Source organism: Tasmannia lanceolata, unplaced genomic scaffold (genome assembly GCF_043159265.1).
Source record: "Tasmannia lanceolata isolate RefF3 unplaced genomic scaffold, GAP_Taslan_0.1 ptg000006l, whole genome shotgun sequence".
Taxonomy (NCBI): domain Eukaryota; kingdom Viridiplantae; phylum Streptophyta; class Magnoliopsida; order Canellales; family Winteraceae; genus Tasmannia; species Tasmannia lanceolata.
The window spans coordinates 2487554-2631732 of NW_027518683.1; the positions used below are offsets into that span (position 1 = coordinate 2487554).

General features: G+C 38.3%; 2 protein-coding genes and 4 pseudogenes across 7 annotated transcripts; 5 read left to right on the forward strand and 1 right to left on the reverse strand.

Annotated features, from left to right (window-relative positions):
- The first annotated feature begins 408 nt into the window (after positions 1-408).
- LOC143879250 (rhamnogalacturonan I rhamnosyltransferase 1-like) lies at positions 409-5368 on the forward strand. The gene is made up of 9 exons (XM_077381525.1): positions 409-735; positions 1123-1719; positions 2356-2423; positions 2530-2618; positions 2860-3025; positions 3134-3423; positions 3519-3723; positions 3811-3968; positions 4698-5368. The coding sequence occupies exons 2-9, from the start codon at positions 1392-1394 to the stop codon at positions 4939-4941; spliced, it is 1548 nt and encodes a 515-aa protein (XP_077237640.1). The 5' UTR covers positions 409-735; positions 1123-1391; the 3' UTR covers positions 4942-5368.
- A 22761-nt stretch (positions 5369-28129) lies between these two features.
- Positions 28130-29032, forward strand: LOC143878207 (protein TIC 20-v, chloroplastic pseudogene; annotated as a pseudogene).
- Positions 29033-34037: 5005 nt separating this feature from the next.
- LOC143879251 (transcription factor BIM2-like) lies at positions 34038-48046 on the reverse strand. 6 transcript variants are annotated; one of them, XM_077381527.1, is made up of 12 exons: positions 47767-48042; positions 47014-47572; positions 46802-46882; positions 45006-45380; positions 43151-43253; positions 42871-42995; positions 42370-42475; positions 37918-37987; positions 37734-37829; positions 36446-36894; positions 34989-35121; positions 34038-34477 (listed from the first exon to the last, which is right to left on the reverse strand). In XM_077381527.1, exons 2-12 carry the CDS (start codon positions 47048-47050, stop codon positions 34367-34369), a joined length of 1686 nt encoding a protein of 561 aa, XP_077237642.1. In that variant the 5' UTR covers positions 47051-47572; positions 47767-48042; the 3' UTR covers positions 34038-34366. The 6 variants fall into 6 exon arrangements, with proteins under 6 accessions (XP_077237642.1, XP_077237644.1, XP_077237643.1 ...); XM_077381529.1 differs by having other exon boundaries at positions 47014-47580; XM_077381528.1 differs by having other exon boundaries at positions 47014-47592.
- Positions 48047-96248: 48202 nt separating this feature from the next.
- Positions 96249-104043, forward strand: LOC143878117 (GDSL esterase/lipase At5g14450 pseudogene; annotated as a pseudogene).
- A 6922-nt stretch (positions 104044-110965) lies between these two features.
- LOC143878118 (GDSL esterase/lipase At5g14450 pseudogene) lies at positions 110966-118784 on the forward strand (annotated as a pseudogene).
- Positions 118785-125706: 6922 nt separating this feature from the next.
- Positions 125707-140292, forward strand: LOC143878119 (GDSL esterase/lipase At5g14450-like; annotated as a pseudogene).
- The last annotated feature ends 3887 nt before the right edge of the window (positions 140293-144179 follow it).

The following is a 144179-nucleotide window of genomic DNA, read 5'->3' on the forward strand; positions in this document are numbered from 1 at the left end:
AATATCTCGTCGGTATCTCACGAAAATCTCGCCCTAGATTTTCGCGATTACACTATCCTACATTCCCTCCGGTCTTTAAACTTACAATAATAAAATGGGAGATGATATTTTCACACCCCCTACATTACGTACACACGCCCCTTAAAACCTGATTTGACGTCAAAAGTGGGCAACTTTATGTCAAATCACGTTAAAGGGGGTGTGCAAGTACTGCAAGGGGGTGAAAATATCATCACCCTAATCGAAACTCCATAACTTCTTGGCGTTCTATTGCCGACGTGTCTAACACGGCGCCAGAAGTTAGACACGTGTTGAATATCTACTGGTTAATCGGGTGACAGGTGTCGAGTGGAAAGAGTATAACCTAGCTTATATGCTTTATTGGCTGGAAGCTAACTATGGTTACAACTTAACCCTAATATTAACCATGGTTAGAGACGCGCTCTAGACGGTCGTACGGTTAGCAATGCGTGTATACACGGCCGGCGCCGAATTGCAAACTCCTTTATATTTATAAAAAGAAGAAAAGGAATGAGGTTCTGCAACTTCCGGCGCCGGAGAAACTGATTTTCCGGTGACTTGGCCAAGATCTCGCCGGAAAGTGGATATCTGATCGATTTTGAACTGATAGGTTGTGATATCTTTTAGATTCGATCTGAATTCATGTAAAACCGAAAGATCTGAAGGATTTTGGAGGATATTCTCGATCATTCTCGTTGCGGGAAGAGATTTCAGGTTAGGGTTTTGATTTTCTCCAATGTCGTTTGATACGAATAAATTTCTCGGAGAATGTACGAAGGATACATATGTTTTTTTAAGTCTCCTCACGTTGCGCTGAAGAAAAGCGCAGTTCTTTGATTTCGGAGGAGATTAGGGTTTTATGGATGTTGTTGTGCTGAAATTTTGGGGTATTTCTGTGGAATTTTATTGAAAAATTGTTTCAGATTTTTTATTTTTTTAAAGTGTTTGTTCAGTATTTTAGTGTTCGGAAGATATAATGTTATTGCTTTTGGAAGTGGTAGAAGATATGGACTTAGGGTTTGAGTTTAATTAACGGTCTTATGAGAGATTTGTCTTATTTGTTTAATGCTGCATTGATCGAAATCGAAGAGTTTTCTGCAGTTTCAGGGCGCATCTATATGTGTAGATTATTCATGAAAAGTCGGGTGTTTTTTTGTCTTGATTAGAGACATATAGGACAGAAACAAAGTAAGACAGATTAAAACTCCTTTGACAACATCGCCTTCACTTGTGGTGAATTTCTGCATTGGAATCAACTGCGAATTTATATCAGAATCAAGGTTGTGGATGGTTTAGGAGAGACTGATCCGAGGATCTGAGTTGGGGGTGTGAATGTATGGGGAAAGAGGAATGTATTGATCGGTATAACGATGTGCAAGTTTGAGAAAAAAATGGGGGAATCTGATTGCGAAGTTGGGGAGAAGGAGACGCATAGGCGAATGGGTGTGAAGCATTTGGGAGATGCAAAGGTTGAGAAGCTGAAGGGTTCGATGGTTTCTCGGTCTAGGATGAAATTGTGGATTATTCGGATGACAACTACTGTCTTGCTTTGGACTTGCTTCGTTCAGTTGACTGCGTTGGGGGAGATGTGGGGGCCTAGAGTGATGAATGGTTGGCCTTCTTGCTTTACGCCTTCGGATTCCCCTTTGGCAGTAGTGAAGTCCTCTGTTACACAGAGGATCCCCCTTCCGCCCAAAAGTAAGTTCTTCTAACTAGCTCTTATCCTGTCTTTGATTAATAGTCTTTAGATGTTTATGGAGTTTGGATTTCCAGAACCCATAATGTAAAACCCAAATTCTCTTTTCTTGAATACATGGTTTAAACTTTAAAGTGTATATATCTAATGCAGGCATTGTGGGGTTCCGTATTTGTAGAAAATTCTGCAGGATCCCACAAGCTTTTCCTCTTGAATAATATAAAATTCAGTGTTATATGAGATAACTATCATCCAAAATCTGCCATTCAAAAAAAATAAAATCATCCAAAATCTTGATATTATTGCTTCTGGGTCTGATCTTGACTCTTTGTTTATCTTGTATTCCAGTGATGTTTCTTTAGTTTTTAATGTTTGATTTTGTGCCTCAGAGCTTTGTTTTCTTTCTTTGGGCCTTAATTATATGAGAAGTACACTGCCATCAACTGGGGATTGTTCTAGTTCTCTGAGTTTCATTTGTGTGAGAATTTTAAGTTTCTATTGGCTTTTTTATCAGCATGAATGTAATTTTCCTCCTATTTTTGCCTTTGTCATTGTATGGGGCGTGTGCCTATCTGGTAAACATTGGGGATTATCACTCTGACTAAATTGTCTAAAATTTGCAATATTATACCTCTCAGGGATTTACAAGAATAATGGTTACTTGATGGTTTCTTGCAATGGAGGGCTTAATCAGATGCGTGCAGCAGTAAGTATTCTTCTGTTTTATCTTCCTCTTAGGTGTTAGTTGTCTTCCAACCGTATATCTTATCTTTTCATTTTATGGTGCTTCCTGTTTTGTTCTTATTGTATAGATTTGTGACATGGTTGCTATTGCGAGATATTTGAATGTAACTCTCATAGTACCAGAGCTGGATAAAACCTCCTTCTGGGCTGATCCAAGGTGTGTCAAATTTCCTTCAAAGCACATGAACTTAACTGTTGTTTTTATTTGAATGGCGTTCTCCGATGAACTTAACTCTTGTAACTTTTACTGATTCTGTATGTCTTCCACATGTTGTAGTTCTAACATTTAGAAGGTCTTCTAATAAAGCCTTGTCCGTGGGGAATGGTTTCTATTGAATTCTTCTAAGATCCATGTCACATAAGTTGCTCTTTTACAAGATTTTTACCTGATATGGCAGTGAGTTTAAAGACATATTTGATGTGGACCATTTCATTACATCCTTGCGAGATGAGGTTCGGATATTGAAAGAACTACCACCAAGGCTAAAAAAGAGAGCCGAACAAGGAATAGTTTATTCCATGCCACCCATTAGTTGGTCTAACATTTCCTACTATCAGCATCAGGTCAGTTTATGGTTTCTTACATGCTAGCAGCTGCACTTTTCTTTTTCTTGGTAATTTTCACCGGTGTATGAGAGCGCGCGACTAATGATTTTTTTCATTTGTGAACAGATTCTTCCTTTGATACAAAAGCACAAAATTTTGCTTTTGAATAAAACTGATGCTCGTCTTGCCAATAATGGTCTACCTATAGAGATTCAGAAGCTGCGTTGCAGAGTAAATTTTAGTGCACTGAGATTCACTTCTCAGATAGAAGAGTTGGGTAGGAAAGTTATCAGACTGCTAAGGCAGAATGGACCATTCCTTGTCCTTCATCTCCGATATGAAATGGACATGTTGGCATTTTCTGGCTGTACTCATGGTTGCAGTGATGAAGAGGTGGAGGAGTTAACAAGAATGAGGTGAGTTTTTTTTTTCTTTCAATCCCTACTGTTGGCAGCAGTTTCTTTTTTTTCCCTGTTAGTTTCTGATTAACTCATGCGCATCTAATTTCCAGATATGCATACCCCTGGTGGAAAGAGAAAGTTATAAACTCCGATCTGAAAAGAAAAGATGGTCTCTGTCCTATGACCCCTGAGGAAACTGCTCTCATTCTCAGGGCATTGGATATCGACCGTAATGTACGCATTTACATTGCTGCAGGGGAGATATACGGTGGAGAAAGGAGAATGGCAAGTCTGTCATCAGCGTATCCAAATTTGGTCAGCAGTCTACCTGATTCCTTTGTCCAATTGTTTAGTTATTCAGTCCTCTTTGTCTCAGTGCTTGTTTCAATTTTGTGATAACAGGTGAGAAAGGAGATGCTGTTGGAACCATCAGATCTGAGGCTTTTCCAAAACCATTCATCTCAGATGGCTGCATTGGACTATTTGGTCTCATTGGAGAGCAATATCTTTGTTCCTACCTATGATGGTAACATGGCCAAAGTTGTTGAAGGCCATCGAAGGTACTATATTACCATAATGGTGCTTTAGACCTTTACTAATTTATACAGCCTAGGTGGCGCCACTCGTAGCCTCAGCTTATTGATAAGTTAGTTTCATGTGTTCTCATGCGCCTCTCATAAGACTGTGAAGTGACAAATTTTATGAGTTGGGAAAAATATGAGCAGACAGAAGTATCGTTTATCAATGATCAAAACTATTTATCTGTGATGGCTTGGAGTGGATGGGATATGCCAAAATCCACCTATTAGATGATTCTAGGCCTCCAATTTGTGGAGGCTTTCTTGATGAATATAGACCGTTGTTTGTTTTATTTTCTCACTGGCCATTTAACTGCCACAAATTGAAGGTTTAGAATCATTCAATGGGGGTGAATTGCAGTGCATGGCCCATCCATAGCAAGGGCTAACTTGTTTGTATCATTAAACAAATGGACCCTGCATGTACTTTTGCCCGCTCTTATGAGCATACATCCCACAACAAGTCTGCTTCTTTATATAGTGCCAACCAAACTAATTTTGTGTTCTGTGGCTTTCTATTTTTTACCCATGTTCCTACATTCTAAAATTTCTTGACTAAACAAAGATCATCTATATCCGAAAGAACCTAAGTAAATGCAACCGGTATTTTGAATCCATTAAAAGCCACTGTCCATCATCAAAACTTCTCTCTTGTCCCTGTCATTTGAATTAAGGCATGCATCTTATATAGTGTTTGTTAAAATGTCTCAGATTTTTAGGGTTCAGGAAGACGGTTCTATTGGACAGGAAGCTTCTAGTCGATCTGATAGACCGATACAATGATGGATTTTTGGGCTGGGACGAATTCTCGTCTTTGGTGAAGGAAGCTCACACAAATCGGATGGGCGCCCCAACAAGTAGATTTATGATTCCTGATAGACCCAAGGAAGAGGATTATTTCTACTCCAATCCACACGAGTGTTTGCCATTGCCAGAAGAACCATTGAGCACATGAATCTGCATTTGTTACTATTCTTTCGTGAAGGGAAAATGTGTGCTACAGAAGCAATGAGACAACAGGGGGGATCTTGGCGAACGCATGGAGGTTCTTCAGGGCAAGCTGGGGTACATATATATTATATAGTTTTATTTATATATATACAAATAATCACATTCCTGTACAGAGCCCCCCCCCCCCCCCCCCCCCCCCCCCCCCGCCCATTGCAGGGAAACCCCAGCTGGTATACACCATCAGAGATTCAAAATAGATGAAATTCAGTGATTTATGGAGATTCAATATTCTTGGATAGATTAATTGCCTTCTTGTACACTGAAAATTTTCACCATAAACTTTTTTCTTGATTCCAAATTTCCTTCAATTCCCAGCAGGCCATGAACACAGAAATTGAATGAAAGATCAGTTTTCTTATGTTATTAACTAATGGCTCTGGGTCTCTCTACTTGATCTCCTGACTTTGTAGCTCCTGTTTGTATCAACAAAGTCGAGTTGCAAATGCCACTTTTCGTTAGACAGATTTTGTTGATTGAATGCAAGGGTATGGAACTGTTAAGAATAGGAATACAACGAATATGAGTTTCTCTATACTACTAACTTAGCAACACCGCCGGCTTAAAATACAATGGGCCCACATTGTTTTGGTGATCCAAAGAATTCATTTGATTACACGTTCATTTTTGCCTCCACTAGGATCATCCCAACCCTACGATTTGTCCATTTTTGCCTCCACAGTTTGAAGGGTTGGGATGATCCTATGGAGCTGATTTTTGATGGACACCCTATCTATGTGAGGGCCAATCAAATGAATGGTATGGATCACCAAAATAATGTGGGCCCATTGTATTTTAAGCCGGCGGTGTAGCTAAGTTAGCTACACCGGCGGTGTAGCTTCACTTTCCTCTCTATATATATATATATATATTGAAGATGCTTAGTCAAATTAACGAATAAGACAACATTCGTTTCGAATTCTGTCTTATGTGGGCACTCCTCCGACTAACTGGTAGTTTTGATAATGGCTTTCCAGCCTATGCTCTAAGGTCACAAATGGTGGGCGGGATTTTTGGGTCAATCCCATCTATACTGGGTCCAACCAACTGGTGAATGATTTGGATATTGGAACGTGTGGCTTCCGATTTGGTGTTTGTAATTCTGCATTTGCTCACTAATGAAGTATTTAGGAAAAATTTTAAATGAGCTAGTGGAATCCCATTGTGTGTGTTGCAATTTGGCAGTTTGCTCACTAATGAAGTAATAAGGAAAACCATCCTTATTGACTTGATGATTTTGAAAGATCCCTTACTATGTACAGGATTCATGATATTTTTTCCTAGGTTTTTTATTGGTCGTTGGGTACTTGGTTTTAAAAAAATGAAAGAATACATCATGTGTTTAAACCTTCACCTCTTCTCTGTTGTTTCTTTGATTTTTGATTAAATCAAATTTCATCAAGTCTTTCCTAATATTATTACATCACTAATAAATGATGAAGAGTGACATTAAAGTTCACATTGTGGCCTGAAATCATCCACAATTTTGGGATGACAATAAGGTTGTGGTATTAGTGAAATTTTGTAGGAGATCAAATAATAGAAGCATTAGAAATTGATAGTGGGAAAGTGAAATTTTGAGAGATTCATGTTTTCATGTGAGTTGCAAAAATGGTCTGAGCACAGCTTCAATAACTACTTTGCTGAATTTTGAATATTGGGTTGCGTGAGTGACTTCTTCAACATCTTATAAATGCCCATACAGTCCTATTTCGCTGTCAATGAATTCCGTGGGGAGGCTGAGAAGATCCATTAGAATATAGAGCCAATGAATTGGCATCTCACAGGAGACTCTTTTCTTTTTTATCAAAAAATAAATTGGGGGAATGACAGGGTAGAAGTCTTAATATAATATGAGGATGTTGATAGCATGTTGAGTATTGCAGTGAATAGGTATTTTAAAAAAAGGTTATTGGGCCCACCAAATGAATGGACGATTTGGTTTGGATGTCATGCAGGTGTGTCTAGATTAGGCTTCTCAAGCGACTTGATGTTGTCTGTGGCACATTTAATTGCTGGGACGCCACATACTGACCAATGAACTGCGCTCGTTTTTATTTTCAAGCGCCCACGAGAATGACGGTAGCAAAAGATCATTTCAATTCCCCATAGATAGCAAGTGAAATAGGACTTTGGGGGAAGGGGGAAAGGGTTGGATTCACGAAATCGAGAGAGACAGCATTTACTGATCCAAGAAAAGTAAGATGAGATAGCTTTGATTTCACTACATTGAGAGATGGCACTTTCAGTGATCCAAGAAGAAGATAGACTCTACCGGCTTTTAATGGCATCAAATACGAGAAACACCACTAATTGTTTTAGGGCGATGATAACTAATCATTAACCGTAGCACTATATTGTAAGGAAACAAAATGACAAATGTACCCTTCCAAGGGTGTGTGTCCCTATATCAGTTAGGGGTCCCACCAGGGGCGGAGCTACATGTAGCATAAGAGGTGCAGCACTGTTGAGTTACGCCAAACTCCTAAATAGGCCAAACTCAATTGGGCCCAGCCCCCTTTAAATTTTGTGTATAAATCCTAGCTCCACTGCTGGGTCCCATCAGTGGCTTGTGGTGGGATGTGGGGAATTGGATTTTTGCCTACAAATCCCATAATTTGTTACAATATCCATATTAATCATTAAAATGGTGAAATGGCCAAAACGTTTAACTTTTTAAAAAATATTCCAAGTCATTTTCTAGAGACCATACCAAATTTTTGTTGACAAAAATGCACATTAATCCATAATAAAGACATAATTCTTTTTGCCTGAAATATTTTTGTCGGTTTTAGATCCAAATTTCAACCTAGATTTTAGAACAATTTTTTATTTTATTTTATTTTGGACATAGGGTATCCCTGCCCATTTAGGGCAGGACTAATCCCTACGGATGCACGCAATCACCCGTAAACCGCACCGTGAGGGTTAATTTTTGGGGGACAGTTGACAATTTATTGTGCACACAATCTTTTAATGCTGTATTGCTTGAGAAAGACTCCATCCGATGTTTGTCTAATCTGGGTGCCTTATTCCAAGTGGTAAAAATATAGGTAGAGCTTAAAATGTACGGTAGTTAATGAATTTTTATATGGTGTCCGTTCATAGCCTTATTCCAAGTGTATCCCTACCCCATTTAGGGCAGGACTAATCCCTACGGATGCACACAATCACCTGTAAACCACGTGCATTGGGTAAGTGTAGACACCCCATTTTGACCGTGCCCTAAACCCTTCCAGTTTTGCAAAAAACCCCATCAAATCAATGAGTTAGGGTCCCAAACTTAACCCTAGGCTAGCTTTGGGTCCCAGCTAGGTCCCCGCAAAATTTCGTCAAAATCCGATCGCGTTTGCCTAGCGAACGAGCTAAGACGGTGCTGTAGTGTAAATGCGCAGAAGGGGGGTGATTTATCCTGGGTGGGGCCGAACCTGGGCCGAATGGGACAAAGGTTACGGGCGCGCCTTATCATTTGTTTGTGCGCCCATCAATGGTGGTGCCAATATCACTCCCCTCTATTCTTGTAAAAAAAAGTAAAAAGCTCATTTACAGAGGAGATGGGATTTTCAAAAAAAAAAAAAAAAAAAAACAGCAGAGAGAGAGAGAGAGTAGAAGTCGTCGGTTACATATATAAATATATATATATATATATATATATATATATATATATATAATATAAAAAAAAAAGCGAAGTGGCGAGTTGGATTATATGAGATTTGGGTCTCACATTTGGTGGGTCCCTTTGCTGATAAAACACAAGACACATTTTTTTGAGGACCGGAAAGAAAAGTCAAAAAAATAAATGCCTCATGCTTTCGGCTTGTGGGCCAGAAATCATGCGAAGTGCGAAACACGTTACACCCACCAACAAAGACTACCTCCTAATTCTTGATTCCAGCGGAATTCACGGGGGTTCTTGTATTGTTTAAAGGCTGTAGTCTCGGGGGCTGCAAGAGGGGGATTGGAGGTTGAATTCCTCTCTTCTAAAAAAAGAAAGAAAAGAGAGCTGAAGAGCTCTCTCCTCGGCCAGAGTGCAAAATTTCTCTTGGGTTGATATTTTTTTTCCTTTGGTTTTGGGGGAGGGCTTTGAGCCTTTGATAGCAAAGAGGTTTTCAAGATACACCAAACACCGTCTTCTCCGGCAAGCCTCCCCACAACCCATCCAACGGCAGCGGGCCCCACACAAGCACACCGACTCCGTCAACATCTTCCTGGATCTTCTGTTCCTCCTATTATAGCCGGTGTAAGTTCAGTTTTTTATTTTATAATTAGTCATTCTTTGCACTACACGATACACCACAGTAGCGGGTCCCACAGCGGGTCCCACATCAGTGGGTCCCACAGCGGCGGGTCCCACATCAGTGGGTCCCACAGCGGGTCCCACATCAGCAGGGTCCCACAGCGGGTCCTACAGTGGCGGGTCCCTCAGTGGCGGGTCCCACATCAGCGGGTCCCACAGTGGGTCCCACAGTGGGTCCCACATCAGCGGGTCCCACATCAGCGGGTCCCACAGCTGGTCCCACATCAGCAGGTCCCACATCAGCGGGTCCCACAGTGGGTCCCACATCAGCGGGTCCCACATCAGTGGGTCCCACAACAGTGGGTCCCACAGTGGGTCCCACATCAACGGGTCCCACATCAGCGGGTCCCACATCAGCGGGTCCCACAGCAGTGGGTCCCACATCAGCGGGTCCCACATCAGCGGGTCCCGCAGCGGGTCCCACAACCGCGGGTCCCACAGCGGGTCCCACATCAGTAGGTCCCACAGCGGGTCCCACATCGGCGGGTCCCACAGCAGGTCCCACATCAGCGGGTCCCACAGCGGGTCCCACAACAGCGGGTCCCACATCAGCGGGTCCTACTATGAATAGTAGTTTTTGAATAGTACTTATAAATAGTAATTATGAATAGTAGTTTTGAATAGTACTTATAAATAGTAATTATGAATAGTAGTTTTGAATAGTACCTATAAATAGTAATTATGAATAGTATTTTTGAATAGTAATCTTGTATAGTAATTATAAATAATAATTATAACAGTCTTCAGCACAGGAGTCAGTCCTTCAGTCAGTCCAGGAATTTTTCCTGTCATCATAGGGGTTAGGATTCTGTCCATCCTCCCATCAAGTTGTGATCTTTACCCGCTCCTGCAAGGTATAGGATGCTGTCCAACCCTTGCCGAGTTATTTTCCTGTTCGTTCCCCCGCAAAGTATAGGATGATGTCCAACCTTTGCGGGATTCCAGAAGTCTCCCTACCCTTATGATGATAGGATTTTATTCTCTGGTGTCAAAAAACAATAAAAACATTTCAAAAATACTTGAAAACAACAAAAACATTCCAAAAAACACTTGAAAATTCAAAAACATCTCAAAAACAATTCAAAATCCAAAAACATTTTAAAAATCAAAATTTCAAAAAATCTTGAGTCATGTGCAGAGTAGTTAGGAATTCTGTTCCGAACTACGGATGGCTTGATCCCTAGCTGAGGGGTACGTAGGCAGCTCAGGCGTGCTGCTGGCACCCTGAGTTCAGTCACCATTTTTAGACACCATTTTTACACCCTTTCACCATTTTCAGTCACCATTTTTGTAAATATTTCTCACAACTTTCACCATTTTTCATAACTTCAAAACCTCCCAAAAATACAAAAAACTTCAAAACCTTTTCAAAAAGATCTTCCCCTAGAGTTAGGAGTCTGTCCTAGATATTTAGGGTGTTTTAGAGTTAGGAGTCGGTCCTGATTTGTATTGATATGGTGTGTCCTGTCGTGTGAGTGTCCCTAGAGTTAGGAGGCCTCAAGTCGATCGGTTAGACATTTAGTCGAATCGATGGCTAGACTAGGAAGCATATAGTCAACCCATGGTTTTCCTTAGAATGCACAGCCTAGGTACACATAGGATGTAGGGCCCACCTGCATTAGCCTAAGGCTAATCAACTTGCATTAGTTAGGGCATATAGAGTCCTAAAAATTACAATCCACTTGAATTTAAGCAATCGCACAAAAAGCTTTAAAAATCAGTCGAGTCTAGTGGATCGAGTCTAGGATAGCGGTCCTAGAGTTTTAGGCATCGTAGTTTAGAATAGGCCACCGAACTACGTTGGCTCTGATTCTTCCCGAGGCCGGGATACGTAGTGCAGCTAGGATGGATGGCCATTCTGGTCCGAGTCAAGTATTGCATTAGAGTCTAGGGTTTGTCGTGTCGGGTCGTGTGTCGAGTCGTGTTGTGTTGTGTGTTTTGCTGTGTTTTCTTATTTTTATGTACAGATCTTATACCTTTAGCTGTAACATGCATGTGCTTGTCCACCAGAACTTAGACACCAATTAGGCATGGCACTCATAACCTAGCTATTCTTAGGCGACATATCTTTCATTTCTTTTGTGTGTGCTTCTTATTCATCTCCGAGACATGCATGATTAGCTAGACGTTATCTCGGAGATATTCGTTCCCATTTCGCATGATTTTCGCCCAAAACTCTTCAAAATTAATAATAAATGGCATAAGAGACCAGGTGCTAGCACTTGGGCGAATTGGGGGCGCCTAATCCCTTCCCCATTCGTCATCAGGCACGAACCCTATTTTATATCTCTGGTTATCCGTTGCAACAGAGCACAGCATGGGATCCAGGGCCCACTTCCTTGGATGGCGACTCTTCTTTGTTTAAGGTACGCCTCGAATCTGGGCTAGTCCCCGAATCGAGAGGTATCTCACTTTACATCGCCTCTCATGCTGTGAGGGGCACTCTTTCGAGAGTTCCTTGGTGGGGCTCTCCTTCACGTGGACGATCCTGAGACTCGCGCGGGGGCCCGTCCCCTCACGCCCCCGTCCCGGATCTGGGTCCACAGACTGGCGACTCTGCTGGGGATTTCTTGAAACATTGCCTAACTCTGTAAAAATGCCATTGTTACTAATTTTGAGGAAATTTGGGCCAAAATCGAGTTAAATGGGAACTTTATCGTTAGAAATCCAGGGGCACCAAGTAGGCGCGTAAATAAAACAAGGGATTCACACATCGCACATCATACATTGTCATATTCTTTATTTCTTTCATTATTTTCCTTATTGGCCTCAGGGAATAGATATGACGCGCACCAGATGGGAGCCGTTGTATCTATTTCCTAGCTATGCGCCGGAGCTGCAGCGGTAGACACTGGGTGTGCTGGTGTTCTACAGCAGCCGATGAGCAATGAACATACTCTGTATAATGCTGGGTGTGCTGGCGTTATACATCAAGGGTATGGTCATAGGCATAGTACCCTGCAGAAATGCCTGTGCCCTACTTTCATTTCATTGTATTATGTATATATATTAGTTGCTCCCTTTAGAACCAAAATTAGGGAACCCTTGCTAGGACACTATATATATGTACTCATATAGGACGAACATATGTTGCTTACACATGTGAAGCCTAGAGTTAGGAGCCTTGTCCGATTTGTAGACTAGGGTAGCTCACCTTGTGTGGCTACAGCGTTGTCTAGTACACTCACAGACATTTTTGAGTCGAGACTTCCTTGGCTCCGCTAGATTAGATTAGGGTTGGTGCCCCTGGTTAGGATGTATATATATGTATACATATTTGTTATTAGATTAGGGTTTACTTCCTAGTTAAGTTTTCCTTCATAATCTAATCAATTATGCTTCTCTATCCATTCTGTCGATTATCATCAGATGCTTGGCTCTCTTAGCCATGATCTATCTCCCATGAGTCTGATCCTTTGATTGATCCTGATCAGACCGTGTTCCACATGTCGATTGTGAGTCTATCTTGCCACTATCATTATCGGAGTGTGTGTTCTTGCTAAGGCCCCTGCTTTATCTTGACCATGACGGCATACTCTTCATATTTAGTTGCTGAGACCCTCCTAGTATGGCCGTTATGCTGCCGAATTTTCTCCAAATACCTTGAATGTGGTCATCATCCTTTTAGGCTTATTGACAAACCATGTACTTGCCGTACCACATCTTCATGTACAGTTGTTATGCTGTCGGATTTTTATCCAAGGGAAGGATGTCTTTGTGCTGCCTTTTGTCTCAACTTGCACATTACATTGCCATGCGATTTCTTCTCATTGAACCTAGTGTTTGTGATGTCCATGACAGGAATCTTATTTGTGATGTCCATGACAGGAATCTTACCCGGTTGGTTAATCATAGCTCTCGAAAGATTCACCTTTTCAAAACCCATTTGGCCTCGCCCATCTTCAAGGCTTAACCGCAATTCTGCTCCACTCATTTCACCTCTCACATTGCCCAGATGGCTGAGTATACTGAAAGTCTCGTCTTGAGAGAAATGAGAGAGATGATGATGATATCCAGGACCTGATAGACGGGGATCCCCTCTCTTCTCGAGCTCAGATGCTTCCAAGAACCCTACACCTAACCGTGTTGCACCTCCTACACCCACCATGGGAACCATTTCACCCATTCAACCCTTCATATATCTTACCACCTTTACCTGTACCACCTTTGGGCTGGAAAATGATTGGGAAGAGAAAAGAAAAATATCATACCAGAGAAAGCCTTGCCATTGTCAGGTGCCAAAGAACAATTTGAGCTGGGTCAACAGAAACCGAAGAGGCCCTCCCTTCTGAGATTCTAACTCTAGGATTACTCTTTCCGATCATTATCGCCATTAATGAAGGCACGTTGTCCTTGAACTTTCAGCGCCAATCCGTTGCCTCCGATAAAGTGTCTCATCTTTGAAATTTGTTTTGAAGTGTGTATACCAACCCTCCTGTCAAAGTTGGTAAGTCTAACCATGTCAGTATCAATTCTAAGTATGTTGTGTTTACCGGTCTCTCTCATTGTGAGCCAATGTCCAATCTTTTGCTGAATTTGATGGAGAGCCTATCGTGGCGCATCAAAAATCATTGTATGTACTTCAAACATTCAATGAAAAGAACATTTGATTCCAGTGTCGTCAATATTCTTGTATATGTTCACTCTTGGATCTAATGTTAATAAACAAATTAAGACACCCTCCTCGAATGAGAATGCCGATGAAATTCTCCTCGAGATTTGAAAGATAATCAAACGAGAGGAAGAGCGTCGAGCAAAGCCACTTGAAGATGAAATTGATACCGTGGATAGTGGTATCGAAATCCGAAACTCGGGAAATAAGGATTGGCAAAATCTCCCGAAGAGTGCAAAGAGTCAATAAACCTATTTAGAGGGTTCAAGGAAGTGTTGCTTGGTCCTATGAGGATAAATCAGAAGCGTGCCTTGGCACTGTTCAACGTGAGTCACCCTCAGCTTCAGACATCAGGTCGAAAGAAAAAAAAATTCAAATGAAGAATACCAGACATCAAATGCAATAAATGAAAAATTGAGAGAAGACTTTCAGACAACAAAGTCATGAGCATAGAACATGAACCCCAAGAAGAATGCTTGGGCTATAAATTGTGATGGAATTTCCAGTTAAAACATTCCAGGTGTAGGGGCATTCCCCACATCCAAGCAAAAAAATTAAAATCAGAATGAACAAAGAAAAATAAGATAGAATCCAGAGAAGAAAGGAGAAGGGAGCATGCCCCACGTCAACTCCTCAAGAACGTCAGAATCGCAGGAAGCAGAGTCGATAAATGAATTGAAAATTTCAAAATCATCTTCAGCATTCATAGAAGACCCAGAGCCGTAGAATCCCGAATATCAGTGCGAGATCCCAAAGAAAAAGTGGGAATTCAATCAGTCTAGCTTGCACAGTGCAGATGAAGTCTTGCAAGGAAATGCCGCCAGACTCCTCAAAAAAAAAGAGAAAGAAAAAAAAGTTCAAAGCCATTGAACCTTAGCCATTCAAGAAGCTTGTATGCCAAAACATCAGAAGGCCATCCTTGGACGCCTGAGCCTTAAACGCCAAAAATCCCAAGTTCAAAAAAAATCCTTTTGCGAACACCTTCGAGCCTCAACAAAATCAAACATTCTTTTCAAACACCCGCAAACCAGGGGCATTTCGGCCCGAACTACGTCTGACCTGATCCCCAACTCTTCGGGGGTACGTAGGCAACCTGATCAATTCAGGTTCGGTCAACCTTTGGGATAAAAATCAAATTATTCCCTTTCAACCTTTGGGATAAAAGTCAAATTATTCCCTTTCAACCTTTGGAATAAAAATCAAATTATTCCCTTTCAACCTTTGGGATAAAAGTCAAATTATTCCCTTTCAACCTTTGGGATAAAAGTCAAATTATTCCCTTTCAACCTTTGGGATAAAAGTCAAATTATTCCCTTTCAACCTTTGAGCTTAAAAGCCAAATCATTCTGTTCCAAACCTCAGCGAACCACTCGAACCTGATCCTCCATTGTTGGGGTACTTAGGCAACCTGGCCAATCCAAGTCTAGTCGAAACTTTGAAATCCAAAAGAAATATCCAACCGTTTTGAACCCCAGCCCACCTAGAAAGTCCTTCTGGTGAACAAGCAGAGGTTCAAAGTCAAAAAAAAAAACGATGGAGTCTGAAGACCCGTTAGGCTGAAAACCCGAGAGGGCGGTCTAGGCAAAATTTAGGGTCATTCACCCGCTAAGTTGACAACTGAAAAGTCAGCTTAGGCAAAAGTTAGGGTATCGAGCCCGCTGGATTGAAAACCCGAAAGGGCGAACCAGGCAAAAGTTAGGGCAAGCGGTCCGTCAGATTGAAAACCTGAAAAGGCAATCTGGTCAATGGCAATGACTTCCAGCAAAAAGTGAATCATTGAGGTGGAGAAACAGTCTTCAACCAGGGTAAAATCTCGGAGTCCAAGTAGTGCCAGCAAGCTTACTTTAACATTCCTCTAAACTGAGGGAATCGAAACCGAGCAATCCAAAAGGGATAATAACCATGACATAAACACCGAAAAAGGATAGTTGTGCATCTTGACACGGTCTTCGAAATACTCTAAGAGTGGCTAAGCCATACCCTTAAAAAATGACACATCAGATCCAAGAGTGAGTCAAAAGCGAGTCGAGTCCTTGGAACAATGAGAATCTTCTTTGATTGAGTCCTTGGAAATCTGTTCCTCCTTCATATTTGTGTTCCCTCTCCTTGCGAAGTCCAAACTGTCAGATGCTGGAAGAATGGGAGCGTGTCATCCAAAATGCGAAGAAAATTCAGAGTAAATCCTGGTTTAGGTATCAGAAGGGGCGGGAGACATCTTGTTCAAACCTACCAGAGACCTTAAGCCTCCAAAAGTGAGCAATGCGAAAGAAGGGATTTTCAGACTCAGCCATCATGGTTATTGTCCTATTCTCTCCATACAAAAGAACTTTGCATCCTTGAGCCTTCATGAAATGAAGCATCTTTTCTTCAACCATCATTGTCCTGCCTCCTTAAAACTCCTGTCATGGAAACACAATATACTAGGGGCATCTTTTATGACTTGCGTCATAAAAGATATCAAGCACAAAAGGCAATCAGTGCCAATGACTTCAGTAAGTTGAGATAAGAGATGTACGAGTATATCTCGAGCCAAACTTCAAACTTCTCAGACAAGTGCACTCTCTGAAAGGTCAACTTCCCCAGAAAATCAATTTCCTCAGTGGAGTCTAGAATTTGCTCGCGCAGCCTTCAATCCCCGGCAAAATTCAGTTCTCTCAGAAAAAATGGTCAATACTCAAAACCTCAGCAAGTTACCTGTGTCTGGTTCTCAACAGAGATCGCACACTCCTAACGTTCTCGGCAAGAGACGATCAATCTTGTAATGGACTCGATCACAATCTCGATTTCTTGAATCAAAATTGTTCCTTCTTGAGTTTCGTGTTCTTGGTTCCTAGAGTGGTTTGATCATGATGATTGTCTAATTATACCGCTTTGTTGATCTGCCTAGATGCTGTCTTCTCAGATCCCAATTTAGGTTTGATCATGATAACTGTCTAATCATTCCGCCGTGGTGATCTGTCAAGATGCTATCTTCCCAGATCCCAATTTAGGTATGATCATGATAGCTGTCTAATCATTCCGCCATGGTGATCTGTCTAGATGCTATCTTCCCAGATCCCAATTTAGGTTTGATCATGATAACTGTCTAATCATTCCGCCCTGTTGATCTGTCAAGATGCTATCTTCCCAGATCCCAATTTCGGTTTGATCATGATAGCTGTCTAATCATTCCGCCGTGTTGATCTGTCAAGATGCTATCTTCCCAGATCCCAATTTAGGTTTGATCATGATAGCTGTCTAATCATTCCGCCGTGTTGATCTGTCAAGATGCTATCTTCCCAGATCCCAATTTAGGTTTGATCATGATAGCTGTCTAATCATTCCGCCATGGTGATCTGTCAAGATGCTATCTTCCCAGATCCCAATTTAGGTTTGATCATGATAGCTGTCTAATCATTCCACCATGTTGATCTGTCAAGATGCTATCTTCCCAGATCCCAATTTAGGTTTGATCATGATAGCTGTCTAATCATTCCGCCCTGATCATCTGTCAAGATGCTATCTTCTCAGATCCAAATTCAGGTTTGCATATCTTCGACCTTTCGGTTCATTCGCAACCAGGTCAATCCTTTGAGTTTTGACTCATTCGCAGTCTCGCTCATATCCTCGACCTTTCGGTTCATTCGCAACCAGGTCATAGGTTTGATCATGATAACTGTCTAATCATTCCGCCCTGTTCATCTGTCAAGATGCTATCTTCCCAGATCCCAATTTCGGTTTGATCATGATAACTGTCTAATCATTCCGCCATGTTGATCTGTCAAGATGCTATCTTCCCAGATCCCAATTTAGGTTTGATCATGATAACTGTCTAATCATTCCGCCGTGGTGATCTGTCAAGATGCTATCTTCCCAGATCCCAATTTAGGTTTGATCATGATAACTGTCTAATCATTCCGCCGTGTTGATCTGTCAAGATGCTATCTTCCCAGATCCCAATTTAGGTTTGATCATGATAGCTGTCTAATCATTCCGCCGTGTTGATCTGTCAAGATGCTATCTTCCCAGATCCCAATTTAGGTTTGATCATGATAGCTGTCTAATCATTCCGCCGTGTTGATCTGTCAAGATGCTATCTTCCCAGATCCCAATTTAGGTTTGATCATGATAACTGTCTAATCATTCCGCCATGTTGATCTGTCAAGATGCTATCTTCCCAGATCCCAATTTCGGTTTGATCATGATAACTGTCTAATCATTCCGCCATGTTGATCTGTCAAGATGCTATCTTCCCAGATCCCAATTTAGGTTTGATCATGATAACTGTCTAATCATTCCGCCGTGTTGATCTGTCAAGATGCTATCTTCCCAGATCCCAATTTAGGTTTGATCATGATGACTGTCTAATCATTCTGCCCTGTTGATCTGTCAAGATGCTATCTTCCCAGATCCCAATTTAGGTTTGATCATGATAACTGTCTAATCATTCCGCCCTGATCATCTGCCAAGATGCTATCTTCTCAGATCCCAATTCAGGTTTGCATATCTTCGACCTTTCGGTTCATTCGCAACCAGGTCAATCCTTGAGTTTTGACTCATTCGCAGTCTCGCTCATATCCTCGTCCTTTCGGTTCGTTCGCAACCAGGTCATAGGTTTGATCATGATAACTGTCTAATCATTCCGCCCTGATCATCTGCCAAGATGCTATCTTCTCAGATCCAAATTCAGGTTTGCATATCTTTGACCTTTCGGTTCATTCGCAACCAGGTCAATCCTTGAGTTCTGACTCATTCGCAGTCTCGCTCATATCCTCGACCTTTCGGTTCATTCGCAACCAGGTCATAGGTTTGATCATGATAACTGTCTAATCATTCCGCCCTGATCATTTGCCAAGATGCTATCTTCTCAGATCCCAATTCAGGTTTGCATATCTTCGACCTTTCGGTTCATTCGCAACCAGGTCAATCCTTCGAGTTTTGGCTCATTCGCAGTCTAGCTCGTATTTTCGACCTTTCGGTTCATTCGCACCCAGGTCAATCTTTTGAGCTTTTGAGCCTTTGACTCATTCGCGGTCTAGCTCATATCTTCGACCTTTTGGTTCATTCGCAACCGGGTCAAAATCTTAGGTTTCCGACTCGTTCGCAGTCAGGCCTGTTTTCTAATTTCTTGACTCATTCGCAGTCAAGTTAATCTCTTTGACTTCGGTTCGTTCGCAGCCAAGTCATAATTCTGGCCTTTTGGTTCATTCGCAACCGGGTCAAAATCTCGGACTCTTCGGCACATTCGCTGCCAAGTTCTCGCTGATTTCTTGATTCATTCGCAATCAAGATAATCTCCCTGACTTCGACTCCTTCGCAGTCGAGTCAATCTTTCAATTCTTAACTCATTCACAGCTCAAATCAAATTCCAGTCTTTTGGTTCATTCGCAACCAAGCTAAAATCTTAGACTCTTCGGCTCATTCGCTGCCAAGTTTCTTGCTGATTTCTTGATTCATTCGCAATCAAGCTAATCTCCCTAACTCTGACTCATTCGCAGTCGAGTCAATCCCTCACTTTCTGGTTCATTCGCAACCAAGTCAATTATTCGGTCTCATAGTTCATTCGTAACTCGGCCAGTATCCCTGACTTTGGCCTTTTCGCAGTCAAGTCAAACCCTTCTCTTTCGGTTCGTTCGCAACCAAGCCAGTTCCCGTTTCTTTGACTCATTCGCAGTCAAGTACGTGTCGTGATCTTTTGGTTCAATCGCAACCATGCCAATATCTTTCCCGGCTCTCTCGCAGCCAAATCAATCTTTTAAGGTTCTGCAAGAGAGGCTATCTCATCCATACATCCATTATTTAGTTACGAGTTCAAGAGAGGCTATCTCACCAGCGTTTGTAGAGTCAGAGTCCGGTGAAAGGCTATTTCACCATGTTATCTTTGTGAGTATCATTTTCAAAAAACAAAAAAAAAAAAAAAAAAAAAAAAACTCTGATTTTGGGCCAGTCAAAATGTGTTGTCTGTTCAGCTTTGACATTCGCGCGACAAGCACGCTCTGCCAAAGAGGGGCATCTGTAGACACCCCATTTTGACCGTGCCCTAAACCCTTCCAGTTTTGCAAAAAACCCCATCAAATCAATGAGTTAGGGTCCCAAACTTAACCCTAGGCTAGCTTTGGGTCCCAGCTAGGTCCCCGCAAAATTTCGTCAAAATCCGATCGCGTTTGCCTAGCGAACGAGCTAAGACGGTGCTGTAGTGTAAATGCGCAGAAGGGGGGTGATTTATCCTGGGTGGGGCCGAACCTGGGCCGAATGGGACAAAGGTTACGGGCGCGCCTTATCATTTGTTTGTGCGCCCATCAATGGTGGTGCCAATATCACTCCCCTCTATTCTTGTAAAAAAAAGTAAAAAGCTCATTTACAGAGGAGATGGGATTTTAAAAAAAAAAAAAAAAAAAAAACAGCAGAGAGAGAGAGAGAGTAGAAGTCGTCGGTTACATATATAAATATATATATATATATATATATATATATATATATATATATATATAATATAAAAAAAAAAGCGAAGTGGCGAGTTGGATTATATGAGATTTGGGTCTCACATTTGGTGGGTCCCTTTGCTGATAAAACACAAGACACATTTTTTTGAGGACCGGAAAGAAAAGTCAAAAAAATAAATGCCTCATGCTTTCGGCTTGTGGGCCAGAAATCATGCGAAGTGCGAAACACGTTACACCCACCAACAAAGACTACCTCCTAATTCTTGATTCCAGCGGAATTCACGGGGGTTCTTGTATTGTTTAAAGGCTGTAGTCTCGGGGGCTGCAAGAGGGGGATTGGAGGTTGAATTCCTCTCTTCTAAAAAAAGAAAGAAAAGAGAGCTGAAGAGCTCTCTCCTCGGCCAGAGTGCAAAATTTCTCTTGGGTTGATATTTTTTTTCCTTTGGTTTTGGGGGAGGGCTTTGAGCCTTTGATAGCAAAGAGGTTTTCAAGATACACCAAACACCGTCTTCTCCGGCAAGCCTCCCCACAACCCATCCAACGGCAGCGGGCCCCACACAAGCACACCGACTCCGTCAACATCTTCCTGGATCTTCTGTTCCTCCTATTATAGCCGGTGTAAGTTCAGTTTTTTATTTTATAATTAGTCATTCTTTGCACTACACGATACACCACAGTAGCGGGTCCCACAGCGGGTCCCACATCAGTGGGTCCCACAGCGGCGGGTCCCACATCAGTGGGTCCCACAGCGGGTCCCACATCAGCAGGGTCCCACAGCGGGTCCTACAGTGGCGGGTCCCTCAGTGGCGGGTCCCACATCAGCGGGTCCCACAGTGGGTCCCACAGTGGGTCCCACATCAGCGGGTCCCACATCAGCGGGTCCCACAGCTGGTCCCACATCAGCAGGTCCCACATCAGCGGGTCCCACAGTGGGTCCCACATCAGCGGGTCCCACATCAGTGGGTCCCACAACAGTGGGTCCCACAGTGGGTCCCACATCAACGGGTCCCACATCAGCGGGTCCCACATCAGCGAGTCCCACAGCAGTGGGTCCCACATCAGCGGGTCCCACATCAGCGGGTCCCGCAGCGGGTCCTACATCGGCGGGTCCCACAGCAGGTCCCACAACAGCGGGTCCCACATCAGCGGGTCCTACTATGAATAGTAGTTTTTGAATAGTACTTATAAATAGTAATTATGAATAGTAGTTTTGAATAGTACTTATAAATAGTAATTATGAATAGTAGTTTTGAATAGTACCTATAAATAGTAATTATGAATAGTATTTTTGAATAGTAATCTTGTATAGTAATTATAAATAATAATTATAACAGTCTTCAGCACAGGAGTCAGTCCTTCAGTCAGTCCAGGAATTTTTCCTGTCATCATAGGGGTTAGGATTCTGTCCATCCTCCCATCAAGTTGTGATCTTTACCCGCTCCTGCAAGGTATAGGATGCTGTCCAACCCTTGCCGAGTTATTTTCCTGTTCGTTCCCCCGCAAAGTATAGGATGATGTCCAACCTTTGCGGGATTCCAGAAGTCTCCCTACCCTTATGATGATAGGATTTTATTCTCTGGTGTCAAAAAACAATAAAAACATTTCAAAAATACTTGAAAACAACAAAAACATTCCAAAAAACACTTGAAAATTCAAAAACATCTCAAAAACAATTCAAAATCCAAAAACATTTTAAAAATCAAAATTTCAAAAAATCTTGAGTCATGTGCAGAGTAGTTAGGAATTCTGTTCCGAACTACGGATGGCTTGATCCCTAGCTGAGGGGTACGTAGGCAGCTCAGGCGTGCTGCTGGCACCCTGAGTTCAGTCACCATTTTTAGACACCATTTTTACACCCTTTCACCATTTTCAGTCACCATTTTTGTAAATATTTCTCACAACTTTCACCATTTTTCATAACTTCAAAACCTCCCAAAAATACAAAAAACTTCAAAACCTTTTCAAAAAGATCTTCCCCTAGAGTTAGGAGTCTGTCCTAGATATTTAGGGTGTTTTAGAGTTAGGAGTCGGTCCTGATTTGTATTGATATGGTGTGTCCTGTCGTGTGAGTGTCCCTAGAGTTAGGAGGCCTCAAGTCGATCGGTTAGACATTTAGTCGAATCGATGGCTAGACTAGGAAGCATATAGTCAACCCATGGTTTTCCTTAGAATGCACAGCCTAGGTACACATAGGATGTAGGGCCCACCTGCATTAGCCTAAGGCTAATCAACTTGCATTAGTTAGGGCATATAGAGTCCTAAAAATTACAATCCACTTGAATTTAAGCAATCGCACAAAAAGCTTTAAAAATCAGTCGAGTCTAGTGGATCGAGTCTAGGATAGCGGTCCTAGAGTTTTAGGCATCGTAGTTTAGAATAGGCCACCGAACTACGTTGGCTCTGATTCTTCCCGAGGCCGGGATACGTAGTGCAGCTAGGATGGATGGCCATTCTGGTCCGAGTCAAGTATTGCATTAGAGTCTAGGGTTTGTCGTGTCGGGTCGTGTGTCGAGTCGTGTTGTGTTGTGTGTTTTGCTGTGTTTTCTTATTTTTATGTACAGATCTTATACCTTTAGCTGTAACATGCATGTGCTTGTCCACCAGAACTTAGACACCAATTAGGCATGGCACTCATAACCTAGCTATTCTTAGGCGACATATCTTTCATTTCTTTTGTGTGTGCTTCTTATTCATCTCCGAGACATGCATGATTAGCTAGACGTTATCTCGGAGATATTCGTTCCCATTTCGCATGATTTTCGCCCAAAACTCTTCAAAATTAATAATAAATGGCATAAGAGACCAGGTGCTAGCACTTGGGCGAATTGGGGGCGCCTAATCCCTTCCCCATTCGTCTTCAGGCACGAACCCTATTTTATATCTCTGGTTATCCGTTGCAACAGAGCACAGCATGGGATCCAGGGCCCACTTCCTTGGATGGCGACTCTTCTTTGTTTAAGGTACGCCTCGAATCTGGGCTAGTCCCCGAATCGAGAGGTATCTCACTTTACATCGCCTCTCATGCTGTGAGGGGCACTCTTTCGAGAGTTCCTTGGTGGGGCTCTCCTTCACGTGGACGATCCTGAGACTCGCGCGGGGGCCCGTCCCCTCACGCCCCCGTCCCGGATCTGGGTCCACAGTAAGCCAGGAGGGATTCCAACTGGCGTCCACGGGGAGCAAACACATGACACCAGCCAGCATGCCAACCCCGTAAGGGTTAACTTTGGGGGGACAGTTGACAATTCATTGTGCACACTATCTTCTAATGCTGTGTTGCTTGAGAAAGACTCCATCCGATGTTTGTCTAATCTGGGTGCCTTATTCCAAGTGGTAAAAATATAGTTAGAGTTTAAAATGTATGGTAGTTAATGAATTTTTATATGGTGTCCGTTCATAGCCTTATTCCAAGTGTATCCCTACCCCATTTAAGGCCAGGACTAATCCCTACGGATGCACACAATCACCTGTAAATCACGTGCATCGGGTAAGCCAGGAGGGATTCCAACTAGCGTCTACGGGGAGCAAACACATGACACCAGCCAGCATGCCAACCCCGTAGGGGTTAATTTTTGGGGGACAGTTGACAATTCATTGTGCACACTATCTTCTATTGATGTATTGCTTGAGAAAGACTCCATCCGATGTTTGTCTAATCTGGGGTGTCTTATTCCAAGTGGTCAAAATATAGTTAGAGCTTAAAATGTACGGTAGTTAATGAATTTTTATATGGTGTCCGTTCATAGCCTTATTCCAAGCGTATCCCTACCCCATTTAGGGCAGGACTAATCTCTACGGATGCACACAATCACCTGTAAACCACGTGCATCGGGTAAGGCAGGAGGGATTCCAACTGGCGTGTACGGGGAGCAAACACATGACACCAGCCAGCATGCCAACCCCGTAAGGGTTAACTTTTGGGGGACAGTTGACAATTCATTGTGCACACTATCTTCTAATGCTGTGTTGCTTGAGAAAGACTCCATCCGATGTTTGTCTAATCTGGGTGCCTTATTCCAAGTGGTAAAAATATAGTTAGAGTTTAAAATGTATGGTAGTTACTTAATTTTTATATGGTGTCCGTTCATAGCCTTATTCCAAGTGTATCCCTACCCCATTTAAGGCCAGGACTAATCCCTACGGATGCACACAATCACCTGTAAATCACGTGCATCGGGTAAGCCAGGAGGGATTCCAACTAGCGTCTACGGGGAGCAAACACATGACACCAGCCAGCATGCCAACCCCGTAAGGGTTAATTTTTGGGGGACAGTTGACAATTCATTGTGCACACTATCTTCTATTGATGTATTGCGTGAGAAAGACTCCATCCGATGTTTGTCTAATCTGGGGTGTCTTATTCCAAGTGGTAAAATATAGTTAGAGCTTAAAATGTACGGTAGTTAATGAATTTTTATATGGTGTACGTTCTTAGCCTTATTCCGAGCGTATCCCTACCCCATTTAGGGCAGGACTAATCCCTACGGATGCACACAATCACCTGTAAACCACGTGCATCGGGTAAGCCAGGAGGGATTCCAACTGGCGTCCACGGGGAGCAAACACATGACACCAGCCAGCATGCCAACCCCGTAGAGGTTAATTTTTGGGGGACAGTTGACAATTCATTGTGCACACTATCTTCTAATGCTGTATTGCTTGAGAAAGACTCCATCCGATGTTTGTCTAATCTGGGTGCCTTATTCCAAGTGGTAAAAATATAGTTAGAGTTTAAAATGTATGGTAGTTAATGAATTTTTATATGGTGTCCGTTCGTAGCCTTATTCCAAGTGTATCCCTACCCCATTTAGGCCAGGACTAATCCCTACGGATGCACACAATCATGGGTAAGCCAGGAGGGATTCCAACTGGCCTCTACGGGGAGCAAACACATGACACCAGCTAGCATGCCAACCCCGTAAGGGTTCATTTTTGGGGGACAGTTGACAATTCATTGTGCACACTATCTTCTAATGCTGTATTGCTTGAGAAAGACTCCATCCGATGTTTGTCTAATCTGGGTGCCTTATTCCTAGTGGTAAAAATATAGTTAGAGCTTAAAATGTACGGTAGTTAATGAATTTTTATATGGTGTCCGTTCATAGCTGTGCGTAATCAAGGTGCTACCTTTTTTGAAGATTACAAATTCACATGAGTGGGAAGAGGACCCGGAGTCAACTAAGTCTGGCTCCTTAAGGCTCAGATTTAGCCAACTGATCCAACGTTAGATCATTGGCACTTCTACAAACATGAACAAAAGAAAGGAAACTGTAGTTAATCATAGCACTAATTTCATCCGAAAACTTAGCTAATCTTCATGGACGGATGCTCTGGTCTTGAACCCAAGAAATGACACGGGAAGAAACAACATTCAACTAATTTGTTGATAAAAAAACCATGGGAAATGAGATATTTGGCCCCTTTTCTTCCCCGGGCCACCCCCTTATCCCAAAACCATTTATCTTCTGGACCTACATTGAATGGGCCATGTACCAAAATATCTCTCTGGCTTGTGGAGATTTTTGCACCATTCCTTTATTTTAGTGATCCAAGAAGAAGATGATAGACTACTTATCCAAGAGTGATCGGTTTTTAGTGCCATCAAAGACGAGAAACACCATTAATCGAAGATGCACTTTTTTTTAATCATGATAACTAATCATTAATCGTAGATTTAGCAATAAATTTTAAGGAAACAAAATGATAAATGTACCCTTCCAAGGGGTTGTGTCCCTATATCATGTTAGGAGGTCCCACCACTCTCATAAGTGGCTTTGTGGTGGGGAAGTGGGTTTTTGCTTATAAATCCCTTAATCTGTTATCATTAAATTGATGAAATGGCCGAAAGGTTTTAACTTTTTGAAAAGATTCCAAATCATTTCCTAGATACTATACCAATTTTTTGCTAACAAAAATGCACATCAATCCATGATAGAATTAGGGAAACTAGTAAAAAACCCGTGCGATGCACGGGCCGACAAAGAACTGTACGGACCACGTCATAGGTTGATCCAAACCGTCCATGTGATGGAACACAACATAAATACGTTGTGCCCCAAAAATCATTTTCATAGGTTGATCCTAGCCCTCCAATCTATAGATGTTTCTATAATTCCTCTTAAATCGGATGATTAAGATCACCCTATAGATTTTTTATTAAAAAACCAACGGACCACGTCATAGGTTGATCCAAACCGTCCATGTGATGGAACACAACATAAATAGGTTGTGCCCCAAAAATCATTTCCATAGGCCGATCCTAGCCCTCCAATCTATAGATGTTTCCATAATTCCGTCCATGAAGATTGAAATTATATGAGTTGAATGAGTCAAAAAATGTGACGTGTAATTCTCATGTGATTTTCAAAAAAATGGAAAAAACTCTCATCTTTTCATCCCAGCTTATTGTATTAGATGATATCAGTACTACCATGTTTTGATATTTCTACTAAAACATCTTGTCCGTCAAAATGTTATTACAGAAAAATCTCTCACAAGCCAATTAAAAAAGAAAAAACAAGCTGGGACCATGGAACTATTAAAGCATGGTTGTGTTGATATCATTTTTCTAAAATTATAATTCTTTTAGTGTGAATTTGTTTTGTCGGTTTTAGGTCCAAATTTTAAGCTAGATTTTAGACCAATTTTTAGGAGGACACTGGACAATTCATTGTGCATACTTTCTTCTAACACCGTATTGCTCAAGCCGAAAGACTTCATCCGATGTTTGTCTCATATACGTGACTTATTTCAAGAGGTAAATATATAGTTAAAACTTAAAATGTACAGTAATTAATGAATTTTTATACAGGGTTCGTGCATAGCTGTGCGTAATCAAGATGCCACCCTTTTTGAAGAACGATAATGATATTCAAAGTAGAAAAAGATTACAAATTCACATCAGTGGGAAGAGGAGCTGGAGTCAACTAAGTCTAGCTCCTAAAGCCTCAGATTTAGCCAACTGATCCGCTAGATCATTGGCACTTTTACAAGCATGAACAAAAGAAAGGAAACTGTAGTTAATCATAGCACTAATTTCATCCAAAAACTTAGCTAATCTTCATGGACTAATGCTCATGCCTTGAACCCAAGAAATGATGACATTGAAAGAAATAACTTGAGAGTTAAAAAGAACCTTGGGAAGATTAGCCACTCCACAGACCCCCTCGGACCACCTAATGTCGTGGTAGAAACGTACAACTTCTACATGAAAAGAGGAGAAGTTGTTTCTCCTCCCGCGGGATCAGAAATCAGCCTTCCACTCTTTTGTGAAGGGTTAAGATTAAATAACATGCCTTTTATCGAGATTAATCTCAACCCTTTCACAATAGAGTGAGGGGTTGATTTCTATGGTAAAGAGGGAAATTGGTAGATAAAAAAGAGAGCTAAAAACTCATTTTTAGCAGAGAGAAATGGATTGATGAGATCAAGCGTCTCATCAATCTTTTTAGGTTGAAAAAACGCGCAAAAAAAATTTAGGAACAGGCTTGTGGTGGGTTGGTGAGCGGAAAAAGATTATTGGGATTTCCCTATTTTCTCTCATTCTTGCGCCTACAAAATAGGCGTAAACAGATTTGATAATGGTTGCCTAACGCACCTGAAGTGAGCCAAATTCACTTCATTTGTTGATGAAAAAACACCATGGGAAATGATATATTCGGCCCCTTTTCCTACAATTGCTAGTTTTTCTTCTGGACCTACATTGAATGGGCCACATACCAAAATATCTCCTACACTTGGCAGTCTCAAGTCATTGGCTTTGTGGAGATTTTTGCACCGTAGCTTTCATTAATTTTCAGAACCTCCCATTTGCATGATGCCAATCAGGATCTTTTATTGTATTTAGATGGTTTTTTGTTTATTTTTGTCACAAAAAACGCTCATCCCCAATCAAATGGTTACTCTATTATCCTTCTCATTCACTCCTCTCCCAATCCCTCACAAAACCCATCTCCCCTCCTCTCTGCATTCCTTCCATAAACAACCTTTTTTCAAACCCAACAAAATCAATAAGCTGAAAATCCAAACCAGACATAAGACACCCATTTTAGCCCAAGATAAAGCAGACCCCCCAGACCGCCTAATCTCAGCCATTTGCTATTTCTACCCTTTCTTTGATGGAATCCAATATGGGAAGTATGTCATAACCCAATTCTCTGCCGTTCAAATCCTTTTACAGCCCTTAATACCAGCTATCAGGGTTTTTAAGGGCTCCCCTTTTAATGGGTTCTTAGTTTTTCTAGCCCTTTACTTTGCTGTAGTTAGGAACTCTAATTTCAGCAGGTATGTGAGGTTCAATACCATGCAAGCTATAGTTCTTGATGTGTTGCTTATTTTTCCTGACCTTTTGGAGAGGAGTTTTTCACCTAAAGACGGTCTGGGTTTGGACATTGTCATGAGTTTAGAAAGTACTGTTTTTCTATTCCTTTTGGTTTGTTTGATATATGGGTCCACATCTTGCCTTCTGGGTCAGGTGCCTAGGTTGCCAATTGTCGCCGAAGCGGCAGAAAGGCAAGTCCCATGAATTATCTTTTAATTTTGTTGTTTGTTATGTAATTTGGATGGACATTGTTATTGAATTTTATGTTGTATATTTGAGTGTATCAAAATTCAGCAATTGCGTCTGATTTGTTTCTCTGGGTACTATTTTGTAATGCTGATGTGCTGGTTAATTTGGATGATTTATATATTTTGGTTGCAAGATTGAGCAGGTTCTTCATCTCTTTCTTTATGTTTTTGATGAATTTATGCATGACTTAGCTTGGGATGTTGTTGAATTGTGTGTTGTATATTCTAATATGAAAAGTACGGCGGCCGGCATTTATTGGTTTTTGCGATTTTGTTGTGTAACATTGTTGTGAGGCATGTGCTTAATTTGGATATTTCAGATTTTCATCTCTGTTTTGTGGGTATGATTCATGGTTGTGTTGCCAGTGAGATTTTCTTCTGAAGTGGTTTTTTTTATTTGGCTTTTGCCTTAAAAACTAGGAAAGAACAACAATAGAGAAATAAATGTTCTCCTTCTCCTTCTCCTTCTCAATGCGAACAGTACTAAAAAACAGGTATATCTGCAGCCAAATATGGAAACATGTTCCAACTCATCCTAATAAGATAGTGACTTGTGACCAGAGCTACCTAGTTCATCATAATCCAACATATATGATTCACAATTTGCTAAATATATCTGCCAGAGCCTGAACTAGCTCATTGTTTGTTGTATAGGCTCGCAATTTGTAGTGGTGGTGGGTGGTCAATGCGTAGTTGGTAATTATGCTTTGCAGAGGCTCAATGGGCCTTGTTTAAAGTTCAGTGTGCTAGTGGAAGTGTGAGTTACAGAATAATTGCTTCTAAGCTCTGGTTACTCTAGTCTTGCAAAAAAAAAAAAGGTTTCTCAAAGAAAATTTAGCTCTCTTAGTTCTCGATGACATAGTTTTAATTTTCCACCAAAACCGACACTAAATGATTGAAATTTTTATGTTTTAATCCCCACTAAAATGTATAACGAAACCAAAATATTAAGTGTATTAGTGGAATACGGAATACTATGCTAGTATGTGTTACATAATTATATTTTTATGAATTACATGTGAAATGTGGTGTCTATATTGTTTAAATATTTATATGAATTCCATGTGAAATGTGGTATGTAATGAATTATCAGACATATGCGGCAACACCTTTCAATAGGTGAGGTTGTTAAACCATTATAAGTAGTTTTTTTTCCGTTTATGTGATGCTTTTGAGTTTTTATTTGTGCCTGTTTTAACGCTTCTTGAAGTTCATCTTAAGTGTTCATCATTTGCATACATTACTATATGTTTCTGTAAAATATTTTACAGGATTTCTACCGAAATTTCTATATGAAACTGGCATGTTTTCATTTTTGTCACAAACCGAAACACATGCTGAATCTTAAACATCGAACCCGGATTGATGATAATTCACAACTCCTTTGTAATCCTAATTACTATTAGAAAGAGATGGTATACATACCGATCCTTCTCTTTTTTTTGACAGCCAAATATAGTGTTGTGATATTACTGGAGTTTCATGTATCTTCTTGGAATTGGAATTGCTCAATCTCACATGGTCATAATTGGGCCCACTGCATATGTGAACATATGTCTTGACCTACCCGCCTTGGACGTAAACTTGTTGAGTCTACTAGAGTCCTTCATCAGAAGATCTGTTTTAGGTGTGAGATTTTAGAGAAATTCATCCAATGCTAAATTTATTAAGGGAAAATTACATTTACACCCCCTCTAGTTTCTGACACATTCAACTCTAACCCTGACTTTCAAAATGTGACAAGTACACCCCCTGAGGTTTCAAAACGTGACAAGTACACCCCCTCTATCAACGGTCCGTCCGTCAATTTAACCTGACGGAAAGACTAAAACTAACCATGGTTAATATTTTGAGGACAGAAATACCTTCATTTGCAGAGGGATTAGGGTTACGCCATTTCCCACCGCCGCCGTCGCCACCTTCGGCCACCACGTCCGTCGCCATCTCCGGCCACCACCGTCACCTCCACCACAAACAATGAAATCCCACCCCATGGCAACATCAAACCCACATTTCAAGAAAAAAACATTGATAAAAACAAAAAAAACACCTAAAATATTAGGGTTTATGTGCAAATCATGATAATGGTGTGAATGAAGACAAATAAAACTCCTAAATCGAGGGTTTATGTTGATAAATAAATAAAAAATTTGAATCAAACCCTAAATTTCATGAAAACCTTAATTTTGGGGAAGACGAGGGCATTTTGGTCATTTCCACCTCGCCGTCTACTCCGTCACGTTAAAAAATTTTCGGGGGGTGTACTTGTCACGTTTTGAAAGTCAGGGTTAGAATTGAATGTGTCAGAAACTAGAGGGGGTGTATCTGTATTTTTCCCATTTTTTAAACAACTTGTTGGTGGTCTTGGATATATCTCCATATATATGACTAGGGTGATCTTTTCTTAAGCTGTTAGACTCATTTATCAACTTTTGGAGACTTGATGATAACATATTTAAAGTAGATGAATCCAACAATATGACTAAATTTTATCTGCAAACAAAAGCAAAAAAAGGACTTGCAAGTACTACAAGCTAGGGCACCAGTCTAGAAATTTCAGGTGCCAGTGATGGCAAAATTGGCCTCTCTTGTATGGCTGAACCTGAGCCGAGGCTCCTTTTTTATAGAGGAAGAGCTGGATGTAGAAACTATTTCCAATTAAAGTGTGGCTCAGAACACTTGAAACTACCTTACATAAAATTTGGTCAGATAAGGCTAAAACAAGATTGCACAAATTTGTATTTTAATACTTTCTCTCAAACTAGGCTTTAACTCTTCAAATTGTAGTTGTTTCTCTTTAATACTCCCCACTCAATGCGATCTTAATCTTCTCATATATGTTTAAATGTTTTATCCTGCTCTGTTTGTCATATTTCTTAACTAATTTTAAGATGCAACTTCACTCTGGTGATAACTCCAAATCTTCAAAAGCATCACTTTAATATGGATGCACTTCAGCTTCCCTCATACATAACTTTAGAGGATCTCCCATCTTCAATGCTCCCCTTTATTTTTTTCGGGGGTAAAACAAGCTAGGCTAATATTATTTAAAGTGCTCATAAAGATGTCTTGATAGCTCATCCCGTAACTGATTTAAACTAGAATTCCTATCCGGGAGCTTCTCGTACACTTGACCACTACCATGGCAAAAGAGTCCACCACTGCATTCACCTCCATCTAAGTAATGCGCAGTTGACTAGTGGCAGAGCCACACCTGAGTATCATGATGGTCATTCAAAGTGGTATGGATGGTAAATATGTCTGTTCAATCAATGTGTTTCATACTAAATATCTTCGATACTACCAATAATAGAGGGAAGACTAAGCAGTTTTACTATTTTGGTGGCTGAGCTGCCAATCCAAGGGACTCATGATGCCCACCAGTCATCTTTCTTTCATTCTGAAAAGTTGGTATAAAGAAGAAAGTTATACTATGCTAAATCTCTATGATTCTACTAATAGATAAGGGGATTTATAGAGAAATTATGTACAAGAAGAACAGAAGACATAAATAAGGTAAAACTTCAATGCTTTCCTTTCTTGAACTCAAAGAGAATCATTAGTAACTTTGGCCTCCTTCCAGTGGACAAGTTACCTGTCATATGGTGAGTAGCTCCAGCATCTAGAACTCATGATGTAGGGGAGGGATGAATATAGAGACGTGGAAGATTTGCTACTAGATCGATCTTTTTCTCTCTGTGGGCCTAATGAGTGTGCTTAGAGATATGCATATCGCTGAATGCAGTGGTTATAGGGAATCACCATTTTTTTTACGTTTGTAGTTCACATATTCCTATGTAACTCTGCTGCATGTCATCAGATTAAGAAGCTGCCAAACTTGATGCCTCATGTAAAGGTCAATTAGATATATGTTTTTTGAATGATCAATTAGATCTCACTTGGAGATAGAATCAGATTTGGAATTCCAAAGTAGTGCAAGATTGAGCATAAGAAAATGGATTTGTTATTGGTGCCTCATATTGAAGCATCAGGAGAAGATGGAAGGGATAAAAACCCATTTAGTTAGGTTAACTTTGACTAGTGCAGAAATCATTGTTTTCTGTATTTATATCTTTTTTGAATGAGTGTTTAGTGGGCAACTAAAATATAATGACCTAGTAAGAAAATGCAGGACAAATGGACGACGTATTTCCAGGCAACGTTCTAGGATTAGAGATCTTGCCAAGGATTTGAAATGTCGTGTTGATCCTGTTGTGTTATGTCCTGATTGTGTCACTACTAGTATATAGCTCTGTGAACACATTGGAGGAGATTGTCATTAGCTCAGAAAAAGACTTGTGCATGTAATATGACCATTTTCCCCACCCCAGCTCCATTAATATGATGTTTGTTTGTTTGTTTTTATTTTTTTGAAACTGACCTGCAACATGATGTTACAATCTCATATGTTCAGCAGCCTGAGTGTGATATTAGTCGAGTCCCACTTGTATTGCTTAAAATATTGCTTTTAACACCAAAGGTACATATATTTTCTTTGATTAGTTCTTTCACCCTACATCTAGACTATTTTGCTGCAATCGTGATAGAGCCACAGATATCCTTGTAACCTGAAAATTACAGGGTTGTGTAGTTAGTAACTGATATCCCAGTCTACAAGAACAAATTGTACGAAGAGCTTTAGAAGATCAAATTGGCTCCAACTTATTTGGTGCAGAAATGTTTACTTAAAAAGAGTAAATTTCCCATATTTCCTATCAGTTTAGAAGTGCAGTTGGAATTTGTTCGGCCTGACCTGTGTTCCAAGTGTACTTGCCAATGTTCTCTTGATAAAACAACAAATGAAACGACAGGATGAGATTGTATGGCGTCTTAAGGAAAAACCTTGAAAATAAGGAAAAAACCTTGAAAATAAGGAAAAAGGCCCCAATACATTAGACAAAATCTGCCCAAAGTCAACATGTGCGGCTGTTCTCACATGCAAAAGCCAGCCACAAAATGGCTAGAAATGGCTGTCCACGAAATTGCCTAGCAGGTCCCTTTAATAACTCTTTAGAAATTTACATTTATAAGGTATTTAATAGTTACAGAAACTTTCAATTTATAAGGTTTTAAATAACCTTGGGAACATCTTAAAAAATAAAATTAAATAAAAAAATAACATCGGGGCTACCCAAATTTTCCCAATGGGACCATTGAATAATCAATCCAAACAAAACGTAGGCATTAATAAAGAAAAGAGGAGTCTCTTACAGACATGAAATTCTATTACAAAGGAATAAAGAGAAATGAAGGGTTTGAAATAGAAAAGGCGGCTTCTCAAATTTTGATGGAAGCCTCTCTAAGAGTAGACAAATATGAATCAAAGAATACATAATGGTTTGCGAGCCTATCCCAATCTCCACAAACCGTAAACCACAACATGTACACCAGAAGGTCAGTTAATATAAACCAAGCATTAACGGAAATTAAAAAAGAAAAGAAAGAAAAAATAAAAGTACAAAAGGGGATTGGAGTACTAGCTGTTATCAATCTTGAACCTTTTATGAACATGGTCCGAGTCCTCACCGCTACTTGCCACCCTCGAGTGCACCATTACCCGATTACTAGATGAAGGATCCTCATGATCCTATTGCCAAAAAAAAAGGGTATTAGGATTTGTTCCAGGAGAACAAACCAACTGTCCAAGGTAGAAAACCTGGCTAAAAATCACAAATATATTAGGATTAGCCTTTGCCATAGTAGAATAGTAATCATCCTGCAAATGCTGAAATTTAAAAAAAAAAATGGCTCTACTAGGCAAAAGACCAGATGAATGTTTGGGTTCCATCCCAGCACCTAGGGAGTTATGTTTTCAGGTTGGCAGTTTGATCATGGCTTTGCTTTCAAGCCATCAGGTACTAGGAGTGCAACTGATTGATTTTCGGGAATTCGGGTTGAGATTTTACTATAAAATCAGGTTGGGGTCCGGTTGATTCCAATCAATTTTTTGGCAAAAGCTCAACCGGACCCTACCCAAACTGCACCCCTAATCAGTGCAATCCATGGTTCTGCGTTTTATTTTATAGACTTTGCATTCCCAAGAAATGAGGACTTGAAAATTAGCAACAGGGCAAGTTACCCCAATGTAAATTACGTACCTTGGCACTGGATGTCATAGTGGATGGTCTACCACTAACAGCTCGCTTGCCAAGTTCAATCTGAACAGAGATGCTGGCTTGTGACAGATCTATGCCTGAGCTCTGCAGTGCATCAGTGAGAGAACTCAATAACCTGTTGCACACATTTACATCTTGTCATCAGCCCCAAATTCGTATGTGAAAGACTCCCAGAACAAGAAACTGAGGAAAAAAGTCATTTTGCACATCCAGATGATCACCCATTATCCCAGAGATGAAAAGATGATCACACTGACTACACAATATTGCAAGAGGCTAAAACTTAGGCCTAATTTGGATTCCAAGAAAAACATTTCTGGTGGAAAAAATTTCTTGGGAAAATTTCTCCTTGCCACAATTTAGAGGGAAATGTCAAGGTTATGACTTATTTAGAGGAATATCATCATATATTGAAGGTCCCTCTAACTAAAACTTAATTCCAAACTTTTCCAAAAAATTCTTGCAATCCAAACATTGCCTTAAGCAGCCAGAGCATTGTATACATTATACTTTCTCATTGAAATGAGAGACCATTCCAACAGAATGCACAAGCACACAAACAGAAGGAAATGCAAGCTCTTAATTATTATTTCTTTTTGAATGGTAAGCAGGCTCTTGATTATAATTTCCAATAACCAATAATTGGTCATGATTGTGTATTGACAAATGACGTACGCACTAACTAAGCTACAACAAAGATACAACCACAACATCTCTTTGTCAATGCAACATGTCCAACAACTTTGCCAGTACTGTGCCAAGTAAGCTGACATTGCAAACCCCTGTGTGCATAATTTTTTTTCCAGTTCCTAGCCCAGTTTACCTAACTTTTAATCATATTAGAGCAATTGATTTGTGGTTTATTTTTTTCCAGATAAATGACTACCGTAGCCATCAGTCCCATCCCATGATATGGTACCAAGGTAAGTCACACTTTGGATCAAATTTCAAGTTGCTCTCAGAATCACAATGAATATTTTTGGTCGAGCATCAATAAGAGAATGGATTTGATTCACGGATAAAAAATATAAAGTCCTCCCAACAACTAGTTATCAATCACATTAATTCTGATTTTGCACTGTGATCTCACTTAGTAGTCTGATAATAAAAGAGAACAGAACTGTCTTTTTGTCATTTCTGTTTCTATCTGGGACATCTTGTCCCTCGTTTGTATACTTTTTCTTTGGAATAAAATTTTTAATTTAAAAAAAATAAATAAATAAAAGAGAACAGAACTGCATCTTTCTTAATCCTCTTGAACAGGCAAGAATTACTGAATTAATCGTTCCACAGTTAACGCTGTTGAAAAACCAGCTTTGAGAAGAAGTGACGAACAAAACCACAGCAAGTAGTTTGAGAAAGAAAATGCTAGGGAATGTTGCAGTGGCTGTAAAAATATAAATAAGTAGGATAAAACTGAGGGAAAAATGAACACTCACTGTTGAGAATAGACACTGGACATGCGAACGGTGCCCCCTTCAATTGCAAGCTCTTCTTGTTCAATACGCATATCACTTTCAGCCAGGCATTGCCTTTGCCATAAGTGAGAATGAGGCTGACATGCCATGTTTTCAGCATCTGGCATCAATCTCTGTAAAGATTGGCCAGGTCCACTACTCCCTCCAACAGAACATGGGTATGTGTTTTGATGCAAAGGAATGGATGCAACCTTACTTGCCAAACCCGGGTGGTGATCCATGGATGTGTAAGGAACACCTGTGCTCAGGTCAGATTCAACAGGATTCTGCATGTTGGCATGCATTGTTGGGGAGACAGCATTGTTATTGTTGTCAAAATTTCCAGAAAAAATCAACCCATGACCAGGGCCATTCTTCATGGCTCGGGAATGGTCAGTTAAGCTTTCTCCGGTACCTTGGTTGTGTTTCTGCTTCAAAAAAGAGATGGTCGATTAAATTCTCTTAGAAGAGTATTTTGGGTACAAGATATCCTGACACATGCAAGTCGTTTCCCAGTTCTGTTTAAAATTCAAAATCCTCAAAGGATTTTTCATGGACTATAATATCCATTCTCTCTTCAGAGTAGCTCAAATAATCCCTTAAAAACTTTTTGAAGTGATCAAAGTAGTAATGATTTAAGTAAAATACCTTTTTTTTTTTTGAATGGCAAGTAAAATAAATAACTAATATACAATCAAATTAGCAAAGTAGATGGACAAATCAAATTTCTTGGAAACAAACTACCATGCTATAGATATTCCTGAGAAATGACAAAAACTCAAATGATGCTCAGCAACCTCTACTGACCATGGGTTAAATATAACATCAGAACTTTTTATTTTTAATTTTTTCCAAGGATACGTTGTATCTCATTCTCTTTTTGTTGTAAGTAAGCTCCTTGGAGGAATCAGTCTTGGAAAAAGAAATATGCATGACAAATAATGAGAAGTTTAACATGGATTTTTGTAAAAAAAAAATGATTTAACAGCTTAAGAGAAGGTCAAAATACAATTTTCGCACATGTGACTGCAGTTAAAACTGTCCAAACCTACTTCATCAAGGGTGAGAAGTATGACCTCAATATTCCTTTTGAGAAATGAAAAACATGTCTCTTATCTATAAATTGAGGACACATGCAGGTGCTTGCCCAGCCAAATTCCATGGACACATAAGATGCCCAAAACCATGCATTAAAACATGTATTAATGCAGATGCTGCAAGCATGCTAACAATCAAACATAATGTTCAAAGGAAGGTAATGATTCTTTACCCATGGCATCAATTTCATGCTATCCAGATTCCATCCAGGGAATGCTGCCTCGTACTTGTGTACCTTCTCTTGTAAACATTGGATGTATTCAATGACCTGTATAGAGACAAGAGGATAATAAAGGAATTGGCATTGTCAAACGAATAAGGTCAACAGCAAATGCTACTACGATTATATGATGTACCTCTAATAGGAACGATGCCTTATCTCTCTTCTGATCACTGTGTGGTATTAGTTCTCTCAATATTTGGAATCTACATGACAAAAATAGATTCCATCAGGTCTTCAAATAGCTATGGGAGGGAAGGATACAAAGTAATTCTGATATCATTTTGTGATTTTGGAATGGAAAGGAGAACTTTTGAGTGGTGGGAGTGTGAAAGAGATGTTTAAAGTTACCAAAATGCTTTACCTGAAAATTGACAATCAGTTAGAAAAAATGAGCCGAAAACAATAGGGTTAGATGTCGAGAAAAAGGCTGAATTTATTATACAAAGTTAATGTTGATAGTACTCAACTCGTGCGTAATCAATAGATGCATCAAGCTCCAAGTGTGTGAACATGTAGAGACCATTTGGGAGTCGAAGCGATAAATCCTAGGTATCTACCTCTACGTAATCGATATCAACCTCGAAAACAATTCCACCCCATTAATCAAGTTTCACAAGAATATAATGATGGGAACAAAAAAATAAGATCGAAACTTTCGAATTCTTTGGAGGATTAGAAGGCAAAGAGTATCATGATTGGGTAACCATGGTGGAGGAAGTTCTTGATTACAAGGATGCATCAATGCATAAAAGCCTCTAACGTCAAAAGGCCCTCCCACTAATTAGGGGCTGTACACACCATTACATATTCCATCGTAACGTTTGGGCCCATGGATTATGTGCTTGGTCTTCCTTAGACTTCAAGGGGTGGAGATTGCATCTTTGTTTTTGTTTTCTCAAGATGGAGCACTTTATCCCATGCAAATATATACATTATGCCAATATGATTAGCGATTTATTCTTAAATGAGGTACAGAGGTACCATCGATTGACAAAGGCTATTACACCGAACCGCAACACTAAATTTGTGAGTTTTTTTTGTAACAATTTGTGGTAGAAACTTGGGACGTCTTCAAAATTTAATAGCAACTAACAAATATCATCCTCAAACCGGTGGTTAAACAAAGGTGGCGAACTGAAACATTTTGAGGTCTCAAGCCAAGTTAATGGAAAATTGGGATCTCATACTTATGAAGGCTAAACTTGAGTTTAATTTCCCTAAGAATCACACAATGGGTTTCTCCCCATTCCAAGTTGTTCTTGACCATAATTTACAAGGATGTCTTGATTTATCCTTATTCCTAGTATTAGGAAGGAAAATAAGGTGGATGAGATGATAGAAGATTTCATGAACAAGTGGGAGCTAACATTGAGCCTAGCTATGCAAAATACAAGAACATTGATCATCGTCATCGAGGTCTTAACTTTGAAGTATGGGTGTAAATTTCAAAAGAAAGGTATCCTAATAGTGAATATCATAAAATCAAGCATAAGAAGATTGGTTCAAGCTAAGTCTTGAAGAAAATTGATGCCAATGCCAACAAAGTGAAACCATCTCTGAATTGCATGTCAGTGACGCCTTCAACATCAAGCATCTTTCTCCTCTTTATGGGGAGTATAAAAGTGAGAATTCGATGGCAAGTTTTTTTCAAGAGATGTGACTGATGTAGCTCAACCTCACATGGAGATTGAGGATATTGTGGATCATCATGTGCAAAAATTATAACACCCAAAGATTATTAGAACCTACACTAGGCATGGAAAAAATAGGATTATTTGTGACCCAGGATTGGAGCCAAAGCATAAGTGAAAGAAGCGTGGAGAACTTATGCTAGGCATGGAAAAAATAAGATTATTTGTTAGCCATGTTGGAGCCAAAGCATGAGTGAAAGAAGTGTGGAACTATTCTTGTTCAAAAGCCTGGTTTCGATGCAGATAGGGCCCACTCCAAGTTGTTGCAGATATGAGTTTTTATTTTCGTACTATTATTTTTTACTTTGAAAAGTTTAGCAGTTAGAAGTTTTTTTTTTTTTTTTTTTTGAATGGTAGAATTCATTAAAAAAGACCGAGATGGTCAAAGATTACAAAAGAGAATTACATATACAAATCAAGGGAAAACAACATCAAGGAGGAAGAAAATCATATTTCTCCACCCACTCCAGTCCAAACCAACCCCTCTCCTAGCTAGAGAGTCTGCCACCTCATTAACCGACCTTCTAACATCCTTAAGCCACATGATTCTCTCCGATAATATCATAAATCTCATTTAAAAAGTCTGTGAATCTCCATGGAAACTTATGAGAACCCGATCACCACTGGATAACATTAATGGAGTCACCTTCAACCACTACATTACTAATATGATCCCCAACAAGAAAGCTTAATTCCTTGAAGAGCTGCCCGCACTTCCGCCTCATTCGAATCGGCAATCCCAATAGGACTGGCAAATGACCAAATAACCTCGCCTTTATCATCCCTTAAAACCCCTCCATTCCCGCTGGACCGGGATTACTTGAGCTTGATCCATCAAAGTTAACCTTCCTCGAGCCAGAACCCAATCATGAACAATATTATTAGTTCTTTCAACACTTGAACACACCCATTAACCACCCATACCATAAATCATGCGGATACAAAATTAAAAAGAGGTAATGACTTGGCCCAAGATATTGTTAACGTCGTAGCTTTAGAAGCAACAAATTCCGCACTTTTAGAAATACCTCTAAAAGTTCTAGCATTCCTTTCACTCCATAACGACCATATAATGGCAAAAAAGGATAGCCTCCAAAGAGTTTTCCCTTTCGTTCCCCACGGAGCGAATTGCCAACTCTGAAGAGTCTGGGAGATGTCTTTCGGAAACACCCATCACACACCAAACCTTTCCAACACCAATCCCCACACCTTTCTCGCAAAATTGCAATGAAGAAGCAAATGGCTTACAGACTCCCCATCTTCATGACAAAGGGTGCAAAAATTAATAAGGATCATCTTCCTAGCCCTCAAAAAGTCAATCGTTTGAATTCTCCCCAAAATAGCCGCCCACCCAAAAACAAAAACCGAGGGAGGGGCTGGGATAGACCGCACTCTAGCAATATTAGGAACAACATGGGAGGTTAACAAGTGGCTATAAAAAGATTTGGATGAAAACTCACCTGAAGTGGTCCAAATCCATACCCTTGCATCCACCCCATCCCTCTTAATATAACACCTCTCAAGAACATAAAAAAGCCTAGCAACCGATATGAGTTCTCTATCAAAGAAATTACGCCTAAAAGCAGGCGCCCATATAACTCTCCCCTCCATTCGCACATAACAATCCTTGACCAAAACATCTTTAACTGGCGCCACCAAAAATAGATCCGGAAAAGTGTCCTTCAAAAGAACCTTACCACACCACAAATCCAACCAGAATCTAACACGATCTCCACTATGCACCCTAAATCTGATACCCTTGTGAAACTCCAATGAAAAGCCCAAGACGTCCCTCCATAACGAACAACCTTTACATGAAAAACAATCTTTAAGTTAGAAGCTTTTAAGTTAGAAAAGAGTTGGATTTTATAAAGTCATTAGTCTTTCTTCCTTTTTAAGTGTTTCCGTCCATTTGGATATTCCATTTTAAATAGGACTCATAGGGGACGATGTGTGTGTGTGTGTGTGTGTGTGTGTGTGTGTGAGAGAGAGAGAGAGAGAGAGAGAGTTCATTTTGGAGCGGCTATTTCCTTGGAGATAAATTCCAGCTTCAAAGGGTCTTAGCTGCAGATTTCTGCAAGGTTTTCTAAGGAATTGATCTACAGTTAAGGTCAAGATAGATCTGATTTGTTTTGGCTAATATCTTTATACCTCAAGTTTTTTTTTTTTTTTTGCTTTGATGACATAGGGTATCCCCACGCCATTTTTAGGGCGGGACTAATCCCTACGGATGCGTGCAATCACCCGTTTATACCATGAGCTTATTATCCAACAAAAGGTGGGTTTCTGTATTTTTTGTAGTAATTCACTTTCAGTTGATTCCAGATTTGAATTATTTTATTGATCTCTATTACCAAGAGCTATCCATAGACTCTTGGGTTTTATTTCTGAGACAAATTGCATCAGCCATCCATTAAGAAGTGAATTTAGAAGAGAACAGCTAGAGTTAAGTGAAGTTAGAAGAGAACAGCAAGAGTTAAAGACAGAGAAATTAAAACTTCAAGAAACAGATTCATAGATAATCACAATAGAGCGGTCTAACCTAGAATATCCAGCTTCTGCCAACAGCGGTAGATACCTAATTAAATATGGTAAACTTGAAATTATATCAAGTAATCTGATGGCAGACGAGGTTAAATCACCATCTAATACTCAACTCAACTCAACTAAGCCTTTGTCCCAAACTAGCCGGGGTCAGCTTAAATCACAATCCAATGAGAAAAAAAGAAGAAGAAGAAGAAGAAGAAGCAGAGAACGTATTAAAACAATTCCTATGTTTTCAAGCCCATGGGCCTCAAAGCACGAAGCTCTTCCATCCTAGAGAATAACGAGTAAGACCCAATCAAACTGACAAAAACTACCTAACAAAATCAAAATGGCCACCATAAACTTACCTGTCATTGATTTTGCTCCTCCTCCGCTGTTCAGTAGCAGAGTGCTTTGATCGAGGTGTGATAGCCCTTTGATCACCCCTGCCATCCACTTTTACTTCTAAATCCCCTGCAATAACTCAATATATAAAAAACAGTAAGAAAAGAGTGAAAATGAAATGTAACTGCAAGAAAAATTAGATCCCAATGATCCCACGATAAATCAAAGGATATTATCAGAATCTTATAAAGAACAAGCCACTAAAAAAATAAAAAAATAAATAAACACGTACAAGACTAGCAATTAAAAAGCATATAATGTGGAGTATATACATAATCCATAGGAGCATATATATATATAATCCATCATGAGGGCAAATAATAGAGGGGCAATATTCACGTCCCCCAATTCAAGAAACCCAGAATTAAAGTAAAAGGGAAAAAATGGATAGAGGTCCTCTAACATGCGCCGGGGAGACACTGCACACTACCATGTTGTCAGGTTGGCATATAGAAAGCAAATACCTTTGTGAGAAGACCCTTCTCTCTTCACGTATTCTTCATCGTCATCATCTTCCTCTTCAGGAAGACCCTTCATAGATTTCAACATCTCCATAAAACCCTGAATCTTCTTCTGTTGGGGTTTCTGCCTAAGGAAAATAAAAACAAAACCCTAAAATTCAAACCCAAGAAAAACGGGGGAAAGCATAGAAAGAGAAAGGGTATATATCTATAAAATCCGAGAATCATTAGAAGGGGAAGAAGAAAAAATTAGATGAGGAAAAGGGGAAGGAAAGCCACCAACTTGGAAGATGGTTGAGAGCTGAAACTGTTATTAGTTCCAACGACGAAGGACGGGATGGGGCTTTCCGATGAAGACGCCCACTGCCCTAATTTCTCACGCACCTCTGCAAAAAGGAAATGGTGCGCTAAGGAGGAGGAATTAATTAAATCAATCATATACCCATTTGTTTATTCTAATATGCGCCTATATGGTGACGCCTGTAAACCTGCGCCACGGGAGCTCTTTTTTTTTAGCCGGGCCCCTAACCTGGTTCTCACACGGCGCATGTTAGAATTCCCCATGGGATATCATGGTGAATCACGTGCAAGGATAAGAGAGTAATTTCACATGACGAAAGAGGGGAAATTACTCGGGGGGCCTAACCACTTGCAAATAAGAAAGGGCAGAATGGTCTTAATCTGGTCTCACACATGTATTTTCATTGTGTTAGGGAGTAAAGTTGAAAACTCGCCGCCTATGGAAGTTCAGAAAATAAACTAGGCATCTTTGGTAAAGGGAGAAATGTGAAAAGGGAGAAATGAAAATGTAATTGAGGGATATCTACCAGTATAAAAATCAAAAAAATTTGTGAAATTAATTTTATTTTTTATTTTTACATCCTTGGGCTTATAAACGGTGAAGGGAGAAGATTATTGCTGTCTTTACGCTGGCCTTTTTTAAATCACAACGTCGACATCTGAGTCGACATTATCTTTGTTCAACAGAGTTGATTAAAGCTTTCCTTTCTCAAGTTCGAAGCCGTAGGCCTCGAGATCAAAAAATATTAATGTGATTTCTTTAATGCAATGCACCGATATACATTCTGATTGCACCCATCATTATTCCAGACGCACCATACTTTGTATCCGTCGATTCCCGCCTTAACGGCAAAGATTATTGTTGTCTTTACACTTAGTGCGAGTAGAGAAAGACACGCAATCAACAGGAAAAGTTGGATGTGATGTATGCCACTAGAGAACCTGCAAGAGCAAAATAGTCTATATCTGTTCTGACACATGTCCTTTGGCCGAGTCAGGGCATAAAGTTGAAAACTCGTCGATTTTGAAAGTTCAGAAAATAAACTAGCTGCTTTTGGTATTTACCTCGATCTTTTGCCCTTCGTCCACATCAATATGCGCCATTAAGTATTAATAGGTGGAAAATAATTATTTCTAGTTTCTACCCCTTAGTTTCACTCATTTGGTTTGTCTTTTTCTTAAATAAACAAATACAGGAGAAAGTGGAAGGCTATTTTGGTCATTTTAACAAAAAGACAAACAAAAAGGAGTGTTAAAAAGATTGGATTGCTGTAATTGAAATCCACAGTTCGGATAAAAATTTATACATGTTTGCGACAAGGAAATATCTCACGAAAGGATTCTCACTCGTGTAATGTATTTAATTTTGGAGCGTGACCAAAAAGGTAATAAGCTATATAGACGAAATCCTGAGAAAAGAAACAATTGGTTATAGGAAAATAGAAATCTACTCTCTTATTTTGAACCAACACTACTCATTTCCTCCTAAATTGTGGAAAGAAAAAATCCCAAGAAAAATTTCCCATCAGAAATATTTTTCTTGCAATCCAAACAGGGCCTTAATTAAACTAGTGCCGGTCATTTTTCTTGCTGTTGAAGAGAGGCTATGGTCGTTTTTATCTTACTGCACCAACCAAAATAGTGGATATAATTATCGCCCAAAAGATGGAAATAATCAGTAATAGTTTATGTTTGGGAGAAGATAACAGAACAGAAAACCTCAAGCAATCAACCCAAATTGAAAGCTGAGATTCTGGACAAAGTTAGACCGTTAACCATCCATACTCACGCATGTTAGAACTTCCTAACATAAAATACTTGTAAAGATGAAAATTTACCTCTTGGGAGTTGTCTTTCTCCCACCTTATCCTTCACTATACCCGCCTCCTTCGCAGATGACTCTTCCCACAACGTAAATGGGCCTCCCCTGTAGGAGCTACTGTTGCTGTTGCTATTGTTCTTGGTAGTTTCAACCTTCCTTTCTATACTGTTTGCTCGGACTAATGTGCAACCACTTTTCTCTGCTTTCACAATCCCTCGTTTGAAACTAGGAATATGGCTTATGCTATATGTGCCAATCCCGCCTGGAAGTGTGTGTTCCACGGAAGGCTTCTCGACATTGGATGTCTCATTCGTGGATTCTCCAGTGGCATTACTCTTTCCAACCCTTTCTAGTGGGTTAAGAAAATAATCATGAGTCTTAAGGTGAAATCCTGTACAAGCAAATGCAATTTGATCAGAGCAACAAAATGCACTTGCGAATTTTTTAATTATAACAGAAAATATAAAAGATTAATTTAGGTTATTGACATTCCCACTAACATGTTTTGATAAGTGGACAACTCAACTTGTCTTTTCTTTCTTAATTCGCTGACAGTGGTTAAATAAAAAGTACATATTGTTTTGCCTGGTAACTTTATGGTTACTTCCGGATTATTTTTCATGGGTAAGCTGGGTTTAGGCAAGACCCCTACAAGAACTGTATTGACAAAAAATATGGAGTTACAGTCTTGTATAAGAGATCCCATAAGAATCTAAGAATACACAGTTTAAGAGGTCTGGGGCATAGTTGGGAGAGGGATTAACTCTCCTTTACAAGGGCAGTCGTGCTTGGACAAATAGTCTGCTGCCGCTTTCCTTCTCTCCAAATATGTGAGATCTTCCAATCATTTAGCATAGCTACAAGTTCTTTGATTCTTTCCAAAGCGGGGATGCTTCTCCACGAGCGTTCTTGATCACCTTTGATGATGTTGACTGCTAGAAGGGAATCTGATTCTATCCAAAGCTTTCGAGCATTCATGTGCATGGCGGTTTGAAGGCCTTGGAGAATTGCTTGAAGCTCTAGGTCTTGAAGGGTGCTAGGACTGACATTAATGGAGTAGCAAGCGATGACTATCCCTTTAAAGTTCCGAATCAATCCTCTGATGGCAGCACTGTTTCCATTCAAGGATGCATTAGAGTTGAGTTTTAGGGAGTCATTTTCTGGGGCTGTCCATTTACATTTCTGCGTACCTATGCTGGTGATGAACAATGTGAGCCCAAGATGCTGGGCTGTAATGAAGTTTTGAGGGGTTGTATCCTCCCGATGCTTGAGGAATAAGACTATCCCAAGCAAAAATGTACTTTTGGGTAACTTTATGATGTTTGGTTGCCAATTTAGCATCAAAATCCTGGAGACTGCCGGACATGATTCAAAGGTAATTATTGTTTGTCAGGTGACGTGGCATCCATGTTCCCTACTTAAAACTTCCATGCAAAATTTCTCAGGAATTGTGGAATTCTTCATGGAAATCTCTCTCTCTTGTCTCTCCTTTTCTCTTTTTTTTCTTTTTTGTGAATGATTGGTTGTCTTTGGCGACTCCACACAAGCGTAGGCGGGAGTAGTAAAAAACGGGCCATGATTATCACGTGGTTTGTTATATGTAAATAAACATTGGTAATTGGGATTGTCACCATTAGTTGTTTTGGTAAATGGCGTGTTGTGGCAGGTAATCAAACGAAAGCTTTAAAATAGACTCGGAAAATGGGTTGGCAACACTATAGCCCACATAAAATATGAAAGTACAAACATTTTATAAGGTAAGGGCATATTGTTGAGAAAGCAAAAGTAATTTCTATTTTTATATGAGCGTACCTTGAGAAGGAGGCCTTGGATCCTGGTGCTGGAAAGAGGAATCGCTGTACAGTGAGAGAAAATCATGGGTAGGTTTTTTCCCTGTAATCACATGATAACCCACTACCTTCAAATCAAATAAATTTATTGCATTTCACAGCACCATAACTAAATAAAATAGAAAAAAAAAATAATATAAAGTGAAAAACACTCTCTTTATGTTAATGGGATACCTTCGGTTCCAAACGGTCTAGGTTGAGGAAGCTCCATGAACCCAAAATAAGTTTTATTTTCCTTTTCCTGCCTCTAAATTCTGAGTCTCAACTTATTGTTATTTCGAAATCGCCAAATATCCGAATCTCTTGTTAATCCGAAAATAAATACCAATAAAGATGAAAATAGGCTGAAAATTCGAAAATCTCTGCGTACTAGTCAATTGAATTTTGCAAAACTGAAACTTCTAAATTCCTCAAATTCTCTTCCTTTTTGGGAATTTCTTGAGTCCTGGTGATAAAATCCGAGATAAGAACTCGAATTCTAACCTTGTAGACGAACCTGAATGTGAAATCGGATCAAAGAGATACTCGGACCTCGATCTGGAAAAACTTCTCGGATCCGAAACGAATGCAAGGCGTCAAGCAATGGAGGTTAATTCACCTTATCCAATTCAAGATTTCAGATGCTTTATAACTCAATCCACATTCATCTTCTTACACCGAAAAGTCTCACAAAGTAAAATTTGTTCGGATAAGTTTATTCACTCTTTTAAATCGAAGATTTGTCCTTCTTGACCTGCAGATCTATCGCATAATCTGTAACTATAAATTTTTTTTAAAAAAAAAAACGAAATTTAAAATCTCATATCTAAAGCTTCTGGATATACATCAGAACCTAATATTTCTGAAATTCATCTAGACAGGAGAAAAAATCTAGCTGCTCAAATTTATGTAAAAACAGATCCAGAGAATGAAATTACAGAAACATACCTCAGAATTCGAGACGAATTTCACCTAATTCAGCTGAAACGCATCCAAAATTCAATCAAAATCTCTGTTTTCTGTTCCTCAAACGGATGGGAATCGATAGCAGAGGAAAAGAAAATTAGATTTCACGAATGCTCCAAAAATACGAGCTTTTTAGAATAAGGAAAACTTTGAACGATTCCAAACACGAATAAAAGAGAATTTTAGTGAAATAAATCTCTCTCTCTCTCCTTCGAATGAGGTGAACGGAGGAGGAGGGGTCGGGTTTGAGGGCCTAGTTAGATCTTTATACGCTTTAATCTCATTCTCTTTTCTCCATCCTTTTCTGTCGAGGAAAAAACGCCGTTCCCCTTAACGGCGTTATAAATAAACTAACGGTGTCATGGGTATCAAGACAAATTTTCCCACCGTACTTTTCCCCAGCGAGGAATCGTACAATAGGGGACGCTTTTTACATCCGGATGTGCAATCGAGACCGTTGATCTTGTGAAACCCACTTGCTCTTGGACCCACGCTAAACAGACATTAGTGCAACAAAAATCAACCTTACATTTTCTTCATGGGAAATGATTTCAGCCTTTAAATACTACACGACAAACGAGTGGAGCGCATGTTTATCAAAACACTTTGGCGCTGAAATCATTTCCCTTTGCTACGTAAAATCGGAGACGGTGGCGTACGTTTTGGGCATGGAACTGACGTGCGCACGATAGAGGAGCATGCGCTCCAACTCGGCTCCGTTTCCCGAGGAATGTACGGGTTCGGAAGTCACGTGAGGGTGCAACAGGTTGACAACAGTTTGAGTTGACAATCTCTTTAACTAAAGCTTAGTCATAAAATCTTATGATTAGGGCGTAAATCCCGATTTTTAACCAGGTGCTTAAAAGGTGCAGAGCATGTTGGCAGTAAAAAAGGTGAAAGTCACGTGCTGCCGCCCGCGGCATGTTGTGGGAGGCACGTGGGCCCCGCACGCCTGACACATATTCGCAAACGGCGGGCATCAACCGCGAAAGCTTTCATGTGCTTGGATTCCCTCACCCATTTTCTTCCAAATTTTTAGGGACATGATAAATTCGCACCCCCTGTAGGATAATGTGCACCATGTACCATGCATTGACATAAAAAACAGTGGGGCATGAGGCAGACTTTAACTTCTTTTCGACGTCAATTCAGGTTAAAGAGGTGTGAATTATCCTATAGGGGGTGCGAATATATCATCGCCCATTTTTTATTCCACAAAAATAGCATCATTTCGTGTATTAATCTTATATGTAGTGAAGGGAAATTATATTTCCACCCTATTGAAAATAAAACAGGGGTGATGATAAATTTGCACCCCTGTAGGATAATTTTCATCCCTTTAACGTGAATTCAAGTTAAAAAGTGATAAAGTATGCCACAAACCCTCCTTTAAAGGGTGCGAAATTATCCTACACAGCAGGTGCGAATTTATCATCGCCCTAAAACAATTGGAGGAAATGGCGGAAAAGGAGTGGAAATATTATTCTTCGCCAAAGAGATTACTCTACAAAGGTAGGCTTTTTTTTTTTAAGCTATGGATGCGTGTGATGAGAGAGGGCACAAGTACAAATTGGGCATGACTTTTGTCAACACTTCAACCAATAGAGAGGATTGCCTACACAGGTAGGCTTTTTTTTTTAAGCTATGGATGCGTGTGATGAGAGAGGGCACAAGTACAAGTTGGGCATGACTTTTGTCAAGACTTCAACCAATAGAGAGGGTTGCAGAGAATAATGCCCAGGGGGGGGGGGGGGGGGCGGGGGGGCGGGGCTAGCTTGGCATGTATGTATAGCCATGCACCATATAAAGGAATTTTGCAAGTCATGGGGGGGCCATGGCCACTCTCAAGCTATATGTGCCTCCACCTCTGATAATGCCCCTATAAAAATCATAAGTTGGGGCCACCGACCAAATGATCAAAATATATGATTCGTTAGCTGGTAGCGTAGATGGATGATTTGGATCATCAAATAGGTGGTCCCACCTATACTTTTGCATGCAAATGCATTTTAAGTAAATACTCAAATGATCAAAATCATTCGTTAGTTAGTTGGTAACGTAGATGGATGATTTGGTTAATCAAATAGGTGGCCCCACCTATACTTTTGCATGCAATTGCATTTTAAGTAAATACTTACATACAATCCTTAGGAGCTAGGCCTGGGAATGAACGAAGTGCTCCTCTTTAAAAAAAGGAGCACTCTGTTCCTTTGGCCTTTGGATGTAGAGAAAACGCTCATATCTCACTACTAGGAAAATGTTATCCGAATACCCAGTTTCAATATCTACACTCATTTGATTTGATAATGGAACACTTTATAGTTGGCTGTTGATAGTCTTTTGATAATTATAGCAGCCTTTAATAGCTAATTAGGAAAGTAAACTAAAGAGAAGAATGGTAATATTAAACCAAAGAAGTGCCGTTATCATTTCCAAATATAAAAACATATTTCTAGTGGAATACATTAATACACATATATAGCCAGTAACATGGAACGCTAGTGCCTATAGTTCGCTGTGTGAGCTCAAGCGTTCACACTAATATATGTGAACCGACCTTAATTGAAACGACCAAGTGTTGGGTGCGAAATATTATATTCCCCAACTTTAGCATTTAAATATTTGCTTATTGATTGCCTAACCAAAAAGGTGCTGCGTGTGGGCATCACAGACGAATAAAATAGTATGGACCATTTGCAGAGGCATGAAATTATGGGTCTTCAGTTTTAATCATGAACAGAGGAGAAGCAGAGATATGGTGTAAGAATTACGAAACTAATGTACTTGAAAAGTTTGTTAAAAGTAAATCCCTGTATTTTAGCTTATTAATTGCCTTTATAAGGTTTCGGACCTTGGAATTTTGAAATTTCGGTCGAAATCTGGTACATAACCCAAAACCAATATTTTACTTAATATTAAATTTAGGCCAAATTTTCGGTAAAATATTAAATTAATATAAATTTTTTTTTTCAAATTTTGGCCGAAATAAATGACCGTTTCGGTTTTAGTCGATTTCGGTGTTGGTCTCCACTGAAATCCAAAATTTCGGATTTCGGTCGAAATTTAAAACCATGGTTATGAAAACTAAATTACTGGGCTAAGTGTGTGTTGTCTTCCATAATTTAAGTCTCTTTTTTTATGTAAACAAAGAGAAAGCAAGAGTTAAGGGTGTCAATTTTGGCTCGGGTTCGGAAGCTCGCTCAAACTCGGCTCGAATCCTTAACGAGCCGAGCCGAGCCGGCTGTCCAGGCTTGTTAAGCTTAACGAGCCGAGCCCGAGATAGGCCAGGCTCGGCTCGGCTCGTTAAGCATTTAATATATTTAAATATATATATTATATATTAATATATACACTAAAAGGGTTATCCATGGAGTGAAAGGGAGAGGCAAAATATGTCACTTCTTTTTTGGAACCCCATTTGTTACTTGGACCAAACCCCCGTAGTGTAAAAAGAGTAGTCAAATTACACTAGATAGGGCTGTCTAGGGAAGATGAGGGGTGTGAACTTAATATAACCAAAGCTCGATAAGGCTCACGAGCCTGACTGAGCCCGAGCCGAGCCTGGCCAAGCTCAGCTCGGCTCGTTTACACCCCTAGCAAGAGTGCATCATCATATGACCATGATCTAACAATCAACGTAGGGCTCACAACATATTCACCGAATAGGCCCTACTTCTACGAGCATTACATAGCTGTTATCTTGTGGTGTTGTTTCCCATATACTTTAATTCTCCGAGCAATGCACAGTAAATTGGATCATTCGAAAAAATAAATCCGATATAGATACTAGAGTTCTTTATGAGAAAATCTCTCTTTGGTTATCTTCAAAAACTCAATACCAAAAGTATATTATTTGGAAGAGGAATCACTGATGTGGGCAACCCTAGGTTTTTATTTTTATTTTTTATAAGAACACCTTTTTACCATTTTGAAACTTCTTTGATAGCTTTTATGCTTTTGTTAAGCAAGTTTTCAAGGAAAAAATAATGGGGTTGATTTTTAGATTAGAACTAAGAGTGCCCATATCAATTCGACAATAATATTATTAAATAAATAAACCATGGGAGCTGGTATTGACACACCATTTGTTTAACAGTTACAACCAACCTAAATACAGCACTTCAATTTTCTTCTCTTCTCATGTCCTTTAGTTTTTTTGGTTTTTAATCTTATGTTTATCTCTTCTCTTCTCATGTCCTTAGATCATCTCCATAAGATGATCTTAACCCTTTATCTACGTAGGTTTCTATAATGACCAAATTTGAGGGTTAGGAACATCCTATGGAGATGAATTACGGCGTACAGCCTATTTCTATTTACGATTTGGCCCAGCAAATGAATGGCTTGGATCATCCTATAAAGTGATGACAAACTGATTTGTGCCATTAACAAAATATGAAAGTGCCCATGACACAAATCAATTTTTTTTTTTTGGACGGCACTATTAAACAGATCATTGTACCTAACATAGATACGCATGGACATGAATGACCCAGATCTGTTTCTTGTCGACGTAGTCCTGACTGAAGTACTGTGCACGTGCAGTACTGAAACAACGCACGTGCAAAGAGTCAGAGACATGTTTCAACATGAACAGAGGGAGGCGATAAAAACAACCATACAATCTTTAGTAGGTCCACCAGCTTATCAAGAAAACGCCATTAAAAATCCAATCTGCATCTTTTGTGGACGTCATCCTGGCACCACTGAGTTCATTCCCCATTATCTTTTTGTGGCATTAATGCCACACAAGAGGCTCCCCTTGGCGTCATTGATAATGACAAAAGTCCTCCTTAAAGCTATATCCTATGGTTCTAGGATTAGGTCAAAGGGTGTAGGACTTCTGGGATCAAATTATAGTTACAATTATTTCGACGATTTCCTTTTTCCCATTTTTACATCTTTTATTTGGCCCTTCATTACAACCACTAGCTATTGAACCAATTTTCATTCGTGTTAGCCGCCCCATGTTCATAAGCACTTTGGATGTATGAATTTTTCCAAGCTGGATATTATCTATAAAGATTACATACATTGGAAGCTTTCATTTGATGTATTGGAGGTTGCTTATAGAAACGAATGAGAAAAGTCATGGGCTTGTCCTTCCTTGAACATTACTCTCCCCATGTTTCTTCTTTTATATCTACATAAATATAGTGTGTCCATGCCTATACACGCATTAATTATTACAAAAAAGAAAAAAAGAAAAAAAGAATTGTCTACTTATATGCGTTTGTTCTCCGTCGTTGGAAGAAAATATTTTTATTTAGAAAATATGATTAGCAAATGTGATTAGGGATGCCATCTATCTTGCCGGAATAGCTTCCGTTGCTAAAAGTATCTACGGATTTCTTTCTTTTAGTGATGGATTATGTCCGTAGCCGATAAGTGTATTTATTGTAGTATGGCATGATCTATTATGCTCTGTTTGGATGCCGGGTTTTTTTTTTCCTGAGATTTATGTGGGTAAAGGTAGGAGACAAAAGAGGGGACAAACATTAATTAGAGAAAGATATTATGATGAGTGGAGAGAGAGGGTAGAGAGAGAAAGAGAGAACACCCTTTTCAAGACAAGATTTTGCTGATGTCAGTAAGAAAAAGCTGATGTGACCACTAAACCTTTACCCACATAAATCATAGGAACAAAAAAAACCCAGCAACCAAACAGAGCATTAGGGTTTGATGTTTGAACCCAATTTTCGTTTATGTACACTGATGTTTAATCCCTATTTTAACTTGTAAATAATCTTTTTTTTCTTCATAACACCCAGATGTATATTTTCTTCCCATGAAAGATACATGCATGCATTGAAGAAAGAGTGATTTAGTTTAACTATTAGTTGATCACCTTGTCATATGTTACTTAACCTAAAACTCCATTTGGAAATGCACCGACTTGCAAATAGAGAGCAATTTGTGCGTAATCTGCAATTTAAAAAAGGATTTTGGAAATTTAGTAATGGTTTGGAGAAAAAGAGAAAAGAAAAACGTCAAAATGAATGTCAGCAGCCCTTTCTGGTAAATAAACGGCAAGAAAGCAACATATAAAAGTGATTATAACATTGTAAAGCGGTAGGAACCGCATTTAGTAAACTTCAATTTCAGTTTATACATAAATTACACCCAAATGCAAAAAGCAAAAAGCTTACGCACCCAAATTCTCTACCACACGAATTTGGTTTTTCTCCACCCAGTCACCCTCAATATTTTATTCTGCCTTAACATTTTCCTCATTTAAAATCTTATGCACTCCATGATTGTGGCACGTCTAGGGATTGTATGTAGCTTAGCTTATGCACAGCCTATCGTTAAAAAATAAAATAAAAATCTTATATTATTCAGATAAAGAAAGAAGAAAAGCATATAGTTATGGCCACAGATACAGAGTAAGATAAAGAAGTATAAAGATTCCAATACATACAAAAAGCTCTCCACGTTCATGAACGGTGAACTCACCGAACATCACATTCCTTTTTTAAGGTATCCGTTTAGGGATCTGTAAATAATCATCGGCCGCTATTTAAGGGGGGTTTAGGATAATATTTCTCCGTTAATTTTTTCGGGTTTTGACTACTTTTGAAAAACATTGTAATGAGACACGTGTCAGTTTTGCCATGGAGCCTCACAAGCCTGCCTACCGCATAGTCGCCTCCTAAATCACGTGGCCAACTCAGGACGGGTGGCGATTGTGGGCCCGGATTTGGGTGGGATTTACAAAACCGTATTTTGGTAAATTTGGAAGGAATATAAGGCAGTTTTGGATGGGGTAGCATGTCACATGTGATGCACGATCCGAGCCTCATAATACATGGTAGGGTCCACGGGTGTATGTCGTGGCATGCTCACGTGAGTGGCGGGTGTCAATGTCACGTGCGCCCAATCTCTATCCTTTCATCTGCTAATAGGCTCGCGTGCAGTGGTCCCCATTGCTTTTTTATTTGGAAAAATTGCCAATGGAGGATACCAAAATACAAGAATTGTGAACCGGGGGACACATTTTTCAAAAATTGTTAAAGAGGGTTGATAACCCCCTTTCGAGAGTTTGATAACCCCCTTTTAGAGAGTTGATAACGCAAATTTCGTCCCTTCTCTAACAATTTTTCAAAAGTGAGTTCCCCAGTTCACAATTCTTGCATTTCGGTGTCACCCATTGGCAATTTTTCCTTTTTATTCCCTGTGTCTTTTTACGGGCAACGGAGCGGTGTTTGACGGTGGTTAACGGCGGGTAACGGATGAGGCACGAAGTCCATCAGTTATATTATATTGGACAGCGAAAAAATGCCTTCTTCTGGATGAAGAATGTTGCCCTCTTACCTTACTTGAAACTAGTAAAAATGCACGTGCATTCACTTGCTTAGCCTACCTATAAGAGAAAAAGAAAGCAATTATCTATCCGGGTAATAATTTCGTTTCTAATTTGAGATCCAAACCCATTTGAATCTACCTCTTAAAGTTTTAATCATTTTCAATTTCAATTTATCTTTTGGTCAAGGTAGGGTCATTAGTGCTGATGATGAAGAGCAAAACTTAATAGGGAAAGTTAATCAATAGGTTAATGTTAAAACTTTCATTAAAAAAATTAAAATTATAGATTACATATTCCTTTATATTACCTATCCCACGGTGCAATAGTGAAAAATAATGACCTCAATCCCTCTAGGAAAAACAAAAATGTTTTAGCTAAAATCTGTAGAAAAATTTAAAGCCCGTAACAATTTAACTCGCCCATTACTTGAATTAAACAAAATTTTAGTTAAACAACAAATAATTATTTGACATCCTTGATATCATAGATGAGGTCGCTGTGGAGTTATTATTTCCGACGCTTATGGCAATTTGATTCTTGCTTTTGAAGGTCCCAATAGCGAATTTTATGCCATCGGCGTAGAATTGAAAGGAGCTTCGTATAGCTTGAAGCTTCTAGAGATATTTGAATCTAACAAAGTATATATTGAAGGAATAATTAAGTGGTGAACAAGAGTCATCAGCCATATCTAGCCCTTCAACATATTAGTCATAAAATTAGTTCCATATTTAGAAAATATTTTATTAGCTGTGTACTAAACTCAGATGCCTATGGTAGCTAATGGTTTGTTTACATTTTAGGTCCTAAAACCTTTTACCTAAGACAAATCATTATTGGATCGGAAGAAAGACATTTGCAATGAAAAAAATTCTTTAGAAAATGTTTTTTTAGCCATGTAAAACACTTTTCTTTTGCAAGAAAAACATTTTTGATGGGAAATATTTAGGGAAATGATAAATGCACCCCTTTTCATCAGTTGGGACACGCAGCTACAGTGTATCTATGACTGCAAAGGGGCTGATGTACGTCACATTTGAAGGAATGAAGTGACCTGATTGCCATGTACGATGCACTTGGGTATGCAAGTGATGACAAGGGGGGCATTTATCATTTCCCAAATTTTTATAGGGGGGAATTTTTTGTCCATGTTGTGTATTAAAGTCAGATGCGTATGGTAGCTGGTGGTTGGTCTAAATTTTACATCCTAAGAGCTTTTACCCAAGACAAATCTTTATTGGATTGGAAGAAAATCATTTCCTATGAAAAAAATTTCTTAGGCAAATGTTTTATTTACACGATTTAAAAGGAAATTGATATGATTATGGTTAAATTAGAATGATGTTATCATAAATTGAAGGTCCCTCTAAATAAAAATTAAATAGGGTTGATTCCTGGAAAATCTTTATTGGATTGCAAGAAAAACATGGCCGAACAGCTTAACAAAGTCCCTGCCCTTTTAGCTCTTAGGTAAGTAAGCTCCGGTAGCAAGGGGAGCACGCTCAAGAGGGAAGAAAGCAGCTCAGTTCGTAGACCCAAGCGCGGGCAAGTTTTGGATGGAAAGTACAAATATGAGACAGAGAAGGAGTTGACCGGTCCTCACACCAAAGGAAGGAAGGCACGCTAGCTATATGCTTTGCTAGGAAGGTACGCTCTAAAGGAAATTCTGTAAGCGGATCAATTCGACGATTGGAAGATGAAGTTAGGATGAAAAAAATATCTTGGGGGAATTTCTTTTCCCCATGATAAGAAATGATGTGATTATGAGAGTTTTTATATGTTGTAAGTCCTTATAGTGAGTATTTTTTTTTCAAAAAGTATTGTATGGCTTACATCGCAGGATGATCCAAACCATCCATTTGATGGGCCACCATGTAAGTAGGTTGTTTGCCAAAATCCATTTCCATTGGATCACCGAATCCTCTGATCAATAGATGTTTCCTAAATATGCCGCTCCTCTATAGACTGCAGGGCTAGGATCATCATATGGAAATGTGTTTTTTGGGAACAACCTATGTACGTTGTGGCCCATCAAATGGACGGTTTGGATCATCCTATGCTGTAAGTCATACAATTTTATTTATTTTTAATTGAGCTGGTTTCAATTGTATTTCAAAAAGTAGGGAGTGTAAGAAATAATTTTTGGTTTGCAAGCTTTGTCACAAAATTCTTGCAATACTAGGGACGAAGAAAATATATGGTGTAAGCCCATGTAATGAAGTATTTTTTTAATAATACAGTAGGGGTCCCCACCAAAACCCAGCTTACCTATAAGAAAAAAAGTAGTGAAGAATTTTTATTTTTTTTCAAAATGTATTTTACGGCTTACACCATAGGATGATCAAAACTGTCCATTTGATCATTCCCATATGATGATCCCATCCCTAAAATCTATAGAGTAATGTCATATTTTGGAAACCTCCATAGATCACTGGGTTGGGATTATCCTATGGAAATGATTTTTGGCACACAAGTAAGTCCATATAGTCAAGTATTTTTTAACAAGTATCGTACGCCCTTTACCATAGGATGATCCAAACCGTCCATTTGATGGGCCACGATATAAATTGGTTGTTCCCAAAAAATCATTTCCATATGATGATCCTAGCCCTACAATCTAGAGATGAAGGGCATATTTTGGAAACCTCTATGGATCATCATGCTGTGGAAATGATGTTTGGCACACAACCTATTTATATTGTGGCCCATCAAATGGACGGTTTGGATCATCTTATGGGGTAAGCCATAAAGTACTTGTGAGTGGGCGTACAAGCATCTAGGTATTGTGGCCCACATCTTTATACGATCTGTCTCTTGACACGTAGTGCCAGAAAGAGTGCCCCGGTCTAAAATGACTAAAAGGAGACAGCTGGTGTTTATTTGGATGTATATGCAGGGGTAAGAAGGAGATTGAATGACGGAAAAAACGATATGAACAAGCAGATTTACGAAAGAATAACTAGCACAGGCGTGACATAACGAGAATTTCGACAAAAGAACGTGCCGAAAATTTATGATTCTCCCTTATAGTATAGTAACGAACTAACGATTACGTATTAGCCATTTGTTAAAATAAAAATGGGAATTTTTAGACTGGGATATCTTTGTGTTTTTCTCTATTAATGAGATAAAAAAAAACAAGGGAAAAATACACTCAGACCTCCTGTGGTTTCTAAAACATTCAACTTAACCCCCAATGTTTAAAAAGTTACAAGTAGATCCCCTGTGGTCTCAATTTATGTAAGGTAGACCCCCTCAGTTGACGGTTCGTCCACAGATTGAAGGGTTAGGATGATCCGATGGAGCTGATTTTTTAGGCACACCCTATCTATGTCAAGGTCCATCTAATGGATCCGGACAATGTGGGCCCACAATGTTTTTGGTAGTGTTTGAATTCGGGTATGGGCCCACATTGTTTGGATGATCCAGAGCATTCATTTGATGGGCCCTGACACAGATAGGGTGTGCCCAAAAAATCAGCTCCATCGGATCATCCTAACCCTTCAATCTGTGGACGAACCGTCAACTGAGGGGGCTTACCTTATACAAATTGGAGCCACATGGGGTCTACTTGTAACTTTTTAAACATTAGGGGTTAAGTTGAATTGATAGAAACCACAGGGGGTCTAACCGTCTAAGTGTATTTTTCCAAAAAGAACAAATAAAGTTTTTTTTTATGATGGGTGTAATGCCTCCTTTAGTCCTTTTTCAGCAGTTTTATGGACTACGTTAAAAGGGGGAATATATATATCTATAAGATAGAGATTTATTTTGGTGGACAGCCGTGCATGCACTTGTAATGGGGCCCACATCATTTGGGTGATCTAAATCATTCATTTGTTAGGCCCTGACGTGAGTAGGCTGTGACCAGAAATTCTTCTCCATAGGATGATCCTGACCCTCTGATCCATGGAGGTTTATGCAGTATTCGTCCAATTAAAACCTCAGAGACCGGACAGTTAAGATCATCCTATGGAGAAGAATTCCCGGTCATGTCCTACTTACAAGGCCCAACAAATGAATGGTTTAGATCACCGACGCGATATGCACCCAGTCGTATTTTTATTTTTCGGTTGCAAATGCATGCACAGCCTTTCACCATATAAATTCACATAATGGTAACCTTGTTTCTTTTCATTGTGATTCGTCTTTTTTGTCAAGAAAAGTTTTTATTGAAAAACCTTTTGATAAAGTGAGGTCCATCACTTTATACTCATTCATAGCTTGGGTGGGGCCTACTATTTTACATTTCATGTCTTGATGAGGCAGGGCCCACCATCCTCACCCAAACAAGTGCATATTGTGGGCCCATCATTATACCTCCACGAGTTGGACCCACCCTATCAAAACTTAATTGGTGTAAAATGATGGGCTCATATGTGCTTGACCGATCGAGACAGTTGATTTAGGGAAATGTTATCAGCACTACTGTATTTTGATGAGGGCACTCCTCACTTTATTAAAAGTACTGTATGGCCCGCACCATAGGATGATCCAAACCGTCCATTAGATGGGCCACAGCCTAAATAGGTTGTGCCCCAAAAATCATTTCCATAGGTTGATCCTAACCCTCCGATCTGAATGTTAGAGGGTTGATCCTAGGCCTCTATAGATCGAAGGGTTAGGATCAACCTATGGAAATGATTTTGGGGGCATAACCTATTTAGGCTGTGGCCCATCTAATGGACGGTTTGGATCATCCTATGGTGTTGGCCATACCGTACTTTTAATAAAGTGAGGATTGCCCTCATCAAAATACAGTAGTGCTGATAACATTTCCCTTGATTTATTCGGCTTTGGCCGGGCAACATGCACGTCCATGCCTGATTCTGAATAGAGATCTCATTTGCAAAATTGAGGGAACTCTCTATCTATTTCATCATGCTTGGTTGAAAGTGTAGAACCATTCAATTAGCGTTAGGCTAAGGGCAATAGTCTAGACTGTTGGATTGTAGACATGCTCGAACTATGCTCGTCCCAACATATTTTGATGTGATATTTTTCAAATAAAAGTTATTATACTTCTAAAAGAGGTACAATATTAGAACCAATGGCTTCCAATTAGGCCTTAATCCAATTTGCTAATGAGTTATAATTGAAATAAGGAATATTATTTGGAAATAAAACAAATATTTTAATGGGCGATGCATTGATAAGAAAATTAAGATGTAGCAGGTGTTTTGATCGGCCTAGCTATGATGGTATTCACCTAAAATGGCTAATATTGTTTTTCCTTGGAAATGATATATTCGCCCTGTTTTTTTACTTGGGATAGCCCCTCAAAAAGTAGTCATAAACATGGTTTCAAATTATGGTTTTGGAATCCATTTTGGTCCTCACCGAAACTAAAATTTCAAAATTTCGGCCGAAACGAAACCATTAATATCAATATTTTATTCCATACCAAATTTTGATTGAAATTACCGAAATTTCGGGTAAATATTAAATAATTAAAAAATCGAGATTTTTGGTGAATTTCCTTAAATTTGGGAAAGAGCTAAATTTCGACGAAATTTCAAAACTTGGACAGAAATTTAGGTCGAAATAACGTAACGTTTCCGGTATCCCCAATTTTGATTTTGGGGTTGACCGAAACCTAAAATTTTGGTCCGAAATTTAAAACCATGTCATAAATATGCCAGTGCAGGCTGTCCCCAGTTAAAAAGAAGGGAGAATATTTCACTTCCCTTTTCCCAAACATGACTGCATTTTCACCTCATTTTAATTGTCTTTTTTTTAAAACAAATCATTTCGAGGAAAAGACAAAAAGGGGCGGAAATAACATTTCCAAATATGTTGTGCAGATAAGAAATTGAAAATCCACAGATCTGGCAGTTTCCTTCACCCTCTTTGCTCCTCAACCTCTCCCCTCCACTAGGAAGTACCCCCTTCCCTCTTTGTCTCCCTCAATATGAGCCGGCGGATCTATTCATTTTGTATTCTAAACTCAATTCCAAATCCAAATCCAAATCCAAATCCAAAATATCAGCGGGCCCTAATTGTAACGGCAAAACAGCTCTTTAGTTAGAGAGAGGGGTTTGCCTTTTCGCTCTGGTGGGCCATAAAGCAATACGTGAAAGGATGGATCCCCTTCTTAACTTCTTGTGACGTGTCACGTGTGGAAGATGGGACCCACCGACTTGTTAATAGAAAGCAAGTGAGAGGCACGTGGTGGGGCCTTTTCGGTAAGCACGAGAGAGGCCTCGATGACGTCGACCGCCTTTGTGGGTGTGCCTTAAACGCCTAAAGAAGCAAAAAGAGTACGCAGCTCCCACTATTTACTGACACGTGTCCAGTAGCATTTGACGTGTTTCCCTCACTCCTTTCTTTTTTGTCTTTTCGAGTTCTTTTTATTTTATGACAATCAAGAGTTTTACAAAGATGGGCCCACCCGCTTGACATCGATCAAGCTGAATCGTTCATAGACTTGGTACTTCAACAAAATTTTATAGCCCAAAAAATTGGGTGTAATCACATTGTTGCGTTTAAGAGTTGAATGTGGATAATCATAAGGGATAATTACATTTACACCCCCTCTAGTTTCTGACACATCCACTTCCACCCCTATAGTTTAAAACGTGACAAATACACCCCTGTAGTTTCAATTTGTTTAAGGTAGGCCCCCTCAGCTGAAGGTTCATTCATAGATTGAAGGGTTAGGGTGATCCGATGGAGCTGATTTTTTGGGCACACCCTATCTATGTCAGGACCCATCAAATGAACGCTTTGGATCATCCAAACAATGTGGGCCCACATTATTTGGATGATTTTTTGGTAGTGTTTGGATTCGGGTATGGGCCCACATTATTTGGATGATCCAAAGCGTTCATTTGATGGGTCCTGACATAGATAGGGTGTGCCCAAAAAATCAGCTCCATCGGATCATCCTAACCCTTCAATCTATGAACGAACCTTCAGCTGAGGGGGGCAAACCTTAAACAAATTGAAACTACAGGGGTGTATTTGTCATGTTTTAAACTATAGGGGTGGAAGTGGATGTGTGAGAAACTAGAGGGGGTGTAAATGTAATTAATTAAGAGCTATTGACATAATCAAAATAAAGTTTCACATGAACAAGTTTATTAACATAGATCCAACATAATATTCAAGTAATGCTCTACAAAAAGTTTTAAATAATTATGGATCTCTCTCTCTCTCTCTTCTAAAATAACAATAGTAGATAAATAACTAAGGGCATGCCAAGGGTCTCCAAGGTAGAGATGAATATGAAAATCTGGAAACAAATGCAGAAACTACTGTCTTCTTCGATGAGATTCGGCTAAATATCAGGAAACCAAAAAACACTCTACTTAAAATTCAATCAAGCTTTTTTCCGATTTTTGGCCCCGGAAAGGAGTTTCTTGGTAGTGTTTGTTTGGTTAGTGGTTAGAAACCATATGTGAGAACAAAGCTTTGGGTCTTTGATCCTTGTTTTCTACAAATGGTATCAAAGCTCTGTCTTTGATCCTGGTTTTCTATAGAATTTGCATTGTTTAATGAGTAGTACCCAAATAAATTTGTTTACTTTTGTAATTGCAGTAGAATTACCAAATCAATTTGGTTAATATTGTAACTATAGTAGAGTTTAGATTTTCAAAATTAATGGTGGTCCTAGGGGATTGCAGTCTAATCTGTAGGCTCCACCTGATGGATGGTGCAGATTGGTCATCCCACAATCATACAACTGATTCGATCTACAATGAGTCGTCAAAATCGAATTTTTATAAAGACCATAACTAGTAATCATATCATGTAACTATGTTTTTCTTGAGGATCCTTTAATGTAGTTTCTTTGTTTCTTTTGTGCTCTATTTTTCTTGCCTCCTTGACCACCTTGGTCAAGGGTGCTTCATTCTAATAAAGATTCACCATTTAAAAGAAAAACCAATTATGGTGTTTTTATATGTACTCTCTGCATGTACATGCACATACTTTTAAAATACAGTGGCACCCGTATTATTCGATGATCCAAATCGTTAATTTCTTGGGCCCCATGTAATTAGGTCCTGCCCCGAAAATCATCTCCCTAGGAGGATCTACATTCATCACCCGGCTTCCTTTTTAGCAGATTTTGACTTGAAATGATAGTATATTACATAGAAATTATATGGTGCCCGGCTGTCAATTCCCAAACGTTGTTGGTGGTACGACGGAAGTACCATCCTTGATATTTGATCCAATAGTAGCCTCTTAAAAAGTGGGCTGCTGTTGGATCAAATATCAAGGGCAGAGAGAGAGAGAGAGAGAGAGATTAAATGGAAATTTATGGGTGTCAAACTGACAATGAGAATTCAGTTGATTTAATCCTTTAATACGTATAAATGCATAGTTACTTAAAATCAATGGAGTAAGGTTATCATATTACTCACTTTATTGTTGAAATTATAGTAAGTTTGTGCTCGTACTTATGAAGAAGAAAGGAACCCACACTAGGCAAAATAAGTAAAATTGCCAGTAGCACTCTCTAGGCTGCTAATAGGAATCTATCCCGGGAACCCTAAATAGTAGGTAATCCTCTCAAGCGGAGTGGTGGGTGCCAGAAGGTGACCTGTGGGCGGAAGTGAAGCACAAGAAGAAGGTAGGGACAGATGAATAGATATGTTACATTTATTAAGGTCTAAGGTGGGGAATGATAGGTGCACAAAGTTGCCACTGGTGTATTAAAAAAGTTCGACTTTAAAATGGTAGGTGCCGCTGGAATTAGTCACGGTCTTATATTGGGAGGAGTCGAAGTGCTCGCAACCTAGCTCGACGTGGGCACCTGAGACAACACTGGACTTTCGCGACCGTAGTTGGTTTCCATCTTTGCTACAATAGACAACTCCTATATCGACCCAATAAATGTCATAGCCTTCGTAAACATAACCGAGGCCTGAAGGTACACTTGCTAAAAAGACAAGGAGGAGAGATGAGGAATGCAGATGGGAAGGCCATCATCTCTTCATACGTTTATATGGTTTTACTTGTCTAAGATCTGCACATAAAATAAATTTAGATTAAATCTATTATGGCCAAGCACCATATTGGATTATTCAATAGCAAGCTCAAGGGTTGATCCTCTAGCTCAATTTCTTTAGGCTTTGTTCTTCAACCTTGAGGTTGGAGGTTCAATCCTAGCTTATCTACCAAAAAACAAAATAGCAAGCTCAATAATAATGAAAACGAACAGAAAGAGGAGAGAGGGTTTATGAACTTGAATATAAATCACACACTATTATTGCTAATGGTATTAAATTTGTAGCATCTAATCATTCAAATCGCACTAGCCTTTTTATATAATTCAAAACTGTGCGGGAACATTGCGACCTACGGAAATAGTTAGCAAAATGGCATTTTAAACCGCATCGTTTTGACAGAAACGTGTTTGGTAGGATTGCAATTAACCACTTCGTTTAAAACTTCTACATCAGCATAAAAAAAAAAAGACCACCTTCGAAGAAAACGTAACGTTTAAAGCCTGTTTTAAACTTATTAAATACCTTTTTGGCCTACTTTCCAACATTAACTTTGCTATACTTTGTTAATGGCAATTTTAAACAAGTCTTTTTAAATCAATGCCCTGTTAATCCCATTTTTTTTTCTTCTCGAATCATGTTTTGCTAACTATGTTCCCATTTTTTTAAGGGCGGTGCTGAATTCACCACCTTCTATGATGAATTCACCCCCGATTTTTCAAACTGGATGGTACAGCCCACACCATAGGATGATCCAAACCGTCCATTTGATGGGCCACAATGTAAATAGGTTCTGCTCCAAAAATCATTTCCATAGGATGAACCGTCCGATCTATAGAAATTTCCATAATGTGAGTCCCTCTCTAGATCGGAAGGTTACAATCATCCTATGCCACTGATTTTTGGGGCATAACCTATTTACGTTGTGGCCCATCCAATGGGCAGTTTGGATCATCCTATTGTTTGCTATACAATCCATTTTGAAAAATATGGGGTGAATTCATCACAGAAGGGGGTGAATTTATCACTGCCCTTTTTTTATATTTATTTTCTCCTCCACGGGCAATGTTCTGGCCGAAGTTTGGTTGTACACCGGAAAATGTGAGTGAAACAACATATACAAGCCCTAAAAAAACGATATTAATATGTATGTGCACCTTTCAGCAGGGTTAATGGTTGTTGACGAACGACTTGAACCAAAAAGGTCTCGAATGGGTGACCGTATTATACATGTGAAGAAATAAGGTGTCACTATATATAAAGAGGAGTGGGGACAGAGTCCTGTGTTAAATTTATGAGAAAAATGAACGGTTATAAAAGTTTAAGAGGCACAACTGTTACTGAAGTAAATTAATGCGTGAGAGAGTAGATATATCTATAAATATGAAAATGTGGAGTTACGTTTTCAGTAAATTTTAATTTTTCGGGAATGGTCTGTTGTCGATCTATTAAAGATAGGAGGAATGCTAAATACAATAGAGGGCACATGCAACTTTACGATCAAGGGGCAAGGGCGTTTTGGATACATAACACTCTACCTATTGGTTGCTTACCTTACATGGTTATAAAAGACAAGTTCAAGTCTCAAGATAGTGATAAAAATGGGTGTGTGAAACCTCGCAATGAAGTTGCCCAAGAGTTCAATAAGCAACTTAAGGATAGAATGAACGAGTTGAGGCACAGCTTCCTTCTGCAGCATGGACCTACATTGACGCATACTCAGCAAAATATGAACTAATTAGCAATGCCAAGAAGCAAGGTATTATAGCTATTGTTTTTCTTGTTCCCATCGTAAAAATGTCATGTTCTGTTGCTGATTACGGTAGTAGTTCTGAGAAATTGAAAATATTTCACGCCATAATTCAAATATTAGACTAATTTTTATGGACATTTCACAAATAGTCACATCTCTCTTTCTCTAGTTTTTGCTTGTGCGCGCGCACACACATATCTTACTTACTTTATTTTGGTGGGTGCAGGGTTTGTTGATCCCTTAAACTTCTGTTGTGGGTGCCTTGTTTTATGAAGAATATTATTAATGGTAGCGATGTGTTTGGTACCTCGTGTGAGAACCCGTCTATGTATATTAGTTGGGATAGCATACATTATACTGAAGCTGCCAATCAGTGGGTTGCTAAACACATACTTAATGGCGCTTTTTCGGATCCAAAGGTTGCCATTACCAAAGCGTACCAGAGGTCATTGCAGTGATCATCACCGAAGCAATATTTTGACATTAAAACCCAAGCAATGTGTATAGCCATAATTTATGAAATAATAAATGTAGTCCTTTGTTTTGAGAATGCATTCCAAACTTTCGTACTGAAATTACAGATTTCGGTGGAGAACGAAACCGAAATCACGGTAACTCGAAACGTTACAAAATTTCAACCGATCGTTTATCCCGAAATTTCGGTCTGAAATTTCAGGAAAATCCCAAAAAATCTGGAAATTTGACGTTATTTAATATTTTCCCAAAATTTCGGGCGAAATTTTAGGACAAGATAAAATCAACGTTTAATGACTTCGTCTGATTTTGTCCGAAATTTCGGTTTCGGTGAGGACCGAAGTATTCCGAAACCGAAATTTAAAACCTTGGTCTTCAACGAGGAATTCCTAGTAAACGTGAGTCATAAGCTCGCGTTGCTTTGAGCACTCTAATTTCTTCAATGTAACAGCACCAGAGGCAAGGCCTGGCCAATTAAGGTCATGAGCGCGTCACAAATAGAAGGGACGAGGCAATCGATGCACATCCAGAGGCGGACCGATTGTTCTGGCCATGAACACTGGTCTGGGCTTGCCATGTCATTAATGGTCGGTTGCAAAGACAAACGGCAAAGAGGCAAGAGCACCACGGATGATTGCTCATTTTGGCCCCTCTATTATATCTCCTAATTGAGCAAGGAAATTATCAATTTCATTAGCTCTTAATCAATAAACTGCTCTACGACAGAATATAAGCATTTGAAACTTGACATGAATTTCAAACACAGTTTGATAGATAGGTAGGTATAAAGAGAGTTTAAGAAATTGACCTATGGATCTTAACAGAATTCCATGTGCTTTAGCAAAATTTCCATTGAATTTTCAATCCATTTCCAAGACACACCCAACATGTACATGGAAGAATAGAAATTTAGGTCTTCTTGCTGCAAAATGCACACTGTCCTTCAAGGTATTAGAGCTAGCGTAGTGATATTCCCCCCTCCTTGATGAATATCAACCCCCCCCCCCCCCCCCCCCCCCAACAGATATCGTCAGCTTTTAAGCCTTTTGGAGTTAACGGTGGCTCCTCCACCCCTTTGTATTTCCTAACTATAATTGTTAAGGTGGGGAGGGGGATATCACTACCCTAGAGCTATTGCCATGTGGCAGGTCCCGGGTTCAAACCCCAACAACTCCTTGATTTTAAAAATTCAAATGTCCGGCCAACCCCAAAAAGGGTAGAAACCCGGGGGTGCGAGGGGGCATTGGAAGTATCAATGTTAAAATGATTTAATAACACAACTCTAATGGCTTAAGCTTTTGGAGTAATTGGTTGTTTCACATGGTTTGTGGGATTTCCCACTTTTCATCTACACTTTGCACCAAACCGTAACACAACAAAAGAGAAAGAAAACTAATTTGATTAAAATTTCATTATTCTCCTCTATCTCATGTTAACTTCCCCTCTTTATACAAGATAAAATCCAAATAATAAAAGACTCTTTAACTACTAGAATATAGGAAAAGTAAAAGATAAATAACAAGAGTAAGACTCCTAGGAAAGTAAGTCAGCTCAAAGACATCTCTCATAATATACCTAACTAAAAAAAGAAAAGATAAAACAGTATGAAACTGGAATTTTTTTGTTTCTTGGGACTTTTGTGGAATTTCCGCAGGAAACCCACGTTTGGTTACTGGTTATATAGTGGGCACAAAAGAATCCCACGAACCAAAATAACTCCGCACGAAACCTAAAGCTAGAAAAAAAAATAATCCCAGAAACCAAAATAATCCTGCACGAAATCCGAGGAACCAAAATAACCAAAAGAAGAACTTTTTTCTTCCCAACAGTTCAAGCAACCAAACAAAGCAGGGATTTTTATTTTACCGGGATTTTTTTTTCTCACCATAGTCCGGTCAACCAAACATGGGATTTTTATTTTACCGGGATACTTCCAAGGAGTTTTTTTTCCCACCAATCTCCCAGGAAGTTTTTTGTTCCACAAAAGTCCCAAGAACCAAAAAAATACCGGCAACCAAACGGTAATCTCAAAGATACATGGGCCCCATAACATCTCTCAAATGCATGTCTGCAACAGGTTCCATTACAAAGATACCACGTCGGAAAAGTGAATGGATATGGATGACATTATAAGGACTTGGGCACCCTCCTACCCGAGCCCCAATAAGTGGTGTTAGAGTCCATGTGTGGTAACCCGGCTGTACCTTCAAGGATGGATAAAATCCCTCCTCGGGGAAGATCACAGTAAGCCAATGTATCCTCCAAATTCGAAAGCCAAATTTGGAACCTTCAAATTTGAAACCTGGGTATCGAACCAAAAGAAAAAAACTTGGCTCCAACCCACGTTGGAGGAACTTCCTCCAACCCTTCCGTTATCAAGGGGTTGTGGAAATATCAATTCCATGCTTACCCCAAGGGGTTAGAGGAAGTTCCTCCAATCCAGGTTGGAGCCAAGTTCTATTCGAACCAACAATAGCCTCTTTTCATGTTGAGAACTACTTCCCCTTATCTTAGTGGTTTTTTTTTCTTTCTCTCACCTCCCTATTGCAATCTAAGACTTAAGAGGGTGCACATGACATTTGTTACCAACGTTGATCACCCATAGCTATCAAAGGAGAAGATATTGATTTGCATAGGATCCCTTTCTCTCTCTGTGATTTGGTTTGTAAGGATCCCATTTGCTCCCATTACCCTCGGATGTAATCTCTTTTGTTCTTAAATTTCTGGTAAGGGGTCCTTCATACTAAAAAAAACAATGGTGGCAGTTTTGGAGATTAATTATATAAACAAGGTCACAATTTTGCGATTAAGGACAGCGTGCAATTTTGGTGACAAACCATATAAATGATATTGCAAATTGGTTTATGGAAGATATGGTATGTTACATAGATAGGGCTGCCAATTTGATTATTTAAATAGGAAATGATAGTTTAAACCCCCTTTGTTCGCCATTTCTTGAAAATTATCAAACTGGATTGAAGTTTGACTTTATGATGTTAACACCTATCATCTTTCCCAATTGCAGGTCGATCCATTTTGTATCATTTTTGGCATCTTGATTTTGATTTTGATCTCTGCATTGATGTGGCCTGCAAAGCCTAGTTGTAGATAGTATTAAAGCAAGGCACGCTGAAATTTGTTTTCCTTTTTAGCTATCATTACCTAGGGATTTGCTAGGGAATTGGATGCATTAGAGAACAACAAACTAAATAAAATTGATAAGACAAAATTTGCTGAAAAAGTAAACATGTGTCTTTTCACTCTGCAGAAGGCAGTCGCGAAATGGCTTTGTGAGAAATTCCCTCACAAACTTCATACTTTTAAGTTTTAGGGACATCTCTCTCACTCCTCTGTACATCATTAACTTTACTTTCCTCTCTCTTTTCAGACCCGCCCCCTCTGTGATCTTGATCTTGATTTTGATTTGATCTCTGCATTGATGTGGCATGCGAAGCCTAGTTGTAGATAGTATTAAAGCAAGGCACGCTGATATTTGTTTTCCTTTTTAGCTATCATTACCTAGGGATTTGCTAAGGAATTTCGTGCATTAGAGAACAACAAACTAAATAAAATCGATAGTACAAAATCTGCTGAAAAAGTAAGCATGTATATCTTTTCTCACTGCAGAAGGCAGCCGCGAAATGGCTTTGCGAGAAATTCCCTACCAAACCCCATACTTTTAAGTTTTGGGGACATCTCTCTCACTCCTCTCTACATCATTACCTTTACTTTCCTCTCTCTTTTAAGACCCACCCCCTCTCTGATCTTGATTTTGATTTTGATTTTGATTTGATCTCTGCATTGATGTGGCGTGCAAAGCCTAGTTGTAGATAGTATTAAAGCAAGGCACGCTGAAATTTGTTTTCCTTTTTAGCTATCATTACCTAGGGATTTGCTAGGGAATTTCGTGCATTAGAGAACAGCAAACTAAATAAAATCGATAAGACAAAATCTGCTGAAAAAGTAAGCATGTGTGTCTTTTCTCTCTGCAGAAGGCAGCCGCGAAATGTCTTTGCGAGAAATTCTCTAGCAAACCCCATACTTTAAAGTTTTAGGGACATCTCTCTCACTTCTCTGTACATCATTACCTTTACTTTCCTCTCTCTTTTCAGACCCACCCCCTTTGTGATCTTGATTTTGATTTTGATTTGATCTCTGCATTGATGTGGCCTGCAAAGCCTAGTTGTAGATAGTATTAAAGCAACGCACGCTGAAATTTGTTTTCCTTTTTAGCTATCATTACCTAGGGATTTGCTAGGGAATTTCGTGCATTAGAGAACAGTAAACTAAATAAAATCGATAAGACAAAATCTGCTGAAAAAGTAAGCATGTGTGTCTGGTCTCTCTGCAGAAGGCAGCCGCGAAATGGCTTTGCGAGAAATTCCCTAGCAAATCCCATACTTTTAAGTTTTAGGGACATCTCTCTCACTCCTCTGTACATCATTACCTTTACGTTCCTCTCTCTTTTCAGACCCACCCCCTCTGTGATCTTGATCTTGATTTTGATTTGATCTCTGCATTGATGTGGCCTGCAAAGCCTAGTTGTAGATAGTATTAAACCAAGGCACGCTCTAATTTATTTTCCTTTTTAGCTATCATTACCTAGGGATTTGCTAGGAAATTTCGTGCATTAAAGAACAACAAACTAAATAAAATCGATAAGACAAAATCTGCTGAAAAAGTAAGCATGTGTGTCTTTTCTCTCTGCAGAAGGCAGCCGCGAAATGGCTTTGTGAGAAATTCCCTAGCAAACCCACACTTTTATGTTTTAGGGACATCTCTCTCACTCCTCTGTACATGATTACCTTTACTTCCCTCTCTCTTTTCAGACCCACCCCCTCTATGATCTTGATTTTGATTTTGATTTGATCTCTGCATTGATGTGGCCTGCAAAGCCTAGTTGTAGATAGTATTAAAGCAAGGCACGCTGAAATTTGTTTTCCTTTTAAGCTATAATTACCTAGGGATTTGCTAGGGAATTTCGTGCATTAGAGAAAAGCAAACTAAATAAAATCGATAAGACAAAATCTGCCGAAAAAGTAAGAATGTGTGTCTTTTCTCTCTGCAGAAGGCAGCCGCGAAATGGCTTTGCTAGAAATTCCCTAGCAAACCCCATACTTTTAAGTTTTAGGGACATCTCTCTCACTCCTCCGTACATCATTACCTTTACTTTCCTCTCTCTTTTCAGACCCACCCCCTCTGTGATCTTGATCTTGATTTTGATTTGATCTCTGCATTGATGTGGCGTGCAAAGCCTTCTTGTAGATAGTATTAAAGCAAGGCACACTGAAATTTGTTTTCCTTTTTAGCTATCATTACCTAGGGATTTGCTAGGGAATTTTGTGCATTAGAGAACAACAAACTAAATAAAATCGATAAGACAAAATCTGCTGAAAAAGTAAGCATGTGTGTCTTTTCTCTCTGTAGAAGGCAGCCGCGAAATGGCTTTGCGAGAAATTCCCTAGCAAACCCCATACTTTCAAGTTTTAGGGACATCTCTCTCACTCCTCTGTACGTCATTACCTTTACTTTCCACTCTCTTTTCAGACCCACCCCGTCTATGATCTTGATTTTGATTTTGATATGATCTCTGCATTGATGTGGCCTGTAAAGCCTAATTGTAGATAGTATTAAAGCAAGGCACGCTGAAATTTGTTTTCCTTTTTAGCTATCATAACCTAGGGATTTGCTAGGGAATTTCGTGCATTAGAGAACAGCAAACTAAATAAAATCGATAAGACAAAATCTGCTGAAAAAGTAAGAGCGTGTGTCTTTTCTCTCTGCAGATTGCAGCCGCAAAATGGCTTTGCGAGAAATTCCCTAGCAAATCCCATACTTTTAAGTTTTAGGGACATCTCTCTCACTCCTCTGTACATCATTACCTTTACTTTCCTCTCTCTTTTCAGACCCACACCCTCTGTGATCTTGATCATGATTTTGATTTGATCTCTGCATTGATGTGGCCTGCAAAGCCTAGTTGTAGATAGTATTAAAGCAAGGGACGCTGAAATTTGTTATCCTTTTTAGCTATCATTACCTAGGGATTTGCTAGGGAATTTCGTGCATTAGAGAACATCAAACTAAATAAAATCGACAAAACAAAATCTGCTGAAAAAGTAAGCATGTGTGTCTTTTCTCTCTGCAGACGGCAGCCGCGAAGTTGCTGTGCGAGAAATTCCCTAGCAAACCCTATACTTTTAAGTTTTAGGGACATCTCTCTAACTTCTCTGTACATCATTACGTTTACTCTCCTCTCTCTTTTCAGACCCACTCCCTCTGTGATCTTGATTTTGATTTTGATTTGATCTCTGCATTGATGTGGCCTGCAAAGCCTAGTTGTAGATAGTATTAAAGCAAGGCACGCTGAAATTAGTTTTCCTTTTTAGCTATCATTACCTAGGGATTTGCTAGGGAATTTCGTGCATTAGAGAACAGTAAACTAAATAAAATCGAGAGGACAAAATCTGCTGAAAAAGTTAGCATGTGTGTCTTTTCTCTCTGCAGAAGGCAGCCGCGAAATGGCTTTGCGAGAAATTCCCTAGCAAATCCCATACTTTTAAGTTTTTGGGACATCTCTCTCACTCCTCTGTACATCATTACCTTTACTTTCCTCTCTCTTTTCAGACCCACCCCCTTTGTGATCTTGAGCTTGATTTTGATTTGATCTCTGCATTAATGTGGCCTGCAAAGCCTAGTTGTAGATAGTATTAAACCAAGGCACGCTGTAATTTGTTTTCCTTTTTAGCTATCATTACCTAGGGATTTGCTAGGGAATTTCGTGCATTAGAAAACACCAAACTAAATAAAATCGATAAGACAAAATCTGCTGAAAAAGTAAGCATGTGTGTCTTTTCTCTCTGCAGAAGGCAGCCGCGAAATGGCTTTGCGAGAAATTCCCTAGCAAATTCCATACTTTTAAGTTTTTGGGACATCTCTCTCACTCCCCTGTACATCATTACCTTTACTTTCCTCTCTCTTTTAAGACCCACCCCCTCTGTGATCTTGATCTTGATTTTGATTTGATCTCTGCATTGATGTGGCCTGCAAAGCCTAGTTGTAGATAGTATTAAACCAAGGCACGCTGTAATTTGTTTTCCTTTTTAGCTATCATTACCTAGGGATTTGCTAGGGAATTTCGTGCATTAGAGAACATCAAACTAAATAAAATCGATAAGACAAATTCTGCTGAAAAAGTAAGCATGTGTGTCTTTTCTCTCTGCAGAAGGCAGCCGCGAAATGGCTTTGCGAGAAATTCCCTAGCAAACCCCATACTTTTAAGTTTTAGGGACATCTCTCTCACTCATCTGTACATCATTACCTTTAGTTTCCTCTCTCTTTTCAGACCCACCCCCTCTGTGATCTTGATCTTGATTTTGATTTGATCTCTGCATTGATGTGGCATGCAAAGCCTAGTTGTAGATAGTATTAAAGCAAGGCACGCTTAAATTTGTTTTCCTTTTTAGCTATCATTACCTAGGGATTTGCTAGGGAATTTCGTGCATTAGAGAACAACAAACTAAATAAAATCAATAAGAAAAAATCTGCTGAAAAAGTAAGCATGTGTGTATTTTCTCTCTGTAGAAGGCAACCGCGAAATGGCTTTGCGAGAAATTCCCTAGCAAACCCCATACTTTTAAGTTTTAGGGACATCTCTCTCACTCCTCTATATGTCATTACCTTTACTTTCCAGTCTCTTTTCAGACCCACCCTCTCTGTGATCTTAATTTTGATTTTGATATGATCTCTGCATTGATGTAGCCTGCAAAGCCTAGTTGTAGATATTATTAAACCAAGGCACGCTGAAATTTGTTTTCCTTTTTATCTATCATTACCTAGGGATTTGCTAGGGAATTTCGTGCATTAGAGAACATCAAACTAAATAAAATCGATAAGACAAAATCTGCTGAAAAAGTAAGAATGTGTGTCTTTTCTCTCCGCAGAAGGCAGCCACAAAATGGCTTTGCGAGAAATTCCCTACCAAATCCCATACTTTTAAGTTTTAGGGACAGCTCTCTCACTCTTCTGTACATAATTACCTTTACTTTCCTCTCTCTTTTCAAATCCACACCCTCTGTGATCTTGATCTTGATTTTGATTTGATCTTTGCATTGATGTGGCCTGCAAAGCCTAGTTGTAGATAGTATTAAAGGAAGGCACACTGAAATTTGTTATCCTTTTTAGCTATCATTACCTAGGGATTTGCTAGGGAATTTCGTGCATTAGAGAACAGCAAACTAAATAAAATCGATAAGACAAAATCTGCTGAAAAAGTAAGCATGTTTGTCTTTTCTCTCTGCAGAAGGCAGCCGTGAAATGGCTTTGCGAGAAATTCCATAGCAAACCCCATACTTTTAAGTTTTAGGGACAGCTCTCTCACTCCTCTATACATCATTACCTTTACTTTCCTCTCTTTTTTCAGACCCACTCCCCTCTGTGATCTTGATCTTGATTTTGATTTGATCTCTGCATTGATGTGGCTTGCAAAGCCTAGTTGTAGATAGTATTAAAGGAAGGCACGCTGAAATTTGTTTTCCTTTTTAGCTATCATTACCTAGGGATTTGCTCGGGAATTTCGTCCATTAGAGAACAGCAAACTAAATAAAATCGATAAGACAAAATCTGCTGAAAAAGTAAGCATGTGTGTCTTTTCTCTTTGCAGAAGGCAGCCGCGAAATGGCTTTGCGAGAAATTCTCTAGCAAACCCCATACTTTTAAGTTTTAGGGACATCTGTCTCACTCCTCTGTACATCATTACCTTTACTTTCCTCTCTCTTTTCAGACTCACCCCCTCTGTGATCTTGATCTTGATTTTGATTTGATCTTTGCATTGATGTGGCCTATAAAGCCTAGTTGTAGATAGTATTAAAACAAGGCACGCTGAAATTTGTTTTCCTTTTTAGCTATCATTACCTAGGGATTTGCTAGGGAATATCGTGCATTAGAGAATAGCAAACTAAATAAAATCGATAAGGCAAAATCTGCTGAAAAAGTAAGCATGTGTGTCTTTTCTCTCTGCAGAAGGCAGCCGTGAAATGGCTTTGCTAGAAATTCCCTAGCAAACCCCATACTTTTAAGTTTTAGGGACATCTGTCTCACTCCTCTGTACATCATTACCTTTACTTTCCTCTCTCTTTTCAGACCCACCCCCTCTGTGATCTTGATCTTGATTTTGATTTGATCTCTGCATTGATGTGGCCTGCAAAGCCTAGTTGTAGATAGTATTAAAGCAAGGCACGCTGAAATTTGTTTTCCTTTTTAGCTATCATTACCTAGGGATTTGCTAGGGAATTTCGTGCATTAGAGAACAGCAAACTAAATAAAATTGATAAGACAAAATCTGGTGAAAAAGTAAGCATGTGTGGCTTTTCTCTCTGTAGAAGGCAGCAGCGAAATGGCTTTGCGAGAAATTTATCTTCCTCACTTTTTTTTGGGGCGGTGCAGGATTTGTTGATCCTTTCAAGATTTGCTGTGGGCGTGTTATTGGTAGGAGTTATGTGCCATGTGGGAGGAGTGCAAACATTAACGGTACTGAAGTATATAGTACCTCATGTGGGAATCCTTCTAGCTATATTAGTTGGGATGGGTTACATTTCAGTGAGGCGGCAAATCGGTGGGTTGTTAGCCACATTCTCAAAGGCTCTCTCTCAGACCCACAAGTTACCATCACCCAAGCTTGTGAGAATTCTTTGCACTGATTACCATCATCCAAGCAATATGTATTGGCAATACCTTTATGTTTCTTGTTTGGTTTGTTTGTCTTGTAGGACTCCATCTCAGTCATTGCTTATCTTGTATGACCATCTTGGCTTTTAGGGTTATGGTTGGACTGTATTGTTACCTTTCTCTCTCTTAATTGCAATAGGATTAGGTTTTTTTTTTTTACCGTTTTTGGTTTCTCTTCATTGGAGCTAGGGTTAGGGTATTTTTGTATTTGTATTGTTACCCATCTCTTCCTTAATGGTTAGGGTTTTTTAAACCCTTTTGGTTTCTTTCCATTGGAGCTAGGGTTAGCGTATTTTTATGTTATTTTTTTTACCTCTTTGGTTTCTTTCCTAATCAGTTTTGAATTGTGAGTCCAAAACTGATTACTGGATTTTGTAGACACTGCTACATTGGCTGGACAGTATTACACCACTCTCTGCTATGGTTTTATAGGTCTGGGTTTCACTTTACTACTTTTTCTTCCTCCAAGCCATTCCTTTAAAAATTGATGATATTCCCCAAATGTTGTTTGCTTCTCTGCAGTTTTGTAATTTGTCATCACAGAATGGAAAATCATGGAATTTTTTAATCTACTTCTCTTTTTTGTAATTTGTTAACAAAGTATTGAAAAACTTGTAATTTTGAAAAAGTTTTAGTTTAGTCTCATTTGCCACATTCAGATTGCTCTACATTTTCCACAAAAAAGTTTCTGTGATCCTATTTACCGGCATCATAATTTTGCTTATTAATCAAATGGCTTCAAATACACTATTTTTGTGGATACAAAATCTTCTATTCAAAATTTTATCACTATTGATCTGGAATTTTTTTATTGCATGTCATTATTTGCCTTTGAGAAACGCATTTTGATATAATTTTATCATGCCATGAAGCTAAGCCAATTTGGAGTAGCTTCTGTTCAGTATTCACTTTTGTTGCATCAATAATTGCAAGAAGATATATTTTAGTTCTAATATGTTTTTGATTGTTTCTCAGGTGGTGGAAGCATTTAAAATAATTACTGCTGATAATAAGGTGAAGGCAATCTTCGTAAAAAAATTAGTTGAGATCACGAAATGTTATGTAATAGCAAGTGCAATATTTTGTTATTCATTTTAAAATTCTCATGGGTCTAAAAATCATATGGAATTTGACTTTTTATCCCTCAACTTTCTTCTCACACATATTTTCACGAGGGTAAATGCATGTGGCATTGGATATTTTTATAGTTGGAATTGGTTTGGTGCCTTTGTCAAAGTTTCTGTTGATATCATTGTGAGAAATGTTACTCCTCATTTTCTAGGGTTATGTATCCTTTTACTAGCAAGCAATCAGGCACCCACTGAGTCTTGTCCATTGGGATTGAGCCTGCAGATCAATTTATAGATACTGCAAGCCACACAACTATGATGTCACTGCCTCAATCCAAGGTTACCTATTCAAAACAAATGTGAACAAGTAAACTTTCACACCCCAGATACTCTAAATTCACTGCTTTTTCTTTGCAAGGGTGGAATATGGAAATTCGATCGCAGATATGTGAGGTTCAGTTCAATGAACGAGGTTCCCCTGAGTTTATCAACATAGACACAAGAAAATCCCTATTGGAATAACTGAAGAATGTCTTAAAAATTGAAACAAGTATGCATGTTTCAACAATCATCGATGGAAGCTCAGGAAGCTCTTATGATGATGCTATGGTGATCACCATGCTCATCGTCAACTTCGAAGTCAATTGAGTTTTAGTAGATAAAAATCGACATACGCTTGATATTATAATAAAATTTCTCAATTAAAAATTTCCACTTTGGTGGAGAATATCGAATATTGATAAATTGTTTGATGAAGATGTCGCCTAATATGTTGCCAATGCTGTTGAAGACAATGATTTTTGTCTGTTGCTGGATGACTGATGCTGTTTGCCGAATATTATGTCGCTTGAAAGATGAGCCTCAATAGGTGAGTTCTCACAGGTCAATTTTAGATATCGATCTTCAAGGATTGATGGAAACTGGTGGCGTTAAAGTATAAAAGATAAATAACGCCTTTCTCCAACAGCTTAAGCTTTTGGAGAAGTTGGTAAGTTAACATGGTATCAGAGCCAAAGGTCTCGAGTTCAAACCTCTCGGATAGCAAAAATCCACATGCGATGGTCAGCCCAAAGTGGGACCACATGTGCCACGTGTTTGCCAAGTGGGCCACACGTGCGGGGGAGTGTTAAAGTATAAAAGATAAATAACGTCTTTCTCCAACAGCTTTAGCTTTTGGAGAAGTTGGTAAGTTAATAGACTGTAGTCAAACCCGAAGGGATTTCCTAGAAATTTTGCGGTGAAGATTCAATAAGGTGATCCTCCAGTAGGTGAATATTGGCCCTCAAAAGAAAAAAAGAAGAAGAATAGAAGGCCCGTGAAAAAACAAAAAAAAAGAAAAAGAAAAAGAAGAAGAACTGAAGGCCATGAGGAATCCCAAAAATTTACAAAATCATCAAAAATACCATAAAAGGGGACCAACATTGCCCTAGAGTCGAGAACAAGGCCCGAAAAGTGTATGATTTGAGGCGTGGTGTTGAGATTTGTCAAATTATATCAGATAATGATAAGATCTGACCGTTGAACTTGGTGGTAGATTAGAGAAGTTGGTTTAGATTAGGATGTGGTAGATTATGGAAGTTGTTCCCCCTCTTTTAACTCCTTTTTTATAGTATTTTGAAAGAAAATTGAGAACTAGACTTTCCTTGGAAGAAGATTTTCTTTGTTCACCTCTTTGTTCACTCCTTTCAAGTTGATTTTGAATTTTGTAGCAATGGGAAGCACCAGAGCTTGATTCAATCTCCTTCGATTGTTCACCTTCATCTTCCTTGTGATTCTTCCTTACAATGTTGTTCGTGGTTCTGTTCATCACATCTAACAAATTCTCTGAGTTTTAACTTCTAATTCAGTTGGTGCCTGCTTTTGTGGTCAGAGGATTTTACTCTAATGCTTTAAAGTCTGCACTTCATGAATTGGATAAGGGAAACGATCTTGAATTGCAATAATTTTTAGCCATTTCGTAGTCTTTGAGGCTTGGTTTTTCTTTTGTGTTGAAGTCCCAGAAAAGCTGCTTTAGTTTCTCCCTAAACATCAATATTTTCTCATTCAATTGTGTTATTGGTGAAGCCTGATCTCAGTCTGTACACTTTAACCTGATTGCGGCAGTCCCGCATGAAAAGTGGATAAGAATAAGGATAAATTAGTTCGGATTTTGAGTAGAGTTTTTTTGTTTCCTGATTTTTTGCCACTCGTCATCACCGAAGACACTAGTTTCCTGATTTTTAGCCACTTCACTCTCATCTCCACTTCATGGTAGTGAAACGTACCCTAAATGTTGAATATTGTCTGATAAATGATTGTTTAAAAAGTAATTTCAAAAGAGTCTCTAGGGTTAACTCCCATCGATTAATTGTTGCAATTTTTCTTAAATGATAATCTCAACTTTATTTTAAAAGAGGTTGTTCACCTTCATCTCGACTAAGTGTGTTGTTCGAATTCAGCCCATTCGATTTTTATGAAAGGCTGGGTTTAAAAAAAAACTTGTTTTTCAATTAGACTAATCTCCATTTACAAAAAAAATGAGCTTGTTTGTTCTGGATTTTGAGAGCTGATTGTGAGTCCAAAATTGATTATTGGACTTAAAATTAAATGTAATAGTGCGTCAAATCATCAGTTTTGGACTCACAATCAGTTCTCAAAGTCCAAAATAAATAGGGCCTTAGTCGGAGGGAGGTGACACAGCCTTCTTTTAAAAACTTAAACACTTGTTTGTACCTTACAACTCATTTTATTAAACACACCCATGCTTTGATAATAGCACTCCTCGATCACTTTGTTAAAATCGTATTCGTTAAGTTATAATTATTGGAGAATTGCATCTTTATAAGGGGTAATTTTTTCATGCGATTGTTGATCGAAATCAGGGACCCACAAATGACTTTAATACATGAAAATAAGCACCTAAAATCAAAGCAGTAAAACCATCATATTACTCACTTAATTTATTACTGAATCTTAATAAGTTTAATTGTGGTCACACTTTTTTTTTTTTTTGATGCCATAGGGTATCCCCACCCCACTTCGTGGGGCGAGACTAGTCCCTAGGGATGCACACAGGCACCCGGTAGACCACACGCATCGGTTGAACAAGGAGGATTCGAACGCTCGTCACTGGGGAGCATACCCATGACTTTACGCCAAAGAGCCACACCCTCCCGAGTTTGTGGTCACACTTTATGAAGAAGGGAGGGGACTAGGCAATATAGGTATACTTGCCGGTTCCAAAGAAAATTTGGCCCAATGGGAATTCCCACCACCCGGGAGGGTCATAGATCTCAAGCACAGTGAGGGGTGCCCGAAGGTGACCTGTGGGGGGAAGAGAAGCACAAGATTTTATGGGAAGGGGAATAGATATGTAACATGCAGAAACGTCCTTCATGTACTGCGCTCCGAACAAACCGACTTCAAATTGGAACTTGCCATCGGAACTGGTTTTGACCCTTTCAACTAGGTACTTGGGAGGGTTATCAGTGCAACGTAGCTCAACAAGGGCACCTGGGACGACTCTAGACTTGCCTCCTGAATGTGCCTGGTTTCCATCTTTGCTACAATACACAACTCCCTCGAATTGCGCTAAATTAATAACATGGCCATCCATAAAAAGGGTGGCGAGGCCCGACGGTACACTGGCCAGAGCAAGAAGAAGGGAGATGAGGAATGCAGATGGGAAGGCCATCATCGATGGTTCTGCCTGAACAAATCTTGGGTTTCTATATAAAGAGGAATGGAAGAGAGAGGCGTGTGTTTGAATTTGTATGTAAAATGAAGGGTTATAAAATTTATAAGAGTCTCAAACGTTACCAAATTAAATACGTTGGAATGATAATGGAGATCTATAAATATGAAACCAGCGGGAGTTACATTTTCAATATATCAATTATTAACCACCTATTTATGAGCTAATTAAACCAGGAATGGTACATAGAAAAGTTAACCCAAATTTATGAGAGGAATGCTAAACTATTATTATAAATTAAAGAAAATTAAACGATCGATGACACAAATTTCAATTCAAAAAAATATTACGGGCTTCATTTCTTCTTTTGTTTTGGGAAATTCTTTTGTTTTGGCTTTCTTCATTTATGTTAGAACATAATTACAGGATTAAATCACGTATATGCACTGCACGTTAAATCAGCAACATGAGCTTTCTTCCCATTAAATATAAACCAACAACATTTTTTTAGGAGATGATAAATTGGCATTTGATGCTGTTGGATTCAGATATTTTTCAGTACTTTCATCCAGTGAAAAGCGATTTTTTTATCATTTTTAATAGTTTAAAAAACTCAAATATGTTACCTACAGTTACATCACATTTATTAGTTTAGAAATAAGAAAGCTATGAAGTTTCATGGTGGAAAATAAAATGTTCAGAAATTTGGAGGATTCACAGTCAGAGAGAGAGAGAGAGAGAGATTAAGGCCTTCTTTGAATTGTAAGAAAAACATTTTTTGACGGAATTTTTTTTTTTGGGGGGGGGGGGGGGGGGGGCATTATTTCTCTCCAACTCCGTTACCATATATCATTATTCAATAAAAAATGAATATATTTTGTTTAAATATATTTGGTTTAAATTATCTCATTTCATTTGTAAAAAAGGTAAGAAAAATTACAAATAATTTTCATTTCCAAACTTTTCCTAAATTTCCTACAATCCAAACAGGGCATGAGAGAGAGAGAGAGAGAGAGAGAGAGAGAGAGAGAGAGAGAGAGAGAGAGAAGTATTGAGATTGAGATTGAGATTGAGATTGAGATTGAGATTGAGAGAAGAAGGGAGAGAGATTAAGAGACTCCCAATCAGGGCACACGCTTCGATCTGTCAAACTAACATCTTCCTAAGCCTTGCCATAATGGCTTCAGCATAATCTCCGCTAGGCAATATCCGTTGTTTAGTTCCTAATGAGACCAAAACCTCTGAAAGGAGTCTTCCTGAGGGTTTGTGAGGCTTCGCCGATTGAGAACACAAGCCTCGCTGCTTCAGAGTCAAGCCAAAGATCTTATTTGCCGGCAAACCAGATACAGACGACCATGGTCTCGACCTTACCAGCACCGGAGGTTTACTAATCAATGAACCCCCGAAACCTACTTCATTTTCTGACCAAGTCAACCAAGCCTAACCAGCAAGGTCTCAAATACGATGCCCCTCCCTCCACCGGTAGAGGGAGCCAGAGTGACGCCTAGGTATGACAGATTGATAGTAGGATCAATCATGGTTTAGTTTCATTCAGGATCGACATGCCCCAGGTTTGAAGAATTCGATGACAAGCCTTCGCTGCAAAAGATCCGAAATCGGTCGATTCGGAATCTGCTTGATTGGAGGGATCCGGAGCCACAACGATCTTCAACGGGTTCGAAACTCTTTTGATTCCAGGCAGCCAGCCCAATTCTATGGAATTAGCTATAAGTCAAGCTTGTCGACTATCAAAGGAAAGGTCAGTTTGAACTTGTTCTTTCGATAGGAACGAGCCGAAAAGCTTCTACAACTAAAGGGCGGGTCTAGCGGAAAGCGAGGAGCTCGCAACAACTAAAGAACTTACGATCTTAGAGTGAGCTCAGAATTACACAAGGCTGCCTCTTTTCAATGCTAGGAGTGAAGCGAGCGTTGCAGGGGCTATCTATTCAATCGGGGAGATGGCAAGCATAATGCACCTATTATCATAGGCAATAACGTTTCCGAACCACCACATTCATGCATGTTGTAGGAGATCATATGCAGTTTCCCCGGTCTACTTGTTCAAATGAGCGCTTGCAAGCGGCCAAGACGTACATCGTACAAGATGTCGCTAACTTCCTTTAGGATGAGGGAGGAGGGAGGAGGGAGGGAGAGAGATTAAGAGACTGAGATTGAGAGAGACCGAGCAAGAGATTTACAGAGAGACTTTGAAAGAGAGAGAGAGAGAGAGAGAGAGAGAGAGAGAGAGACTGAGTGGGAGGGATATTGAGAGAGAGAGAGAGAGAAAGAGAGAGAGCGAGATTGAGGGAGAGATTAAGGGGGTGCTGAAAGAGAGAGCATACTGAAAAATGCAGGAAAATCGTGAATCGCCATGCCCATGAGGAATTGCTCTATCATATTTCCTATGTTATGGTATTGCAGGACCTTAACTACCAGGTTGCATCGGATAAGTAAAATCTTCTTTATAAATTCATCTTCACATCATATACTTTCTTTTCATAATACCACTCATTTTTCACTGGGCAACCTGCATTTTTATGTACCGGGGCACAAAGCTCCTCATTTAGCTACCCATCACAACATTCACATTTTTGGTAATTTTCCTTTTATCTACATCGTTCTCAAAAATTGCTTCCATCGGATTCACAGCGAGTCAGATAACTGCAGATAGCTTTTATAGCTATTCTCACATATCTCCCTTGCCATATCAACATGAAGACTATACAGATATCGATGTACATTGTTGCTCCAAATTCCCCCTTCATTCTACTTTATTTTTCCATTTTTTTATTTCTATCATACTCGTTACCCCATGTATTCACATGGGGTTCCCAAGAGGGGCAACATATAGGCGTTCACTTTCACTTTAAATATCGAACCTAAAACTAGGAACCCACTTCGTACTTATTCACTTCTTTGTCACTTATAGCACTCCTATTGGTATTCTACGTCCATTCTTAAGTGAACTAATACACCCATTCCTACGCGAACCAATTCTTGGTATAGGTTTCATCATATTTTAGCATCTCATAGCCGATACAAAGGTATATGATAGCACCCAATGTTTCCGATTCTGCAGTTCGAACTATGATTTATCATTCATGGACATTGAAAAGATCCTTCCATTTAGCAGCACCTTAGAATGGCATAGCATTAACGTGAATGGCGAGGTTCAAATGAGGAAATAAGTGACAAAGAGGGGCAAATGTAAAACTTTTTTTTTTTCAAAAAAATCAAACAAAGGACAAAAGCTCTCACTTTTTCACATATTTGCACCCCATGCCCTTCCCAATTTAAGTATTTAAACACCCCAAAACTTCTTCAAATTTACAAAACATGCCATTGAGCCCAAAAACGAGAGTTTCCTCTTTTTTTTTTGAAATGGCAAAAATTATAAAAGAATCAGAAGGGACACCCGAAAGGGAAATCCCGAAGTTACAGAGCACAAAAATAAAAAAACTAATTACACAATGAATAGGACATCAAATAGGAAATTGATCAGACCAATTCATCGAGTTGCATACCACCCCTCTTCTAGCCAACGCATCCGCCTTCTCGTTAGCAGACCTTCTAACATGGATCAACTCAATATCTGATTCCGCCAATATATCTTCCATTTCGTCAAAAAAGATCCAAAAACCTCCAAGGTGGAGCCACCCCACCCCTCAGCCACCGGATAACATTAAACGAGTCCCCTTCAACAATTACACTCTTCAGACGGTCCCTACTCACTTTTTTATGCCATTGAAAGCCGCTTGGACTTCCGCCTCTGTAGCGTCAGTCACACCTAAAGGGCCCCAAAAAGTCCAAAGAACCTTGCCGGCATCATCACGACATAAACCTCCCACCCCGGCTGGACCAGGATTCCCAAAGCAAGCACCATCAAAGTTTATTTTTGACACTCCTTGAGGCGGTGGTTCCCATCTCTGCACAACTTTAATAGCCCACTCACTACTCAAACACACCACACCCCATCCTTCCCAAAGATCAAAAGCTGAGACAAACTGGAAAGATGGATGGCATCTCGTCCAATTTATAACCAATGCAATTATCTGCATATAAAGATAATGAGGAGCCTTGGACATTCCCTTAAACACCTGTGCATTTCTCTCCTTCCAAACCACCCACCAAGTGGCAAGCAAGCATACTTCCCACAAAATTTTCCCTTTCTTCTTCCAAGGCACGAAGCTCCATTGTTGCAACAACAACTCAATAGATCTAGGAAAAATCCAGCTAATCCCAAATCTCAGAAATTTGCGACCCCATATAGACCGGGTGAACGAACAATGCATAAATAGATGATCCGTAGATTCCCCATCAGCAAGACATAGGGGGCAATGATCAACAAGCCACATACCACGGTTTCTCAGAAAGTTAATGGTTTGTATTCTGTCGCGACATGTGGCCCAACCAAAGATACTTACATGCGGTGGATAGTGAAATTTCCACACCTCTGCTGAAAAAGAGGGAGTCAGGCAGGGCATCAGACTCATATAGAAAGATCTGACAGAAAAAAACCCAGAAGAACCCGCAGTCCATATTCTTTTATCCAACCCATTTCTTTTAATGTAGCCATTATCCAAAAGTCTTCTAAGTCTAGCCGCAGAATCTAACTCCCAAGCAAAGAACCTTCTTCTATAAGCCGGGCAACATTCCCAAACACCACCCCTACTAACTATACACTCACTCACCATAGCTTCTTCTTCACCGCAACCCGGAAAATTTCTGGGAACAACAACCTGAGCGGGCTATCACCACACCATAAATCACTCCAAAATTTAACTCTATCCCCTCCATAAACCCTAAATCTAATCTTCAGGTTGAACATGGAGGACATTTTTAAAATATCTCTCCACACCGTTAGACCCTTTTTCTTAAAATTATCAAAAGGCTCCCATCCTCCGGGTTGATATCCATACTTACTACAAATAACCCTAACCCACAAATGAGATCTTTCTTCTCCAAATCTCCATAACGATTTTCCTAGCAAAGCATGGTTAAACTCCCGAAATCTTCTAATATCCAAACCACCCACCATGATGGGCACACAAACATCCTTCCAACTCCCAGAGAGATTCCTTTTCTGTCCTCATTACCTCTCCACAAAAATCTACGTTGGATCATTTCAATCCTCAACGAGACACTGACAGGACACTTGAAAAGAGACATAAAATATACAGGAATATTTGCTAAGACTGCCTTGATTAAAACAAATCTACCACCTCTAGATACTAAATTTCTCTTCCAAGTATCCAACCTACTCCCAATCCTTTCTAAAATCGGCTCCCAAAATACCTTATTTGGTCTTCCAACCCCCAAGGGCATCCTTCCAATACCTTATTTCCTCTTTCCTTTTGCATTTTCCCCAAAAGCCTCCCAAATCCCATTTCTCCGCCATAGATCCATCCTTATAGGGCCGAATCTCTTCAAAAAACCTCAAATTTTGCCCTAAATCTGTCATCCCCTCAAAACCCCAATCAAATCAATTTATTGCTTGTTTTACATTTATTTTCTTCCAAAAATCTCACCCAAATCCGGTTTTCAAAACCCTAAAAACCTTTGATTGATCCTCTCCAACGGCTATTTTCATCCAAAACCCTCTATAAAAATCCCTCAATGATCCTCCTTATCAACACATTCTCACATGAGGTATCACAAGAACAAGCAAGCTCTCTCTTCCATTCAATCATTTTCTCATTTTTTTCCTTCTCTTTTATTGTATTTTCACATTTGCAACGCCGGGGCAGCAACATTTATCATCGTCTCCACCATCTTCAAACAAGGGTCGCACTTCATCTTCTTCCACCAACAGAGAGCAAAATTCCTTACCTCATCTCATCAAAGGGGAAGGCCTAAACTGATTTATTTTGTTAAATATTCATTTTGTTCTCATTGTACATAATCTTTTCTATTACTTATTCATCTCATGAGAATAGACTAGATTTCATACATGAATTTTATCATTGGTTTCATAAACTAAATCACTCCATCTCCACCAACAAAGACATCCACCACCTCAAACTTAAAGCCATCCTTCATAGAATTCAGTTCGCCATCAAGTACCAATTTACCCAAGTATGGATTGAATCTCACTCCCTCATGGCAGTCAACATTATAAGCAAGAACTTCAAATCTCCGTGGAAAGTGATACCAGTACTCCTGACTAAGATTCATTATCTCCTTGTGGAATTCACTTCTTGGAAAATTACTCACACTTGGAGGGAAGCAAACTCCCCCGTTGATTTCTTATCCAAGACTGATTGTATAAGACTCCTCAGGAGCTCATTGTAAAAGACTCCTCATGAGCTCTTTATATCTGATTGTAAATCCTTTTTTCTTTTTAATAAAGCTGGCCGGGTTCCACTTAACCACAACTTACCTACCAACGGTAGACACCCCCATTTTGCTACGCTTTAAAAGTGAAATGTTTGTTTGATTTGTGTCAGTCATCTGCATTAGGTTAGGCATTCTTGCATTTTAGGGTGAATTTCACCTCATTTTAGGTGTTTTGAAGTTGATTAGCAATCACGAAGTCTCTAGGGTGTTCCATTGGTCTTCAGAAGATGAGAATTCAAGTTTCCAATCAAGTAAGAAAACCTGCTATTTTTGGAATTTCTCAGGATTGTCCCTAATTTTATCAATTTTGCACCACAGGGGTAATTTGGTAATTTCCAATGTGTTTCATTTGAACCCCCGAGTTGTGTCTGAAAAATCTTGAGTGATTCCATGAATTTTGAAAAACCTGCTAAATTTAGACCTCTCAGGGGTTTCGCTTAATTTGGAAATTTTAAGTGTTGAGGGCATTTTGGGCATTTTTAGGGAATGCCAAATGATCCTGTTTGATATTACCCACCAAAAGAACCAAACTTAAAAAGTTTCTATTTTTGAGGTTTGACCACGAAAACTTTTCATTTTTAACTTTCACCTTTAAAAAATGAACAAATTTGAGGGAATTTTGGTGGGTAATGGTCAAATAGGGGTGTTTTGGTCCAAATTTTTTTTTGTTTCTTTAAAGGGGATGGTTCAATCATATGTTAGGGGTGCACCATAAAGGTCACATGGGTTAGGTCCATCCATAAAATATTAAATTTAAAAGAATTTTATTAAATTTTTATGAAAAAAGCCCAAAACCCATGTGAGAAGGCCCATTGGGCTAAAGCCCACAAGGTGGGGGTCCATGTGGACCCACCCATGTGGGTCGGCCACATAAGTGGGCGCCCCACATGAGGAGGTCACATGCAAAAACGTCCAACATGGGATGAGGTGGTTGGTGACATCATATTTGTTTTGCAAAAATAATAAAGAAATGAAGAATTATAATTAGAGAGGGCTTGTATGATCAGGTTACTAAAACGGCCATAACATTTTACCTTCTCCTCCAAAAATTTGCAACTATACTTGTTTCGAACGTCTCGAAAAGATCTACAACTTTATAGTTTATGACTTTTTCTGAATCAGCCTCTAAATAGGTAAAAAAACGAGCTCAAACGTCGGGCAGCCCTTTTTGGACGAAAATCATTCATAAAAGCTAGTTTCTTATGTGAGATGGCTTCTAGATTGATCGTGAAGGATCTCCATTATGTAATTTAGCATTTCTTGGCTTGCAAGAAATCAATATTATAAGTAAATCCAATTTAGAAGGTAAGGGAAAAGCAAGTCATAGGTGAAAATTGGAACAAGCTAAAGATGGGAGTTCTCACATTGGAAATTTCCAAATCCAATCTAACCCTAACTTTTTCTATAAAAACAAAGCAAGCACAACTTTTAGCCTTTCTCTAGTAAATTCAGGCATCTCTTTCTTCCTCATTGGAATTCATTCATCTCTTTTGTTGCTTTGGTGTTCATCTCTTCCACTTGGTTCTACACAAAGTGCTTTCATATATTCAACATATTCAACATTGGAGGCTATATTATTATTCTTTGGGATTTTCTTTGCGATTAAAAGGGTAAGTCAAAGAGTATATCCAAGGATTACTATGCAAGTACCTGCCACAGGACCTGCTTCCTGTTCTCTTGTGGAATGCAATATCATAACTCAGAAAGCTTTCCATATCAAGCGACTATTGTAATAATAAATAAGCCGAGAACTCAAGAAAGATACATAGCACTCCACTAAGATGGATTGACAACAGTGATGATATCTAACAAAATTTTCAGTGTAATGTGACAATCTTTTAGTAGAATAGAGGACAGTGTAACTAAGGTTGTGAAAGATACTGTCTGGTGCTAAATCTTATACAGGAGAACCAAAGACTATATATTCATGCAAAAATTAACTTTTGTTTTGTGTTGCAGCAACTTTACCATGAAGGGGCAAGGACAGTTTTTATACATAACATAGGACCTCTTGGATGTAAGCCTGTACGTGTAAAAACTGCTCGGAAGCCTCGTATTTATGATCAAATTGGGTGTCTGAAACCTAGAAACAGTGTTTCCCAAGAGTTCAATCGGCTACTCAAGGATAGAGTGATCCAGTTAAGGCAACAAGTTCCTTATGCTAGGTTAATATATGTCGACATTTATTCTGCGAAATATGAATTGACTTCGGATGCCCAGAAGCAAGGTAATGCAATCACTCTTTCTTCTATGTAGGTAATTGTGTATGTATAAATTTATCTTTCTTCTATGTATGTAATTGTGTATGTATAAATGGGAAATGATTTCAGCACTCCACTCTTTTTATAAGATGTGTGAAAGCATCTTATCGTTTAGTATTGTAGACACCCCATTTTGACCGAACCCTAATAGCGGCGTTAGGATAGAAACCCTATCAAACTAGTGTTTTAGAGTCCCCAATTGGTTCCTAAAATAGGTTACGGTCTCATTTAGGTCCCCATAAAATTTCATCCGAATCCGTCGTGATTTTCCTGGTAAACGAGCGAAGTTTGTACTGTAGTGTAGTGTAGGATTAAGGGTGGCGATTTAGCCAGAAAAGGGGGTGCGTTTGAACCTGTAAAGCCAGTTCAAATTTACTGCGGTGGGCTGTCCAGGAAGATATATGGGTGTGCAGATTAATGTGCAGCATAATTGAGGGGTGCATTATCCGGAAGCAGGGCAGTTTGGTAAATAGGGAGATTCTTTTCTTCCTTTTCAAGTTACAATTAGGCCTAATCATAAGCTAATAATGCTTAAGGCTAGGGTTAGTTGGGGAAAAGAATATTAGGAAGCTTCTTCGTAGGAGGTTTAAAGGCTTTTGATCTCAGTCATTTATTGATAAAGGCAATTTAAAGGGTTGAGATCAAAAGGGTAGGAAGATATTTTGGCAAAGATCCCCCCCTGTTTTCTACTTGGGCACCCCCCTGCCAGTATAAAAAGTTTTGAAAATGCATAAGGTGGGTTGTCCAAGATAACTAATGGGGGTCAAAAATTAATCCAAATTCCTATAAATAGAAGTGATAAGTCTCATTTTAGAAAAAAAATTAGGGTTTTCTTTGCAAATACTAGAGAGAGAAAGAGAGAGAAATCTTGTGAGTGAAAATAGATCTAGAAACCCTAACCCTCTTCATCTTCTCCGGCGAGATCTCGCCGGAATCCGTCCAAACTCCGGCAGTCCAACCGCCTTCATATCCTTTTCACCCCTATGGTTTTCAAAGCTTTAGAACTTCACCATAGATTTCTTCATCATTCAACACAAGTTGCTAAAATAGGTTAGTTGCTACATTATTTTAGATTTATATATGTTGTTGATCATGTAAAACTGCTCATATATGATGTTGATCGTAGAAAATGACTTTTTCGAGCTTTTCTGTTGTGAATCAGCAACAACTTTTAACATAAGAGTTGTAGATCATCTTGAGTAGATAAATTTCGGTATAACATTCATTAAATTTGGTGAAGAATTGAGCAAGTTACATTGATTTTAAAATTTCAGCTCAAAAAGGGGTTAAAATGAGGATTTTCGTGATTTCTGCTCTTATCCAATAGGAATTAGTAAAATATTTGAACATGAAAGTTGTTAAGCATGATGTTTAGAACTGTATTGATGTTCATGATATTTTTCGATTTGAAGTGTGTGAAGCGCTATAGTCAAAACAAATTTTAGTTTTTTTGAATTCTGTTTTCTTGAAATCAGATCGGAAATGTCGATTTTCCTGCCATCTCCGGCCGGATTTAGCCAAAGTGATAAACGAAGAAAGTATTCTAAAATCTATTCTATAAAACTTTAATGTTGAGTACTTTTCCTGAATCTAATATTTTAAGTGTTAAAATTGTGATTCAAACTTTCAGCTTTTTTGAAAACTGAGATTCTGAAATCAGATCGGAAATGTCAATTGTCCGGCTATCTCTGGCCGGATTTAGCCAGTGTGGTGAACTAGAAAAGTGTTATTTCATCTATTCTCTAAAACGTTTATGTTGAGTACTTTTCTTGAATCTGATAGTTTAATGGTTAAATTGTGATTCAAACTTTCCGCTTTCCTGAAGAACTGAGATTCTGAAATCACATCGGAAATGTCAATGTTCCGGCTATCTCTGACCAGTTTTGACCGGAGTGGTGAACTAGAAAAATATTTTTTCATCTATTTTCTAAAACTTTGATGTTGAGTAATTTTCTTGAATGTGGCATTTGAATAGATAAAACCGTGATTGAAACTTTCAGCTGTCTTGAAAAAATTGAGATTCTGAAATCAGCACAGAGATGTCCATTTTCCGATCATCTCTGGCAAGATTTGGCCGGGGAGATGAACTAGAGACATGTTATTTAATGAGTGCTCTAAAACTTTGTTGTTTTTAGTTTTTGATGAAATTGAGGTTTAGTGTGTGGAAAATTCAATTCAAAATCTCAATTTCTGCGGTATTGTGCTTTTAATGGCAATCAGCCTCGAGATGATCATTTTCAGGCCACTTCCGGCCAGAACCAGTCGGAGATGTAAACTTGGAAAATGTCATGAAAGTCTAGATCTACAACTTTGATGTTTATGGGTTTTGATGAATTCGATGTTTGAGTGGTCAAATCATCCATTAAAAAATCACATTGTTCACATCAAATGTCATTATTATGTCTTTTCATGCAAGTCACGGATAATTTGAGCTTTAGGCTATACAAATGACGTTTTTTTTTATATGTTGTGAACTTAGTAACATGTCATAAATCATATATTAGACAATTTCCATAATTTACTTTGTACTTTTGGGCATATTTTGTGAAAATCTCATGTTTAAATTTATAATCTGGACAGAAAATCTTTAACATGCAACAATTGATAGTAAATCATATTTAAAATTCATGTAAATTGTACAGTAAGCTTCTCTGGTCAAGATCAAGTTACTGTAATAATTTAAACTTATTTAGATTAGATTTACTGTGAGTTGCTGTGTAAATCTATAATATGGACAGAACTCTGCAACATTGTAAAACTGATAGCAAAACATATTTATAATCTATAAAATTTTTACAGTAATCTTATCTAGTCAAGAGAAAGCTACTGTAAACATTTCAGCTTAATCCGAATAGATTTGCAGTACGTTGATGTGTAAATCTATAATCTGAACTGAAAATTTTGAAATCCTTAATAAAATCGAAATAAATTCAATTTGTTATAAAAATTTTCAGAGAATTCTAATACCACATGTATTTAATCTTTAAACTATTGAAACAGAACCTTAGGAATCATTGATTTCCTTTGTAAATTTGCAATGCTATGATAGTTTAATCGCGAAGATTCCGTTCATAACCGTATCTTAATTGTGATCAATCCTTAATAATTTGAGCATTTAAATTATAGTATGTTGTTGGCTCCGAGGTCCACTGTCCATGGAAATCCTGATAAATATGCCAGGCAATAACATACTATAACTTACGTGTTAAATTATTCAAGGGTAGAAAGCACGATTCCCTTTCATGAATGCAACTCGAGGCTGAAACTTGCCAATAATAGAGCCATTGGTATTCCTTAGATGTTAGGAATCGAAAATCTTTGAAAAATTAAATATCATTAACTTAATAAATTAAGATCATTTGATCCATGCTTTTGAAACCGTTGGATAACTGTATCTCCTTCGTAGGAACCTTTAGAGCCCCTTTAGGAACACTTACGTCACGTTTTAGGTCTTAAGGTGTCCTAGAGTTAGGAGGTCCAGCCTCATCACGGATTGATTGCTATTATTAGCAATTGAGTCATAGATCTAGTTACAATAATTACCTTTTTTCCCATAGAAAAAACCTAGTTACCTAGGATGTAGGTTCACCTGCACTAGTCTAAGGGATGTCTTGCACTTAGATATGACCATATAGCATCTTAGATGGAGTACTAGGATAATGAAATCTACTCAACTTGAACTAAATAATCTCTCTTAAACTGTTGAAACAGTCATTCCAGTCTAGATTGATGTCTTAGACATCTTAAGCATATAGCTTAGTTCAGGCCACCGAACTACGTCGACTTTGATCCTAGTGAGGCTTGGGTACGTAGGCAGCTTGGATGCTTGATGACATACCAATCACAATTCGGCCCCACACACAATCAGTGGGGTTTTTTAGGGTAGTTTTTATTTTCTTTCATCATTTAAAACCTTAAATTAAAATTGATTAAATCACTTAGGACTTTTCCTCAAATTAGAATTTTATGAGAACTTTCACATAGATTGAATCCAAACGAATTAAGAAAATCAAGATACACATTAGGAAATGCATTGAATTAGATCTTATGATGCATGTCATACAGTTCGCACATTAATATAGAGTTAAATGAGCAATTTAAAAGAAATTCAAGAGAGTTAACTTTTGAAATTGAAAACCGGATTATCGGGCAATAATGGTGCATGTGGTGGTCACTCCCCATACATTTCATTCTCGTAATCAGGTAACGAATATAGATTTCTGGTCAATTGTGGGTCCTAGATCTCTCATCTAGGTGGTGACTCTGTCATTTTCTTTTGCGTGAAATTCAGATTGCTTTAGTGATCCCAAGTTCACGAAAAAGATCAATTAAATCAATAATAAAAAATGGCACACGCCATTCGCGTGGGTAGGAGAGACCAAGAGAGGCGGGTCATGCGTCGCGCCCCTCTCGCGGGATTGGGTCCCACACCAACATAGGATGATCCTATATTCTGGGCACACCCTATATATCCGCATGTGTGTGGGCGTGCGCGTGCTGCCGTGTTTTGATAATGACACAAACTCAACTTGACTTTTATTATTTAAGCAACTGTCAAAAGCTACTACATTTCCCACAAAACCATCTATTAAGATTCAAATATTCAAAGGGTTTGTGCATATAAAAGCCATCGTTTTCCGTTTTCCTATTTCATTTATTATTTGATTTCAATTGCAACCCTTTTTTTTACTGAGGAAGTCTAGGAGAGTCTAGACTCACAGGCGGCCTTGTAAAAAAGGAAGCAAACGGCGTGCTTGCAAAAATTATGTCTTTAATTTTTCTGTGCGTGCCCCTATCTAAAATGGGGTCTGATCTGACCAATAAGTATGCCCTTTCGACCTGTTTTTGCAAGGGTGTCTGTGAGTCTAGAGTAGACTCAACTATAAATGTTCTTTTCAATAATTTCATATTAATCAAAGTATTGCTCGCAGTGTGTTGTAGGCTTGTAGCTTTATCACATATTCTTTTGTCCGAAGTCCCTTTTAGTTGAGGGATCGCGTTAGAAATCAATTACATCTACAGAAAATCTTCTATCAATTATTTCCCCCCGCTTTCATATCAACTTACCCTCTCTCCCTTCCGAATCGAAGGCCATGTATTTATTCATACTCTGAAGGTCATTTCAAAGAAGAGGGTGTTTGGGGTACCTTTTTTCAGCAGCAACCTGTAGCAACGACAAGGCGCGATTGGTAAGCAACAAAAATTTATATTTTCATCTTCATGTAGGAAAACGGGTTTGCGGTTCCTTGAGAGATACGACGAGTTCAGTTCCTTGTCTTTTGCACATCATGGGATTTCGTCTTTTTATATTCAAAGCCAAATCCCGTTTTTACAACTGTTTTCCTATTTCCTTAACACTGGAGGCCATTTCACCTCCGTTTTTACAAGTGTTTTCTTATTTCCTTTACACTGAGTCATAATATGGAGGCCGTTTCACCTCCGTTTGTACAAGTGTTTTCTTATTTCCTTAACACTGAGTCTGAATCTCCTCGTCTTTTCACCGACTTTCTCTCTCTCAAAAGTCAAAACATCTAGAGGCCCCAGTTTTGATTGAGCCAAAAACACATCTTGAGGAATTTTTTTTAGAGGAAATTGATAAACTTTAGGTATATCATTATAAATTGAAGGTTATGGTAACAAAACTTGAACTGTGGTTGTTCAAATTTCCTCTTTTTTTCCATCTGAAATCAAAAAATGGAAAAGCATGTGCTTTTGGAAAATGTTTTTCTTTTCCAAACTTTTCCAGAAAATTCCTGCAATCCAAACAGGACCAATCTTCTTCATTTCTCATATACCCAAAACGCATATAACAGAGTCGATCTAAAGTAAAAGAAGACATGCACACACAAAATGAAGAACAAAATCGATTTAACAAAAAATAAAAATAAAAGGCAACCCAGATAAATGCATTTAAAGATGAAATTATCTTGCTTTTAAGCCGAATCTCCCTTTACCCATTTTGGAAGGAATACCCATTACTATGGGCTCCACAAATAAAAGAATCCTTTTAAAAATTTCAACTGAGCCTACTCATTAGACTGCAAATCTAATAAAAGAATCCTTTTAAAATTTTCAACTGAGCCTACTGATTAGACTGCAAATCTCCTACATCAACCATTAATTTTGAAAATGTAAACTCTACTACTATTACAAATTTAACCATATAGATTTGGGTACCTCTAAAATAACCAAATTTCAGCAGCTACAACAATAGCAACCTGTACCAACAACGGCAAAGCGCGATTGGTAAGCAACAAAAATTTATATTTTCATCTTCATGTAGGAAAATGGGTTTTCGGTTCTTTGAAAGATACGACGAGCTCAGTTCCTTGTCTTTTGCGCATCATGGGATTTCGTCTTTTTATATTCCAAGCCAAATCCTGTTTTTACAACTGTTTTCCTGTTCCTTAACACTGAGTCATAATATGGAGGTCGTTTCACTTCCGTTTTTACAAGTGTTTTCTTATTTCCTTAACACTGAGTCTTACATAATATGGAGGCCAGTCTTACATAATATGGAGGCCGTTTCATTATAAGTAGGATTACATATACGGTCCAGATTTAACAGGGTTAAAACCCACTCTTGCTCTTTCTATGGAAGGGAATCTCCTCTCTCTCTCAAAAGTCGAAACATCGTGAGGCCCCAGTTTTGATTGAGCCAGAAACACATCTTGAGGATTTTTTTTTATTGTCTGAACGAAACTCCGTTTTGACGTTTGAGTGTTTTCCTTTCACATTTCCCCTCCCATTGTTAAATGAGATAAAAAATGACATCTATATAGGATTTTTCATGTGGTAATTAAATCTTCAAATTACAATGTTTATATTTCTAGTTTTCATCATATGTTTTTTGACGGATTTAAAAAGGCAATTCTAATATCTCTCCCCCCTTCTCACCATTGTTTTAAATCTGCAGGATGGCTTGGATTTCAACTTATTGGGTGTTTGGAATTATATTAGCTCAATGTATGCTTGGCCTGACATTCAATTGCCACTACCCGACAATCTTTAATTTCGGAGACTCAAACTCCGACACGGGGGCAATTTCTGCTGCATTTTTGCATTTCCCCACTCCAAATGGCCAAACTTTCTTCCATAAGCCATCTGGAAGGCTTTGTGACGGCCGCCTAATTATTGATTTCATAGGTAAGCCACTCAATTTATATTCAAATATAGTTTATCTTAGTATGTCATTATTATTCTTATGATATTACATGAATGATGTTTACATATTTACTTCAACTGATGATCTCATTTTTGTGGGTTTTTTTTAACTGATTAGTCATGTTGGATCATTCTAATCATACTGAAGAATTGGGATTACCATTTTTGAATGCCTACGTAGATCCAATTGGAACTAGCGTTGGGCATGGAAAAAGTTTCCGACATGGAGTAAATTTTGCAACAGTAGGATCCACTATTCGGCCACTTAGCGTTTACGGCCCTAATCTTACCGGATTTTATAGCCCCTTTTCTCTTGACATACAAGTGCTGCAATTCTCTCAATTCAAAGCACGGTTGAACGATCTTTACAATGAAAGTGAAGGGAAATTTTCCAAGACCCAGAGATTTCTCCAAGTCTCTCTATACTTTGGACATTGGCATAAACGATTTGGGTGCTAGTTTCCAATCAATGCCAATTGAGGAAGTTAGGGCATCCATTCCTGATATCCTCAATTCTTTCTCAAAAGCTGTTCAGGTAAGTAAAATTTAGTGATAATGTTGATGATCTAAGAAATGAGTGTTTTTTCTATTTAAAAAAGAAAAAGAAGAAAAAAGAGAGAAGTTGGTGAGATCTCCCCCTCTCGTCTTTTCCTAAAGAAAACTAAAAGAAGACTAAAACAGAAATTTGAGAAGCTTAAAGAAGACTAGCTAAAACTTGAGAAGAAGCTCTCCCACCTTTTTTCGTTGGTGGTGGAGAACCTATGTGTATTGCTGTATTTATAGATTACATATCTTCTTTGAGTATACAATATACAATCAAGGATCCTCTCTTTGATAATTCTTTTTCCTTGATTATGCTATACAAGTTATGTTGCCTAAATACAAGGCCAGCTTGGACAAGTGAAGATCTGTTGCCTTAATCAAAATGACAGCTGCGACAAATCTTTATGAGGCAACAATTACTAACTTAATTGACGTTCTCTTTTTCTTCTTTTAAGAGCTTGATTGTTGCCTTGATTCCTAGGATCCCATAGGCTGCCATCACGGTCCTTTTTAGCACCTTGATTATGATCTTCTTTACTCCCCGCAAATTGGATTGGAGTCGAAGGTTGGATTTTCTCTTCTTCCATCTTCTCTATTGGATTTTTCTTCATTGTAGCACAAGCATTGTAGAGGGCGAGCCTTGGCGCAACTGTAAGGTTCCTCCATTGTGACCTAGTGGTCATGGGTTCGAGTCAGGGAAACAACCGCTCTGCAGAGCAGTCAGGCTCCGTACATATAGCCCTCCCCCAACCCCACAATGGTGAGATCCTCATGCACTGGGTCGCCCCTTTTTTTGTCGTAGCACAAGCATTGTGTTGGAGGGTTTTTCAACTACTTCTTGAAGGAGGTTTTTTCTATGTTCTCGGCATAGAGACTTGGAGGTTATTTTGTGGCTACATAAAAGGTTGGAGAGAAGAGTTTTATCGCTGGATTTTACAAGTAGCGTTAACATTGTACTTTGTTAGTTCTAAATTGTAGATTGAGTGTTGCCTTGTCTGTGGAGTAGCCCATTGTGGTGAAAAATGTATATTCTTTTCTTCATTTGGTTGTTTGTTTTGCTTTCCTTTGGTGGTTGTAGTTTGTTGGCATATTTTCTCCATCTTGTTGTGCAAGATCTTGGGTATTTCTGTGTGTTCTCCCGTGGTAGATTGGTGGTAGATTTTGGTCGCCACAAGGAGATAAACCCGAGCTTTTATTTCCATTTTTGTTATATTTTATAATATAATTCATTAATATGATAGCTTATACTTTACAATAACCTAGTGAAATGAAACTCTACTTTCCTAAAGTCTCTCGAGCAAGCCCTTTCTCAAAGTCTAATTTTCTTTTCATTTTTCGAGCCTCATCTAGATACCTTTACTTTTATGTAATCGCATATGTTTCTCTATTTGTCGATTTGCCTTAACATATTAGGGTTTTTAGGGTTTTAGAGTTTTAATAGAACAGATTTAGGTTTAAACTATCATAAATCTCTTAAGCAGTGTTGTTTTTTTTTCAGAGATCAGGATTTAATGCATAGAAGCAGAAAGAGATTTTGGTTCTAGAAAGCGAGTTGTTGTTGTGTTGGCCTTGTTGTCTTAAATAGGGTTTAGGGTTTGGTCTTGAGGTAGACATTTTGATTTTTCAGGATTTCAATCTAGAGAGCAGGTCTTTGTCTCGATGATTTCGGACTAGACCTGGGGTTTTATTTTAGATGAGTATGAAATACGGAGGTTCCTTCTTTGATTTTATGTTTCCTGGGTTTGGATGCGAGCAATGTTTTAGAAGGAGGTATCTATGGCTTTGATCTTCATGTTCATATAGAAAGATTGTTTTTTTTCTTTTCAATGGCACCTGTAGACACCCCATTTTGACCGTGTCCTAAGCCCTCCATGTTTGAGCAAAATCCTACCAAATCAATGATTCAGGACCTCAAATTATGCCCTAGGGTAGCTTAGGATCCCCCCAAGGTCCCTGTAAAATTTTGTCGAAATCGGATGAGATTTGCCTAATAAGACGAGCCGAATTAGAATTGTAGTGCAGAAGGGGAGTGAAATATCCTGTAAGCCAACCAATTTTTACACTAGAGCAAAAAATGGGGGTGCATTATCCCTGTAATGTCGCCCATGAAAAGTTTTATTTGAAAATACCCCTCATTTAGTTAAAATACAACATATACATGAATAGGGGGTTGTCCAATGTAACTTAAGGGCGAAAAAAAAATTTAGTTAATTTTTCATTAAACTTTTTTTCAAATTGCCACCCTTTTGCAACCAAAATCAAAGCAAAATTTTTGAAAAGAGGTTGTCCTATAAAATAATGGGGGACAAAAATTAAGGAAAAACTCTATAAATAGAGCATTTGAGCTCTCATTTAAAAGGGATTATGGCTCTTGATCTAATTTTAAAGAGGAGAGAGAGAGAGAGAAGATTCTAGAGAGAGAGAGAGCTTTCTAGAGAGAGAAAGAAAGAGATCTAGAGAGAGAAATGAGATCTAGAGAGGAAAAGAAGGAGATCTAGTGAGAAAGAAAGAAGTAGATCTAGAGAGAGAAAGGAGATCTAGAAAGAGAAAGAAGGAGATCTAGAGAGAGAAAGGAGATCTAGAGAGAGAAAGAAGATTTAAAGAGAAAAAGGAGATCTAGAGAGAGAAAGAAGATTTAAAGAGAAAAAGAAGGAGATCTAGAGAGAGAAAGAAGCTTTCAAGGAGAGATCCAAGAAGAAGAGCACAAGGTTAGTAGATTTTAAGTTTAATTTTGAGTTTCTTTGAAAATCTAACATAAAATGAGAAATCTAAGTGGAAAATGCTAAAAAATGGTTAAATCTAGTAACCTAGGGCTAAAATCTACCAAAATATATTTGAAAACATGTCTCATACGAAGATCTAAAGCAATTCACCTCAAATTTTGAGTTCTAGTTGAATTTTGATGTGAAAATGATAAAAATAAAGTGCTGTCCAGGTTCGTTTTTGCCATTTTTCATCAATTTTTCGGTTCGAATTCATGGAAATTTCTCGTGTAGAGGTGTAGTACTCGTCGAGATCTTCGATTTGGCGTGTAAAGGCCCAAAATCGGCCAAGAAACGAAAACGTTATGGCCGTTTTAAGATTTCAGTTCAAAATTAGGGTTAAAATGGTGAATCTGTGTGTTTTTGTGAAAATTCCTTAAAAATCTTCAAAACTGAAACTAACATGGTTAGATCTAAGCCTAATCAACATGTATTATCATATATTTGTGTCAAATTCACATAGATCATCTGTTTGAATGAAATTTTGATGTGAAATGTCATGAAATCGTATTGAATTACATGCTATCCACATTTTATTTTTATTTTTCACTAAAATCTATTTACATCTAGCAAAAATGATACACGTGGAAGTTGTAGATTTTTTCGAATCTTTGATTTGGCATCTCACGAGCCTCATAACGATGAAAAATGAAAAAGTTATGTTATTTTTAAGATGTCAGCCAAAAGCACTACATTTTCAGATTTGGACTTGATCGGAAATGGCCATTTTCCGGCCACTTCCGGCACGATCCAGCCAAAATTGTCAATGGAGAAAAGTTTATTTGATCAATTTGCTAAAACTTTGTAGTTGAACACGTTTCTTGAAAATGTATTTTTGATCCTCTGTTTTGCAAAATCAAATCAGAACTTCTGAAAAGCAAAACTGCAGAATTGAGATCTAAAATTTGCCCGAAGATGGTCATTTTTCGGCCACTTCCAGCGAGAATCGGCTGAATTGTATAACTAATCAAATGTTCCTTGATGTGTCCCCTACAACTTTGATGTGTATCACGTGTGCTAGTTTTACCATTTGGATAGTGTAATGGTAAATACAAATTTTCAGCTTCCATTTAGAATACAAATGTGTGCTTTTAATGCTTGATTCATGCTTAGTCTAGTGGGCGATGAAGGCGTTAGCCCAAGCCCATCCTTAGAGGACTTGTTCAGTCCTAGTAGCTCTCTCCTCTCTCATTTAGAAGACTTATTAAGTCTTTTAGACGTGTTTAAACTATAGAATCCTTCATTCATTGCAAGAGGCGATGAAGGCGTTAGCCCAAGCCCATCCTTAGGGGACTTGTTCGGTCCAAATAACACTCCCCTCTCTTATTTTTAGACTTGCCCAGTATCCTTCTTTCTCTCATTGCAAGGGCAATGAAAGAGTCATCTAGAGCCCAACCTTTTAGAGAGACATGCTATGTCTCAACAGAAAAATCTAACCCTTTTAGGAGACAAGCTATGTCTTGTGTAAAAATGTCACACCCTTTAGAGAGACATGCTTTGTCTCATAGAAAGTCACATCTTTAGGGAGACAAGCTATGTCTCAGCAGAAAAGTCAAACCTTTTGGAGACAGGCTTTGTGCTTTGTCTCTTTGATCATAGTGTTCTCTCTTCTAGGAGACTTGCCCAGTCTCATTAACACCCTTCTTTGTCTCATTTTCTTCTAAGAGACATGCCTTGTCTCATTAGCACCTCCCTCTTAGAGTTACTAGTTTCGGAGCCAGTCTTTTAACATAGGAGTCTGTCCTTAGCCAGAGAGTCAGTCTTTCAGGAGTCTGTCCAACCTCTCATCAAGTCATGTGATTTTTATCCGCCCTTGTAAGGTATAGGATGTTGTCCAACCCTTGCAAAGTCGTGATTCTGTCCAGTTCTCCCGCAAAGCATAGGATGTTGTCCAACCTTTGCGGGATATCAGGAGTCTGTCCTACCCTTATGATGATAGTATTCTGTCCTCTTGTGTCAAAAACAGTAAAAACACTTCAAAAACATCTGAAAAACTAAAAATCTAAAAATTCTTGAGTCATTAGGAGTAGTTAGGAAAGTCTGTTCCGAACTACGTTGGCTTGATCCTCTTCCAAGAGGTACGTAGTGCAGCTTGGGAATTTTATCCCAGGTCCAGCCAAACCTTCAAAACTAAATATTTTAAACCTTCCAAAAATATAAAAAATCTTCAAAACCTTTTAAAAAAGATCTTCCCCGAGAGTTAGGAGTCTGTCTTAGAAGTTTGGGATGTCTTAGAGTTAGGAGTCTGTCCTGGTTTTTGTTTATGCTTTGCTGTGTCTTGTCGTGTGAGTGTCCCTAGAGTTAGGAGGCCTCGAGTCGTGGATGCATTTAGTTAGCCATGGTTTTCCTTAGGACACACAGCCTAGTTACACATAGGATATAGGAACCACCGGCATTAGCTTAAGGCTAACCAACTTGCATTAGTTAGGGCATATAGGGAGTCTTAAAAATTACAATTCACTTGAACTTAAGTAATCGCACAAGAAGCTTTAAAAACAAGTCAGGTCTAGTTGATTGAGTCTAGGATAGCGGTCTTAGATGGTTAAGCATCGTAGTTTAGAATAGGTCATCGAACTACGTTGATTCTGATTATTCCCGAGGCCGGGATACGTAGAGCAGCCGGGATGGATGGCCATCCTGGTCCGAGTCAAATATTGCATTAGAGTCTTAGGGTTTGTCGTGTCGAGTTGTGTGTGGAGTCAAGTTATGATGTGTGTTTTGTTGTGTTTTCTTACTTTCTTGTGCAAACCTTATACCTTTAGCTTAGCATGCATGTGTTTGCACACCAGAACTTAGACACCAATTAAGTACGACACTCATAACCTAGTTATTCTTAGGTGACACTTATTTTATTTCTTTTATGTGTGCTTATCAATCATCTCCGAGACATGCATGATTAGGTAGACGTCTTCTTGGAGATATATGTTCCCATTTCATATGACTTCGCCCAAAACTCTTCAAAATCAATAAGTAAATGGCATAAGAGACCAGGTGTTTGCACTTGGGCGGATGAGGTGCTCTTTGGACCTTCCAAATTCGTAACCAGGCACGAACCTTCTTTTATATCTCTGGTTATCCATTGCAACAGAGCATAGTATGGGATCCAGGGCCCACTTCCTTGGATGACGACTCTTCTTTGTTTAAGGTACGTCTCGAATTCGGGCTAGTCCCCGAATCGAGAGGCATCTCACCTTACATCGCCACTCATGCTGTGAGAGGCATTCCTTTCGAGAGGCATCTAGAGACTCTCGTGGGGCTCATCCCCCGCCTCTCTCGGTTCGGGGTCCACAGCACCTAATAGAAAAATTAATGGTGTGTTTCAGCTACTATTCTTGCTCTCTTGCGTTAATGAGACATGACTACAAAAATCAATATGCAGTCATGTCTCATTCATGCTTCTCCCTTGTTGACATATGTACATCTCACCGGTGAATGTGGAAGGATAAGTGAAGGATGGGCTCTTTGAATTAGTAGGCAGGATGGCCTTTTACATTTCATTTTCGTTGTTTATATAATTTAATTTTTTTTATTTCCATGCAACCAGGAGTTGTTTTGTCTTTTCCCTTTCATAAAATTCAAATGATTATCAGTTTTGGTAGGAACACACTCCATCAACACTAGTTCGGTATGCATGTACCTGCCACAGGACCTGCTTCCTGTTCTCTTGTGGAATGCAATATCACAACTCAGAAAGCTTTCCATATCAAGCGACTATTGTAATAATAAATAAGCCGAGAACTCAAGAAATATACGTAGCACTCCACTAAGATGGATTGACAACAGTGATGATATCTAACAAAATTTTCAGTGTAATGTGACAATCTTTTAGTAGAATAGAGGACAATGTAACTAAGGTTGTGAAAGATACTGTCTGGTGCTAAATCTTATACAGGAGAACCAAAGACTATATATGCATGCAAAAATTAACTTTTGTTTTGTGTTGCAGCAACTTTACCATGAAGGGGCAAGGACAGTTTTTATACATAACATAGGACCTCTTGGATGTAAGCCTGTACGTGTAAAAACTGCTCGGAAGCCTCGTATTTATGATCAAATTGGGTGTCTGAAACCTAGAAACAGTGTTTCCCAAGAGTTCAATCGGCTACTCAAGGATAGAGTGATCCAGTTAAGGCAACAAGTTCCTTATGCTAGGTTAATATATGTCGACATTTATTCTGCGAAATATGAATTGACTTCGGATGCCCAGAAGCAAGGTAATGCAATCACTCTTTCTTCTATGTAGGTAATTGTGTATGTATAAATTTATCTTTCTTCTATGTATGTAATTGTGTATGTATAAATGGGAAATGATTTCAGCACTCCACTCTTTTTATAAGATGCGTGAAAGCATCTTATCGTTTAGTATTGTAGACATCCCATTTTGACCGAACCCTAATAGCGGCGTTAGGATAGAAACCCTATCAAACTAGTGTTTTAGAGTCCCCAATTGGTTCCTAAAATAGGTTACGGTCTCATTTAGGTCCCCATAAAATTTCATCCGAATCCGTCGTGATTTTCCTGGTAAACGAGCGAAGTTTGTACTGTAGTGTAGTGTAGGATTAAGGGTGGCGATTTAGCTAGAAAAGGGGGTGCGTTTGAACCTGTAAAGCCAGTTCAAATTTACTGCGGTGGGCTGTCCAGGAAGATATATGGGTGTGCAGATTAATGTGCAGCATAATTGAGGGGTGCATTATCCGGAAGCAGGGCAGTTTGGTAAATAGGGAGATTCTTTTCTTCCTTTTCAAGTTACAATTAGGCCTAATCATAAGCTAATAATGCTTAAGGCTAGGGTTAGTTGGGGAAAAGAATATTAGGAAGCTTCTTCGTAGGAGGTTTAAAGGCTTTTGATCTCAGTCATTTATTGATAAAGGCAATTTAAAGGGTTGAGATCAAAAGGGTAGGAAGATATTTTGGCAAAGATCCCCCCCTGTTTTCTACTTGGGCACCCCCCTGCCAGTATAAAAAGTTTTGAAAATGCATAAGGTGGGTTGTCCAAGATAACTAATGGGGGTCAAAAATTAATCCAAATTCCTATAAATAGAAGTGATAAGTCTCATTTTAGAAAAAAAATTAGGGTTTTCTTTGCAAATACTAGAGAGAGAAAGAGAGAGAAATCTTGTGAGTGAAAATAGATCTAGAAACCCTAACCCTCTTCATCTTCTCCGGCGAGATCTCGCCGGAATCCGTCCAAACTCCGGCAGTCCAACCGCCTTCATATCCTTTTCACCCCTATGGTTTTCAAAGCTTTAGAACTTCACCATAGATTTCTTCATCATTCAACACAAGTTGCTAAAATAGGTTAGTTGCTACATTATTTTAGATTTATATATGTTGTTGATCATGTAAAACTGCTCATATATGATGTTGATCGTAGAAAATGACTTTTTCGAGCTTTTCTGTTGTGAATCAGCAACAACTTTTAACATAAGAGTTGTAGATCATCTTGAGTAGATAAATTTCGGTATAACATTCATTAAATTTGGTGAAGAATTGAGCAAGTTACATTGATTTTAAAATTTCAGCTCAAAAAGGGGTTAAAATGAGGATTTTCGTGATTTCTGCTCTTATCCAATAGGAATTAGTAAAATATTTGAACATGAAAGTTGTTAAGCATGATGTTTAGAACTGTATTGATGTTCATGATATTTTTCGATTTGAAGTGTGTGAAGCGCTATAGTCAAAACAAATTTTAGTTTTTTTGAATTCTGTTTTCTTGAAATCAGATCGGAAATGTCGATTTTCCTGCCATCTCCGGCCGGATTTAGCCAAAGTGATAAACGAAGAAAGTATTCTAAAATCTATTCTATAAAACTTTAATGTTGAGTACTTTTCCTGAATCTAATATTTTAAGTGTTAAAATTGTGATTCAAACTTTCAGCTTTTTTGAAAACTGAGATTCTGAAATCAGATCGGAAATGTCAATTGTCCGGCTATCTCTGGCCGGATTTAGCCAGTGTGGTGAACTAGAAAAGTGTTATTTCATCTATTCTCTAAAACGTTTATGTTGAGTACTTTTCTTGAATCTGATAGTTTAATGGTTAAATTGTGATTCAAACTTTCCGCTTTCCTGAAGAACTGAGATTCTGAAATCACATCGGAAATGTCAATGTTCCGGCTATCTCTGACCAGTTTTGACCGGAGTGGTGAACTAGAAAAATATTTTTTCATCTATTTTCTAAAACTTTGATGTTGAGTAATTTTCTTGAATGTGGCATTTGAATAGATAAAACCGTGATTGAAACTTTCAGCTGTCTTGAAAAAATTGAGATTCTGAAATCAGCACAGAGATGTCCATTTTCCGATCATCTCTGGCAAGATTTGGCCGGGGAGATGAACTAGAGACATGTTATTTAATGAGTGCTCTAAAACTTTGTTGTTTTTAGTTTTTGATGAAATTGAGGTTTAGTGTGTGGAAAATTCAATTCAAAATCTCAATTTCTGCGGTATTGTGCTTTTAATGGCAATCAGCCTCGAGATGATCATTTTCAGGCCACTTCCGGCCAGAACCAGTCGGAGATGTAAACTTGGAAAATGTCATGAAAGTCTAGATCTACAACTTTGATGTTTATGGGTTTTGATGAATTCGATGTTTGAGTGGTCAAATCATCCATTAAAAAATCACATTGTTCACATCAAATGTCATTATTATGTCTTTTCATGCAAGTCACGGATAATTTGAGCTTTAGGCTATACAAATGACGTTTTTTTTTATATGTTGTGAACTTAGTAACATGTCATAAATCATATATTAGACAATTTCCATAATTTACTTTGTACTTTTGGGCATATTTTGTGAAAATCTCATGTTTAAATTTATAATCTGGACAGAAAATCTTTAACATGCAACAATTGATAGTAAATCATATTTAAAATTCATGTAAATTGTACAGTAAGCTTCTCTGGTCAAGATCAAGTTACTGTAATAATTTAAACTTATTTAGATTAGATTTACTGTGAGTTGCTGTGTAAATCTATAATATGGACAGAACTCTGCAACATTGTAAAACTGATAGCAAAACATATTTATAATCTATAAAATTTTTACAGTAATCTTATCTAGTCAAGAGAAAGCTACTGTAAACATTTCAGCTTAATCCGAATAGATTTGCAGTACGTTGATGTGTAAATCTATAATCTGAACTGAAAATTTTGAAATCCTTAATAAAATCGAAATAAATTCAATTTGTTATAAAAATTTTCAGAGAATTCTAATACCACATGTATTTAATCTTTAAACTATTGAAACAGAACCTTAGGAATCATTGATTTCCTTTGTAAATTTGCAATGCTATGATAGTTTAATCGCGAAGATTCCGTTCATAACCGTATCTTAATTGTGATCAATCCTTAATAATTTGAGCATTTAAATTATAGTATGTTGTTGGCTCCGAGGTCCACTGTCCATGGAAATCCTGATAAATATGCCAGGCAATAACATACTATAACTTACGTGTTAAATTATTCAAGGGTAGAAAGCACGATTCCCTTTCATGAATGCAACTCGAGGCTGAAACTTGCCAATAATAGAGCCATTGGTATTCCTTAGATGTTAGGAATCGAAAATCTTTGAAAAATTAAATATCATTAACTTAATAAATTAAGATCATTTGATCCATGCTTTTGAAACCGTTGGATAACTGTATCTCCTTCGTAGGAACCTTTAGAGCCCCTTTAGGAACACTTACGTCACGTTTTAGGTCTTAAGGTGTCCTAGAGTTAGGAGGTCCAGCCTCATCACGGATTGATTGCTATTATTAGCAATTGAGTCATAGATCTAGTTACAATAATTACCTTTTTTCCCATAGAAAAAACCTAGTTACCTAGGATGTAGGTTCACCTGCACTAGTCTAAGGGATGTCTTGCACTTAGATATGACCATATAGCATCTTAGATGGAGTACTAGGATAATGAAATCTACTCAACTTGAACTAAATAATCTCTCTTAAACTGTTGAAACAGTCATTCCAGTCTAGATTGATGTCTTAGACATCTTAAGCATATAGCTTAGTTCAGGCCACCGAACTACGTCGACTTTGATCCTAGTGAGGCTTGGGTACGTAGGCAGCTTGGATGCTTGATGACATACCAATCACAATTCGGCCCCACACACAATCAGTGGGGTTTTTTAGGGTAGTTTTTATTTTCTTTCATCATTTAAAACCTTAAATTAAAATTGATTAAATCACTTAGGACTTTTCCTCAAATTAGAATTTTATGAGAACTTTCACATAGATTGAATCCAAACGAATTAAGAAAATCAAGATACACATTAGGAAATGCATTGAATTAGATCTTATGATGCATGTCATACAGTTCGCACATTAATATAGAGTTAAATGAGCAATTTAAAAGAAATTCAAGAGAGTTAACTTTTGAAATTGAAAACCGGATTATCGGGCAATAATGGTGCATGTGGTGGTCACTCCCCATACATTTCATTCTCGTAATCAGGTAACGAATATAGATTTCTGGTCAATTGTGGGTCCTAGATCTCTCATCTAGGTGGTGACTCTGTCATTTTCTTTTGCGTGAAATTCAGATTGCTTTAGTGATCCCAAGTTCACGAAAAAGATCAATTAAATCAATAATAAAAAATGGCACACGCCATTCGCGTGGGTAGGAGAGACCAAGAGAGGCGGGTCATGCGTCGCGCCCCTCTCGCGGGATTGGGTCCCACACCAACATAGGATGATCCTATATTCTGGGCACACCCTATATATCCGCATGTGTGTGGGCGTGCGCGTGCTGCCGTGTTTTGATAATGACACAAACTCAACTTGACTTTTATTATTTAAGCAACTGTCAAAAGCTACTACATTTCCCACAAAACCATCTATTAAGATTCAAATATTCAAAGGGTTTGTGCATATAAAAGCCATCGTTTTCCGTTTTCCTATTTCATTTATTATTTGATTTCAATTGCAACCCTTTTTTTTACTGAGGAAGTCTAGGAGAGTCTAGACTCACAGGCGGCCTTGTAAAAAAGGAAGCAAACGGCGTGCTTGCAAAAATTATGTCTTTAATTTTTCTGTGCGTGCCCCTATCTAAAATGGGGTCTGATCTGACCAATAAGTATGCCCTTTCGACCTGTTTTTGCAAGGGTGTCTGTGAGTCTAGAGTAGACTCAACTATAAATGTTCTTTTCAATAATTTCATATTAATCAAAGTATTGCTCGCAGTGTGTTGTAGGCTTGTAGCTTTATCACATATTCTTTTGTCCGAAGTCCCTTTTAGTTGAGGGATCGCGTTAGAAATCAATTACATCTACAGAAAATCTTCTATCAATTATTTCCCCCCGCTTTCATATCAACTTACCCTCTCTCCCTTCCGAATCGAAGGCCATGTATTTATTCATACTCTGAAGGTCATTTCAAAGAAGAGGGTGTTTGGGGTACCTTTTTTCAGCAGCAACCTGTAGCAACGACAAGGCGCGATTGGTAAGCAACAAAAATTTATATTTTCATCTTCATGTAGGAAAACGGGTTTGCGGTTCCTTGAGAGATACGACGAGTTCAGTTCCTTGTCTTTTGCACATCATGGGATTTCGTCTTTTTATATTCAAAGCCAAATCCCGTTTTTACAACTGTTTTCCTATTTCCTTAACACTGGAGGCCATTTCACCTCCGTTTTTACAAGTGTTTTCTTATTTCCTTTACACTGAGTCATAATATGGAGGCCGTTTCACCTCCGTTTGTACAAGTGTTTTCTTATTTCCTTAACACTGAGTCTGAATCTCCTCGTCTTTTCACCGACTTTCTCTCTCTCAAAAGTCAAAACATCTAGAGGCCCCAGTTTTGATTGAGCCAAAAACACATCTTGAGGAATTTTTTTTAGAGGAAATTGATAAACTTTAGGTATATCATTATAAATTGAAGGTTATGGTAACAAAACTTGAACTGTGGTTGTTCAAATTTCCTCTTTTTTTCCATCTGAAATCAAAAAATGGAAAAGCATGTGCTTTTGGAAAATGTTTTTCTTTTCCAAACTTTTCCAGAAAATTCCTGCAATCCAAACAGGACCAATCTTCTTCATTTCTCATATACCCAAAACGCATATAACAGAGTCGATCTAAAGTAAAAGAAGACATGCACACACAAAATGAAGAACAAAATCGATTTAACAAAAAATAAAAATAAAAGGCAACCCAGATAAATGCATTTAAAGATGAAATTATCTTGCTTTTAAGCCGAATCTCCCTTTACCCATTTTGGAAGGAATACCCATTACTATGGGCTCCACAAATAAAAGAATCCTTTTAAAAATTTCAACTGAGCCTACTCATTAGACTGCAAATCTAATAAAAGAATCCTTTTAAAATTTTCAACTGAGCCTACTGATTAGACTGCAAATCTCCTACATCAACCATTAATTTTGAAAATGTAAACTCTACTACTATTACAAATTTAACCATATAGATTTGGGTACCTCTAAAATAACCAAATTTCAGCAGCTACAACAATAGCAACCTGTACCAACAACGGCAAAGCGCGATTGGTAAGCAACAAAAATTTATATTTTCATCTTCATGTAGGAAAATGGGTTTTCGGTTCTTTGAAAGATACGACGAGCTCAGTTCCTTGTCTTTTGCGCATCATGGGATTTCGTCTTTTTATATTCCAAGCCAAATCCTGTTTTTACAACTGTTTTCCTGTTCCTTAACACTGAGTCATAATATGGAGGTCGTTTCACTTCCGTTTTTACAAGTGTTTTCTTATTTCCTTAACACTGAGTCTTACATAATATGGAGGCCAGTCTTACATAATATGGAGGCCGTTTCATTATAAGTAGGATTACATATACGGTCCAGATTTAACAGGGTTAAAACCCACTCTTGCTCTTTCTATGGAAGGGAATCTCCTCTCTCTCTCAAAAGTCGAAACATCGTGAGGCCCCAGTTTTGATTGAGCCAGAAACACATCTTGAGGATTTTTTTTTATTGTCTGAACGAAACTCCGTTTTGACGTTTGAGTGTTTTCCTTTCACATTTCCCCTCCCATTGTTAAATGAGATAAAAAATGACATCTATATAGGATTTTTCATGTGGTAATTAAATCTTCAAATTACAATGTTTATATTTCTAGTTTTCATCATATGTTTTTTGACGGATTTAAAAAGGCAATTCTAATATCTCTCCCCCCTTCTCACCATTGTTTTAAATCTGCAGGATGGCTTGGATTTCAACTTATTGGGTGTTTGGAATTATATTAGCTCAATGTATGCTTGGCCTGACATTCAATTGCCACTACCCGACAATCTTTAATTTCGGAGACTCAAACTCCGACACGGGGGCAATTTCTGCTGCATTTTTGCATTTCCCCACTCCAAATGGCCAAACTTTCTTCCATAAGCCATCTGGAAGGCTTTGTGACGGCCGCCTAATTATTGATTTCATAGGTAAGCCACTCAATTTATATTCAAATATAGTTTATCTTAGTATGTCATTATTATTCTTATGATATTACATGAATGATGTTTACATATTTACTTCAACTGATGATCTCATTTTTGTGGGTTTTTTTTAACTGATTAGTCATGTTGGATCATTCTAATCATACTGAAGAATTGGGATTACCATTTTTGAATGCCTACGTAGATCCAATTGGAACTAGCGTTGGGCATGGAAAAAGTTTCCGACATGGAGTAAATTTTGCAACAGTAGGATCCACTATTCGGCCACTTAGCGTTTACGGCCCTAATCTTACCGGATTTTATAGCCCCTTTTCTCTTGACATACAAGTGCTGCAATTCTCTCAATTCAAAGCACGGTTGAACGATCTTTACAATGAAAGTGAAGGGAAATTTTCCAAGACCCAGAGATTTCTCCAAGTCTCTCTATACTTTGGACATTGGCATAAACGATTTGGGTGCTAGTTTCCAATCAATGCCAATTGAGGAAGTTAGGGCATCCATTCCTGATATCCTCAATTCTTTCTCAAAAGCTGTTCAGGTAAGTAAAATTTAGTGATAATGTTGATGATCTAAGAAATGAGTGTTTTTTCTATTTAAAAAAGAAAAAGAAGAAAAAAGAGAGAAGTTGGTGAGATCTCCCCCTCTCGTCTTTTCCTAAAGAAAACTAAAAGAAGACTAAAACAGAAATTTGAGAAGCTTAAAGAAGACTAGCTAAAACTTGAGAAGAAGCTCTCCCACCTTTTTTCGTTGGTGGTGGAGAACCTATGTGTATTGCTGTATTTATAGATTACATATCTTCTTTGAGTATACAATATACAATCAAGGATCCTCTCTTTGATAATTCTTTTTCCTTGATTATGCTATACAAGTTATGTTGCCTAAATACAAGGCCAGCTTGGACAAGTGAAGATCTGTTGCCTTAATCAAAATGACAGCTGCGACAAATCTTTATGAGGCAACAATTACTAACTTAATTGACGTTCTCTTTTTCTTCTTTTAAGAGCTTGATTGTTGCCTTGATTCCTAGGATCCCATAGGCTGCCATCACGGTCCTTTTTAGCACCTTGATTATGATCTTCTTTACTCCCCGCAAATTGGATTGGAGTCGAAGGTTGGATTTTCTCTTCTTCCATCTTCTCTATTGGATTTTTCTTCATTGTAGCACAAGCATTGTAGAGGGCGAGCCTTGGCGCAACTGTAAGGTTCCTCCATTGTGACCTAGTGGTCATGGGTTCGAGTCAGGGAAACAACCGCTCTGCAGAGCAGTCAGGCTCCGTACATATAGCCCTCCCCCAACCCCACAATGGTGAGATCCTCATGCACTGGGTCGCCCCTTTTTTTGTCGTAGCACAAGCATTGTGTTGGAGGGTTTTTCAACTACTTCTTGAAGGAGGTTTTTTCTATGTTCTCGGCATAGAGACTTGGAGGTTATTTTGTGGCTACATAAAAGGTTGGAGAGAAGAGTTTTATCGCTGGATTTTACAAGTAGCGTTAACATTGTACTTTGTTAGTTCTAAATTGTAGATTGAGTGTTGCCTTGTCTGTGGAGTAGCCCATTGTGGTGAAAAATGTATATTCTTTTCTTCATTTGGTTGTTTGTTTTGCTTTCCTTTGGTGGTTGTAGTTTGTTGGCATATTTTCTCCATCTTGTTGTGCAAGATCTTGGGTATTTCTGTGTGTTCTCCCGTGGTAGATTGGTGGTAGATTTTGGTCGCCACAAGGAGATAAACCCGAGCTTTTATTTCCATTTTTGTTATATTTTATAATATAATTCATTAATATGATAGCTTATACTTTACAATAACCTAGTGAAATGAAACTCTACTTTCCTAAAGTCTCTCGAGCAAGCCCTTTCTCAAAGTCTAATTTTCTTTTCATTTTTCGAGCCTCATCTAGATACCTTTACTTTTATGTAATCGCATATGTTTCTCTATTTGTCGATTTGCCTTAACATATTAGGGTTTTTAGGGTTTTAGAGTTTTAATAGAACAGATTTAGGTTTAAACTATCATAAATCTCTTAAGCAGTGTTGTTTTTTTTTCAGAGATCAGGATTTAATGCATAGAAGCAGAAAGAGATTTTGGTTCTAGAAAGCGAGTTGTTGTTGTGTTGGCCTTGTTGTCTTAAATAGGGTTTAGGGTTTGGTCTTGAGGTAGACATTTTGATTTTTCAGGATTTCAATCTAGAGAGCAGGTCTTTGTCTCGATGATTTCGGACTAGACCTGGGGTTTTATTTTAGATGAGTATGAAATACGGAGGTTCCTTCTTTGATTTTATGTTTCCTGGGTTTGGATGCGAGCAATGTTTTAGAAGGAGGTATCTATGGCTTTGATCTTCATGTTCATATAGAAAGATTGTTTTTTTTCTTTTCAATGGCACCTGTAGACACCCCATTTTGACCGTGTCCTAAACCCTCCATGTTTGAGCAAAATCCTACCAAATCAATGATTCAGGACCTCAAATTATGCCCTAGGGTAGCTTAGGATCCCCCCAAGGTCCCTGTAAAATTTTGTCGAAATCGGATGAGATTTGCCTAATAAGACGAGCCGAATTAGAATTGTAGTGCAGAAGGGGAGTGAAATATCCTGTAAGCCAACCAATTTTTACACTAGAGCAAAAAATGGGGGTGCATTATCCCTGTAATGTCGCCCATGAAAAGTTTTATTTGAAAATACCCCTCATTTAGTTAAAATACAACATATACATGAATAGGGGGTTGTCCAATGTAACTTAAGGGCGAAAAAAAAATTTAGTTAATTTTTCATTAAACTTTTTTTCAAATTGCCACCCTTTTGCAACCAAAATCAAAGCAAAATTTTTGAAAAGAGGTTGTCCTATAAAATAATGGGGGACAAAAATTAAGGAAAAACTCTATAAATAGAGCATTTGAGCTCTCATTTAAAAGGGATTATGGCTCTTGATCTAATTTTAAAGAGGAGAGAGAGAGAGAGAAGATTCTAGAGAGAGAGAGAGAAGATTCTAGAGAGAGAGAGAGCTTTCTAGAGAGAGAAAGAAAGAGATCTAGAGAGAGAAATGAGATCTAGAGAGGAAAAGAAGGAGATCTAGTGAGAAAGAAAGAAGTAGATCTAGAGAGAGAAAGGAGATCTAGAAAGAGAAAGAAGGAGATCTAGAGAGAGAAAGGAGATCTAGAGAGAGAAAGAAGATTTAAAGAGAAAAAGGAGATCTAGAGAGAGAAAGAAGATTTAAAGAGAAAAAGAAGGAGATCTAGAGAGAGAAAGAAGCTTTCAAGGAGAGATCCAAGAAGAAGAGCACAAGGTTAGTAGATTTTAAGTTTAATTTTGAGTTTCTTTGAAAATCTAACATAAAATGAGAAATCTAAGTGGAAAATGCTAAAAAATGGTTAAATCTAGTAACCTAGGGCTAAAATCTACCAAAATATATTTAAAAACATGTCTCATACGAAGATCTAAAGCAATTCACCTCAAATTTTGAGTTCTAGTTGAATTTTGATGTGAAAATGATAAAAATAAAGTGCTGTCCAGGTTCGTTTTTGCCATTTTTCATCAATTTTTCGGTTCGAATTCATGGAAATTTCTCGTGTAGAGGTGTAGTACTCGTCGAGATCTTCGATTTGGCGTGTAAAGGCCCAAAATCGGCCAAGAAACGAAAACGTTATGGCCGTTTTAAGATTTCAGTTCAAAATTAGGGTTAAAATGGTGAATCTATGTGTGTTTTTGTGAAAATTCCTTAAAAATCTTCAAAACTGAAACTAACATGGTTAGATCTAAGCCTAATCAACATGTATTATCATATATTTGTGTCAAATTCACATAGATCATCTGTTTGAATGAAATTTTGATGTGAAATGTCATGAAATCGTATTGAATTACATGCTATCCACATTTTATTTTTATTTTTCACTAAAATCTATTTACATCTAGCAAAAATGATACACGTGGAAGTTGTAGATTTTTTCGAATCTTTGATTTGGCATCTCACGAGCCTCATAACGATGAAAAATGAAAAAGTTATGTTATTTTTAAGATGTCAGCCAAAAGCACTACATTTTCAGATTTGGACTTGATCGGAAATGGCCATTTTCCGGCCACTTCCGGCACGATCCAGCCAAAATTGTCAATGGAGAAAAGTTTATTTGATCAATTTGCTAAAACTTTGTAGTTGAACACGTTTCTTGAAAATGTATTTTTGATCCTCTGTTTTGCAAAATCAAATCAGAACTTCTGAAAAGCAAAACTGCAGAATTGAGATCTAAAATTTGCCCGAAGATGGTCATTTTTCGGCCACTTCCAGCGAGAATCGGCTGAATTGTATAACTAATCAAATGTTCCTTGATGTGTCCCCTACAACTTTGATGTGTATCACGTGTGCTAGTTTTACCATTTGGATAGTGTAATGGTAAATACAAATTTTCAGCTTCCATTTAGAATACAAATGTGTGCTTTTAATGCTTGATTCATGCTTAGTCTAGTGGGCGATGAAGGCGTTAGCCCAAGCCCATCCTTAGAGGACTTGTTCAGTCCTAGTAGCTCTCTCCTCTCTCATTTAGAAGACTTATTAAGTCTTTTAGACGTGTTTAAACTATAGAATCCTTCATTCATTGCAAGAGGCGATGAAGGCGTTAGCCCAAGCCCATCCTTAGGGGACTTGTTCGGTCCAAATAACACTCCCCTCTCTTATTTTTAGACTTGCCCAGTATCCTTCTTTCTCTCATTGCAAGGGCAATGAAAGAGTCATCTAGAGCCCAACCTTTTAGAGAGACATGCTATGTCTCAACAGAAAAATCTAACCCTTTTAGGAGACAAGCTATGTCTTGTGTAAAAATGTCACACCCTTTAGAGAGACATGCTTTGTCTCATAGAAAGTCACATCTTTAGGGAGACAAGCTATGTCTCAGCAGAAAAGTCAAACCTTTTGGAGACAGGCTTTGTGCTTTGTCTCTTTGATCATAGTGTTCTCTCTTCTAGGAGACTTGCCCAGTCTCATTAACACCCTTCTTTGTCTCATTTTCTTCTAAGAGACATGCCTTGTCTCATTAGCACCTCCCTCTTAGAGTTACTAGTTTCGGAGCCAGTCTTTTAACATAGGAGTCTGTCCTTAGCCAGAGAGTCAGTCTTTCAGGAGTCTGTCCAACCTCTCATCAAGTCATGTGATTTTTATCCGCCCTTGTAAGGTATAGGATGTTGTCCAACCCTTGCAAAGTCGTGATTCTGTCCAGTTCTCCCGCAAAGCATAGGATGTTGTCCAACCTTTGCGGGATATCAGGAGTCTGTCCTACCCTTATGATGATAGTATTCTGTCCTCTTGTGTCAAAAACAGTAAAAACACTTCAAAAACATCTGAAAAACTAAAAATCTAAAAATTCTTGAGTCATTAGGAGTAGTTAGGAAAGTCTGTTCCGAACTACGTTGGCTTGATCCTCTTCCAAGAGGTACGTAGTGCAGCTTGGGAATTTTATCCCAGGTCCAGCCAAACCTTCAAAACTAAATATTTTAAACCTTCCAAAAATATAAAAAATCTTCAAAACCTTTTAAAAAAGATCTTCCCCGAGAGTTAGGAGTCTGTCTTAGAAGTTTGGGATGTCTTAGAGTTAGGAGTCTGTCCTGGTTTTTGTTTATGCTTTGCTGTGTCTTGTCGTGTGAGTGTCCCTAGAGTTAGGAGGCCTCGAGTCGTGGATGCATTTAGTTAGCCATGGTTTTCCTTAGGACACACAGCCTAGTTACACATAGGATATAGGAACCACCGGCATTAGCTTAAGGCTAACCAACTTGCATTAGTTAGGGCATATAGGGAGTCTTAAAAATTACAATTCACTTGAACTTAAGTAATCGCACAAGAAGCTTTAAAAACAAGTCAGGTCTAGTTGATTGAGTCTAGGATAGCGGTCTTAGATGGTTAAGCATCGTAGTTTAGAATAGGTCATCGAACTACGTTGATTCTGATTATTCCCGAGGCCGGGATACGTAGAGCAGCCGGGATGGATGGCCATCCTGGTCCGAGTCAAATATTGCATTAGAGTCTTAGGGTTTGTCGTGTCGAGTTGTGTGTGGAGTCAAGTTATGATGTGTGTTTTGTTGTGTTTTCTTACTTTCTTGTGCAAACCTTATACCTTTAGCTTAGCATGCATGTGTTTGCACACCAGAACTTAGACACCAATTAAGTACGACACTCATAACCTAGTTATTCTTAGGTGACACTTATTTTATTTCTTTTATGTGTGCTTATCAATCATCTCCGAGACATGCATGATTAGGTAGACGTCTTCTTGGAGATATATGTTCCCATTTCATATGACTTCGCCCAAAACTCTTCAAAATCAATAAGTAAATGGCATAAGAGACCAGGTGTTTGCACTTGGGCGGATGAGGTGCTCTTTGGACCTTCCAAATTCGTAACCAGGCACGAACCTTCTTTTATATCTCTGGTTATCCATTGCAACAGAGCATAGTATGGGATCCAGGGCCCACTTCCTTGGATGACGACTCTTCTTTGTTTAAGGTACGTCTCGAATTCGGGCTAGTCCCCGAATCGAGAGGCATCTCACCTTACATCGCCACTCATGCTGTGAGAGGCATTCCTTTCGAGAGGCATCTAGAGACTCTCGTGGGGCTCATCCCCCGCCTCTCTCGGTTCGGGGTCCACAGCACCTAATAGAAAAATTAATGGTGTGTTTCAGCTACTATTCTTGCTCTCTTGCGTTAATGAGACATGACTACAAAAATCAATATGCAGTCATGTCTCATTCATGCTTCTCCCTTGTTGACATATGTACATCTCACCGGTGAATGTGGAAGGATAAGTGAAGGATGGGCTCTTTGAATTAGTAGGCAGGATGGCCTTTTACATTTCATTTTCGTTGTTTATATAATTTAATTTTTTTTATTTCCATGCAACCAGGAGTTGTTTTGTCTTTTCCCTTTCATAAAATTCAAATGATTATCAGTTTTGGTAGGAACACACTCCATCAACACTAGTTCGGTATGCATGTACCTGCCACAGGACCTGCTTCCTGTTCTCTTGTGGAATGCAATATCACAACTCAGAAAGCTTTCCATATCAAGCGACTATTGTAATAATAAATAAGCCGAGAACTCAAGAAATATACGTAGCACTCCACTAAGATGGATTGACAACAGTGATGATATCTAACAAAATTTTCAGTGTAATGTGACAATCTTTTAGTAGAATAGAGGACAATGTAACTAAGGTTGTGAAAGATACTGTCTGGTGCTAAATCTTATACAGGAGAACCAAAGACTATATATGCATGCAAAAATTAACTTTTGTTTTGTGTTGCAGCAACTTTACCATGAAGGGGCAAGGACAGTTTTTATACATAACATAGGACCTCTTGGATGTAAGCCTGTACGTGTAAAAACTGCTCGGAAGCCTCGTATTTATGATCAAATTGGGTGTCTGAAACCTAGAAACAGTGTTTCCCAAGAGTTCAATCGGCTACTCAAGGATAGAGTGATCCAGTTAAGGCAACAAGTTCCTTATGCTAGGTTAATATATGTCGACATTTATTCTGCGAAATATGAATTGACTTCGGATGCCCAGAAGCAAGGTAATGCAATCACTCTTTCTTCTATGTAGGTAATTGTGTATGTATAAATTTATCTTTCTTCTATGTATGTAATTGTGTATGTATAAATGGGAAATGATTTCAGCACTCCACTCTTTTTATAAGATGCGTGAAAGCATCTTATCGTTTAGTATTGTAGACATCCCATTTTGACCGAACCCTAATAGCGGCGTTAGGATAGAAACCCTATCAAACTAGTGTTTTAGAGTCCCCAATTGGTTCCTAAAATAGGTTACGGTCTCATTTAGGTCCCCATAAAATTTCATCCGAATCCGTCGTGATTTTCCTGGTAAACGAGCGAAGTTTGTACTGTAGTGTAGTGTAGGATTAAGGGTGGCGATTTAGCTAGAAAAGGGGGTGCGTTTGAACCTGTAAAGCCAGTTCAAATTTACTGCGGTGGGCTGTCCAGGAAGATATATGGGTGTGCAGATTAATGTGCAGCATAATTGAGGGGTGCATTATCCGGAAGCAGGGCAGTTTGGTAAATAGGGAGATTCTTTTCTTCCTTTTCAAGTTACAATTAGGCCTAATCATAAGCTAATAATGCTTAAGGCTAGGGTTAGTTGGGGAAAAGAATATTAGGAAGCTTCTTCGTAGGAGGTTTAAAGGCTTTTGATCTCAGTCATTTATTGATAAAGGCAATTTAAAGGGTTGAGATCAAAAGGGTAGGAAGATATTTTGGCAAAGATCCCCCCCTGTTTTCTACTTGGGCACCCCCCTGCCAGTATAAAAAGTTTTGAAAATGCATAAGGTGGGTTGTCCAAGATAACTAATGGGGGTCAAAAATTAATCCAAATTCCTATAAATAGAAGTGATAAGTCTCATTTTAGAAAAAAAATTAGGGTTTTCTTTGCAAATACTAGAGAGAGAAAGAGAGAGAAATCTTGTGAGTGAAAATAGATCTAGAAACCCTAACCCTCTTCATCTTCTCCGGCGAGATCTCGCCGGAATCCGTCCAAACTCCGGCAGTCCAACCGCCTTCATATCCTTTTCACCCCTATGGTTTTCAAAGCTTTAGAACTTCACCATAGATTTCTTCATCATTCAACACAAGTTGCTAAAATAGGTTAGTTGCTACATTATTTTAGATTTATATATGTTGTTGATCATGTAAAACTGCTCATATATGATGTTGATCGTAGAAAATGACTTTTTCGAGCTTTTCTGTTGTGAATCAGCAACAACTTTTAACATAAGAGTTGTAGATCATCTTGAGTAGATAAATTTCGGTATAACATTCATTAAATTTGGTGAAGAATTGAGCAAGTTACATTGATTTTAAAATTTCAGCTCAAAAAGGGGTTAAAATGAGGATTTTCGTGATTTCTGCTCTTATCCAATAGGAATTAGTAAAATATTTGAACATGAAAGTTGTTAAGCATGATGTTTAGAACTGTATTGATGTTCATGATATTTTTCGATTTGAAGTGTGTGAAGCGCTATAGTCAAAACAAATTTTAGTTTTTTTGAATTCTGTTTTCTTGAAATCAGATCGGAAATGTCGATTTTCCTGCCATCTCCGGCCGGATTTAGCCAAAGTGATAAACGAAGAAAGTATTCTAAAATCTATTCTATAAAACTTTAATGTTGAGTACTTTTCCTGAATCTAATATTTTAAGTGTTAAAATTGTGATTCAAACTTTCAGCTTTTTTGAAAACTGAGATTCTGAAATCAGATCGGAAATGTCAATTGTCCGGCTATCTCTGGCCGGATTTAGCCAGTGTGGTGAACTAGAAAAGTGTTATTTCATCTATTCTCTAAAACGTTTATGTTGAGTACTTTTCTTTAATCTGATAGTTTAATGGTTAAATTGTGATTCAAACTTTCCGCTTTCCTGAAGAACTGAGATTCTGAAATCACATCGGAAATGTCAATGTTCCGGCTATCTCTGACCAGTTTTGACCGGAGTGGTGAACTAGAAAAATATTTTTTCATCTATTTTCTAAAACTTTGATGTTGAGTAATTTTCTTGAATGTGGCATTTGAATAGATAAAACCGTGATTGAAACTTTCAGCTGTCTTGAAAAAATTGAGATTCTGAAATCAGCACAGAGATGTCCATTTTCCGATCATCTCTGGCAAGATTTGGCCGGGGAGATGAACTAGAGACATGTTATTTAATGAGTGCTCTAAAACTTTGTTGTTTTTAGTTTTTGATGAAATTGAGGTTTAGTGTGTGGAAAATTCAATTCAAAATCTCAATTTCTGCGGTATTGTGCTTTTAATGGCAATCAGCCTCGAGATGATCATTTTCAGGCCACTTCCGGCCAGAACCAGTCGGAGATGTAAACTTGGAAAATGTCATGAAAGTCTAGATCTACAACTTTGATGTTTATGGGTTTTGATGAATTCGATGTTTGAGTGGTCAAATCATCCATTAAAAAATCACATTGTTCACATCAAATGTCATTATTATGTCTTTTCATGCAAGTCACGGATAATTTGAGCTTTAGGCTATACAAATGACGTTTTTTTTTATATGTTGTGAACTTAGTAACATGTCATAAATCATATATTAGACAATTTCCATAATTTACTTTGTACTTTTGGGCATATTTTGTGAAAATCTCATGTTTAAATTTATAATCTGGACAGAAAATCTTTAACATGCAACAATTGATAGTAAATCATATTTAAAATTCATGTAAATTGTACAGTAAGCTTCTCTGGTCAAGATCAAGTTACTGTAATAATTTAAACTTATTTAGATTAGATTTACTGTGAGTTGCTGTGTAAATCTATAATCTGGACAGAACTCTGCAACATTGTAAAACTGATAGCAAAACATATTTATAATCTATAAAATTTTTACAGTAATCTTATCTAGTCAAGAGAAAGCTACTGTAAACATTTCAGCTTAATCCGAATAGATTTGCAGTACGTTGATGTGTAAATCTATAATCTGAACTGAAATTTTTGAAATCCTTAATAAAATCGAAATAAATTCAATTTGTTATAAAAATTTTCAGAGAATTCTAATACCACATGTATTTAATCTTTAAACTATTGAAACAGAACCTTAGGAATCATTGATTTCCTTTGTAAATTTGCAATGCTATGATAGTTTAATCGCGAAGATTCCGTTCATAACCGTATCTTAATTGTGATCAATCCTTAATAATTTGAGCATTTAAATTATAGTATGTTGTTGGCTCCGAGGTCCACTGTCCATGGAAATCCTGATAAATATGCCAGGCAATAACATACTATAACTTACGTGTTAAATTATTCAAGGGTAGAAAGCACGATTCCCTTTCATGAATGCAACTCGAGGCCGAAACTTGCCAATAATAGAGCCATTGGTATTCCTTAGATGTTAGGAATCGAAAATCTTTGAAAAATTAAACATCATTAACTTAATAAATTAAGATCATTTGATCCATGCTTTTGAAACCGTTGGATAACTGTATCTCCTTCGTAGGAACCTTTAGAGCCCCTTTAGGAACACTTACGTCACGTTTTAGGTCTTAAGGTGTCCTAGAGTTAGGAGGTCCAGCCTCATCACGGATTGATTGCTATTATTAGCAATTGAGTCATAGATCTAGTTACAATAATTACCTTTTTTCCCATAGAAAAAACCTAGTTACCTAGGATGTAGGTTCACCTGCACTAGTCTAAGGGATGTCTTGCACTTAGATATGACCATATAGCATCTTAGATGGAGTACTAGGATAATGAAATCTACTCAACTTGAACTAAATAATCTCTCTTAAACTGTTGAAACAGTCATTCCAGTCTAGATTGATGTCTTAGACATCTTAAGCATATAGCTTAGTTCAGGCCACCGAACTACGTCGACTTTGATCCTAGTGAGGCTTGGGTACGTAGGCAGCTTGGATGCTTGATGACATACCAATCACAATTAGGCCCCACACACAATCAGTGGGGTTTTTTAGGGTAGTTTTTATTTTCTTTCATCATTTAAAACCTTAAATTAAAATTGATTAAATCACTTAGGACTTTTCCTCAAATTAGAATTTTATGAGAACTTTCACATAGATTGAATCCAAACGAATTAAGAAAATCAAGATACACATTAGGAAATGCATTGAATTAGATCTTATGATGCATGTCATACAGTTCGCACATTAATATAGAGTTAAATGAGCAATTTAAAAGAAATTCAAGAGAGTTAACTTTTGAAATTGAAAACCGGATTATCGGGCAATAATGGTGCATGTGGTGGTCACTCCCCATACATTTCATTCTCGTAATCAGGTAACGAATATAGATTTCTGGTCAATTGTGGGTCCTAGATCTCTCATCTAGGTGGCGACTCTGTCATTTTCTTTTGCGTGAAATTCAGATTGCTTTAGTGATCCCAAGTTCACGAAAAAGATCAATTAAATCAATAATAAAAAATGGCACACGCCATTCGCGTGGGTAGGAGAGACCAAGAGAGGCGGGTCATGCGTCGCGCCCCTCTCGCGGGATTGGGTCCCACACCAACATAGGATGATCCTATATTCTGGGCACACCCTATATATCCGCATGTGTGTGGGCGTGCGCGTGCTGCCGTGTTTTGATAATGACACAAACTCAACTTGACTTTTATTATTTAAGCAACTGTCAAAAGCTACTACATTTCCCACAAAACCATCTATTAAGATTCAAATATTCAAAGGGTTTGTGCATATAAAAGCCATCGTTTTCCGTTTTCCTATTTCATTTATTATTTGATTTCAATTGCAACCCTTTTTTTTACTGAGGAAGTCTAGGAGAGTCTAGACTCACAGGCGGCCTTGTAAAAAAGGAAGCAAACGGCGTGCTTGCAAAAATTATGTCTTTAATTTTTCTGTGCGTGCCCCTATCTAAAATGGGGTCTGATCTGACCAATAAGTATGCCCTTTCGACCTGTTTTTGCAAGGGTGTCTGTGAGTCTAGAGTAGACTCAACTATAAATGTTCTTTTCAATAATTTCATATTAATCAAAGTATTGCTCGCAGTGTGTTGTAGGCTTGTAGCTTTATCACATATTCTTTTGTCCGAAGTCCCTTTTAGTTGAGGGATCGCGTTAGAAATCAATTACATCTACAGAAAATCTTCTATCAATTATTTCCCCCCGCTTTCATATCAACTTACCCTCTCTCCCTTCCGAATCGAAGGCCATGTATTTATTCATACTCTGAAGGTCATTTCAAAGAAGAGGGTGTTTGGGGTACCTTTTTTCAGCAGCAACCTGTAGCAACGACAAGGCGCGATTGGTAAGCAACAAAAATTTATATTTTCATCTTCATGTAGGAAAACGGGTTTGCGGTTCCTTGAGAGATACGACGAGTTCAGTTCCTTGTCTTTTGCACATCATGGGATTTCGTCTTTTTATATTAAAAGCCAAATCCCGTTTTTACAACTGTTTTCCTATTTCCTTAACACTGGAGGCCATTTCACCTCCGTTTTTACAAGTGTTTTCTTATTTCCTTTACACTGAGTCATAATATGGAGGCCGTTTCACCTCCGTTTGTACAAGTGTTTTCTTATTTCCTTAACACTGAGTCTGAATCTCCTCGTCTTTTCACCGACTTTCTCTCTCTCAAAAGTCAAAACATCTAGAGGCCCCAGTTTTGATTGAGCCAAAAACACATCTTGAGGAATTTTTTTTAGAGGAAATTGATAAACTTTAGGTATATCATTATAAATTGAAGGTTATGGTAACAAAACTTGAACTGTGGTTGTTCAAATTTCCTCTTTTTTTCCATCTGAAATCAAAAAATGGAAAAGCATGTGCTTTTGGAAAATGTTTTTCTTTTCCAAACTTTTCCAGAAAATTCCTGCAATCCAAACAGGACCAATCTTCTTCATTTCTCATATACCCAAAACGCATATAACAGAGTCGATCTAAAGTAAAAGAAGACATGCACACACAAAATGAAGAACAAAATCGATTTAACAAAAAATAAAAATAAAAGGCAACCCAGATAAATGCATTTAAAGATGAAATTATCTTGCTTTTAAGCCGAATCTCCCTTTACCCATTTTGGAAGGAATACCCATTACTATGGGCTCCACAAATAAAAGAATCCTTTTAAAAATTTCAACTGAGCCTACTCATTAGACTGCAAATCTAATAAAAGAATCCTTTTAAAATTTTCAACTGAGCCTACTGATTAGACTGCAAATCTCCTACATCAACCATTAATTTTGAAAATGTAAACTCTACTACTATTACAAATTTAACCATATAGATTTGGGTACCTCTAAAATAACCAAATTTCAGCAGCTACAACAATAGCAACCTGTACCAACAACGGCAAAGCGCGATTGGTAAGCAACAAAAATTTATATTTTCATCTTCATGTAGGAAAATGGGTTTTCGGTTCTTTGAAAGATACGACGAGCTCAGTTCCTTGTCTTTTGCGCATCATGGGATTTCGTCTTTTTATATTCCAAGCCAAATCCTGTTTTTACAACTGTTTTCCTGTTCCTTAACACTGAGTCATAATATGGAGGTCGTTTCACTTCCGTTTTTACAAGTGTTTTCTTATTTCCTTAACACTGAGTCTTACATAATATGGAGGCCAGTCTTACATAATATGGAGGCCGTTTCATTATAAGTAGGATTACATATACGGTCCAGATTTAACAGGGTTAAAACCCACTCTTGCTCTTTCTATGGAAGGGAATCTCCTCTCTCTCTCAAAAGTCGAAACATCGTGAGGCCCCAGTTTTGATTGAGCCAGAAACACATCTTGAGGATTTTTTTTTATTGTCTGAACGAAACTCCGTTTTGACGTTTGAGTGTTTTCCTTTCACATTTCCCCTCCCATTGTTAAATGAGATAAAAAATGACATCTATATAGGATTTTTCATGTGGTAATTAAATCTTCAAATTACAATGTTTATATTTCTAGTTTTCATCATATGTTTTTTGACGGATTTAAAAAGGCAATTCTAATATCTCTCCCCCCTTCTCACCATTGTTTTAAATCTGCAGGATGGCTTGGATTTCAACTTATTGGGTGTTTGGAATTATATTAGCTCAATGTATGCTTGGCCTGACATTCAATTGCCACTACCCGACAATCTTTAATTTCGGAGACTCAAACTCCGACACGGGGGCAATTTCTGCTGCATTTTTGCATTTCCCCACTCCAAATGGCCAAACTTTCTTCCATAAGCCATCTGGAAGGCTTTGTGACGGCCGCCTAATTATTGATTTCATAGGTAAGCCACTCAATTTATATTCAAATATAGTTTATCTTAGTATGTCATTATTATTCTTATGATATTACATGAATGATGTTTACATATTTACTTCAACTGATGATCTCATTTTTGTGGGTTTTTTTTAACTGATTAGTCATGTTGGATCATTCTAATCATACTGAAGAATTGGGATTACCATTTTTGAATGCCTACGTAGATCCAATTGGAACTAGCGTTGGGCATGGAAAAAGTTTCCGACATGGAGTAAATTTTGCAACAGTAGGATCCACTATTCGGCCACTTAGCGTTTACGGCCCTAATCTTACCGGATTTTATAGCCCCTTTTCTCTTGACATACAAGTGCTGCAATTCTCTCAATTCAAAGCACGGTTGAACGATCTTTACAATGAAAGTGAAGGGAAATTTTCCAAGACCCAGAGATTTCTCCAAGTCTCTCTATACTTTGGACATTGGCATAAACGATTTGGGTGCTAGTTTCCAATCAATGCCAATTGAGGAAGTTAGGGCATCCATTCCTGATATCCTCAATTCTTTCTCAAAAGCTGTTCAGGTAAGTAAAATTTAGTGATAATGTTGATGATCTAAGAAATGAGTGTTTTTTCTATTTAAAAAAGAAAAAGAAGAAAAAAGAGAGAAGTTGGTGAGATCTCCCCCTCTCGTCTTTTCCTAAAGAAAACTAAAAGAAGACTAAAACAGAAATTTGAGAAGCTTAAAGAAGACTAGCTAAAACTTGAGAAGAAGCTCTCCCACCTTTTTTCGTTGGTGGTGGAGAACCTATGTGTATTGCTGTATTTATAGATTACATATCTTCTTTGAGTATACAATATACAATCAAGGATCCTCTCTTTGATAATTCTTTTTCCTTGATTATGCTATACAAGTTATGTTGCCTAAATACAAGGCCAGCTTGGACAAGTGAAGATCTGTTGCCTTAATCAAAATGACAGCTGCGACAAATCTTTATGAGGCAACAATTACTAACTTAATTGACGTTCTCTTTTTCTTCTTTTAAGAGCTTGATTGTTGCCTTGATTCCTAGGATCCCATAGGCTGCCATCACGGTCCTTTTTAGCACCTTGATTATGATCTTCTTTACTCCCCGCAAATTGGATTGGAGTCGAAGGTTGGATTTTCTCTTCTTCCATCTTCTCTATTGGATTTTTCTTCATTGTAGCACAAGCATTGTAGAGGGCGAGCCTTGGCGCAACTGTAAGGTTCCTCCATTGTGACCTAGTGGTCATGGGTTCGAGTCAGGGAAACAACCGCTCTGCAGAGCAGTCAGGCTCCGTACATATAGCCCTCCCCCAACCCCACAATGGTGAGATCCTCATGCACTGGGTCGCCCCTTTTTTTGTCGTAGCACAAGCATTGTGTTGGAGGGTTTTTCAACTACTTCTTGAAGGAGGTTTTTTCTATGTTCTCGGCATAGAGACTTGGAGGTTATTTTGTGGCTACATAAAAGGTTGGAGAGAAGAGTTTTATCGCTGGATTTTACAAGTAGCGTTAACATTGTACTTTGTTAGTTCTAAATTGTAGATTGAGTGTTGCCTTGTCTGTGGAGTAGCCCATTGTGGTGAAAAATGTATATTCTTTTCTTCATTTGGTTGTTTGTTTTGCTTTCCTTTGGTGGTTGTAGTTTGTTGGCATATTTTCTCCATCTTGTTGTGCAAGATCTTGGGTATTTCTGTGTGTTCTCCCGTGGTAGATTGGTGGTAGATTTTGGTCGCCACAAGGAGATAAACCCGAGCTTTTATTTCCATTTTTGTTATATTTTATAATATAATTCATTAATATGATAGCTTATACTTTACAATAACCTAGTGAAATGAAACTCTACTTTCCTAAAGTCTCTTGAGCAAGCCCTTTCTCAAAGTCTAATTTTCTTTTCATTTTTCGAGCCTCATCTAGATACCTTTACTTTTATGTAATCGCATATGTTTCTCTATTTGTCGATTTGCCTTAACATATTAGGGTTTTTAGGGTTTTAGAGTTTTAATAGAACAGATTTAGGTTTAAACTATCATAAATCTCTTAAGCAGTGTTGTTTTTTTTTCAGAGATCAGGATTTAATGCATAGAAGCAGAAAGAGATTTTGGTTCTAGAAAGCGAGTTGTTGTTGTGTTGGCCTTGTTGTCTTAAATAGGGTTTAGGGTTTGGTCTTGAGGTAGACATTTTGATTTTTCAGGATTTCAATCTAGAGAGCAGGTCTTTGTCTCGATGATTTCGGACTAGACCTGGGGTTTTATTTTAGATGAGTATGAAATACGGAGGTTCCTTCTTTGATTTTATGTTTCCTGGGTTTGGATGCGAGCAATGTTTTAGAAGGAGGTATCTATGGCTTTGATCTTCATGTTCATATAGAAAGATTGTTTTTTTTCTTTTCAATGGCACCTGTAGACACCCCATTTTGACCGTGTCCTAAACCCTCCATGTTTGAGCAAAATCCTACCAAATCAATGATTCAGGACCTCAAATTATGCCCTAGGGTAGCTTAGGATCCCCCCAAGGTCCCTGTAAAATTTTGTCGAAATCGGATGAGATTTGCCTAATAAGACGAGCCGAATTAGAATTGTAGTGCAGAAGGGGAGTGAAATATCCTGTAAGCCAACCAATTTTTACACTAGAGCAAAAAATGGGGGTGCATTATCCCTGTAATGTCGCCCATGAAAAGTTTTATTTGAAAATACCCCTCATTTAGTTAAAATACAACATATACATGAATAGGGGGTTGTCCAATGTAACTTAAGGGCGAAAAAAAAATTTAGTTAATTTTTCATTAAACTTTTTTTCAAATTGCCACCCTTTTGCAACCAAAATCAAAGCAAAATTTTTGAAAAGAGGTTGTCCTATAAAATAATGGGGGACAAAAATTAAGGAAAAACTCTATAAATAGAGCATTTGAGCTCTCATTTAAAAGGGATTATGGCTCTTGATCTAATTTTAAAGAGGAGAGAGAGAGAGAGAAGATTCTAGAGAGAGAGAGAGAAGATTCTAGAGAGAGAGAGAGCTTTCTAGAGAGAGAAAGAAAGAGATCTAGAGAGAGAAATGAGATCTAGAGAGGAAAAGAAGGAGATCTAGTGAGAAAGAAAGAAGTAGATCTAGAGAGAGAAAGGAGATCTAGAAAGAGAAAGAAGGAGATCTAGAGAGAGAAAGGAGATCTAGAGAGAGAAAGAAGATTTAAAGAGAAAAAGGAGATCTAGAGAGAGAAAGAAGATTTAAAGAGAAAAAGAAGGAGATCTAGAGAGAGAAAGAAGCTTTCAAGGAGAGATCCAAGAAGAAGAGCACAAGGTTAGTAGATTTTAAGTTTAATTTTGAGTTTCTTTGAAAATCTAACATAAAATGAGAAATCTAAGTGGAAAATGCTAAAAAATGGTTAAATCTAGTAACCTAGGGCTAAAATCTACCAAAATATATTTAAAAACATGTCTCATACGAAGATCTAAAGCAATTCACCTCAAATTTTGAGTTCTAGTTGAATTTTGATGTGAAAATGATAAAAATAAAGTGCTGTCCAGGTTCGTTTTTGCCATTTTTCATCAATTTTTCGGTTCGAATTCATGGAAATTTCTCGTGTAGAGGTGTAGTACTCGTCGAGATCTTCGATTTGGCGTGTAAAGGCCCAAAATCGGCCAAGAAACGAAAACGTTATGGCCGTTTTAAGATTTCAGTTCAAAATTAGGGTTAAAATGGTGAATCTATGTGTGTTTTTGTGAAAATTCCTTAAAAATCTTCAAAACTGAAACTAACATGGTTAGATCTAAGCCTAATCAACATGTATTATCATATATTTGTGTCAAATTCACATAGATCATCTGTTTGAATGAAATTTTGATGTGAAATGTCATGAAATCGTATTGAATTACATGCTATCCACATTTTATTTTTATTTTTCACTAAAATCTATTTACATCTAGCAAAAATGATACACGTGGAAGTTGTAGATTTTTTCGAATCTTTGATTTGGCATCTCACGAGCCTCATAACGATGAAAAATGAAAAAGTTATGTTATTTTTAAGATGTCAGCCAAAAGCACTACATTTTCAGATTTGGACTTGATCGGAAATGGCCATTTTCCGGCCACTTCCGGCACGATCCAGCCAAAATTGTCAATGGAGAAAAGTTTATTTGATCAATTTGCTAAAACTTTGTAGTTGAACACGTTTCTTGAAAATGTATTTTTGATCCTCTGTTTTGCAAAATCAAATCAGAACTTCTGAAAAGCAAAACTGCAGAATTGAGATCTAAAATTTGCCCGAAGATGGTCATTTTTCGGCCACTTCCAGCGAGAATCGGCTGAATTGTATAACTAATCAAATGTTCCTTGATGTGTCCCCTACAACTTTGATGTGTATCACGTGTGCTAGTTTTACCATTTGGATAGTGTAATGGTAAATACAAATTTTCAGCTTCCATTTAGAATACAAATGTGTGCTTTTAATGCTTGATTCATGCTTAGTCTAGTGGGCGATGAAGGCGTTAGCCCAAGCCCATCCTTAGAGGACTTGTTCAGTCCTAGTAGCTCTCTCCTCTCTCATTTAGAAGACTTATTAAGTCTTTTAGACGTGTTTAAACTATAGAATCCTTCATTCATTGCAAGAGGCGATGAAGGCGTTAGCCCAAGCCCATCCTTAGGGGACTTGTTCGGTCCAAATAACACTCCCCTCTCTTATTTTTAGACTTGCCCAGTATCCTTCTTTCTCTCATTGCAAGGGCAATGAAAGAGTCATCTAGAGCCCAACCTTTTAGAGAGACATGCTATGTCTCAACAGAAAAATCTAACCCTTTTAGGAGACAAGCTATGTCTTGTGTAAAAATGTCACACCCTTTAGAGAGACATGCTTTGTCTCATAGAAAGTCACATCTTTAGGGAGACAAGCTATGTCTCAGCAGAAAAGTCAAACCTTTTGGAGACAGGCTTTGTGCTTTGTCTCTTTGATCATAGTGTTCTCTCTTCTAGGAGACTTGCCCAGTCTCATTAACACCCTTCTTTGTCTCATTTTCTTCTAAGAGACATGCCTTGTCTCATTAGCACCTCCCTCTTAGAGTTACTAGTTTCGGAGCCAGTCTTTTAACATAGGAGTCTGTCCTTAGCCAGAGAGTCAGTCTTTCAGGAGTCTGTCCAACCTCTCATCAAGTCATGTGATTTTTATCCGCCCTTGTAAGGTATAGGATGTTGTCCAACCCTTGCAAAGTCGTGATTCTGTCCAGTTCTCCCGCAAAGCATAGGATGTTGTCCAACCTTTGCGGGATATCAGGAGTCTGTCCTACCCTTATGATGATAGTATTCTGTCCTCTTGTGTCAAAAACAGTAAAAACACTTCAAAAACATCTGAAAAACTAAAAATCTAAAAATTCTTGAGTCATTTGGAGTAGTTAGGAAAGTCTGTTCCGAACTACGTTGGCTTGATCCTCTTCCAAGAGGTACGTAGTGCAGCTTGGGAATTTTATCCCAGGTCCAGCCAAACCTTCAAAACTAAATATTTTAAACCTTCCAAAAATATAAAAAATCTTCAAAACCTTTTAAAAAAGATCTTCCCCGAGAGTTAGGAGTCTGTCTTAGAAGTTTGGGATGTCTTAGAGTTAGGAGTCTGTCCTGGTTTTTGTTTATGCTTTGCTGTGTCTTGTCGTGTGAGTGTCCCTAGAGTTAGGAGGCCTCGAGTCGTGGATGCATTTAGTTAGCCATGGTTTTCCTTAGGACACACAGCCTAGTTACACATAGGATATAGGAACCACCGGCATTAGCTTAAGGCTAACCAACTTGCATTAGTTAGGGCATATAGGGAGTCTTAAAAATTACAATTCACTTGAACTTAAGTAATCGCACAAGAAGCTTTAAAAACAAGTCAGGTCTAGTTGATTGAGTCTAGGATAGCGGTCTTAGATGGTTAAGCATCGTAGTTTAGAATAGGTCATCGAACTACGTTGATTCTGATTATTCCCGAGGCCGGGATACGTAGAGCAGCCGGGATGGATGGCCATCCTGGTCCGAGTCAAATATTGCATTAGAGTCTTAGGGTTTGTCGTGTCGAGTTGTGTGTGGAGTCAAGTTATGATGTGTGTTTTGTTGTGTTTTCTTACTTTCTTGTGCAAACCTTATACCTTTAGCTTAGCATGCATGTGTTTGCACACCAGAACTTAGACACCAATTAAGTACGACACTCATAACCTAGTTATTCTTAGGTGACACTTATTTTATTTCTTTTATGTGTGCTTATCAATCATCTCCGAGACATGCATGATTAGGTAGACGTCTTCTTGGAGATATATGTTCCCATTTCATATGACTTCGCCCAAAACTCTTCAAAATCAATAAGTAAATGGCATAAGAGACCAGGTGTTTGCACTTGGGCGGATGAGGTGCTCTTTGGACCTTCCAAATTCGTAACCAGGCACGAACCTTCTTTTATATCTCTGGTTATCCATTGCAACAGAGCATAGTATGGGATCCAGGGCCCACTTCCTTGGATGACGACTCTTCTTTGTTTAAGGTACGTCTCGAATTCGGGCTAGTCCCCGAATCGAGAGGCATCTCACCTTACATCGCCACTCATGCTGTGAGAGGCATTCCTTTCGAGAGGCATCTAGAGACTCTCGTGGGGCTCATCCCCCGCCTCTCTCGGTTCGGGGTCCACAGCACCTAATAGAAAAATTAATGGTGTGTTTCAGCTACTATTCTTGCTCTCTTGCGTTAATGAGACATGACTACAAAAATCAATATGCAGTCATGTCTCATTCATGCTTCTCCCTTGTTGACATATGTACATCTCACCGGTGAATGTGGAAGGATAAGTGAAGGATGGGCTCTTTGAATTAGTAGGCAGGATGGCCTTTTACATTTCATTTTCGTTGTTTATATAATTTAATTTTTTTTATTTCCATGCAACCAGGAGTTGTTTTGTCTTTTCCCTTTCATAAAATTCAAATGATTATCAGTTTTGGTAGGAACACACTCCATCAACACTAGTTCGGTATGCATGTACCTGCCACAGGACCTGCTTCCTGTTCTCTTGTGGAATGCAATATCACAACTCAGAAAGCTTTCCATATCAAGCGACTATTGTAATAATAAATAAGCCGAGAACTCAAGAAATATACGTAGCACTCCACTAAGATGGATTGACAACAGTGATGATATCTAACAAAATTTTCAGTGTAATGTGACAATCTTTTAGTAGAATAGAGGACAATGTAACTAAGGTTGTGAAAGATACTGTCTGGTGCTAAATCTTATACAGGAGAACCAAAGACTATATATGCATGCAAAAATTAACTTTTGTTTTGTGTTGCAGCAACTTTACCATGAAGGGGCAAGGACAGTTTTTATACATAACATAGGACCTCTTGGATGTAAGCCTGTACGTGTAAAAACTGCTCGGAAGCCTCGTATTTATGATCAAATTGGGTGTCTGAAACCTAGAAACAGTGTTTCCCAAGAGTTCAATCGGCTACTCAAGGATAGAGTGATCCAGTTAAGGCAACAAGTTCCTTATGCTAGGTTAATATATGTCGACATTTATTCTGCGAAATATGAATTGACTTCGGATGCCCAGAAGCAAGGTAATGCAATCACTCTTTCTTCTATGTAGGTAATTGTGTATGTATAAATTTATCTTTCTTCTATGTATGTAATTGTGTATGTATAAATGGGAAATGATTTCAGCACTCCACTCTTTTTATAAGATGCGTGAAAGCATCTTATCGTTTAGTATTGTAGACATCCCATTTTGACCGAACCCTAATAGCGGCGTTAGGATAGAAACCCTATCAAACTAGTGTTTTAGAGTCCCCAATTGGTTCCTAAAATAGGTTACGGTCTCATTTAGGTCCCCATAAAATTTCATCCGAATCCGTCGTGATTTTCCTGGTAAACGAGCGAAGTTTGTACTGTAGTGTAGTGTAGGATTAAGGGTGGCGATTTAGCTAGAAAAGGGGGTGCGTTTGAACCTGTAAAGCCAGTTCAAATTTACTGCGGTGGGCTGTCCAGGAAGATATATGGGTGTGCAGATTAATGTGCAGCATAATTGAGGGGTGCATTATCCGGAAGCAGGGCAGTTTGGTAAATAGGGAGATTCTTTTCTTCCTTTTCAAGTTACAATTAGGCCTAATCATAAGCTAATAATGCTTAAGGCTAGGGTTAGTTGGGGAAAAGAATATTAGGAAGCTTCTTCGTAGGAGGTTTAAAGGCTTTTGATCTCAGTCATTTATTGATAAAGGCAATTTAAAGGGTTGAGATCAAAAGGGTAGGAAGATATTTTGGCAAAGATCCCCCCCTGTTTTCTACTTGGGCACCCCCCTGCCAGTATAAAAAGTTTTGAAAATGCATAAGGTGGGTTGTCCAAGATAACTAATGGGGGTCAAAAATTAATCCAAATTCCTATAAATAGAAGTGATAAGTCTCATTTTAGAAAAAAAATTAGGGTTTTCTTTGCAAATACTAGAGAGAGAAAGAGAGAGAAATCTTGTGAGTGAAAATAGATCTAGAAACCCTAACCCTCTTCATCTTCTCCGGCGAGATCTCGCCGGAATCCGTCCAAACTCCGGCAGTCCAACCGCCTTCATATCCTTTTCACCCCTATGGTTTTCAAAGCTTTAGAACTTCACCATAGATTTCTTCATCATTCAACACAAGTTGCTAAAATAGGTTAGTTGCTACATTATTTTAGATTTATATATGTTGTTGATCATGTAAAACTGCTCATATATGATGTTGATCGTAGAAAATGACTTTTTCGAGCTTTTCTGTTGTGAATCAGCAACAACTTTTAACATAAGAGTTGTAGATCATCTTGAGTAGATAAATTTCGGTATAACATTCATTAAATTTGGTGAAGAATTGAGCAAGTTACATTGATTTTAAAATTTCAGCTCAAAAAGGGGTTAAAATGAGGATTTTCGTGATTTCTGCTCTTATCCAATAGGAATTAGTAAAATATTTGAACATGAAAGTTGTTAAGCATGATGTTTAGAACTGTATTGATGTTCATGATATTTTTCGATTTGAAGTGTGTGAAGCGCTATAGTCAAAACAAATTTTAGTTTTTTTGAATTCTGTTTTCTTGAAATCAGATCGGAAATGTCGATTTTCCTGCCATCTCCGGCCGGATTTAGCCAAAGTGATAAACGAAGAAAGTATTCTAAAATCTATTCTCTAAAACTTTAATGTTGAGTACTTTTCCTGAATCTAATATTTTAAGTGTTAAAATTGTGATTCAAACTTTCAGCTTTTTTGAAAACTGAGATTCTGAAATCAGATCGGAAATGTCAATTGTCCGGCTATCTCTGGCCGGATTTAGCCAGTGTGGTGAACTAGAAAAGTGTTATTTCATCTATTCTCTAAAACGTTTATGTTGAGTACTTTTCTTGAATCTGATAGTTTAATGGTTAAATTGTGATTCAAACTTTCCGCTTTCCTGAAGAACTGAGATTCTGAAATCACATCGGAAATGTCAATGTTCCGGCTATCTCTGACCAGTTTTGACCGGAGTGGTGAACTAGAAAAATATTTTTTCATCTATTTTCTAAAACTTTGATGTTGAGTAATTTTCTTGAATGTGGCATTTGAATAGATAAAACCGTGATTGAAACTTTCAGCTGTCTTGAAAAAATTGAGATTCTGAAATCAGCACAGAGATGTCCATTTTCCGATCATCTCTGGCAAGATTTGGCCGGGGAGATGAACTAGAGACATGTTATTTAATGAGTGCTCTAAAACTTTGTTGTTTTTAGTTTTTGATGAAATTGAGGTTTAGTGTGTGGAAAATTCAATTCAAAATCTCAATTTCTGCTGTATTGTGCAAGTTACATTGATTTTAAAATTTCAACTCAGAAAGGGGTTAAAATGAGGATTTTCGTGATTTCTGCTCTTATCCAATAGGAATTAGTAAAATCTTTGAACATGAAAGTTGTTAAACATGATGTTTAGAACTATATTTATGTTCATGATATTTTTCGATTTGAAGTGTGTGAAGCGCTATAGTCAAAACAAATTTTAGTTTTTTTGAAATTCTGTTTTCTTGAAATCAGATCGGAAATGTCGATTTTCCGGCCGTCTCCGGCGGGATTTAGCCGGAGTGATAAACTAAGAAAGTGTTCTAAAATCCATTCTATAAAACTTTAATGTTGAGTACTTTTCTTGAATCTAAAAGTTTAATTGTTAAAATTGTGATTCAAACTTTCAGCTTTTTTGAAAACTGAGATTCTAAAATCAGATCGGAAATGTCAATAATCCGGCTATCTCTGGCCGGATTTAGCCGGAGTAGTGAACTAGAAAAGTGTTATTTCATCTATTCTCTAAAACTTTTATGTTTAGTACTTTTCTTGACTCTGATAGTTTAATGGTTAAATTGTGATTCAAACTTTCCGCTTTCCTGAAAAACTGAGATTCTGAAATCAGATCGGAAATGTCAATGTTCCGGCTATCTCTGGCCAGATTTGACCGGAGTGGTGAACTAGAAAAATATGTTTTTATCTATGTTCTAAAACTTTTATGTTGAGTACTTTTCTTGAATATGGCATTTTAATAGATAAAACCGCGATTGAAACTTTCAGCTGTCTTGAAACAATTGAGATTCTAAAATCAGCACAGAGATGTCAATTTTCCGATCATCTGTGGCAAGATTTGGCCGGGGAGATGAACTAGAGACATGTTATTTAATGGGTGCTCTAAAACTTTGTTTTTTTCAGTTTTTGATGAAATTGAGGTTTAGTTTGTGAAAAATTCAATTCAAAATCTCAATTTCTGCTGTATTGTGCTTTTAATGGCAATCAGCCTCGAGATGATCATTTTCAGGCCACTTCTGGCCAGAACCAGCCGGAGATGTAAACTAGAAAAATTTCATGAAAGTCTAGATCTACAACTTTGATGTTTATGAGTTTTGATGAATTCGATGTTTGAGTGGTCAAATTATCCATTAAATATCACATTATTCACATCAAATGTCATTATTATGTCTTTTCATGCAAGTCACGGATAATTTGAGCTTTAGGCTATACAAATGACTTTTTTTTTGGATGTTGTGAACTTAATAACATGTCATAAATCATATATTAGACAATTTCCATAATTTACTTTGTACTTTTGTGCAAATTTTGTGAAAATCTCATGTTGTTTGAAATTTTAGCCTTGCTACTCTTCTCAAATGATTTAACCTGTCGCATGAGTAGATTTGTGGGACTTGCCTAGTCTTTTAAGTACTTTTAGATATAAGTTTTCCTTCATTGCAAGGGCGATAAAGTGTTAGCCCAAGCCCATCTTTAGGGGACTTGCTCAGTCCAAGTAGCGCTGCCCCCTTTATATAGTAGACTTACTTAGTCTTTTGAAGACCCTTAAACCTTAGGTTTCCGTCTTCATTGTAAGGGTTAGTGAGTTACATTAGGAGACATGATTTGTCTCATTAAGGCTTTTCACCCTTAGAGATAAGCCTTGTCGTTTAGAGCCTACCCCTTAGGGAGTCTGTTTTAGTTTGATAGAGAGTTTACTCTAGGAGGCATGCCTTGCCTCATTTGTAAAACCCCTATGTGGAGACAAACTTTGTCTCATTTAGAGAGTTTTCCCTTTAGGAGGCTTACCTAGCCTGATATTAAAGCAACCCCTTCTTCTAGTGAGTCCTTGACTCATTTTTGCCCTCGCATTTTGGTAGCGTTATTAGAGAGTCATTGACTCATTTGCAGTCATTCTTTAATGTGGTTAGCTAGGAATTTCTCCGTTAGAGTTGTTGTCATTCTTCTTTATTAGAGACCGGCACAGTCTTATTAGAGCTTTGCTTACTTGGGATTTTTTAGATCATTTTCATTGTTCTCGAGACACTAGTTTTCTTGTTGTGGATCGTCTCTTTGATACGCTAGTGGCTTTTTCAGGGTTTCCCTTTAGATTTAGGGCTTTGCCCTAGTTTGTAGCTGTGCTTGCGTGTTCCCTTTAATAGTGAAAACTTTTTTTAAGATCCAAAAGCATTGTAATCATTTTAAAATCCAAAAAATATTAGAAAAGCTTTAAAATGCAAAAACATTAGAAATTTAAAACATCAAAAATATTTGAAAGCATCAAAACCTTAAAAAATCTAAAGTGTTGAGTTTTATGAGTGTATTAGGAGAGTTCATTTCGAACTACGTTGGCTTGATCCTCTTTCACGATGTACGTAGTGCAGCTTGGGATCTTTATCTCAAGTCCAGCTAAACTTTGTAAATAGACATTATAAATCTTTCAAAAATCAAATAAACAACTTTAAAACCTTGTTTTCAAAAAGCTCCTCCAGAGTTAAGAGTTTGTTCTAGATAGAGAGTTTTAGAGTTAGGAGTTTCTCATTGATGTATTGTTTGATTGTTGTGTGTTTGTTTTGTGTTTGTCTTAGAGTTAGGGGTTTGTCCTAGAGTTATAGGAGCGCCTCCGTCCGGTCAATTGGAGATCCACATCGCCGACTGGTGACTAGAATATGATGTGTTGGTCTGCTCTTTATTTTTCTTAGGACACACAGCCTAGTTACACATAGGTATTTATAGCATTAGCTTAGGGATAACTTGCATTTAGTTAGGACATATAGGGTGTCCTAAAATTCACAATCCACTATAATTTAAATAATCACACAAGAAGCTTTAATAACTAGTCCGGTCTTTTAGGTCGTGTCTATGATAGATGTTTAGATGTCTTAGGCATCATAGCTTAGAATAGGTGCGAAGAACTACGTTGCCTTGATTCTCGTGGAGGCGGGGATAGGTAGGCTTCTTTGGATTAACATCAGATCATCTAAGGACTCGGGCTTAAGCATTAGAGTCTAAGAGTCTGTTGGTAGCACTTTAGGGTTTGTGTTTGCATATTAATGATGATTTTTGCATAGGATCATAGTAGTGTATGTTCATTTCTTTGCTTACTCACATGCTTAGCTGTAGCATTATCCTGTTTGCTTGTTTTACCTACATGCTTAAATGTAGTAATTACCTGCTTTGATTATCAGCTAGCTGTAGTGCTATACTGCTTTACTGTTTATCTTATCTGTCACTTACTGCTTTCTAGATGAGATGTGTTAGGATTTTATATCATATTAGGCGTTATGTATTCGCCCTGATGTAGATAGGCGCTATGTGTTCGACCTAGGTTTTTTATTTCATTACTGCTTATCTTATCTGTCATTTACTGCTTTCTAGATGAAATGTGTTAGGATTTTATATCATATTAGGCGCTATGTATTCGCCCTGATGTAGCTAGGCGCTATGTGCTCGCCCTAGGCTTTATTTTGCTTATTCTTTTTTATCTGCCTGTATTTTCATTTATTCTTTATTTCGTTTATTGTATTTTAACTCTTTTCATGATTAACTGCTAGTTTTAGATTTCTCATCTTCTGCAGACCTTATACCTTTAGCTGTAGCATGCATTTGTTTGTCCACCAGAACTTAGACACCTATTAGGCATGTCATTAGTAACCTAGCTATTCTTAGGTGACCTTTCTTTCGGTTCTTTCGTGTATGCTTATTTTCATCTCTGAGACATGCATGATTAGATAGACGTTTTCTCGGAGATACGTGTTCTCATTTCACATGATTTTCGCCCAAAACTCTTCAAGGTTAATAATAAATGGCATAAGAGACCAAGTGCTTGCACTCGGACGAATTGCGGGTGCTCTTCGGACCTTCTCCATTCGTAATCAGGCACGAACCCATATATATATTTCTGGTTATCCATTGTACAGAGGATTTGTTTTTGGGGTTCCGTGGCCTATCCATGGATGGCGACTCTAAGTTTATTTAGGTACGTCTTGAATCTGGATTTGTTCCCGAATCGAGAGGTATCTCATTCATTTTTTATAGCCACTCGTGCTATGCTGTGAGGGTGGCAACCGTTTTGAGAGTTCATTGGTACAACTCTCCTTCACATTGTGGAGATCTCAGAGGATTGAAGGGGGATCTCGCGTCCCTCGGCACCGGTCCTCTTAGATCGGGGTCCACAAGTATCTATAGGGCTTGGAAAAGTTTTTTGAGAACTGCAATATTCTACTGACAGCCCTTTAAATACTACAAGACAAGATGTGTCGCGCATCTTATAAAAACATAGCAGTGTTGATATCAATTCCCTAAATTTATCTTCCTCACTTTTTTTAGGGACGGCGCAGGATTTGTTGATCCTTTCAAGATTTGTTGTGGGCGTGTTATTGGTAGGAATTATGTGCCATGTGGGATGAGTGCAAACATTAATGGTACTGAAGTATATAGTACCTCATGTGGGAATCCATCTAGCTATATTAGTTGGGATGGGTTACATAACAGTGAGGCGGCCAATCGGTGGGTGGTTAGCCACATTCTCAAAGGCTCTCTCTCAGACCCACAAGTTACCATCACCCAAGCTTGTGAGAATTCTTTGCACTGATTACCATCATCCAAGCAATATATATTGGCAATACTTTTATGTTTCTTGTTTGGTTTGTTTGTCTTGTAGGACTCCATCTTAGTCATTACTTGTCTTGTATGACCATCTTGGCTTTTAGGGTTAGGGTTAGACTGTATTTTTCTTACCCTTTAGGTTTCTTTCCATTGGAGCTAGGGTTAGCGTATTTTTATGTTATTTTTTTTACCGCTTTGGTTTCTTTCCTAATCAGTTTTGGATTGTGAGTCCATAACTGATTACTGGATTCTGTAGACACTGCTACATTGGCTGGACAATATTACACCACTCTCTGCTTTGGTTTTATGGGTCAGGGTTTCACTTTACTACTTTTTCTTCCTCCAAGCCATTCCTTTAAAAATTGATGATATTCCCCAAATGTTGTTTGCTTCTCTGCAGTTTTGTAATTTGTCATCACAGAATGGAAAATCATGGAATTTTTTAATATACTTCTTTTTTTTGTAATTTGTTAACAAAGTATTGAAAAACTTGTAATTTTGAAAAAGTTTTAGTTTATTCTCATTTGCCACATTCAAATTGCTCTACATTTTCCACAAAAAAGTTTATGTGATCCTATTTACCGGCATCATAATTTTGCTTATAAATCAAATGGCTTCAAATACACTATTTTTGTGGATACAAAATCTTCTATTCAAAATTTTATCACTATTGATCTGGAATTTTTTTATTGCATGTCATTAATTTTATCACTTTGAAAAACGCATTTTGATACAATTTTATCATGCCATGAAGCTAAGCCAGCCAATTTGGAGTAGCTTCTTTTCAGTATTCACTTTTGTTGCATCAATAATTGCAAGAAGATATATTTTAGCTCTAATATGTTTTTGATTGTTTCTCAGGTGGTGGAAGCATTTAAAATAATTACTGCTGATGATAAGGTGAAGGCAATCTTGGTAAAAAAATTTAGTTGAGATCATGAAATGTTATGTAATAGCAAGTGCAATATTTTGTTATTCATTTTAAAATTCTCATGACTCTAAAACCGTATGGAATTTGACTTTTTATCCCTCAACTTTCTTCTCACGCATATTTTCATGAGGGTAAATGCATGTGGCATTGGATATTTTTATAGTTGGAATTGGTTTGGTGTCTTGTCCATTGGGATTGAGCCTGCAGATCAATTTATAGATACTGCAAGCCACACAACTGTGATGTCACTGCCTCAATCCAGGGTTACCTATTCAAAACAAATGTGAACAAGTAAACTTTCACACCCCAGACACTCTAAATTCACTGCTTTTTCTTTGCAAGGGTGGAATATGGAAATTAGATCGCAGAGATGTGAGGTTCAATTCAATGAACGAGGTTCCTCTGATTTTATCAACATAGACACAAGAAAATCCCTGTTGGAACAACTGAAGGATGTCTTAAAAATTGAAACAAGTATGCATGTGTCCACAATCATCGATGGAAGCTCAGGAAGCTCTTTATGAGACCAGAAATAGGTGAAACTTAGATCAATGGCAAATGTTTTAAAGACTATGAAAAAGGAGAGCTATTACGAAAACATAAAAGATGAGACTGAAACAAAATCCGGATCGTCTAGGCACAAGCATAAAGACAATGAGGCATTTGACACTGGAGGAGTGTCACCAGGGAACCTTATCACATCATTGTCAGCTCCAGTAACAGGAACATCATTTGGGAACCTCTTTCAGAGGACCCACGTGTTTTACTTCTTGATTTTTTCTTCACCTCGATTATTGTCGAATTTCATTATGTTTTTTCCTCTTTTGTATTTTTTCAATTACTTTTATGTTCATTATGTCCGTTTAACTTCGTCTCTACTTCTTATATTACTCTTCTTAATAATTTGTAAAAACATGATTTATTTAAGATATTAAGATCAAATACATAACATAAGGAGTTCCTTATCACTCCTCACACCAGAGCTAATTGTTCATTACAATACCTCAAGTACAAAGTCAGAAAAACTGAATAATGCTACTACACTTAACTAAAAGTACAAAGTCAAAAAACTGAATAATGCTACTACACTTAACTAAAAACTACTACAACGATCTATTCTCTCTAGAATCTAACGGAGATCGATCTACTCCTCCTTGACACTAGAAATTTTCAACCACATAATGAGCTAACAGCCCAGCTAGTTTTCCCAAGTCCATATCAGCTAATTAAAACATGCATATATACAAATAGAGAGTAAGAAATACCATGCCATGAAGTACAATTAATGCAATAATTTGTAAAAGTCCTGAAATTGTCTCAACAGAGTATATATGTAAAATAATTACTTTTGCACAAAACATTTCCAACCACCCGGTTTTGCAATCTTCCACTTTGAAAATAATTATAAAGAGTACAGATCAATCTTTTCTGTGGCCAATTTCCAACCCTATTGGGAGGTAGCGACGTAGCGTACCCCAAGGCGAACACTCGTTCGTAGGACTCGCAGGTCCTAAAGCGCGTATAATAATATCAATAGCCAGAGGACTCCCTACTAGCAGCTCGAGATCAACCCTACTGGTAGATAATCTCGATCGGTCCACGTGATCATGACCAGTGTACCCACCCACTGGTAGGTTGGGTACTAAGTCCCCACCAGAGATCAACCTTACTGGTGGAACACATTCCATATATACTAAAACTGCAGATGAAAACAATTTGGTATTTTTGGTACTATTCAATTGATTTTACTGGTGTTTCAAACCATTGAGGACTCCCCCGTTTTAAATCCAGAAATTTCAGTTCCAGTTCAACTTTTAAGTTGTTTTTGAAGGTTAAATACAATTCGATTATAACCGAACTACCGAAAAAAATTTAGGGTTTCAGTTACCCACAAATTCAGTTTCGGCTTCGGTTATGAATTTTAAATAACCGAAAAAATTTGGTTCGGCTATAACGGAATGCTCACCCCTAAAAAATGCATAACCAATGGACCTGCCTTGCCGCTGGATTTTGGCAAAGGCGCTTCAGTTTAGCATTCGCCTCAACTTTGGGTCAACTTTTCTATTTACCATTCATGGCTTAGCTCATAAATAAATGGACGATAGACTAGTTTTTGAAAAAAATTAGATGTATTGAAAACGTAACTCCCCTGATGGGACATAAATACGGCGCGACTCTCAAATCTCACCACGTGTCGTCCATGCACCAATGGAACTTAATCATCATTAAGAAAGGTGTTAATGAGCGGCAAGACCACGCGGTTACGCCACGTGTCACCTTCTCGCCATCCAAGCCTCATCATCACAATTATGGAAGAGATTACGCAGCGAAACCACGCGCGCCGTCAAACCAGGAGAACAGCCCAATCCTGCGAAGGAAGGTTTTCTCTCCGTAATGATGAAAAGGCCCACATGCCACCCCTTAAAAGGAGGATTCGCAAGCAAGGACGGGATCCAGAAAAAAGAAAGGGAGGAGAAAAAATCTCATCTTATCCCCCTCAAGGCAACCCTCTAAAGAAAGAGCGAGGCAAAGACAGAGGAGGCCGAGAGCTTGGTCTCACTCTCCCTGTTCATCCCCTCCGACCCATCCACCCACATACCAAAAGAAAAACCCGCACCTTGGCCTTGGTAAACCTTATCAAACCTCCGCCTTTTCTTGCTGTTCTTTATATTGTTGGTCCAGAATCTAACTTGGGTGTCAGAGTGGTCGTCCGGGACCCACCCCGGACCTCCCTGACCCATCTGTTTGTGATTGCAGACCCCGCGGAGGCTCTCTACCCATTGCAGACCCCGCGGAGGCTCTCTACCCACCGCGCGATCGCAGATCCGGATTCCGACGCCATCATCCCCCACATTTTCATATTTATACATCTTAGACCATTTCTCGGAGTTCCGAGAATTTCTCTCGGACTTCCGAGAAGCCTATTTCATGCAGATTTTCAT

Bases quoted from the DNA above. Each gene is read 5' to 3' on its own strand.
- LOC143879250 (XM_077381525.1), top strand. From the start codon at position 1,392: ATGTGCAAGTTTGAGAAAAAAATGGGGGAATCTGATTGCGAAGTTGGG. The intron at 3,026-3,133 runs GTCAGTTTATGG...ATTTGTGAACAG, and splicing joins TTTCCTACTATCAGCATCAG to ATTCTTCCTTTGATACAAAA. The intron at 3,424-3,518 runs GTGAGTTTTTTT...TCTAATTTCCAG, and splicing joins GAGGAGTTAACAAGAATGAG to ATATGCATACCCCTGGTGGA.
- LOC143879251 (XM_077381527.1), bottom strand. From the start codon at position 47,050: ATGGAGCTTCCTCAACCTAGACCGTTTGGAACCGAAG. The intron at 42,476-42,870 runs GTATTTGCTTTC...GAGTTATTGCAG, and splicing joins AGAAGGGTCTTCTCACAAAG to GGGATTTAGAAGTAAAAGTG. The intron at 34,478-34,988 runs GTACGTAATTTA...TTTTGGCAATAG, and splicing joins CTATGACATCCAGTGCCAAG to GATCATGAGGATCCTTCATC.